Source organism: Meriones unguiculatus, chromosome 14 (genome assembly GCF_030254825.1).
Source record: "Meriones unguiculatus strain TT.TT164.6M chromosome 14, Bangor_MerUng_6.1, whole genome shotgun sequence".
In the NCBI taxonomy this organism is placed as follows: Eukaryota; Metazoa; Chordata; class Mammalia; order Rodentia; family Muridae; genus Meriones; species Meriones unguiculatus.
In genome coordinates this window covers 11,515,559-11,637,755 of record NC_083361.1, presented here as the reverse complement: position 1 = coordinate 11,637,755, position 122,197 = coordinate 11,515,559, and the positions used below count along the sequence as shown (strand labels likewise).

Genomic DNA, 122,197 nt, shown 5'->3' with positions numbered 1-122,197 from the left:
TTTCTCTAGGTAAGCCTGGCTGTCCTGGCTCACTCTATACCAGGCTGCACTTGAACTCACAGAGATCCTCCCGCTGCTCCTGCCTTCTTCCTCCTGCCTCCTTCCTCCTGCCTCCTGCCTCCTGCCTCAGATTAAAAGTGTGTGCCACCACTAACCAGCTGTAACCAAATTCTCCTCTCTCAGTTATCAATACCTCTAGCTTTGTGTCTCCTTTGATTTCATTTTATTTCATGGGCAAATGCAAGTCCAGCAGAGGGCATCAGTTCCCTTAGATGCCCTCAGTTCTGACAGATATGTGCTTGGGAAGAGAACTAGAGTTTTTTGGAAGAGCAGTGCACACTCTTTAACCTCCTACCCACCGCGCCGCCTTCAGCTAGACCTTCATTTCTAAATTAGGCAGTTTAGGTCCCCTCCTTTTTTTTTAGGTCAATAATAGGTGTGAATTATTTATTTATTCATTCATTCGTTTGATTGTTTGTTTGTTTTGTGCTCGGCAGTGTGGCACACACCTTTGCCTTTAAACCCAGCACTCAAGAGGTGGATATCTGAGTTCCAGGCCAGCCTGGTCTACAGAGTGAGTTCCGGGACAGCCAAGGCTGCACAAAGAAAACCTGTCTTGAAAAACCTCAAACATCATCATCATCATATTTTTTCTTCTTCTTAAAAATCAACTTTTGAGAAAGCGAAATGGCTCAGCTAGTAAAGGTCCTTGCTGCTAAGCCCCATCAACTGAGTTCGGTCCTCAGGACCCATATGGTGTTAAGGGGACAGCCAGCTCTAGCCAATTGCCGTCTGACTTCCACTCACGCGCTGTTGCACACACGTGCTTCTCCCACGTTTTTATTTTAATTAAATACATGCAATTAAAATTAACTTTTTGTATAAAAAAAACTCTACTGTGAAGCAGGGTGATCTCTGCATTGCCATTGTGTGTAGTGGACTGTGCATATGGGCGACCCTGTGTCCACGGGATCTGGAGGGCAGGAGTGTGTTCTTAAACGGAAACCTACCCAGAGCTCCCACATGTCTGTACTTGCGGCACAAACCACGACAGGTACAGGTTATGGGTAGTGGCTGCCTATTTCTCTACGGGTCCACTCCCTCTGAGAAGGAACAACTCCCGTCACTCAGACCTCGCTGGCCAATCAGAATAGCCAGATAAGCTTTCCAATTAAGGCCGTAGCCAAGCGGTTAGAGGCTGGTTCTTTGCCGCCATACTGCGGGTTTCCCTTTAAGGCCGGGTGCGATGCTGCGTGGGCCGCGCTCTGAGCGCCCCGGTGGGTAGAGTGCAGTCGAGCTCAGATGCCGGCCGTGGTGAGCAAGGGCTTGCTGTCATCAGAGGAGGAGGAGAGGCGGGCTGAGCCGCCTTGTGGCTGGGGCGGGAGTGGCGTTCTGTCCCTTTTCTCCCCTAGCTCTGGTCAGCTCCGCCCCTTGGGCTGCGTCAGGAGCGCTGAGCACCGTGGCGGGAGACTCCGCCCCTCTCACCTTTGCAGTGACGTTACTCTTTAGTGAGCGACCTCAGGAAGTATTCTGGGTCTAGTTTCTCAGAGTTAACCTTTATGAGGTTCTGCGCTTTGCATTTTATGTTTAGATTTAGGATACACTTTGAGTTAATTTTGTGGCTATATAGTCTTTCTATTGATTCTTTACATATAGATGTTAAGGTGGCTCACTTTGTTTTTTATTTGTTTTTGTTGATTTTTCGAGACAGGCTTTGTGTAGCCTTGGCTGTTCTGGGCTCGCTTTGTATACCAGGCTGCCCTTGAACTCACAGAGATCCTCTTGCCTCTGCCTCTGTCTCCCCCTCCCCGAATGTTGGGAATGCAGGCGTGTGCCACTGTACCTGGTGATTTGGCACCAAACACCTTTAACATAATCAGCCATCTCTTAAGCCCAGGGTTGAATTAATAGCTCAAACCGAAAAGTGACATAATTTTCAGGCTTTCTATCTACAATTGGAATGTTTCTATTCATTAAAATTTTCAATTAAGGATTTAAGGTTTAGCGGGGCATGGTGGTACACGCCTTTACTTTCAGCACTCAGGGAGACAGACCTAGGCAGACCAATCGCTGAAAATTCTGTGAGTTTGAGGCTAGCCTGGTCTACAAAGTGAGTTCAGGACTGCCAAAGCTACACAGAGAAACCCTGTCTCAAAAAAAAAAAAAATTAAAGTTGTGTTTATAAATCTTTATTAAAGGCATATGTGTTTCTAACTCCTTTTCGTTGCTATAAAAATGATGCTTTTAAATTACATGCCCAGATATTCACTGCCGATATGCAGGAAAGTTGTAGATCATTAATTTAGTAATTTTACAAGTTTGCTTTTTTTTTTTTTTAAATTTGAGACAGGTGTTCACCCTGTAGCTCTGACTCTCCTAGAACTTTCTAGATCTGCCTGCCTTCCAAGTGCTAAGATACTGGCTGCAGTAAATTTTTGTTCCTTGAACTTTTGTTGGGTCTAGGGATTTTCTGTGGTTAAAGACAGTATCACCTTACACACCCTGTCCCTGTTTTTGCTTTTTAGGTTTTGTCTTTTTAAGATTTTATGTTTATGAGTACATGCCTGAATGTATTATGTGTATATAGGAGTGTCACATGAGCATTAGATTCCAGGACCTAAAATTAGTCTCTGGCATCCATGTTAATGCTGGGAATCTACTCCAGATCTTTTGCAAAAGCGTCAAAGGTTCTTAACCATAGTGTTGTACGATGTCCAAAAGAGAAGACTGCTTAGAAATGGGTTTAAGCCATTAGAAAGTCTTTATTAGCCAACCAGTAACTACACTGAGCCTTTCTCAGGATGAGTTTTTAAGCACAAGAACCATATTCTGGGTTAACATACCTTATTTAACAAGAACAATTAGCCAGAAGTAGATCTACAGAAGCAAAAAAGTGAGACTATGGATTTTGATAAGTTAAGTATTTTTTTTTGTTTTATTTTGGCAGGTGGTACTGTTTATGGGTTCAGAGTTATGGCCTGAGTGGTATTCCAATCATGGAGTCAGTTGTGCTAAGTAAGGTCTTGGGTCCTACTGAGTTCTGGGAGCCTGTTACTCCCCACAGGTCTTAGTGAATGAGTCAAATGGTAGACATATTCTGCTTTAAAGACATGTAGTTGGGCCCAACTACTGAACTATTGTGCTGTGTAGCTTAAGATGCAGGTCCCAGCCCAGCCAGTGCTGACATCAGAAGGACCAAGAGAACAGAGACTGGTATCAATTTATCTTTGTCTTTTTCTTGTTTTGAGGTTTTTGCCAATTATGGAAAGATATTTTCTAATTATTCTTGATTAATTAGCATAAAACAACAGGTTTCTCCCAAAGCTATATATTGTTTCGTTTATCTTATGAGGAGTCTAAATGTCTTCAATCTGTAAGACTATTTCCCCAAGGGAATCTTAAATGTTGTTTTAATCAAGACATGGAAACCTTTAATATATGTAGGTCCTGAGCAACCTGTCTACTTAGTTTGGAAAGCACCAGAAGAGGCACATTTAGTTAAAACATTAGTACATGCCCACTAAGTAGTTTCAGGGGCTTGGAAATATTGCTGATATCCAGACAGATTAGCCCGTAAGGCTGAAAATCAGGCATCAGAATACGGGTACATGCCTAGGTTAAAGGTTTGGGATATCAGACAAATTTCAGCCCCCTCTAAGTCCTCTAACATCAGTTTGTGCTGCCTCCAGTCACAATGAGTTTTGACAGTCAGTGGACAGTCTGGTTAGTTCCTATTCCCTGTGTAGTTTGGGGGAAATAGCTAGACAAGCATAACCAGCAATCCTGGCTGATTTCTGGCTGGAAGGTTAGCTCTATCCCTACGGTCTAGTGGCATAGTCTAATTCCCCAAGTTTTCCATTTTCCAAAGACCAGAATCTTCCTTACAGAATTTCCAGATTTTTTAATTTTATGGCCATTGGATTATATTTTCCTATCTTGTATTTCTTAGATGGGGCCTTTCTACGTATTCCTCCATGTGTTTTCAGGAAGCCTCAATTTTTGCCATGAAAACTCCTGTTTTTGTTGACTAGGGGGCCCAGGTACAGGGTGTGCATAGAATTGTAAACTCTGTATTCAATCTCAAAAGATAAACTCCCACATCTTTCCTTTCTCCAATGCAACCAAACAACACTTAAAGTTGGCAGCAGTGAGCAGAGGTCAAGATGAATATGTGTTGATAGTCTGTAGTCACACTAGCCGATACCTTCCCTCTATCTGTTTTTCTCAGTTTCCAGGTCCAAGCCTGAGGTCAGTGGGTATTAGATCATCACCCTGTATTCATTCCAAACATATGACTCAGAAGGATATGGAAAGACAGGAAGTGGAAGGACTTAAATTTTAATGGGTCCATAATTTGGGAGACAGTCCATTTGGCAGAGGTGTCTGTGGCTTCTGCTTCTTTGTCCTGAGTGTGGTGGATCCATGGTGTAATGCCAACTATCTTCACAGCCATAGGAGTAGAAAGAATCACCATGTAAAGGTTATTTCCAAGTTGGTTCCAGCACTCCTTTGGTTACCTGTTTGACCGACTATCACTGGACTCAAATAAGGGGAAACTGGTGCTGGACTTGAGGTTAGCTGTGTCTCATGTAGTCCAATGACTAGCCTGTATGAAGAACTGGAGGGCCTGCAGGGACTTGAGAAAGGAATGATTAAAAATTCTGCCAGCTGCTGGTCTCTTAAGCTGGGGAAACAATATATAATCCAAATATAATATAATTCCAAATATAATCTCATAGGGGATAAATTCCTCCTTAGGTAGGGTGCAGTGGGCCCAAAGCTAAGCAAAGGAATAAGGTCTATCCACCTTTTGTTGGACTCTAGTGAGAATTTTGTTAGCACTTCTTTTAATGTCCTGTTTATGATTTTTTTTTACCTGCCCAGAGTGCTGAGGTCTAAATGTATAATGAAGTTTCCAATCTATTTCTAAAGCTTTTACTATTAATTGAGAGGTTTGGGCTATGAAAGCTGGAACATTATTGATCCCCACTGCTTGGGGGAGGCCAAATCAGAGGACCAGCTCCTGAAGGAGCTTTTAAGCAATTTGAACAGTTGGGTGAGAAATATTCCTGCACATCCCAAGCAGGTATCTATAAAAAATAGCAAGTTTTTTTATCCTCACTTGGACGACCAATTTCGGTAAAGTCAGTTTTCACAAAACTTGCCTTGGTTGTGATCTTTCATTTGGACCCTTTCTTGAGGTCTGAGGTCTCTGTTTGGATTTGCTTGTGCACAAACCTGCCATCTGGCTGAGACATCCTTCCTTGCCTGTTCCATCTAGGTATAATATACCTTAGTCTGACCCAGGTCTTAGGGTCATTTGTTGGGTAGCCTGATGGAGGACAGCAATGGATAGAGGAAGCCAATAAAGCCTGTAGGAGGGCCAATTTTTTTTTTCTTTGCTTTGCTTTTAATGTCCTTTCCCCCACCAGTGAGAAGCCTACAATATTTTGTTAAAGAAACTTAGTTCCTCTGGCCTCTTACAAGCCCTACCAGTCCAGAATGAAACTGGTTACTTTTCTTTGTGTCCTTTTTTTTCTTTCCTTCTTTTGAGACAGGGCCTCACTCACTATAAAGCTCTAACTATCCATTAATTTACTACATAAACTAGCCTGCCTGGAATTTGGAGAGCTCCCTGCCTCCTCTGCAGGAATTAATGGATGGCTTGTGCTACCACATCCAGGTTTCTCTGGAGAACTGCCTAGTCAATTTCTGTCCTTTCTTGATCATTACCACCTCTGAAGAGGTAGTAATCCTAACTGTTGGTAAGAATGGGGTTGGTGTCCTGTCTGGCTTTAAGCCGAATTTGAAACATTGAATGTGGTGGTTTAGGAACCAATCAAAAGGATCCCAACTGTCAGATGTAGGATTTATTTTATTTTATTGAGACAGGATTTCTCTGTGTTATCCTAGATGTCCTGGATCTCACTTTGTAGACTAGGCTGGCCTCCATCTCAGAGATCTGCCAGGCCCTGTTTCCCAAGCACTGGCATCATTGGTGTGGGGGCACCACACCTGACTAGATGAAGGGTTTAAAAGTCTTTGATTATTTTCTGCAGAGACATGAGTGGGTAGCAGAGTCAAGAGTTAAAAGCCTAGGCAGGTGACCTAGTTTGGTTTCTATTGGTGTGACAAAAGATGACCAACAGCAACTTGGCGGGGGGGGGAGTATCTTATGGCTTATTGTCATGAAGGAATGCCAGAGAAGGCATTTAAGGCAGAAACCTGTAGGTAGGAACTGAAGCAGAGGCCACTGAAGAATACTGATTATTGGCTTGCTCAGTGTGCTTTTTTATATGTCCCAGAGTATACGTATAGATTTTATAGTGTGTCAGACTATTACGTATCAATCATCAGTTAAAAAAAAAATGCCACACAGGTTTACCTACAAGCCGCTGTGATGAGAGCATTTTTTCAATTGGGGTTCCCTCTTCTCAGAAGATTCCAGCAGGTAATCGCAAGCCAGAACAAGGATATAGCTAAGTCAAATTGTCCTAGACTTTTGATGGGCCCACAAGAGCCATTCATCTACTTGGGATTCTCATTTTTCTTTTTGCCTCCAAAGGTGGATTTGACAGTGATGAACACAGGATCTGTTTTAAGGCATGTTGATAGCTGTTAGAGTGGCTAGAATTACAGTGCATACTCTCACTCAGATGGGGGAGTGCAAAATTTATAAAAGCTTCCCAAGTCTAGCCATTTTGAAGTGTCAGCTTTCTCTGGGAGAAACATACCTGGGGAAAGTACCTAAATCCCTTCTAAAACCCAGTAGATATATTAGGAAACTAACAAGAAAACCCACACCACAGATGTCTGGTATTACCTCCTTAGTGTGACAAGTGTTGACATCATAGAGTAAACTGAGGCAGGCTGTGAAGTCGGCGATTGATCACTCAACCTACTTTTCTGTGAAGGAACAAAGCTTGATTCAGTGGGGCTGTCAAACTACTCCCTGTGGCCAGCAAAAACTCTTTGGGAACTCTTTGAGGGCCAACAAAAAAGGGGGAGGGGGCAAAAGAATCATACATACACCAACACACACACACACACACACACACCACACACACACACACACACTTGGTGGATGAAGCAAGCTTCAACAAACCAACAACTTCACACATACACAATACATACATACACACACATTTTGTGGGTGGAGCAAAGCTCCAAGCTGCCCCCATATATATGTATGTAGGTATATATGTATATACATGTATACACACATATATTTATATATTTATATATACACACATAGATATATGTTTATATACATACACATATACATATATATATGAATATATATGTATATGTGTATGTATATGCATATATATGTATATGGGAGGGTGTGTATAAATGTACATATATAAATATATATATATGTGATGGATGGAGCAAAGCACCAATGATGAAGCCCCAATCAATTTTACATATATACATATATACACACATATATATTAAGTGGATGGAGCAAACTTCAATGAGCAAGCTCCAACAACTTTATTTTTTCTCTACAGCTTATATATCCCAGCAAAATCTTTCAAGCAGTACAAAAATCACAACGTGGTACATTTTATTTTTCTTTAAGTAAACGATTACAATGAATATATGTAGAAAAAACATGTTCTCCAATACCCCCATATGATCAAATGTTGTATGTATTATGGGTGAAATACAAATGTGAAAAACGAATTATTTCCAAACAACCACATATCTTTTTTTTTTGAGACATTTATATTTTTTATTAATAAGCTTCACAGAACAATAACTGAGCAGTTATTACTCTCTTCTTAATCCTCATTCTTTTTTTTTTTTAATTTTTCATCAATTACACTTTATTCATTCTGCATCCCCCCATAAGCCCCTTCCTCCTCCCTCTGCTTGCATGCCACTCCCCAAGTCCACTAATAGGGGAGGTTCTCCTCTCCTTTCTGATCTCAGTCTGTCAGTTCACATCAAAAGTGGCTGTATTGTCCTCTACTGTGGCCTGGTAAGGCTGCTCCCCCCGCCTCAGAGGGAGGTGATCAAAGAGCAGGCCAATCAGATTATGTCAGAGGCAGTCCCTCTTCACATTACTATGTAACCCAATTGGACTCTGAACTGCCCTGGGCTACATCTGTGCAGGGGTTCTAGGTTATCTCCATGAATAGTCCTTGGTTGGAGTATGAGTCTCTGGGAAGTTCCCTATGTTCAAATTTTCTTGTTCTGTTGCTCTCCTTGTGGAGACCCTGTCCTCTCCAGCTCTTACTATTTCCCAGTTCTTACCTAAAATTCCGTTCACCTGCCCAACAGTTGCCCATCCGGCTCAGCATCTGCTTTGATAGTCTGAAGGGCAGCGGCTTTCAGAGGCCCTCTGTGGTAGGTTCCTAGGTTGTTTCCTGTTTTCTTCTTCTTCTGATGTCCATCCTCTTTGCCTTTCTGGATGGGGATTGGACGTTTTAGTTAGGGTCCTCTCTCTTGCTTAGTTTCTTTAGATGCACAGGTTTTAGTGGGTTTGTCCTATGTTGTATGTCTATATGAGTGAGTATATACCATGTGTGTCTTTTTGCTTCTGGGACAACTCACTCAGGATGATCCTTTCCAGATCCCACCATTTACCTGCAAATTTCATGATTTCCTTATTTTTCATTGCTGAGTAATATTCCATTGTGTAGATGTACCACAATTTCTGCATCCATTCTTCAGTTGAGGGGCATCTGGACAACCACATATCTTAACAAAGTGAAGCAAGATAATTTTCTCAGCCATACTTTACTGGCAGGCTGCAATTTGAAAGGATCGATTATTTTATTACTTATCTTAAAAAGTAATCTTATGAAAAATCTTAAGATAATCACAAGTCTAAACTGTCATATAAGAAAATCAGTCATTTCTACTTTAAATCCTCAAGGTGCACACCTACTCATTACATTAATAGCAGAAAGCCGAGGTCAAAATGAGTACAAGAAACTAATCCTCACCTTGATCCCCAGCCCAGCTTCAGCAAGAGGAACCTCAGCTAGTACCAGTTGGACTGCCATTGTTCTTGTTCCCTGACCCCCAAAAATCCCTAGCTCAACTATGAAGAGTGTGCCTTTTTGAACTTCAGGTTGTTCCCTAAGATTTTCCACATCAGAACTATTAACAAAACATCATACTCTAACTTTACTAACAATCTGCTTCTCCAAATTTTTTTAAGGGTAGTGGTCATTGATAACAACCTCCATCTCTTAAGTTCTTTCTGAGGGGGGAGGATGAAACATTAATCTGCTCCAGTGGCAATGTTTGAAAAAGATCAATCACTATTATTGTAAGTGCAAATGATACTGCCTAGTGAGGGAGTGAAAGTCCCCATAGAATTTTCATACAACTAATAGATAATGAAGGATATGGTGAGCATGTAAACAGTAAGCCGAGCAAAACTACAACAGCATGAAGTCCTCAGGACACAGCATCCTCAGGGCTCTGCCTCTCTAGGGCATACCCATCATGGTTGTGCTAACTTTGGGCTGCATTCCATGAATTCTAAAGCTGTTTTGCTGTTCCTCCTGAACACCGCCTAGCAGCAGGCTGAGCAAGTCTTGGGCAGCATGCCAGTAAGCAGCACCTGTCTATGGCCTCTGTGTCAGTATTCTGCCCCATTTGAGTTCCTGTTGTGACTTTGATTGGTGATGAACAATGTGGAAGGGTAAGCCAAGTAAACCCTTTCCTTCCCATTTTCCTTTTGGGTCATGGTATGTTTCATCACAGCAATAAAAACCCTAACTAAGACAAGTTGCTCCCGGCATAGTGGGGTCTTGCTGTGACAGAACTGACCATGTTTGGGGGAGGATTGTGAAAAGACTTTGGAACTTTTGGCCAGAAAAGTCATTGAGTGTTGAGAGCTTCCTGGGATGTTCTGTGGGAGCTTGGAAGACAAGAATAGTGAGCAGTGCAGAGGATGGAGGCCTGGGTCCTAAAGATTCAGAGGGAAATGGGGCACTTCTTATTTTGAGTTAATATTTGGGGTTCTGGTTAGCTGGGACTGAAGAATCAACTGTGACTAACACAGGTACCAGAACTACTAAAGCAAAACTTTGCTCTGTTGGGATACTTGATACCAGTTGGCAAGAGCTAAGAAATTAGCGGTGATTAAGAAGAGACCAGCATCACTGACATCCTGTGTTTCCTGACAGCACACTGAAGCTGTATTCCAGAAGTGGCCAAGATTGTACCTCAGTGGCAGCCAAACTTGGTAGTGTAAAAGTCACCAAGGTGGTATTGGTTTGGAAGGCAAGAAGGGATCATGGAGAGCAGCTAGGGCTTGATACTGTGAAAGTCCAGGGGAGGCCATTGGTGATGGTGTAGCCTCAGTGGCAGCTGAAGGCACAGGACTGAAGGGGCCGTGCAAAGAAGCTGAGGCTTGGCACCATGAAGAGAGCCTATGAGAGCCTATTGGTGAAAGCACAACCTGATTTCAGCAGAAGATCCCAGTGTTTTGAAGATGCTGGTACAGTGCGATGACCACCAAGAACAGCATCAGCAGTTGGGTGGAGCCAGCTGGAGCCTAGAAGACAAGCTATGTGTGCTGCAGAAGGCAGAGTTCAGAAGATCATGACTGGATCCCAGACGTGGCACAGTTGGAATTTGGTTTTGTCTTGATTTGATATTCCAAATTTCAGCCTGATAAATTCTGGCTATTTGCTTTTATTTTTGGTCCTTTTATGTCTGCAATGTATTTCAAATACTCTTCATCATTGTTAGGTAAGTCACACTATTGCTCAGAAGACTCTGATAATTGCTAGACACTTGTGTTACTAGTAGGATCAGAAATGTAGATTTGGTAGCTTTTAAGAACTTTGAGGTTTATGATTTTTATAAAGGTATAATTTAGAAGAGATGGGATTTTAGTGACACTGACTTCTCTTTTCCCTTCTCTCCCTCCTGAGGTAAGCATCATTGCAGGCAGGCTTTGAGCTTCTGGGTCAAGTGATCCTACATCTCAGGTTCTCCGGTAGCTGGAACTATAGCACATAACATACCCAGCTACTTTTGAGTTCTAGTAAAAATATATGCTATCTAATTTTTCTCTTTCCTTTGACTTTTACTGAATGGCTATTAAAAACTTGCTATTAGTGCAAGGCTTATGGAACATGACCAAAGAGGGATTATGAAGAACATGGTATCTGGGTATATGGTGGAATGCTGTGAAATGCTGTCTTCTAAATATGATATGAACTCACAGAACCTATGGCTATTTGCATAAGACCTGCACAAAATCAAGCCAGTCAACAATACTAGCATAAAATCATAAGCTAACGAGACTCCGTTCCTCTCTCAGGAACTATTGTCAATTGATAGCTGCTCGTGGAGGAGATTAATTTTTCTTTGGGTGTGTGGATGCTAGTAGTTTGTTGGTATACATGCAGGTAGCACCAATTGGATTCTGGGTTAATAAAAGCAAATCAAAAGCAAGGGGCTGGAGACTTGGCTCAGTCAGTAAGAGCATTTGTTACTCTTGTAGAAGACTGAGGTTTGGTTCCCAGCATCCGCATAGTAGATGTCCGTAACTCCAGTTCCAGAGGATCCTATGCCTCTTCTGGCTTCTACGGGCACCACATAAATGTGATACGTAGAAATATATGCAGGCAAAACTTCTCTGCACATAGAATAAAAATAATTCTTTAAAAACAAACAAAAAGTGAGGAGAACATAAAGATGGGGTGGGGGTCATGTATTGGGAGGAGGGAGTGGAAGAGGTAGTTGCAGGTGAATATTGTTGGAGTCGAGCTCCTGCGGGTTCAAAGACCCCGAGAATAGAGATGTAGTGTAGGTGTAATGCAGGAGATGAGCACCAACTTGCTGTTAAGGAGATGATCCCAAATAGCTCAAGCCTCTCTATTTCAGTTCAAAGTCACAATACATACCCTTTCAGCTTTATTTCCTCAGATATGTTCCAAGAAAGTAGATAATGAATCTCTGAATGTTTTTTTTTCATAAGTTTCTTTCTCAAATACTTTATTTTCCCTAGGCAGATGTTTAATTTTGTGGTCTCATAGTTAAGCACATCTCCATGGTCATTGTGGTGAGCATACTGTACCTTAAACACTAGTACAAGTTTTATCTAAATCTTCTCTGACAATGTCTATATTTCTGTTTTGCACAGCTGGAGCTAAGATAAGGAAATTTGTTCTGTTGGCACAAGAGCTGGTTTGCTCTTTGCCAACTTTTCCTATTTTCTAACTGCCTGAGGTTCTGGCACCTATACAGATGAGTCCTCTGATGCCCTCATGTTTATGTGTACTCATTAACTTCTTTAATCCATTCTTTGCAAGAGCTGCTTTCTGAATCAGAGTATACTATGGTGCTTTGTTTTAAAGATTTATTTATTTATTATTTATATGGTATTCTGCCTGCATGTGTGTAGGCTTAGATTTTTCACGAACCTACTTTATTTAGGGTTCTTAAACACCCTTACCTCCCTTCAAAACCCCATGACCTTAGGTAGGAGATTAGTAGGGAAAAGGGCTGTAGACGTCTTTTACCTACTTCCTGCTGATTAGGGTCAATGGAACATTAGGGAATTACTGAACTCATTCGTCAGGATACCAGCAATCCAGTACAAAGGCCACCATCAAGCCGCAACACGAGTCAGCACAATTCAGAAGATCAGGACAACTCAGCGAAACCCACAAGACTCAATTGGATTGCCCCAAGAAATTCTCTAGAACATTTCTCTCTGCAGATTCAAGTGCCAAAGCAAGAAGATCAGCACAGTTATGTTGATGTAAAAAGCAATGTCTCACTTTCTGTGAGCTTCTATATATTGCCTCTCCTCAGAGTCCACCTACGGATGTTTACAGCTGGCCAAAGTCATGTCCCTCTCATGTGAAAGATCATAGCAAACATCACATGCCCTCTCATAAGCCAGCCTCCAGCAAAACATCACGTTCCCTGTCACAAGACAGTTTGCAGCTAAACATCACATGACAAAACTGGGTCTTCACAGAAAGCAGAAACTTCTATTTCACATGTGTACCTGCAGGTCAAAATAGGACACCAGATCTCATTATAGATGGTTATGAGCCACCATGTGGTTGCTGGGAATTGAACTCAGGATCTTTGGAAGAACAGCCAGTATTTGTAACCCCTGAGCCATCTCTCCAGGCCCTACTACGTGCTTTTTTTTTCCAGAATAATTATGTGCCTCAAGAAACTATGGTTTCTATTTTGACTTTCTCAAAACTTTTCTTGATTCTGAATTGCTACAGGAATCATCATCTCAATCCTTTTAAGTATTTCTAATACATACACCTTAGAATTGTTATATTTCTATTGTGTCTTTGCTGTACCCACTACAGACAAAGTGAAATGAAAAGCTGTCAAGACCGTACGTAATGTTGTACTAGAGGAAAGAAATCACTCCACAGCCAGTACCCGGAGAAACAGCCAAGGCTGCAGATTCTGTCAAACCAGTCCTTGCTAAACCGGTCCTTGTACTTGGGTGCTTCCCACAAAGAGATCCATCCATAAAGAACTCAGATGCTCTTCCCTGGAACAGAGCCATGGTTTCCACCAGAATAGGATACATATATACATACACAATATATGTGTAAAGTTATCAAAGAATATATGAGCTGGGTATGGTGGTGCATGCCTTTAATGACAGCTCTTGAGGAGGCAGATGTAGGACGTTCTCTGATTTCGAGGCCAGACTGGTTTACAAAGTGAGTACAGGACAGCCAAGGCTAAACAGAGAAACCCTGTCTCAAACAAACAGAAGAATATATGAAAATATTAAAAATTATTCTTTTGGGGTCATTATTGATCACCTCTCACAAATACTGTCTTATTAAATTTGGATAGGTGGAAACTGCTCTCAGGATTTTAATATTTCCTCTGCCACAGTCACATAGCATAGATGTAATTCCCCATTTAACAAGTTTTAACAACTCGTGTGAAATTCATTAGGATTATTGTCCTAAGTGTATTGTGGGATGGATTCTTTCATTATTGTTGTGTATGAAACATTTAGAAATCCAACAAGGGTTCAAAAAATGTCAAATGTTTCCCTGAACCATTTAGACTGAGTGACAAATTAAAGGAATATCAACAATCTTACCTACAGAAGATTGTTGGTACATTTATGTTGGTAATGTCTCCTACAATATTAGATGTTCTTATATCAGTGAAGCTCCTATTTTTGCCCAGGAAGTTCTAAGAAAAATTTCTAAGAAAAATTAACCTCTCGACTGTAGTCTGTTTTGTACACCATTCAGTAGGGCTTTGTTATCAGAGATAGCAGATAATCTATCCTAGAAAGAGAAACTGAAGTGACCCAGTTTCCAATCCCTGAAGGCAGTAATGAGACAAGAGTTCCTACTTCCCTATTTTCTATCTGAATATGTCAGTCCTAGCATAAGAACTCTTCTGTCATTAAATAAAAGTTTGGAGACTGCAGAATTATATGAAAATCTTATCAATTATATATAGTGTGTCAGTTTCTTCACTTTTCTTATGCACTCATATAGGATGTTTTAGGACTCAATGACCTTTGAGGATGTGGCTGTGAACTTCACCCAGGAAGAGTGGACTTTGCTACATCCTTCTCAGAAGAACCTGTACATTAATGTAATGCTAGAAATCTGCAGCAATCTTGCTTCTGTAGGTAAGATTGTTGATATTCCTTTAATTTGTCAATTAGACAGCAAGTGTTCCTTCATTATGTAATTTAGAATGTGGAAAGGGAAGAATTATGTGAATAAAAGAAGCCTGGGTACAATGTGCATTAACCCTATATACTTAACAGTTATTTGTAGTTTTTAATAATTTGTAATTTTTTTTTCTGGGTCTGCGTTTTAGGAATCAAATCAGAGTACCAGACCATTGAAGACCAGTATAAGCAACCTGAGATAAATCTAAGGTAACTTATATGTATTAGTTGAAGAAAATACCTTTTGAGAGAATATCAATATGTTAGGAAAATTTCTGAACAAGTTAAGGCAAACACAGATTTAAATTATTTACCATTAGAAAAATTTCACAGTCCAGGCATGGTGGCATACGCCTGTAATTCTGGCAGTCAGTGAGGCAGAAGCAAGCAGATCTCTGTGATTTTGAGGCCAGCCTGGTCTACAAAACAAGTCTAGAATAGCCAAGGCTACACAGAGAAACCCTGTCTCAAAAAAACAAAACAAAACAAAACAAAAAGAAAGAAAGAAAACCAACAACAACAAATCCCAGAAAATATGTAATTCCATGTTAAGAAAGTTCACTTGGAAACAGTACTAAGAAAAACATTTGTATGATCTTTGCTGTTTGATAATAGCTTTAAGAGCCATATTGCAGTATCGCCAATTTAGTATGAAAACATTTAGATATCACAGAATGCGTACACTTTCCCTGATTTAGGGAATAGTTGGAATCTAAAACCTACTAATGACTAAATAGTCATCAGTGAAACAACCGTTAGTAATGTGCCTGTCAGTGTTTACAGAACTCAAATGCTAGATTTAGTCTATGAGAATAAAGAAGGTGTTATATTTGGAGGAACCTTCAAGAAATCAAATGTCAATAGAAGTCCAAAATTTTTTACTTGAGTGAAACTATGTGAATGTGATTTGTATAAGAAAGTTTTCATGTATTATTCATCCTTTCATAGGAACATTATATCTCAGTCGAGATACAGAGGACATGAGCTTGAGGAATACAGAAAGAAGCAATATCACTCCAGCTCTCGCACATCTATTCACACATATGTGGGAACCCACACTGTGCTTGGAGCTTATGAATATGAGACATATTCAGAATCCTTTGTTTCCCAAGCTCATGTGGAATACATAAGCAAATACACAGTGGAGAACAACCCCATGAGTACAATATACGTAAAACAGCCTTTATTTGTCCCAGCTCACTTTGCAAACATGGAGGAACTCACACCGAAGAAAACTCTTCAGAATGTAAACCATGTGGTACAACTCCGAGTTCTTTGAGTTACCTGCCATTTCACAGTGGAACTCCTAATGGAAAAAAAGATTTTGACTGTATACAGTGTATTAAAGCTTCAGAATGTCACAATTCCCTTCAAAGACCTGGAATAATTCATGCTGGGGCAAAAACACATGAATGTAAACAGTGTGGTAAATCATTCATTTATCGCTATTTACTTAAAATGCATGAAAGGTATCATACAGAAGGGAAGCCTTATAAATGTAAGATATGCAGTAAAGCGTTTCTTTCTTCTTCTTTCCTACAAAGACACAAAAGAACTCATACAGGAGAAAACCCCTATAAATGTAAGCAATGTGCTAAGCCTTTTAGAGTTTTCAGTAATCTTTGAATACATGAAAGAACTCATACAGGAGAAATACCCTATGAATGTAAACAATGTGGTAAAGCTCTGCGAAGCCACAGTTCCCTTCAAAGACATAAAATAGCTCATGCTGGGAAGAAACCCTATGAGTGTAAACAGTGTGGCAAGTCCTTCATTTATCCCTATTTACTTCAAACCCATGAAAGATCTCATACTGGAGAGAAACCCTATAAATGTAATTTATGCAGTAAAGCCTTTAGCTGTTCTTCTTTCCTGCAAAGGCATGAAAGAATTCATACTGAGGGAAAACCCTATGAGTATAAGCAGTGTGGCAAAGCTTTCAGAGGTCATAGTTCCCTTCGATTACATGCAAGGTCTCACAGTGGGGAGAAACCATATAAATGTAGTATATGTAGCAAAGCCTTCCTGTGCCCCTCTTTCCTTCGAAGACATGAAAGAACTCACACTGGGGAAAAGCCCTACAAATGCAAAAATTGCAGCAAAACCTTCAGAGGTCATAGTGCTCTTCAGTTACATGAACGATCTCATATTGGAAAGAAACCCTATAAATGTAAGATCTGTAGTAAGGCCTTCCTATGTCCCTCTTTCCTTCAAAGACATGAAAGGATTCACTATGAAGAAAAGCCCTATGCATGTAAACAGTATGGTAAAGACTTTAAAGATCCACGTTCCTGTCAAAGACATAAAGTTTCTCATGTTGGGGGAAACCTTATGAATGTAAACAATGTGGTAAATCCTTCATTTATCCATGTTTACTTCAAGTTCATATAAGAACACACACGGGTGAGAAACCCTATAAATGTAAACAATGTGACAAAGCTTTCAGAAGTCTCAGTTACCTTCGGATACATGAAGGAAGTCACACTGAGGAAAAGCCCTATGAATGTAAACAGTGTGGGAAAACTCTCAGTTGTTCTAGTGCTCTGCAGTTACATAGAAGGACACACACGGGTGAAAAGTCCTTTGTGTGTAAACAGTGTGGGAAAGCCTTCAGGGGTTTCATTTATCTTCAAGTACATGAAAGGACTTACACTGAAGAAAAACCTTACGAATGTAAACAGTGTGGGAAAACTCTCAGCTGCTCGAGTTCCCTTCAACTACATGAACGAACCCATACTGGAGAAAACCCTTATGCATGTAAGCACTGTGGTAGAGCCTTCAGAGGTCTCAGTCGTCTTCGAGTACATGAAATAATTCACACTGGTGAAAAACCCCATGAATGTAAACTATGTGGTAAGGCCTTCAAATATCATAGTTTACTTCAAGTACATGAAAGGACCCACGCTAGTGAAAAGCTTCATGCTTGTAAACAATGTAGTAAAGCCTTCAAAAGTCTCAGTAATCTTCGAATACATGAAAAAACTCATAGTGGTTTCTATGAATGTAAACAGTGTGGCGCAACCCTCAGTTCTTCCAATTCCCTTCAAGTACATGAAAGAGTTCATACTGGAGAAAAATCCTACAAATGTGAACAATGTGGTAAAACCTTTAGGCATCTCAGTAATTTTCAGGTACATGAAAAAACTCATGCTGAAGGAAAACCATATGAATGTAAACAATGTGGTAAGTCCTTCATTTATCAGTATTTACTTGAAAAGCATGAGAAGTCTCATACTGCAGAAAAACCCTATAAATGTGTGGTATTCAGTAAAGCCTTCACTTGTCCCTCTTTCCTTCAAGGACATGAAAGAATACATAGTGGAGAAAAACCGTATGAATGTGTACAATGTGGTAAAGCATTCAAAGGCCTCAGTTTCCTTCAGTTACACAAAAGAGCCCATGCTGGAGAAAAGCATTATCGATGTACAAAGTGTGGGAAAACCTTCCGATGTCATAGTCTCCTTCAAGCACATGAAAGAACGCATGCTGGTGAAAAACCCTATGAATGTGAAGGATGTGGCAAAACCTTCAAAAGTGCTGGTTATCTTCAAATACATGAAAAAACGCACAGTGGTTTCTATGAGTGTAAACAGTGTGGTAAAATTCCCAGTTGTTCAAGTTCTCTTCAGTTACATGAAAGAACTCACACCGGAGAAAAACCTTACGAATGTAAGCAATGTGATAAAGCCTTCCGAAGTCACAGTTCCCTTCAAATGCATGAAAAAAATCATGCAGGAAAAACCCTATGAATGTAAACAGTGTGGTAAAGCTTTGATAAGTCGTAGTTCCCTTCAGAGGCATAAAATGGCTGGGGGAAAACGTTATGAATGTAAACAATGTAGTAAATCCTTCATTTATCCATATTTACTTCAAATTCATGAAAGATCTCACACCGGAGAGAAACCCTGTGAATGCAAAGACTTGTAGTAAGGCCTTTACATGTTACCGTTCCCTTCAAAGACATGAAAAAACACATACCTGAGGAAAAAATCTCTATGAATGCAAACAAACATGCAATCACATTTTAGAATTTCTAGCTCTCTTCAACTGTGTGGAAGTACTGGGAAAAGAGCTAATGAATATAAAACAGATGGTGAAGTCTTTAGTTTTTTTGTTGTTGTTTGCTATGGAAAGCTTGGAAGGACTCACTGAAGAAAATTTCATGAATCTGAGATGTGTTAAGACCTTCAATTTCATTTGAAGACATGAAAATATCTGGTGTCAAGACCCATGAGTGAATGGAATATGATGTTTCGTTTCCTAGACATCCACTCAGATTCATAAGCTAATGGAGGTAGTCATATAGAAACATACTGGATTGAAACTACTGCAGTTTGGAAAGTAAAGCGTGTATTTTAACCACACTAACAATCATGTGATAAGTCCACATGGAAAAAGATCCTACAAATTTATGTGTGTTGAAATGCTGAAGCAAAGCATACTAAAAGTTTCATGTGATTTGTGTTTAAAGAAGCTCTCAGCTGCACCTGATAGTCTAGGCCTGTACTCTTGGGTACTCTGGTTTTGAGGTAAGTGATAGCAAGTCTAGGGCTTGCCCAAAAAACTTAGTGAGACCAGTCTCAATAGAAATTAAAAAAAAAAAAAAATAAGTAACTCATTTGTTTAGCTCTAGTCTCCCAGTTTAATTCTTAGTCCCACTATCAAGAGAAATGACAAGGTTCCTAGGTCATGAATTTCCATTTCTTTTGCAGGAAAACACTGAGATGAAAGTTCTCTAAGTGTATACATGAACTTTTAACAGCAGAAATAGTTGCCAGTATAGATTGTTAGATAATTTCCTAATCACAGTGTACATATTTTTATAATGTAGACAACCACACACTTAGGCTACATGGTGTAAGTTCAAGACTCCACTAGTCTATGGAATGCTCCTTCATTACATATTTTCGGAATAGTACCAATAAATATGTATCAAAAAAAGATTTGGCATAAAATAAATATTCTACCTATGAATACTATTTACTACGAGTAGAGTTTTCAGGACTCTATTTTGTTCTATCGGAGACTTAGGTGAACATAAACTAGGATGCATTAGTCTACTGTAAACTTTACCAATGCTGCAGACTTAGTTTATAGTATATTGATGTTTTCCGAAAGAATACATTTGCTTACGGTTTTACAATGTATATGATTTTAATGCTTTTGATTTTTGTAATAACACTGCTTAAAATGTAACTATTTTACAATTAAGACTATTTCTTTGTATGCTTACTCAGTAATTTTTTCATTGTGGATTTATATTTTAAAAAATATGAAAAAAAGTGTTATCATTTAGAACGCTGAGGCAGGAGGTTGGTATCTGTGCTTTCAGCTGTATATGTCCATTGATTTTCATGCTTCTGACATCACTTACCCTTGTTGTATCATATGATTTAACTGTACCTCGACTTTGTTCTGATCATACAACTTGTGCATTGCTTGTGAAGTCATGCCACTCAGTGCTAAATAACAGTTCACTGAAGCACCTCAGCTCACACACAACTTTCTGTATCCTGCAAATTGAAGTCCTTTTACTAAGGACCCAGAATTTCCTGCTGTTTTGAAAATAATGACTTAATTGTGGAACCAGACTTTTCTGTTTTTCGAGTGTCATTCATCATGTAAGTACCAAATTAACTTATCTTTGAATTGTAGTGTTAGAGTTTACCATTAAAAATTGCCTGATTTACTGACTTGTATTTTATTTTTTAAAAAAAAATCCTTCAATGATTATTGGGTTGCGATAAAGAAAAATATTGTAACAACTTATGAAATGATCCTAACTTTATTTCTACCTAGTTCTACTGATGTATGTGATGTTCTCTAATTTACAAACTAGAAAACCACATTGATTCTCTGTATGGTGCATTATTACATATTTAGTTAATGTTTAATCTTTTATGTAAAAATAAGTATGCCCATTTTACTAATATACAAACTAACTTTCATGTTTAATAAATGGTAAATTTATATATTCACCAATTATTTTTAAGTAGATCTCTGATTTATAAATAACAAATATTTCATTTGAACACCTACTTCATATGCCTGTCTACTAACATTGCATTACAATTTCATACACAAAGGAGTCATAAATAAAAAAACAAAACAAATTAAAACAAAACTAAATGAGTCTGGTGGTTTCCAGCTTATGGCACTTTACTGGGGCCTTGAAACCTTTGGCAGATGCCTAGCTGGAGGAAATGGATCACATGAAAACACAGCTTTGGCTTTCAGAATTATAACAATGACCCAGTTCTTAGCTATCTTTCTCTGTTTTTTTACTATCAAGGTGGGAAGTTACTTACACATAGTCTGGATACCATGAAGACATTGTCACTTTGTTCTCATGCTTTGATAGGCCAAAACCACATCAAGTGATATTTCCAAAAAATATTTCCATAAATCCATAAAATGCCATGTATTTTATGACAGGAGAGAGACACACAGACAGAGACAGGCAGAGAAAATCCACAATGATCTGCATTTTGCAGGTCTCTCTCTCTCACACACACACACACACACACACACACAAAATCTTTCTGCATTGTTTATTTCTGGAAACTTTTCTTTAGGTTTCCTCTAGTAGTTTGTGAACCAGAGTACTGAGAGGTTAGGTTTACATTTTGGTTATGTTAGGGTTAAGAATTAAAGGTTTAAGTTTGAGGGTTGGGTTAAGATTTAATGCGACAGTTAATATCCTTTGCCATCCTAATGGAATTTAGAATAGCCCTGGAAACAAATTTCTTTGGGCATGTCTGTAAAGGGTTCTTTGACTAGGTTACCTAAAGTAGGAGAATCCACTAAATGAAAATTACCTTTTAAGATGACGATATAGTGACACCTGAAATAACGTCAGAAGGTATTGCTTTAACCACCCAGTACTCCTCCTGTTACTCAATTTTAATTATTAGTTAATTTACTTATTTAGTAGGACAGCATCTCACTATGTAGCCCAGGCTTTCCTCACGCCTGTGGTAGGTTTTTCTACCTCTTCCTCATGAATGCTAGATTTCCAGCATTTACCACAATCCAGCTTAAGTGGAACATTAGAATAGTCAGACAGAAAGAGCAGTTGCGTAAGAGGAATAAAACAGCTTTATGCTGCTTTCTGTAGTAATACCAGTCTTCACAGGAACCTCCAGTTAATTGAAGCCAGGACTCTTGACTTCATTGTCAAAAATAACGTGAGTCGATAAAGAGTGGAGCCGGTGTTTTATGTTTGTATATTGTTTGAATGTGTGAGCATGAGTGTGTGAACATGGATCATGAGAAGGTGAGAGGATGTTACCTTCCACTGAGTTTGATGCACGATTTCTTGTTTGTCAGTCTGTACTATGCATGTAATTGTCTAGGGACTCTCCTATCTTGCCACAGGTGCCCCGGGATTACAGACATGCACAGTTGTATTTGGCTTTACTTATGTTCTGGGGATGTGAACTTAGGTCCTCAGTTGCAGGGCAAATACTTTAACCACTAAGCTATCTTTTTAACCCTGGAGAACTTCTTTTCCCTCTCTCCTTCCTTCCTTCCTTCCATCCTTCCTTCTTTCTTTTTTTTTTTTTTTTCCAGACATGGATTCCTGTATGGCTGTCCTGGACTCGCTTTGTAGACCAGACTGGCCTTGAACTCAAAGAAGTCCATCTGCCTCTGCCTTCCCGGGTGCTGGGATTACAGGCATGTACATACCGCTGCACCCAGCAGACCTGGAGTTTTTAAGAAGAGGATTTAAGCATAGGTATTAGCAAGAAAGTCACTTCAGGAAAGTGTGAGCTTGTCAAGGGAGCACTTAGTAGTATATACAATTTTTGTGACTTCTGAAGTTATGTTTTCAACAGGTCATTAAGGACTCTTTTTCTCTCCTTTTAGTAAATGAGATCATAGGTTGTTTCCTGAGGTGCCATGGATGGGATTACAATCTGATTAGGTAAACTCTTTCAGTAGTTCCCGAAGCCGCAGTCTAGCTGTTAGAGACAGCATGGTGTGGTCCCGAATTCCCCCATCCCCACTTAGATCTCCATGCCACCCCATTGTCCGTATCACTCAGTCTGCCTGGCAGGAATGATATTCTAAAGGGACATCTGTGTATCTCTCTTTGGCCAACAGACTATTGAAACAAATCAGAATTTTTCCAGGAAGCTCCTAGAAGAAAAGACTAAGGACAACTAGAAGAGGAAATTGTCTATGGGACACTAGGTTTGACTTTCCACCATACTGTCAAGACAGGAGCTGAGGGTAGGGAGGTAGACTACACCTCATACCTTGGCAGGATCACTTAATCAAGCGTATTGCTGGCATTCTGCTTAAACTTGATCCTGCTGTAGAACCCTGGAGATGGACTAGATGCCATTATCTTGCCTTGTCCTAAGTAACCATTAATAACTTCTTTATGTTGACTGATGTTGGTTGTAGGTGCTGCAGTAGAAAGAGAAGGTCACCAAGATGCTAAGCCTTTATTTTTGAAGGAGCAAAGGGGGTCAGCCTTGAAAAAGACTGACCTTGACTAGCTCATTCCAGTTACTTTTATTCAATTATTATGCAAAATTGATTGGGGCTGGGAAAGGGTCCAACTACCAAAATTATCTTGCCCTTGCTACCTGAGAGCAGTCAACCTGCACAAATCTTGGTCCTTTTTTATTTGAATTTCAAGTTTGCCAGGAATGTCTTAGGACCAAGGTCTAACTTGGTACCAAGTTCAGACTATCCAAAGAGACATTTCTTCAAGGCTCAAAAGTTTCAAAACGATTTCTCAGCTACTACTGATTAATGCCAACATAGCAAAGGCTTTTATGAAACATTTCACTCAAAGTGAGATACTAATGCTTTATTATAATTTCACTTAAAGCCAGAACACAAAGGCTTTACTATACACATCTATCTATCTATCTATCTATCTATCTATCTATCTATCTATCTATCTATCTATCTATCTATCTATCTATCTAACCTACCTACCTATCTATTCATTCTGTAGCTCTGGCTGTCCTGGAACTTGCTGTGTAGACCAAGTTGGCTTCGAAATCAGAGATCGACCTATCTCTGTTTCCTGAGCGCTAGGATTTGGGGAAAGGCAAGTACCAACACGGCTGGCTGCTTTTCGTTATTTGACTTCTGTTTTATAGAAGGATAAGTGGAAGTGTCTGTTTCATTAGAGTAGCCAGGACACAGTAAAAGGCTCCTATCAAATGCATCCCCCATGCCTTAAACTCACTGTCTTCCCACTATGAGCAATATGGCTTTTATTATTGTGTCTGTTACAAACACTTCAAAGGGCTAGGGCAGAGTCCTGTCTTTATTTTACAGATGGAGAAACCCAGGCTCACAGACCTAAGAAGTTTTCTACTACAGTTGTGTGTAACTGCTCCTTTTACTCCCTCCATTTTAGAGAGTCATTAAAGTTGAAAACGAAGCCACCTAAGCCACGCAGGATGACACGGGCCTGTAATCACTTGGAAGGTTAAGGCAGGTTTATGAGGATTCAAGGCCAACCGAGGTGCACAGCAGAGGAGGTAGGGAAGGTGGCGTGCGCTCCTGTGGGACTCAGATTAGTGTCTCCCCGCCCACCTCCTAGGGGCTGCGAGAGCCCCAGTTCTGCAAGAGCCCCGGTTCTGGAACTCCGTTTGGGAACCAGTGATAACGCTGTGTTTCCGGAAGGTCCTCCCACTCCCGAGTCTTCCCAGCTCTGCTGGGCTCCGCCCTGGGCCTGTCTTCTCGGCCGTGGCGTTCCAGGCGGGCGGTGTAGGCGCTGGCTGGTGAGGAGTCTACGCACACTCGGTGAGGAGCAGGAAGGCCTCGCGCGTTGCTAGCCCCGCGAGCGGTTGGCGGAGGTCTCGGTCTAGTGCCCGGTCCCTGGTGGGGTCCGTGGTCAGCGGCTGCGCTTTGTGTAGCCCAGGGACCGATGGGAGAGACGGTGTCCTCGGTGCGGGGACACTGCGATCCGGACACTCGCCCTCTTGGGTCCCCTGGCGTCTCTTCCCGTCCCCGGGCAGAGTGGGGAAGCGAGCCGGGGGTCAGAAGGGTCTGCCACTCTCCTGGCCTGAACCTCAAGAAATATGTGTGTCGTAGGTCCAGCGAAGAATGGGATTGTGTCTTCAGCCCCCTGTGTGGCAGGGCGTGGAGAAAGAGCTGTGGAGTTGTCAGGCCCTACGCCAAAGATAAAGAGAGCATAGTGGCTACAGGCCTGCCAACGTGTACTTCGCAGTGAGAGCTGCCTCAGGTTCAGTGTTAGACAGGTTGGGGTTAGAGTCCCATTTGATAAGAGGAACAGTGGCCTGCCCTTTCCGAATTTGTGTAGAAAATGTATGCTCTCCAGTGGGGAGTTTCTTCCGAAGTGTGACTCATTTTCCTACCCAAAACTTTTACTCTGTGGCTGCCTGGCAAAGGATAGAGAAGGTAAACTGGCAAGGAAAACTTTTCCAGTCTTTCATAACTACTAGGAAAATTGCTTTTCTTTTTTAATTAAATCAGTTCTCCTTAGGCTCCCCCATGCCTCTGAATTTTGAGATTGTTGTCCAAGACCTTGGAGAGTAGATATTTGGTACTCTGCAGTGTTACTTTATTAGTTTTATTACTTTATTAGTTTTCTAAACGTGTGGAGCCAAAGTCAGTGTCTAGACAGTGAAATAGTTCACCAGTGGATTCTGAGAAGTTGGTTTACCTTGATGGAGTAGTGGAAACTCCTCAGGAATATTCTTTGTCTGGCTTTAATTTTTTTTCTTTCTTTGAAGACTTTATACATTTTTATCATATTCATACACCTCCCCTATCTCTTCCCAGATCAACATTCTACTTAATGTCCAACTTAATCAGACCTGCTGATAGACTCTTGTTTGTTGTTTGTTTTAAGGTTGGAACTCAGAGATTCAGTTTCCTTTGTCTTCCCAGTGCTAGGATTAAAGGCATGTACCGCTAGTCTGGGCTCTAATCTTTCTTAAAGATTTTCAGTTAAGCTATAAACAGCATCTGAGTTTTCAGAGAGTTGAATAGAAACTGGGATGTATGCAATTCCTTTTTTAGGGGTAGGAGAGTAGGCTGTTACTTCTCTGGCTATCCTGGCTCCTGCTGTGTAAACCAGGCTAACCTTGAACTCAGAGTTCCTCCTCTTCCTGAGTGCTGGGATTAAGCATGACCAGCTATGTGATCTGTTCTTAAAGTACAGCCTACTTATCAGAAACATATAAGAGTTACTGGATTCCGTTGTAGACTGAAGATCAACTGAGACATTACAGCCTTGTGGACTGAATAACTACCAGTTTCTTGGCCTGTCCTTTGGGCGACAGCCATTGTTGCACTGCCTAGATTGATTACAGTCTGTAAGCCACTCCAATAAATTCCCTTTGTGCACACACATATTTTCATTCTATTATTCTCTGTCCCTTTAGAGAATCCCAGCTAATATGCTGTGTCTAAGTAAAATCTTCACTTTTCCGTCATTGGGAGTTAAATTCTCAGTTGATTCTCTTGTTCTTTCAGCTCTCTAAGGATGATGTTCCACTGTCTTCTGGCTTGTGTTTAGTTTTAGATGTATTTATTTTAGGTGTGTGATTATTTTGCCTGTATGCATGCTTATATCCTGTGACTGAGGAGGTCAAAAGATGGCACTGGATCACCTAGACCTGAAGCTACAGAAGGTTGTCAGCTGCCACGCAGGTACTGGCAAATCAACCTGTGTTCTTGTTGAGAGCAGCAAGTGCTCTTGACTGCTGAGCCATATCTCCAGCCCAAACTGTTTTCGATAAGTATGTTCACAGTGGCATCTCATGTCTCTGATATAGGTGCCTTCATTTTTTTTTTTTTCAGTTCTCTGTTTAAAGTTTTCTTTCCCTTAGCATTAAGGTAAATTGATGATGGAGGGCTTTGATCTCAGGGAATTAAAAGGTATATCCCTTTCAGTAGAATATCTCTTATGTCTTCCTAAATATGTGGTAAATTTTATCATACAGTTAGTCATTGGAGGGTTTTGATGATAGATGTATGTTTTCTCTTCAGTTTTTCTAATTTTTCTTGATTCAGTTATGGTAGAAATGTGTACACCATAACGGTTTAGGTTACTGATGTGCTGTTATCCTCTTTTCTTCCAATCCATTTTGTTTCTGTAATTTGTGAAGATATCTTTCATTTTGTTTTGCTGGGACACTGGAGAGTCAACATAGTTTTCTCACATGCTGGACCAATTTATCTCTGAGCCTTTCTTTCCTTTTTTGAGAAGGGGTTTCTCTTTGTAGCCTGGCTGTCCTGGAACTTGCTCTGTAGAGCAGGATGGCATAGAACTCCGACATCCGCCTGTCTTCCAGAGTGTTGAGATTAAAGCTGTGTGCTACTAAGTCTAGTTATCTTTTGTTTTATTATTATTTTTAGGTGTGCTTATTTTATTTGTGGACCATGTGTGTGCCTGGTGCCAGGGGAAGTGAAAAGAGTGTGTAGGATCCCATAATTGGAGTTATGGATGTTTGTGAGCAGACATGTAGCTATTGGGAATAGATCCCAGGTCCTCTGAAAGAACAGGGCTTTTAACCACAGAGCCAGCTATCTTCAGCCCTTGAGCCTTTTAATTAAAAAAGAAAAAAGAAAAAAAAAGTTTTAAGTTTGAGATAAGATCTCATTAATTTGTCTAGGAAGTATTCCTCTTGTGCCCTGAACTTTCTTTTTAATTTTTATAATTTTATTATTTTTATGTGTGTGGGTGTTTTATGGTGTGTGGTGTATACACCATACACCACCTTCAAGTACTGTCCTTGGACACTAGGAAAGGGCGTTGGAATTGCCTTGGACTGAAGAAGATTGTTGAGAGGTTAAGTGCCTTTGCTGTTCTTCCTTGGCACTCACGTCTAGTGTCTCACAACAGCCTGTTACTGTAGCTTCCGGGGGCGATGTTATTCTACACACACAAACAAAATATAAAAATTTTATTTAAAGAAAATCAACTTTTGACATCATTATGCTGTTTTGTGATGTTTTGGTTTTTAGAAGGGTTTGTTGTTTGGGATTACCTATTTCATGGACTGCTGATCTTTACAGTTTTTTCTAAACTCCATTTTTTATTGCCCCCTCTCTTGGCAGCTGTCATTTATTGACTGTCGCATGTAACCCAGGCTAGCTTTGAACTGCTGATCCTCCTAGCACTACCTCTTGAGTGCTAGGATGAAGGCTTTGCCCACAGTACCAGGAGTGGTACGTGTTGCTATTGTTCTGGCTGAAAATGTGCAGCCTGAGAGAGACGGTATGAGCAATCGTAGCTGTGCCTTACTGAAACTGCTAATTCTTGGAGGACTTCAGGTCCTGTTCTAATATGCAGTGGGCATCCTTCCAACTGAGGCAAGGACTGTTCGTTGTGTAAGGAGCTATGCTAACACGGGCGACCCTGTGACCAGCAGGAAGGGCAAAGAGTGCCTACTTTGTGAAAAGAGCCAGCTCTGGGAAGCAAGAGCAAGCTCTGCTTAAATGCAAACTTTGTTTGGCTGGCCAGTTCTTGTCTTTTGAGCTGGGCTTCCTCCCTTAGGGAGCTGCTTCTGTCACTCAGGCCTCGCAAGCCAATCAGGTTAGCTAAGCGGGCCGCCCAATCAGGATCTCCGGAGGACGGACTCTTCCCGGCCGCCGTGCTGAGCGGCCGAGAGATGTGCAAGTGGGTTCCTCCGTCGCTGTGAGCGCTGGTACCGGGAGCTGTGCGGAGGACGTGGGCGTGCTCGGAAGCCGCGCCATGGTGAGCTGGGGGCCGCTATCCCCAGACTGGAAGAAGCGGCGGGTGAGGCGCGGGAGCCAGTGCGGTGGGTCGTTTTCGGGGCCCAGGGCGGGTCGATGTCCTGTAAGGCAACCTAGGCCTTGGACGAGCGGCCCCTGGGCAGCTCCGCCTCTTGGCCCCTTCAGCACCAAGCGCTGCACAGCGAGAGGTCCCGCCCTGCGCCGGGGAGGCTGCGCGTCGGTGACGTCACGGCTGTGCGAGCGAGCGCTCACACTGCCAACCTTTCTTGGAAGGCGGGTAGCCGAGTTAAGGTAGTCTAGTTTCTCCGAGTTACATAGTTGTGCTGTTGTGCATTTCCTAACTAGGTTTAAGATCTGCTTTGAGTTAGTTTTGTGAAAGTTGTGAAGCCTGACCAATTGTTTGTTTATATGTGCGTGTTTGCTTTACTGGTTTGTAAAGTTAATTACTGTATTTTGGGTTTGCGTCTGGTTTATTTATTCTGATATTATTTTTGAAATACTGTGCTTTGATTATTGTAGTTTTTTATTGGAAGCGTTAAGGTCAGGTACTGTTTATGCTTCGGTATTGTGTTAACGTTTTCTTTTACCTTTTGAGACAGGATCACGTGTTTCCCAGGCTGGCCTCAATTTTTCTCTTAGCTGAGGAAGACTTTGAACTTCTTATCCCGATACCTAAACCCACCTCCAGAGTACTGAGATTAGGAGCGTCTTTCTGAGGAAGGAACCTAGGGCTTCCGTGGTAGTCAAGCACTCTGCCACCTGTTGTGTTAACATTATGAGTATCTCTTGCCAGATAATGTTTAGATAAGCGTTCTGTTCCTTGTTTGTTTTCAACACAAATTGTGAGGATTTATATTGGGGTGTGTTGAATCTGTAAATCGGAATGGTAACTATCATGATTTTGAGGCTTCCTTTCCAAGGTCATGGAAATCTCTCCACTTACTAAGTTCTTTGATTGTTTTTTAATTAGAAATCTGCAATTTTTATATAGAGACTTTAATTACATTAATATGCAAATATGTCTCACTTTATCTTTGGTGCTATATAAACTGTGTGATGGCTTTTATTTTACACCCGAAAGTTCTTTTGGTGATATACAGGAAATTGGTGGAGTTTGCATAATAATTTGTGGTTCAAACTAGTTTCCATTTTCCTGAGTTCTTGCTGGTTCTTGGATTTTCTTTTCTTTTTTGGGGGGGAGGGGTGGGGGAAGGGGACTGGAGACAGGGTTTCTCTGTGTAGCCTTGGTTGCCCTGGACTCAACTTTGTAGACTAGGCTGGCCTTGAACTCACCAGTTTCTGCCTCCCTAGGAGCTAGGGTTATAGTCCTGTGCCACCACTCCTAGCTTGGTTCTTGGATTTTCTAAGGCCAAAGACTATTTTATTTTCCTTAATGGTTTCAGTAGTGCTTTTTCTTCTGGGAGTATAGCTATTTGCTTGCAATTAGTAGTATGATGACATGATTTTTGATCTTTAACTTGTCAGTTTGGTGGATCACATTTTTAAAATTCTGTTCTGGTTGATGGATTAAAACAGCTATTTGCAAAATGTTAGGCATGCATTCTACCTTGGAGCTCTGATCAGTCGGAATTTTGAAGTTTGAATTGACCTTCTCTATCTGCATCAATTCCAGCATGATTTTGGTATAGACTTGTTTTCAGACCAGCTTTTATTCTGCAGACCAGGCTGGCTTTAAACTCACAGTAATTCTGTTTCAGCATGCCAAGTGCTGGGATTACAGGCATATATAGTCACACTGCCTCTTTTTAATTATTTTTTAAAATACACCTGAAAATTCAGGTTACTAATGTTGAGTTTTTGCACTGGTCGTTCTTTAGGTTTTGTTTGTTTTATTTTAGTTTAATGGTAATGTTGATCTCATAGGATGTCATTGCCTTTATAGAGGCCATTTACAGAATTAGTGCCATGTCTTAATGCTCAATTGTTGAAAAATTGATGATTGAAATTTGTGTCTATCCTTTTTTTTTTTTTTTTTTTTTGAGTTAGCAATTTTATTTCTTTAGCACATACAGACCTATTCTTACTGGCCATCTCTTTTTGTTTGCCTTTCAGAGAATTGGCTCATTTCTTCTAAGTTACTAAATATGTGCTCTGAGGTTGTTTCATAGTATGCCTTTGTGATTCTTTTAATCTTCATGCTAATGATGGCCCTATATAATTCTCTCATTCAAGTACTGACCAGGCCCGATCCTGTTGAATTTCCAAGATTACATGAGATTAGGTATGTTTAGGCTGGTATGGCTCTAAGTGGCCCTTTATAATTCAAATCCTTAATCTTTTTAAAAATATGGCTGTAAAATTACTAATTTTTATCAATATTTTTGAAGAGGCAAGTTTAAGAGTGATTGTCTTGAGTTTTTGTTCACAATATTACTTTTTAATTGTTGTTTTCTCTGTGCCTGATTTATTTCTTCTTTCTCTAGCTTTCTATTATGTCATGATTTATTTTTCATCTGTCTTCAATTGCAATATCTATATATTTATTGTTTTAATCCCCTCAAACTTTCAATTTTTAAATATTTAGATTTCTCTTGAGACCTCTTTTACCATGTCTTACCTAAAACTTTGATTCACTATCCAGATTTTCTACTGTGCTGCCTTTAGTTTAGGGATTCTTATGCCTAATCATAAAGGTGCCAAAATTGAGTCTCAGTCTCTCCTTGTCTCTGTCTCTCTCTCTCTCTTTCTCCCTCTCCTTCCTCTCTTCCCCCACGCCCTTCTCTCTCCCTCTTTCCCTCTTCAGGGTGGAAGTGTCAGGGCTACTAGTCCAGGATTTATAATAATTTTAATGATTTTATTATTTATTTTTATTTTAAGTGCGTTGGTGTTTTGCCTGTACTTATGCCTAGGTGAGGTTGTTAGGTCTCTTGGAGCTGAAGTTAGAAGTAGTTGTGAGCTGCCATGTGGGTGCTGGGAATTGAACATATGTCCTCTGGAAAAACAGCTAATTCTCTTAACTGCTGGGCCTCAGGATTTGTAATGAGTTTCTAGTGATACCTCAAAATATATCTTGTTCCTGGGTTGGAAGAAACTATTGGCCAATCAGAAGAGTTGGTCACTTAGAGTCTTGAGCTTCCTTACATTATGATAAATGCTTAAGATAAGCCTGATACACAGGAGGAGAAAATAAACTCGTAGAGAGCTACTCACATTGTCAGCATATAAATCTGACCTGAAACACAGTTCCCCCAGTTAGCGATAGTAGAGACACTTGCCATTTTCAGTGGAAAATGAGAGACGATCAAGAAATCAACAAAGCAGAAACCATTTACTTTTCCCAAACCAAAACCTGATATAAAATAAACTACAAAAAATAAAATACTAAGTGAAATTAGTAGTCACAGATAAGAGTTACAATAATTTATACATCAAAGAAAGACTAAAGTTAGAAGATAATGAATTATTTCGAATACTTCAAGCGTTAAAATGTTTTGTAGAGTACAAATAAGTTTAGCAGTCAGGAACCAGACTTTTGAGTCAGAATAATCTATTTTGGACTGGTGAGATAGCTCAGTGGGTAAAAACATGCGTTGCACAAGCCTGATGACATGAGTTATAATCCCTGGAACCCACATAAAAACCAGATGTAGTGGTGCGTGTATATAATCCCAGTGCACATATGGTGAAATGGTAGGTGGGGACAGAAGATCCCCTGGAACCTGGTCTGGAATATGTAATGCAGTAGCAAAAGTGAGAAGCAAAGTTCAACATTGAATGTTGTCTTGATACCCCTATCTGTGCTATGGTAATGGTGGATATCTCTGAGACAGTAGCAACTGGAACTTAATGGCCTGTTATCTGGAAGGAGTCCATAGTATCAGAAAGTTAAGCAAAGGCCTCCCTATCTATAACCCCAGTCATAACCCATAAGCAGGAATTCGGAAAACCAGCTCCAAGTCTCCCCAAAAAGAGTCATCCCACCAAGACTTAGTGATATCAGATATCTGTTTTGAGCCTTTTATCTTGTGTCCATAACAAAAGTCATAATGGTCAAACATGGCACTGTAGCATAACTTTTACAAAGGAGGTAAGGAGTATGATAGTAGCAACTGGAAAGATGGGAAGAATGGTAGGTATTAAGCTGAGGTATTGGGGGAAAGGAATAAGATGGGCATCATAACTTAAAGCAGGTATTGTGTGTGGTTATGGCATAGTTTAAAGCTCACTGGAACATATTTAGGATAATTTCCCTGAAATGACATTAAAGGGGTAAGAAGGTAGGGCTTGTGCAATTATAGAACACAGAAAGGGAAAGAAAAAACACTGGGAGCTGCTTTGTGAGGGTGAGTTTTACCTTAGCCTCATTGGAATAGGAGATAGTAATCTCCCAAGAAGCTCACAGGAGTAGACTTCTTGAGCTTCTGAGGTGGAAAAACGTTAACTATAGACAGATAACACATAGTCATAGGTTAGTTCTCAATTCTTTTGTGGTTGGAAACCCCATAGTTAGGATGTCTTTCAGGTCTGGAAAAGGCTGCTTGTGCCCACTGATAGAAAGTTGTTAGTAGGGGAATTTGCGCCTTAGAAGAGGAACTCTTAATGTGTATATGAGACTAGTTGGTCTCTTGATAAGTTACAACAGCATTTTGATGTGAGGTAAAAGGTCTGTTAGAGGTTAAAAAAATCATCTATGTACTAAAGGAGGCTGTTTCTATATGAAAATTTCAAAAAAGAATGGTTTTCTGCCATGGCAAAGATGGGTTTCTTGCCATGTCCTGAAGCAAGACACCCTAGGTGAGTGTTTGAATGTCTGGGAAAAGTGGTCCTGTCATTTAAAGGCAAATAACTGAGTCTGGTGGGTTGGAATACAGGAAAAAAGCATCCATAAAGTCTTAAATGATAAACCTAGGTGGTGTTGGAGAGTATTTCTGCTTACTGCATAAGCATTGGGACCTATTGAGTGGTTGGGATCAGTTTTCACTTGGGACTCTTAGGTCTTGGAATGTTCTTTAGGATCCATCTGACTTTTACTGCCAACATGATTGTTGCATGGTGAGTCATGAGCATAACCCCCATAATGGTTAGGAATTTGTCACCAGTAAACTGTAAACTCTTCCAAGATTTAGGCTTTAATTGGGACTTTGAAGAAAGTTGTTAGTCTTTAATGACTACTGTGACAGAGTGGCTGTTAGTGAACATCTGGGATTAGAGCTGCCTCACACTTGTAGGGAACTTGTTAAAAGATTCAGGGATGTGAGCCAGGCATGGTGGCACGTGCCTTTAATCCAGCACTTGGGGAGGCAGAGGCAGGTGAATCTTTTAATTCGAGGCCAGTCTAATCTACAAAGGTTGCCCAGGACAGCCAAGGCTTTATGGAGAAATACTGTCTCAAAACAAACAAACAAACAAAAGCAAAGGATGTAGGGATGTATAGTAGAGATAAGGGAGAATGTTTGAGGCTCTAGATATTCCTGGGCCTTTATAGAGCAGGGGTTTGGTATTATGAGTACCTTAGGGTCTTAGGGCTCTTCAGATGTCAAAAATGGGCATGGAGATTGGAAGGAAATTGGGTAACTCGGTAGAACCAAAAAGGAATGAATGAAAAGATGTTTATCACACATGTTAAGAGAGGTTTGCCATTAATGCTATGGAGGAATATTGAGGACCAGAATGTTAAATCAGAAATTAACCAGGGAGAAGAATGTAGTTCCTATATTGGTAGTATATATAACCATGCCCTTGCTGTATCGTGGATCATCTAAGGCTTGTGAGGAGTTCCAAGGAAAACTTGGGATCCTGAATAACCCCAGGGTCTCTTCAAAGGAGAAAGAATCCTTTATTACCCAGGTTCAAAGTTAAGGGCATTGTCAGTATTCATGCTTAACCCTAGCATGAGATTTTTAGATACAGGATGAGGGGGGAGAAGGGGATAGAGATGATAGGAGAAAGAGGAAATGGAGGAGAAAGAGGATTCTAGTGGCCTCCCACTTTACAGTTTAGACATGGTCCCATAAAAGGTTAGCTGGATTCCTTTGTGCTCTCACAGCTAAAATATTATAATTGGCTACAGGGATAATCAGAGTGGTTCGTTTGTCCCAAAGATAAGTTATTTCCCTTGCATTTAGTAGGGTGTGTTTAGGTGGAATGCTTTGACTTTCTGATGAAAATGGTCAGGGAACAGAAAGTTGCCATAGCAATTCCTTTAATCTTCTGGTGTGGCCTTTTCTAGCCTTTGAGTCCTCTTATTATTAAATATAGCCTTGAAGGCAGTATCTGTCTAGAAAGTAGAAGGAAAGGAGTTTGGATATCCCTGTTCTGGTTTTTGAAACTTTTGTCTAATATATGAAGAGGTTTTATAAAATATACAGGTAGGTTGCCTTTGACTGCCTTGTCTCTTAAGAGTCCAGGTTAATGAGACCTGATAGGCTAGGGTCAGATAGAAGGGGAGGAGGACATCCCCGATCAGTGGACTAGGGGGAGTAACATAGGGGGAGAAGAAGGAAGGTAGGTGGGACTGAGAGGGGATAAAGGAGGGAGGCTACAGCTGGGATACAGAGTGCATAAACTGTAACAAATAAACAACAACAACACAAAGAAATGAAAAAAAAAATAAGAGAGTCCAGGTATAGTATTGGTGCATGATGTCATCCAGCTTATATTAAAATGAAAAAGAGCAGGGTTCTTGAAAGTTTCCTTTGTTAGATTCCATAACAAAGGTATTGTTAATGGAGTTGATAGCAGCCTTTTTCTTTCTAAGACACAGGGTGTATTGTATTCCTAAGGGTCCTTTCCCTGTTGTCTCCCATGTAGGAGTCCTGATATGATCATTGGGGTTTCCTGTCAAGGATTGTAAAGGAACATGTCTTCTCTGTTATCAGGGTTATGACTGTGGCTCTCATCGGCTCAGCTGCCTGCTAAAGACTAGGTATGGAACCTCTTTGTATGCACATAGCAATGGCACATTGGTTAGAGACATTGGCTGCTCTTTCAAATAATGCAGATTTTATTACCAGCACCCACCTCAATGCTCAGAACTGTCTATAACTCTGGTCCCAGGGGCTCTAGTTTCTAATTATGGTCTCTATTCTCTATGAGCACCATATAGGCATGCATATTTTGCACAGACAAAAATGCAGGCAAACACGTATAAATAAAAGTAATTTTAAAAAATTTATGTAAGTTTGTCAGACTAGGACAAAAGGCTACAATTAGCCCTTTGGATTCCATAACATAGGTAGAGATCATTTTGGGCAAAATGATCATAGTTGTTAGATTTGGGTCAGATCAGATGAGGAAAGAGATATGCACGTGGGTGGTGCTGAGGTCCTCACTAATCACCTCACAAACAATGTGTAGATTTGATTTGAGGGGACAGGGTCTCACCATTTAGTTCTGGCCTGGAGCTTAGTATGTTACCAGGTTGGCCTCAAATTCAGAGATGGGCCTGCTTCTGCCTCCTGAATTTTGGGATTAAGGGCATGTACCATCACACCCAGTGTGAAGAATATTTTTAGCTGGTAGCTTTTACTTGCCTGAGTTCTTTGGTATATATGTGAAAGTAGAATGTATCTATGTAAGGGTGAAGAGACTTACAGGTAAAAAGCGAGGGAGTTTTCAGAACAGGAGAAATGAAGTCCCTTAAAATTGTAGACTACAGCAGTGTAGTCCTCCCTCCATCCCCAATCATATTTTAAAATACCAACAATAAATTCCTTTGGCTTGTGTCCATCAGTTGTGAATGGAAAGCATATCTTTCTGGAAAGGCCCCAAAGAACTACCTAGTCTCTCCTCTGATGGGAGAAAAACTCTAGGCTTTTGGACATTGCTTGAGAGTCTCCTTAGCCAGGTACTTTCAGGTGACCACCATAAACACCAGAGGTACGAAGAAAATTTCATTGTAAGCCATCAAAATGCTGGGCAAAACAGCATCTAGAAAGAAGACTGATGACCTTCTGTACGCATGTCTCCAAGACATGCACAAAGAGTTTCTTAAAATACTTCAGGGAAGCAGTAAGCCCACAGAGGGAGTTATATAGCTGAGAGAGAGAGAGAGAAAGAGCGCGAAGGAGTTCTTTGCATAACAGTTAAGCGGAAGTGAGTTGGTTTTGTATAATGTACTCCATATCTGATACCAAGGTAGATATGTGAATGCCTTATCTTGTAGAATAGTAAACTTTGCAGATTTTTTGAAGCTGGCCCTTTTTATAAAGTTCCACTAAATCTCCAAAGTGTGAAAATTTGCTTTTAGTTTTGACTCTTTGTGTCTGCAGAGTAGTTTGAAAATAGTATAGGCAAGCCAACACTTTACAGTTTAGAAGACTGACCATTTCTAAGCACTTGGATTAATAGAAAGTTAGAAAATTAATCATTGGTGATTACAAATAAGTACATTTTTAAATTTCATGTAATTTTATAAAGGTATAATCCATAAGAGGTGGCATTTGGTTCACTACTTTCTTCCAGCCTGAGATGGGAGCAGTAGAATACAGGTTGGATTTGAATTCCTGGATGCAAGTGATTCTGTATACTGGTCTCCCAAGTAGCTAGGACCACATGCAAACATACATGGCTGCTTTGTTTGCATTCTTTGCATTGATATTTACTCAATTGATGTTAATTTGTTAGGATCATTAATCATTCTTACTCTAGTAAATTCTGCATGTTGTCCTACTTCTCTTGGTGTAATCACACAGGATTGGCTCACTTACCTACTTAACAAGTGACAATATGTATGAAGTATTTGTTGTCTTTCAGAGAAATCCATTCATAGCGCACATCATTGTTGGCAGGGACGGATTCTCTTGATATGTCTAGATGACAAAACATTCAGAAAGCCAACAGTTCAGAAAAATTGCTGTGTTTATGTAAGTCAATTAGAATAAGAGAACTACTGTTACCATTTATGTTAGTGGGATGTCTCCCAGAATCTTAGATTTTCTAATACCAGAAAAGTCCACTCTGTATAGAAACAACTCTTTGACTGCTAATGCTAGCTCTCCTGTACGTCATTCACCAGAACTGTGTTGTTATAGGTACTGGAAATACATTCTAGAAAGAAAAAAATGGGGTGGCCAGCAGCACATTTCTCTCCCAGGCACAGTACTGAGGAGTGTTCCTACTATGCTATTGTCTCTCTCTCTTTCATCCTTCCTTTTTATTTTATTTTTTTCTTTTTCCTGTGGAGTTAGGGTTTCATTGTGTAGTTTTGGCTGAACTAGAGCTGTTCCTTTCTCCTTATTTAATATCTCAGCTGCCACTAGAGTTTCAGTTTCATTGAGTGAATTCCCAAATACAACAAAATTATATGTAGACATCTTATTTGAGTGTAAACTCTTTAGATCTGTTACTCTTATCTGTTCTCTTATATATATTTGGGATGTTTTAGGATTTTTTGGCCTTTGAGGATGTGGCTGTGAAATTCAGCCAGGAAGAATGGATTTTGCTGGATCCTTCTCAGAAGAAGCTATACAAAGATGTCATGCTAGAAACCTGCAGTAATCTTACTTCTATAGGTAAGAATGCCACCATTTATTTTTCAAGGAACAAGTGCTTCTTGGTTCTATGATTTGGAAATATAACTTAGAAAGAGGAGAAATCAGTGAATACAAAGAAATGGGTCCAGTGTACATCAAACACAGAAACTCATTATTCTATAATTTCTAATATTTTTTGGGGGGTGTCTGCATTTTAGGAATCAAATGGGAAGACCAAAACATTGGAGAGCAGTACAAACATTCTTGGAAATACCTAAGGTAATTTGCATATACAACTAAAAAATGCTTTCCTTGAGAAATTCTTAAATGTGCTATGAAAAGTCACAATCAAAAACCAAAAGAAGCTAAAGGCATGGCTCAGCATTTAAAAGATATCTGGGTCTTCCAGAGGACCCAGTTTCTAGTCCTCACACTTATCTGATGTCTCACAGCCATCTGTAACTCCAGTTCCAGGGCATCCAGTGCTCTCATCTGGCCTATACAGTCACCATGCATGGGTATCTTGTCAGATATACATAGAGGCAATACATCCGTGCACATAAAATAAATAATAAAATAAAAAAGTAAACAAAAATCAGAACTTTAAATTTTATTTATCATTAGAAAAATTTTAACAAAAAGCATTTACTTCAGTTTAATATATGAAAAAACAGTTCACTTGGAAATGGTACTTAGACAACACCAATATGACTGGGGCTTTTTATGTATATATAAGATTTATTTGGTTATTTATCTCATGTATATAGGTATTTTGTCTGCATATACATCTGCACACCAAAAGAGGGTTTTTGGATCCCATGGGACTACAGTTATAGGCAGTTGTGAGTCACCATGTGGATGCTGAGAACTGAACTCACTACTTTTGGAATAGCAGCCAGTGCTCTTAACTCTGAGCCATCTCTCCATCCTATATGGGGCTGTTTTGATAGTAGCTCTTTGGGTGCATATTGTAGAATTATTAGTCCATTTTGTTTGAGACTATTCAGGTAGCAAAAGCATGCACTTTCCTGTATTTTTATGAATAGTGTAAGCCCTACTAGTAACACTAACAGAAAATCATTAGTGAAGTAGCCACTACTAACATGTTTATGCTTTTTTACAGAAGGTACATGATAGATGCAATTTATGAGCATAAAGAAGGTAGCCAGTTTCAAGAAACCTTTACCTGGATACCAAATCTCTGTAGGAGTACAAAATTTTCTATTGAAGTAAAACCATTTGAATGTGGTTTGTGTGGACAAGTTTTCACGTGTCAATCATCCTTTAATGAACACATCATGTCGCACTTGGGGGACAAACCATCTGAACACAAATACGGTAAGAAACAGTAGAAGTATAAACTGTAGAAAAACCTTGAACTTACAAATGTTCAATGATACATGGGGACCTTATGAAAGTGAAATGTTTTCAAAATCTTTTTTGTTTTCCAGGTTCATTTGCGATACAACAGCAAAGTCATAGTGGTGAAAGATCCTATAAGCAATTTGGAATGGCTTTTGTTAGCCCCTTTTCACCTTCTGTAGATGGAAGAACCAACACTGAAGATAAATATTACGAATGTAAACAGTATAGTAAAGCTCTGAGTTCTTCTAGTACTCTTCAGAGTCATGAAAGAGTTCATACTAGAGAAAAACCCTATGAATGTAAACAGTGTGGAAAAACCCTCTGTTCTCCCAGTTCCCTTCAAGATCATGAAAGGATTCACAGTGGAGAAAAACTTCATGCATGTAAACAGTGTGGTAAAACTTTCAAATGTCAAAATTACCTTCGAATACATGAGAGAAGTCACATTGGAGAAAAATTCTATGACTGTAAACAGTGTGGTAAAGCTTTCAGAAGTCACTGTTCCCTTCAAAGACATAAAATAGCTCATCCTGAGAAAAAACCTTATCCATGTAAACAGTGTGGTAAGTCATTCACTTATCTGTATTTACTTCAGGCACATGACAGATTTCACACTGGAGAAAAACCATATAAATGTAAGTTATGCAGTAAAGCATTCCATTGTTCCCTTTTTCTTCAAAGGCACAAAAGGTCTCATGCTTGGGAAAAACCCTGTAAATGTAAACAGTGTGGTAAGACCTTCAGAAGTCACAATTCCCTTCAGTTGCATTCAAGGACTCATACTGTAGGGGAACCTTATAAATGTAAGATATGTAGTAAAGCCTTTCTGTGTCCTCTTTTTCTTCAAAGACATGAAAGAACTCACACTGAGGAAAAGCCCTTTGAATGTAACCAATGTAGTAAAATCTTCAGAGACTGGAGTACCTTCCAAGTACATGAAAGAGCTCATGCTATAGAAAAGCCCTATAAATGTAAGATATGTAGTAAAGCCTTTTTTCATTTCTCTTCCCTGGAAAGACATGAAAAGATTCATACTGGAAGAAAACGATATGCATGTAAATATGTATGTAAGCAGTGTGGTCAGTCCTTCATTTTTCCTTGTTTGCTTGAGAAGCATTTAAGAACTCACACTGATGAAAAGCCCTATGAATGTAAACAATGTGGTAAAGCATTTAGGAGTCTCACTTATGTTCGCATACATAAAAGAACTCACACTGAAGAAAGGCTGTTTGCATGTAAACAGAGTAGTAGAAGTCTCAGTTGTCCCAGTGCCCTTCAGTTACATGAACTAACTTATCCTGCAGGAAAACCCTATGCAGGTCAACAATCTGATAAAACTGTCAGAAGATTCAGTTATTTTCAAGTACATGAAAGGGCTCAGACTGAAGAAAAAGCTTATGAGTGTAAGCAATGTGGTAAAATTCTCAGCTGTTCAAGTTCCCTTCAGCTACACAAAAGAATCCATACCGGAGAGAAACCACATGAATGTAAACAGTGTGGTAAAGCCTTCACTGTTCTGAGTAGTCTTCATGTACATGAAATATCTCACACTCATGAAAAGCTTTATCAGTGCAAGCAACCTGGTAGAGTTTTCACTCTTAGTAATCTTATATTGGACAGAAAGAAAGCTGAAGGAAATGCCTGTGAATGTAAACACTGTGGCAAGTCCTTTGTTTCTCGATATTTACTTCAAATGCATGAAAGGTCTCATTCTGCAGAGAAACGCTATGAATGTAAGGTGTGCGGTAAAACCTTCATTTATCCCTCTTTTCTTCAAAGACATGAAAGAACGCATACTGGAGAAAAACCTTATGAATGTAAACAGTGTGGTAAGGCCTTCAGAGTTCAGAGCTCCCTTCGATTACATGAAAGAACTCACTCTGAGGAAAAACCATATGAATGTAAACACTGTAGTAAAGCCTTCTGGCGTTTCCCTTCTCTTCAAGTACATGAAAGAATCCATACTGGAGAAAAACCCTTTGAGTGTAAACAATGTGGTAAAGCCTTCAGATGTCACAGTTCCCTTCAAAGACATGAAAGAACTCATAGTCATGAAAAACCATATGAATGTGAACAGTGTGGTAAGGCCTTTAGATGTCATCGATCCCTTCAAAGACATGGAAAAACTCATGCTGGAGAAAAAGCACCATGAAACTAGAGTTATGAAAAATTTTTAGACTTTCCATTTTCTAATGCTTGAAAATACTCCTGGGAAAATATGGTGGTATAAAACAAGTGTTGAAAGCTGCAGAATTTTGTTTTTGTTTTGTTTTAATCCTAGAGTTCCTAAAGAAAGACCTATCAAACTGTTAAGATGTTCAGTTCCAAGCTTAGTATGGTGATGCATGCCTTTAATCCCAACACACGGGAGGCAGAGGCAGTCAGATCTCTTTAGTTCAAGGCCAGACTACAAAGTGAATTACAAGACAGCCAGGGCTACACAGAGAAACCTTGTCTTAAAAAACAAATGATGTTCAGTTTTACTTGAAGACTTGAATACCTTTGGTGGAACACAAATGTGATTTGAGGATACCTAATTTTTCATAATCTTAATGAATAATCACATGATAATGCGAATAAAGTTAGCTCTTACAAGAATAAATGTTGGATTGAAACTAGTTTGGAAAGTAAAGATCGTAAAATTTTAACTACACTAAAAGTCATGAAGACTATTGGAAATAAATCTTAAGTATTTTGAAATCCTGGTGCAAACTAACCTATAATGCATAGATTTTCTTATATCATGAATGTATTATATAGGTTATGAATATATTGTGTTACCAGTGATTTGTGTTTAATGGTCATCATAGGAGGGCTTAGTGGTACAGGCCTGTAGTGTTAGCTGCTCAGGTGGCTGATGGAGAATTGCAAAGTCAGGACCTGCCCAAGCAATTTAAGTCCTATTTTGTAATCAAAAGCTGAAGAGTACTGGGAATGTTGTTCATTATGTAGAATACTTGGCCTGGCACGCATGAGACTATTAAATTCAATCCCTAGTACTCTTACCAAAAAAATGAGAGGGTGTTGCCATTTTAAGAGAGGCATGCATTGAGGTGAAATTTCTTAAGTATGCTCTTCAGCAATAGAGGTAGTTAGTGATATATACCTTGTCGAAGAATTTTATAATTATGTGTGAAGATCATTGTGTCTTGTTATTTTTCCTGATGCTGTGATAAAATATTCCAAGAGAAACAAGTTAAGAAGGGTTTCATTTGGCTTAGAGGTTGAGCCATGTCACAGACTGACAAATCACAGCAAGAGGAGCATGTGGGAACTTGCCACACTGTATCTATAGTTAGAGTGATGAGTGCTCATGATCACCTAGTTTTCTCCCTTTCATACAGTCTGGACCCAAACCTAGGAAATAGTACCACTCCTTTCACGGTGAGTCTTCCTGTCTCAACTTAAATCCCTTATAGACAAGCCCTGAGGCTCATTTCCCAAGTGATTCTAGAGCTTCACAAGATAATAGTATCTATCACAAATGTATCCTACACTACTCCAAACATGCAGTTTTACTGCTTACTTTAGGCAAGGGTAACTGTAATTGTTTTGGAAACTGAAAATATTTGCTGTAAATATATGAAAGGATAATGGTATAAAGGTTAATGCAACACTTATGAAGGCCCCATATTGTGATTGGAGTCCTCTAGAGTAACTGTTGCTCTGGGTGTTAGTAAGTTACTGTTTAGTGAATGGTAAGGACATTACTGTACACTAATATTACAACTATTAACTTTATAAAACTGTAGTCTTAGATTTTATTGTCTATAAAATATTTACCTTAGAAAATTAGCTCAATACCTTTTCACTTTGCAAAATTAGAAATTTGGATGCTTTTCTACTATCCTAGACACTGATCGGTTTGCAAGTAAAAAAAAATGGTGTACCTTTAGATTAAATTGTGTTAGAAAGCTTGGTTTTAAAAATTGCTTCTAATTTACCAAAAATGTACTTTAAAAAAAAAAAGATTCTTTGGTAAATTTTAGTTTGGGATTATTTGATTTGGAATAATATAGTAGTTTCTGAAATGGTCCTAAATGTATTTTATACTAATTTATGTGAAGGGCACTCAGCATTGATTCAATTCTAGAAAACATTGGTTCTCTATATTTTGCATTCTAAATTATTCAGGTAAGATGATGATGATTTTTGATTGTGTCGTCCTGACCTGGAACTCAGTATGTACACCGGGCTGGCCTCTAATTCAGAGATTCACCTGCCTCTGCCTCTGCCTCTTGAGTGCTGACATTAAAGGCGAGTGCCACATTCAGGTAAAATTTAATACTTGGTGTAAAAATAAGCATCTCATATCAGTGTGAAAATTTGCTTTCATCTTTAACAAATAGTAAAGTTGCTTACTAAAGAATTTTTAAAATAGATTTTTTAAAGACTTTTAGATTACAGTTATTTTGTGTCTGTGTGTTTGTATAAAGAGAAGCAATATAGCCAGAAGCTGATTCATGCAGTGTGAAGAGCTGCCAAATAAAATTTTGCTTGTGTCATGTTGATATCTGGAGCGTCTATTTTGTTCTGTTGGTACATCAGATTAAAGATTATGGTTAGGATTAAAGGAGTAGAAATTAGGTTTTAGGTAAGAGTTGGGAGCAGGGGGGTTTTGTTAAGGGTTAGGGTAAATAGTTGTGGTAGGGCTAGAGGTTAGGTACTAGGATTAAGGGTTAAAATTTTAGATTTAGGTTTTGCATTAAGGATTAATGTTTGGGATGTGGTTAAGAGTAATGTTAAATGTGGTTGAATATGAGGTGTAGTGTTATTAGGGTTTGGGTTGTGGTTAGAGGGTGTTGAGTTTGGAGTAGTGATAATGTTAGTAGTGGGGGTTACACTAGGATTAAAATTTAGTAGGTAAGGTTAAAATTAGTATTAAGATTGTCAGTAGAGTTATCATTAGGATAAGAGATTGAGATTAAGTTAGGATTAAAGTTTAGTGTAATCAGTAACACATTCTGTCTTCCAAACAGGCCTTCTGTCTTTAAGGTTTTATTGCTGTGAAGAGGCATGATGACTGTAACAACTCTTATAAAGGAAAACAATTGGGGATGGTTTATGGTTCAGAGGTTTAGTCCATTGTTGCCGTATTGGGAAGGATGGTGGCCTGAGGGTAGACATGATACTGGAGAGGTTGCTGAGAGTTCTACATCTGGATCTGCAGGCAGAAGGAAGAGACTGAGACACTAGGCCTGGCCATTCCCAGTGACACATTTCTTCCAGCAAAGCATGTATGCCAACAAGGCCATATCTCCAAATAGTTCTAGTCCCTGTGAGCCTCTGAGACCATTTTTATTCCAACTATGACACCTTCCTTATTTTTAGAAACTTCTATATTAAAAGAAGTGTTAAAGAGATTGGAAGACAATTCAGAAGACTCAAAATGCTCTTTTTTTATTTTTTATTTTTTATTTTTTTTTAGTACTCTAGACATTTCCAATGAGTCTTGTCTCTAATAGAGGTATGTTTTTCTTAGGGCTTCTTAGGTTGATAATCACAGTGGGATGAGACCTGTATTAGGTCTAGATTAGGAGCATTTAAGAGGCCTAAGACTACTTGCTTCTGCTCAGGGAGAGAAATAAGTGTGAGGTCAATCTGACTAGTGGCAGCAACACATTCTGTCTTCTAAGCACATTACATAGAGATTAGAAAACACTAGCCTCTGCCTGGAACAGTGATCCTTTGTCCCAGTACCCCACTTTTCTACACAGTGATCCATTGTCCCGTAACATTCCTTCTCTGTCCCACTACAGTGCTCCTCTTCCATTCCAGTGTTCCTCTGTGCTCCATTATAATATCTGTTGTCACAATTTTCTGCCTTAAAGGTCTGATTCAGAGGATGAAACACATATGCCTGTGCTCAATTCTGCTATACTTTGTTTTATTGCAGTGCTTTACAGTCCAGTCTTAGCACTCTTCTGTCCACCACAGTGATCAGTTTATATGCTAGTGTACCAGTCAAAATACTCAGTTCTATCAGTGGTCCACTGTTTCAGCACAGTGTTCCCTGTCTCATTACCAGGTTTCACTGTTTTCTATCCTGTCGCAAGGCTCTTCTGTTTTATCCTGAAAACTCCATTACTCCCGAATAGTATATAATTTCCCTATAACAATGTTATATTGAGGCATCATAATGCCCATTCTTTTAATCATTGTGCTCTTCTGTACCATCGTAAAGTGCTTCTGTGATACAACACTACTCAGTATTCCATCACACTCTTCATTGTTCTATAATAGGCTTGTTCATGAGTAATACTATTTCCATGCTTAAATTTCTTATAATACCCATGACAGTATCTCATTTTGGTTTTGCCTTTGGAATGTTTCTGATCTGTAGTTCTGTCTTCTCTGCAGTTTGATATATAGACCACACTGGTCTCTCGAACTCCTACTGCCTCCTTAGTGCTAAGATTAAAGATGTGTTCCCATGTCTGTCAGTTCTTTTTATCGCATTATAACGCTTTGCTGTTGCATCAACATGTGGCATTGTCCCATCACAGTGTTTGACTGTCCAAGCAACCATAGTATTTTTTTTCTTTTTTCATACATTTAGAGGTCTTGTTGCAATGCTCTTCTACCCTAATGCTCTGTCATATTACAGCTGCACTGTTAATTGTACAGTCCTCTGTTGGTCTCTCAATGCTTTACTGTTCAATCACTTTCCCTTTCTTAATAAATGCCCACTTACCGACCTCGGTTCCAGGTCTCCTCACATTCTGTTCTGATGCATATCTCGGCTGTCAAATCATGACAATGTAGAAGCCTCACTACTGAAGCTCAAGAAAATAAACAAGCTCCTTTCCTATTAGTGACAGGGCCTGTAAATGAACTTATTAAGCTTGGCGTGAACTCTGCAGGGAAGCAGGCAGAAGCACTGAGATCTGACAACTCTCCATGCACTTTTGGGTTGGTGCCACAATGTCTAAATCAAACCCTGGGACAGCAGTAGAAACTTCATGGGAGATGCTGCTCTGCATACATAGGACCTGCAACATTGGAAGAGGTCAAAATCGTGTCCTGGGGTGGCTGGGGGCGGGGAGGACTACCAGAAAAGGACTTCCAGAAAAGGACTTCTCAAGCACATGGGAGAACCACCAGGAACACAGGCTACAGTTCCCAATGACTCATTAACTCCTGTCCCACAGCACTATGTGGAGCTTCCTAGTGGTATCTGAGAACCATTTTTCAGCTCAGTGAAGCTGTGTCAGATGTTTCATCCTATAGTTTTTAAATTTTCTTATTGTGCAACCTCTATTGTATATGGTGCTTTAGTTTATACATTGCTTTGTTGGGTTCTAGGATTGTTACGTGTATCTTTTCACCCAGGGACTACTATTCCACTTTTCACCTATATCTCATCCCCTCCTATTTGTATGACTTTTATTGTCTCCTACTTATTCCCTGTTGTCGTCGTCATCTTCTTCTTCTTCTTCTTCTTCTTCTTCTTCTTCTTCTTCTTCTTCTTCTTCTTCTTCTTCTTCTTCTTTTCTTCTTCTCCTCCTCCTCCTCCCCCCCGAATTTCCTCAATGATGGACTGTGATCTAGAAATGCAAGCTGAAATAAACCCTTCTCTCCCCAAGTTGCAAGAAGCAAGGATGCCACCCCTTAGACAAATATGGAGGCAGGGATCAAAGAGAACTCAATAAAATTATAGATGAACAGAGAGCCTTTATGATAGGTATCAATGAAACTGAGAAAATCATTAGTTTAAACATTAAAGACATGTTCCACAAAACTTGAAAATTGAAAGAAATGGCTGAATTTTTAGGTGCATATGACTTAACAAGCCAAGTTGAGATAAATGCAGTCATGAGGTCAGTTATTTAATGTTACAGGTTACACAAATGGATTCAAGGACAAGTAGCACATGGCCATTTCAATAGATGCAGAAAAGAGTTTCTGAGAAGATAAATGTCTCCTTACAACAAAAGTCCTGAAGAAACTCAGGGTAGAAGGAATATACATCAAAATAATGCCTGTGTTTGACAAACCCAATGCCAACATTAGAGAACAGCTGAAGCATTACCACAAAAATCAGGAACAAGACAAGGTTGTCCAGTATTTCAACAGTCTAGACTTAATAGCTATAAGATGAGAAGAAGCTAGTTATGATGGCACATGCCTGTAATCCCAGCACTCAGGGAGGCAGAGGCAGACAAATCTCTTGAATTCAAGGCCAGCGTAGTCTACAAAACGAGTTCAGAACAGCTAAGGCTGCACACACACACACACACACACACACACACACACACAAAGTCTCCAGAAACCAAAACCAAAACAAACAAACAAAAATAAATAAAGAGCCTTTATGTATAACAATAGCAAATACATTGAGGAAGAAATCTAGGAAGGAATTCCATGCACTATAATCTTTAAAATGAAAAAATAAAAATAAAAAAAGACCTTGGAATAAAAATAACTAAAGTTGTAAAAGGTCTCTACAATAAAAATTTTAAACCAAAGTGATCAAAGAAGGTAATAGATGAAAAGACTTCCTTTGTGGCTATCCTACCAAAACAGTACAGATTCAAGGTAATCCCAATAAAATGTCAAATGCCTCTTCACAGAAATGGGAAAATATTCTTAAGATTGATATGAAAATACAAAAAATTTTAAATAGCCAAAGCAATACTGAACAATAAGAACAATACTGGAGAATCTGGAGATATAGCTTAGCAATTAGAGTATTTGTAGAGGACTATGAGATGTGCAGGGATAAAGATAGAGCAGAGATTGAGGGAATACCCAATCAATGCCTGGCCCGACCAAAGACCCACCCTATGGGAGCATGCCAACCCCTGACACTGAATGATACTGTGCCAAGCTTGCAGACAGGAGCCTGTCAGAGTTGTCCTCTGGGAGGCTCTACCGAGCAGTGCCTTAGAACAGATGCTGAGACTCACAGCTAAACTGGTTTAAGTGTAGGGAGTCTTGGGGACTAGTGGGAGGAAAGGAAAAGGACAGGGAAGTGACAGAAGCTCCACAAGAAAAATAACAGCCAACTAACCAGGTCCCAGTGGGGTCTGCTGAGACTGAAGTATCAACCAAGTACCACGCATGAAGTGGACCTAGACCTCCTACAAAGATGTAGCAGATGGGCAGCTTAGGCTTCAAGTGGGTGCTCTAGTAAGTGAAGGGAGGACTGCATTAAACATGGACTCACTTGCTGGCTTTTAGGTCACTTTCCCCTGGCAGAAATGCCTTGACAGGCCACAGTCCTGATATAACTTAATGAGCTGGGGAGGATGGGAAAGGGAGCTCCCCTTTCCTGAGGAAAGGGGGCCAGAGGGAGGGAGAGAAGGTGGGACTGGTAGGGGAAGAGGGAAGGAGCTACAAGGATGTAGAATGAATAAATGAGAAAGAAAAAAAAAAGTATTTGTAGTGGTCCCAAGTGCAGTTCTTAGCTCCCACATTGTGGCTTATAATCAACTGTAACTCTAGTTCCAGTGAATGTGACAGTCCTTTCTAAACTCCAGAGGTACTAGGAACACATGTGGTACTCATAATCTACTGGCACTCAGATTTTTAAAACAAAATAATTTGAGATATCCTTATATCTCATTTTAAGTTATACTACCGAGCTGTAATAGTACTAGGGTTATGCTAAGGGTTAGTAATTGGGTTAAATTTATTATTTGATTTAGGTTAGTCTTGAGTTAGTGTTTGAATTAGAGTTAGTGTCAGGGTTGGGTCTAGGGTAGGATTAGATTGGGATTAATATTAGGGTTAGATTTTTTTTTAAACATAGAACAATAGACACCTTTACTACCTGAGCTATGAATTATGGCATATTTGCCTTTCCAGGCTTTGATCTTCCTCAAACAGAACTTCTTGCCTTCTAGCTGCATAGCCATTTGCTCTGCTACAGTGGCCTGGTCTTGAGGCAGTACAGGCAAGAAGCTTGCCCTGCTGGAACTGCCTCCAGAGACAGCAAACTTTAGTGTTCTTTTTTCTTTTATCATTTCTTTTAAATTTTCTTTTCTTTTTTTTTTTTAGATCTCCTTTTTGTGAGTTAGCTTGGCCCCCTTCTTGCACCCCGGGGGCAGTGGATAGTGGAACTCAACACTGTCCGTTCAATGTGTTGTCAATAAGCAAAGACAGTTCTTCAACAGTGTCCAGTAACAACTTGTTACTGGATGTATAACAGACAACATAAGTGATCCTTGTTTTGCAAATAAAACACTGAGAGCTCCAGGAAAAGTTCCCCCACATTTCCTCTCAGGGCACAGTACTTCTTACTGTCTCCTTAAACTTGGACTGTGTGTATTCAAGGGCCAATCTTAGTGTTGGCAGCAGGTCATCCCAGCTCACACTTCAGCTTCTTGTGGTAGGGCTTTTCTCCTACCCTCAGTCTTGCAGTGCTTGTTCCAGTTGTCCCTAGAAGCCCATCACTCTGTGCTGGCTAGACAGAACTAGGGTTGGGTTTAGTGTTCTGTATTAGAGTTAAGGATAGTTTCAATGTTAGATAAGGTAAAATTTAGAGTTGGGGCTAGTGGTATGAATAGCATTAGGACTATTGTTGGCAAGAGTAGTAGAGCTTAACTCATTGTTAGAGTTATGGTTTGGACTAAAGTATTGTTAGTGTTAGAATTAGTGTTAAGATTAAATTTGGTGGTGGCTGCAAAGATGGCGCAGTGGCTAAGAGCAGTGGCTGCTCTTCCAGAGGTTCCAAGTTCAATTTCTGGGAACCACATGGTGGCTCACAACCATCTGTAATGGAATCTGATTCCCTGCTGGTGTGCATGAAAACAGCACTCACGTACATTAAAGAAACAAACAAACTAAAAAGATTAAATTTGCTGATATGTTTAGGTTAGGGTTTGTGTGATTGGTTTTAAGACTAGAGTTATTGATAGGCTAGATATAGTTTTGTTACAAGGGTCATGGTTAAGGTCAGTTTTGGGGGGGGTTTGTTTGTTTGTTTGTTTTTTAGTATAGGTTTAGGGTTAAGGCTAACATTAGGAATAGTTTTAGGGCTAAGGAATAGTATTAGAGTTTGAACATAGTTTTGGCCAAGCTAATGTTAGGGTTAAAGTTGGAGTTAATGTTAGGTATTGGGTTGGTGCTGTGTTATAATTAAGGTTAGATATAGGCTATGATCTTGGTGAGTATTAGAGATGGAGCTAGTTCATGGCTAAGTTAGGATTAGAGGTTAGGTATAGTGTTTAGCCTGGGCTTGTAGTTATAATTAAAGTTTTGAATAATTTTAAGGTTGTGGTTAAAATGAGGGATTGGTTCTAGGCTTAGGGCTATGCCAGTGTTAGAACTATAGATATATTTGTGGTTAGGTATAGTAGGTTAGCATCAGGGTAAAGGGTAGGGTGGGGTTTTAGGCAATGTTAGTATTACTGTTAAGATTAGACTGAAAGTTAGGCTTAGGAATGGTTTTAGGAATTGTGTTATCATTAGGATGAGGGTCAGGGCTGGTGACAGGATTATAGTTAGGATAGTGTTAGACTATAAGTTAGGTTTAGGTTAACCGTTAAGGCTCTGTTAGGAATGGAATGAGGTTTAGTGTTTAGAGCTAGGGTTATGATTAAAGTTAGGATCAATTTTAGGTTCATGGTAAAGGTTAGGTTAGGATTATGGTTAGGAATAGTATTAAGGTTAACATTAGAGCTAGTGTTTGAATGAATCTTAGGGTTAGGGCTAGGCAAATGTTAAGATTAGGGTTTGGTTAAGTAAAGACTTAGAGATAGGGTTAAGTTTCAGATTAGGCTAGTGTAATGTTTAGGGTAAGTGGTGGAGTTAGATTTAAAGACCCAAGTATTAATAGGGTTAGTTACAGGGTTAGAGTTAGTGCTTGGTCTGATTATGGTTATTGGTACTATTAAGCTTGTGTGAGAGTAAAATAAATTTAGTTTTAAAGCTAAAGTTTGGGTTATGGATAGGGTTATTGTTAAAATGAAGGTTATATATTTATTAGGCCCTAGATAGTATTAAAGTTAATATTAGTAGTAAGGTTAGTGTTAGGATTAGGGTTAGTGTTTGGAATAGGATAATTTTATGGTTAAGTTTAAGGACAGGTTTATGGCCATGGTAAGTGTTATGGTTAGGATTAAGTTTTGGGTTGAGGATGGGTTTTTAGTTAGGAACAGTTTTGCATTAGGAATAGGGTTAAGCGTGTGTATGACTGTGTTAAAGTTTAGGTTGGTGTTATGGTTAGTGTTAGAGTTAGGCTAGTGTTCGTGTTTCACTTAGTGTAATGAGTTTGGAGTATTGATTAGGGTTAAACTTCAGACTAGGGCTAGATATGGTGTTAGGTAAAGGTTATGATTAGAGTCAGGGTTAAGTTTAGAGATAAGGTTAGATTTAGTTTTAGAGTTAGGGTTAGGTTTGAGTTTAGAGTCAGGACATGGATAGGGTTATTTTTAAAGTGAGATCTATGATTGGGGTTAAGGGGTAGGATTATGGTTGTGGTTAGGGGTAAGGCTAGTTTTAATGTTAGCATTGGCTTATAGCTAGAATTACATTAGTGTAAATGTTAGCATTATTTTCCTCTCTGGCCTGGCAAGGCTGCACCACCCCCTCTCCTGGGGGGGTCATCAGAGAGCCTGCCACTGAGTTCATACCAGAGACAACCCCTGCTCCCCTTACTAGGGACCCCACATAAGACTGAGTCTATGGGCTACAACTGAGCTGGGGTTTTAGGTCTTCTTCATGCGTTGTCCTTGGTTGGGGTATCATTCTCTTCGGGGACCTCAGGGCTCAGAGTTTTTGGCTCTGTTGGTCTCCTTTTGGAGCGCCTGCCCCCTCCAGGTCTTTCTATCTTCCCCTTTTTTCATAAGATTCCCTGCCACATGGGTCTTTTATGAGACTGTTTCCAACCAAGGACCATGTATGGATAAGGACTATGTATGGATATAACCTAGAACCTTTGCTCGGATGTAGCCCATGGTAGCTCAGTATCCAAGTGTGTTCCCTAGTAAGGGGAACATGGACTATTTCTGACATGAACTCAATAACAGGCTCTTTGACCTCCCCTTGACCCCCCAGGGAGGAGCAGCCCTGCTAGGCCACAGAGGAGGACTTGGCAGCCAGTCCTGAAGATACCTGATAAACCAGGATCAAATGAAAGGGGAGAAGGTCCTCCCCTATCAGTGGACTTGGAAAGGGGCAGGGAGGAAATGAGGGAGGGAGGGTGAGGTTGGGAGGGAATGAAGGAGTGGATACAGCTGAGATACAAAGTTAATAAACTGTAACTAATATTCAAAAAAAATTCCCTGCAACCAGTGTTGATAAGATCTGATAGGCTAGGATCAAATAGAAGGGGAGGAGGACCTCCCCTATCAATGGACTAGGGTAGGGGCATAAGGGGGAGAAGAGCCTCTGGAGGAAGGATGGGATTGGGAGGAGATGAGGGAGGGGGCCACAACTGGGATACAAATTGAATAAATTGTAATAAGTGATAATAGAAAAAAAAAGAATTAAAAAATGTTAGTGTTAGGACTATAGTCAGTGTTAGGCCTAGTTCTCTTTGAGGTTAGAGATAATGTTAACATTAGTGTTTTAGTTAAAGTGAGTTATAGTATTAATATTTATATATATTTATAATTAGGGTGGGAGCTAGAGTTTAGTGTTAAGGTTAAATTAGATCGAGGATTAGCATTTTAGATGGGATAACAGTTATCATGAGGGCTAAAATTCAAAATTAAGGTTATTTGCAGTGTTAAGATTTGGTTTATTAGCCAGGCATGGTGACATATGCCTGTAATCCCAGCAGTCAGGGAGCCTGGGGCAGGTGGATCTCTTGTGAGTTTGAGGCCAGCCTGGTCTAGAAAGCGAGTCCAGGATAGCCAAGGCTACACCAAAAAACCCTGTCTCGAAAAACCAAAAATAAAATGGGGTTATTGATAGAGTAATGGTTCTAGTAGGGATATAATTTAGGCTTAATGTTAATATAGTGTTAGAGTAATAGAGCTATGGCCTGGCTGATGAAGGTATAGGGCCAAAATTATATATAGTAAGAGTTAGAGTTCAGGAGAGGCTAGGGTTAGGCTTAAAGTTATGGATAGAGTATATGTTAGGGGTTTATGCTTGGGCTTGTATAAAGGTTTGTAAAAAAGTATACAGTATGTCTAGGGTTAGGCTGGTTTAGGGTTTAGGTATAGGGCTAAGTATAGACAACAGTTAGGGTTAGGTACAGAAGTACAGTTCTTATTGGGATTAGGGTACAACTACCCTAATTAGGGTGGCCTAGGTTTAAGCTTTAGTGTAAGTCTAACACTGCTGTTAGTGTTGGGTTACATTAGAGATTCCGTTAAGTCTTAAATTAGATCTACAATTTACATTAGTGTTAGACCTGATTCTAGTACTTGGTTTGGGATTAGAATTTGAGTTACGATGAATATTAGGGTTAGGGTTAGAGTGTATGTTTAGGCTTAATGGTCAGGTTGGTGTTAGGGATATAGTTTGAGTAATGCTTACTAGTGTTTAATGTTCAGTTTGTTTTAGGTTGAAGCCATGCTGATAGTCTTGTTCATTTCTCCGTTTCTGTCACAAAATACTATGGCCAAAACTATCTGGGGAAGAAAATGGTTTATTTCATTTGACAGTTTCTGTGTTACAATTTATTTATATGAAAAGTCTGCAAAGTAACGTAAGGCAATAACCTGGAGGCAGGAACTAGAAGCAAAGACTATGTCGTACCATGGTCTTTTTACAGTTTACTGGTTCTCCATGGCTTTTTCTCTCTGATTTCTTATACAACCCAGAACCACCTGCTGAGGGATGCCACTGCCTGTGGTATTCTGTACCCTCAAACTACAATCATTAATCAAGAAAATTCTCCACAGATATGCTCACAGACAAGTCTAATATATGGAATTTCTTAGTTGAGATTCCCTCTTCCCAGATATGTTTATGTTTATTTCAAGTTGACAAAAACTATCCAGCCCAGCTAGTGTTGGAATTTGAGCCAGGTTTAGGGTTAGCTATAACCTAGGTATATTGTAAAAGAAAGGATTAAATTGAAGACCTACAGTTTTAGAGGATTATAGTCTATGATGTCAGAACAAAGACATGCCACAGGAACAATTAAGAGCTCATGTGTCGATTTTCAAGTAGATAGAAAGACACTGGGAATGTCTGGAGTCTTTTGAAATTCCAAATTCCAAAGGCCACCCCCCAGTGACATATCCTCCAAAAAGGCCACACCTAGCCCTTCTTAAGTAGTTCAGCCAACTGGGTACTAATTATTCAAACACAGTCCTATAGGGAACATTCTCATTTCAAACACCACATTAATATTCTCTGTCATGTTAACTTTAGGGTTAAGGTTATGATGAGATGTAGGCTAGAGTTAGGTTTAGGGATAGTATTATAGTTATGATGTGATATGTTTGGGGTTAGAGTTCGATTGAGTGCTATTGGTTAGCTATAGGGCTACACTAGAGTTACAATTATTGTTTGGGTGAGGAATAGATTAGGGAAAGGGATAAAATTAGTGTAATAGTTAGGGCAAGGTGGGTTAGTTTTAGTGCTGGGGCTAAGTATATAGTTAGGGTAAGTGTTAGTGCTAGGGTTATGGGTTATGTCTAAGTTAGGGTTGAGGTTAAGGCTAAAGTTAGCATTACGGTGTTAGGGGAAAGTTTATATGCTTAAATTTTAGCTTAAAATCAGGATTGGTTGTAGAATTGCGGCTGGAACAGGGATAATAAAGGGTTTCAGTTCGGTCTGAGATAGTGTTGGGGTAATACAGTTGTGGTTGTATTTTGAGACAGGACTAGGGCTAGGATTGAGGCTAGAATTACAGTTACTGCAATGCTAGAGTCAAAGTTTGTGTTTTGGCTAGGTATAAGACAATATGGCCTTGTGATATCACAAAGTTCCATTGTGTCTACTGAATTATGATACTGAAGTACTCAGTTGTAAGCACAATGCTTCATTATGTCATCACACTGCTACATTGCATCAGCACAACTGTGTAAGTCAACACAATAATCATTGTCATCACAATACTACATTAGCTTACAAGGCATGGGCATCTCATCAAAATAATGTATATTCATGACACATGCATCAACCCTGAGTTGCTTTTTATCTCCAGACATCCCCATTCAGCAAGCCTGATGCTCCAAGGACATCCAGGTCTGCACAAGAAACATCTAGCACAAGGCTTCCAATTGAACACCTGCTACACCAGGTTAGGCCCACCACTGATGCCTCCTACACCACAAACATCCAAGGAAAACCAGATGGCTAAAGGATAGAGTAAGAACACAATCAACAAGAACCAGGGAAATATGACACCTTCAGAGTACAACTATCCTACTACAGAAAGCCCAGGATAGCCCAACACAATTGAAGCACAAGAAAATGAACTTCAATCTTACAAAGATGATAAAGCCTTTAAAGAGGAAATGAATAAATCCTTAAAGAAATACAGAAAAATAAAATTAAACAGGTGAAGGAAATGGGTAAAACTGTTCAAGACCTCAAAATGGAAGTAGAAGTAATAAAACACAAATTAAGGGGATCCTGGAGATGGAAAACCTACAGAAGAGAACAGGAACAACAGATGAAAGTATCACCAACAGATTATAAGAGATGGAAGAGAGAATTTCAGGTGTAGAAGATATAATAGAAGAAATTGATACATCAGTCAAAGAAAATGCTAAATTTAAAAAATTCCTGACCACATGACAAGGACACTTGTTCAACTATCTTCATAGCAGCTTTATTTGTAAAATAGTCTGAAACTGGAAACAACATAAATGTTCCTCAGCTGAAAAATAGTTAAGGAAACTGAATATTTACACAATAGAATACTACTTGGCTATTAAAAACAAAGACATCATGCAATTTGCAGGCAAATAAATGGAACTAGAAAACATCATCCTGAGTGAGGTAACCCAGACCAGAAAGACACACATGGTACACACTCACTTATAAGTAGATATTAGATATAAAGTAAAGGATTCCAATGCTACATTGCACAGAGCCAAAGAAGCCATGGAAGATCCAAGGTAAGATGCTTGACTCTCACTCAGAACAGGAAATAAAATAGACATCTGAAGTAAATGGAAGAAGAAAGAGGGGTTATAGAGGATAAAAAGTTGGGGATCAGGTCAGTAGAGAGCAGAGGTTGATGGAGGACAGGGAGAGAGAATGGAAATCAGTAGGGAGGATCTCTGGGACAAGGAAGGCTCCTTATGGGGGTGACCCTAGCTGAGATTCCTAGCATTGGGGGTTAAGGAGCCTGAAGTCGCCACCACCTGTGGCCATTTGAGACTTCTAGTGGAGGATGGTGGACACCAACCCACCCATAAATCCTTCAACCCAAAATTTGTTTTGCCTACAAGAAGTGTAAGGGTAAAGAAGGAGCAGAGATTGAGAGAATGGCAAACCAATGACTGGCCCAACTTGAGACCCACCCCATGGGAGAGAGCAACCCCTGTCACTATTAATGATACTCTACTATATTTGTAAAAGGAGCCTAGCATAACTGTCTTCTGAGAGACTTCATCCACCAGGTGATGGAAACAGATGCAGAGACCCACAGCCAAACAATAGGCCAAGCTCCAGGAGTTCTGTGGAAGAGTGGGAGGAAAGATGGAGGAAGCAGCAGTGGGTCAAGGATACCACAAGAAGACCTACAGAGTCAACTAACCCAGGCCCATGGGGGCTCACAGAGACTGAACCACCACCAAAGAGCAAGCATGGATTGAACCTAGACACTCCCTCCCTACACATATATAGCACATGTGCAGTGTGGCCAATATGTGGAGACACTAATTGTAGTAGTGGGGGTACTCTCTGGCTCTGTTGCCTGCCACTAAATCCCTTTCCCCTAGCTGAGATGCCTTGTGAGGGCCCAGTGGGAGAGGATGCACTCAGTCCTGCTGCAACTTGAAGTGCCAGGGTGTGTTGATACCTCTTGGTGGCCTCCCCTTCTCTGAGAAGAAGAAGAACAGAGAATAGGGAGAGAGGACCATGAGGGTGGGACTGGGAGGAGAGAAAAGAGGGGACCGGGATCAGGCTGTAAAGTGAGTAAAAAAAAAGAAAAATAGTGGCCAAAAAAAGTACTGTGTATTCACAATGCTCAAACATAGTGTGCCACTCAGTGCTTCAGTGTGCCAACCACAGTATTCTATTGTGATATGAGAATGTTCCATTGTGTCACCACAATCCTGAGCTATGACAACTGACCTCTATTAGACCCTCCTAATGGTCACTTATGACATCACAATGCTGTGTCATGACAAAACAATAGAATAATGTGTCAACACAATGCTCCAGTGTCCTACCAAAATGTTAAACTATAACTACACACTTCTGAATTTTGGTATCATAATGTTCTCTTATGGCAACAAAGAGTTCCACTGTGCCATCACTATGCCATGATAATGTCATGACAATGCTGAATTATACTTCACATTATTACGTTGTACCATTACAAAAATTCATTATGTCATCACAGTACTGCATGTTGTCATCACAATAGAATATAGTATCACAATGCTCCATTTTGTCATAAGGCTGAATTTTAATATTACAATGCTTTTTTCTGCCATCAGCATAATATATAGTATTATAAAACTATCTACTTTGACTTTGAATGCTGAATTATAACATTAACACATTCTATGAGCCATTGCATTGACAAACTGTGACATGACAGTCCTCCCTTTTGATAAAACAGTGCTACATTTTCCCATCACAATAGTATCTGTCAACAAACCTCTCCATCCAATGATCCACAATGCTACACTGTCATGTCACAATTCTGTATTTTGTCCTCACAGTAGTATATTGTGTGATCATAAAGATCAGTTTGTTATCACAGTACTGCACTGTGACACTATAGTGCCATGATATGGCTGAATTACAAGAAGACATGCTGAAGGAGGCATTTCCTCAACTGAGGACTCTGTGTTTTCAGGTATTTGTAGTTTGTTAAGTTGACAAAAACTACCTGCCAGTAACAGAGGATATATGAGTCATGGCCATTTTAGAGTCATCACAAAAGCTGTGGGATCTGAGAATATGTTAAAACTGTTGAATCTGGTTAATATCTCATCAACATGCTCAGGCAGAGCTCAGCCTCCTTCTCCTTCCCTAATTTTTAGTGTTTAGGAAACCTGCTCCTGGATTGCCTAGCAACCTATGTTGTCATTATGTGTCCACACCTGGAAGGCGTGGTTACCTTCCCCCTTAAAAGGGCCAGCCTGCCATGTGGTTCCTCTCTTGGTCTCTCTTGCTCCTGGCCTCTTGCCTTCTGACCCTCTCCCCTTTCTCTATGGGGGCAAGTCGCCTCTCTTTCCCCCATCATGTCCTGCTCTCCCTTCTCTCTCTCTCTCTCTTCATCTCCATCTAATAAGCCTCTTTCACATAAGAGCTGTTGTGTGCCTAATTGTCCTTATTTAATTAGTCCCCAACAATGGTGCTGAAACTCGGGAGGGTGTCCTGGCTTAGCCAGAAAACCTTCTTGGACTTCTAGGGGACAATGGATGGGTACAACAGATCTCTGCTCTATCTATGCCTAAAAATATTATTTTTCCTCAACTATCTTACTGTGCTCGGCACATATGTCCTCTCTGCCTGCACTGGCAGTGGCGATGGAGGTGGCAGCTCCCCGAGGTGGCTACCACGACTCTTGGATTTATTCCCTGCCAGTCCTCACAAAATCTGCTTGGGAAAATCGCTGGCTCACTGCTTTGGGTAAGAAATTGCTGGGGACCCAGTACACAAATTTGCACTGCTGCCTCAGGCTTCCACAGGCAAAATTTTAAATTTCCTGCACAACGCTTGTCCCTGGCTGGTTTGCAGATAGGCTTTTCACCTGGGCAGACTTCCATGACATGCGCACACAGAGAGTTTTAAACCTGGGCCGATACAGCCATCCCAGGAGCAAGCACCTGGTCTCCCTTTGCAGCCACAGTCATGCATGCACGTGGCAAGGTGCCATGTTGATTTTAAATAGAGAAGCCGCACCACACACTTGCCCCTCACCCCACTCCTGCAGAGCTCCAAACCACACACGTTCTAAACACTAGTTCTCAATATTCTGACCCAAAGGTGCTATTTCCAAGCTTTAAAAAAAAAAAATCTTTTTTTCCTGATTTCTGTACATTCTGTTTAAAAAATATATATATATATACATATAATTATTTAAATCCTTATCTAATGATTTATATAATTTTCTCATTGGGTTTACAAGACTTCCTTAATCAAAACTGTTTATTTCCTTTTAGACTAGGACAACAACAAGCCTCATTTTAAATTGGTATGGATTTTTATAAAAATTCAAAATTACATTTTACTATCTATAACTCAACCCTGCTTCAAAATAAATTTTATATAATAATAAAATTTCAAAGTTATGAATGTCTATTCAAATGAAGTTGGTTTGTAATGTACATCTAAATGCCTATGTCCTTTTCAATTCCTAAATTAATAAATACTGTTGCTGTTTCTCCTGCCACGTGCTACCTATGATCCAGATTCACCACTAGGCTTTCTGGCTAATGGGTTTGCTATAATAAATTCAAATATAATTTTTAGATTGCTTTATACTGTTCTACTAAATTGTTGGTTTTAAAACTCATAACTAGAGCTGGTTACTACATACAGGTTTTTACCAATATTCTAAATTAAGATCTATTAATTTTAGAGAATTTATTTATGTTAAAACTTGGTCATTATGCTATATCTTTACTATCAAAAAGTTAAAGTATGCTTGGCTTATTTTTAAAAAATGGTATTATTAACCTATAGTATAGCCTTAGACTTTTATAAGCTATAAACTTTTTATATACTAAATCCTACAGAAAACTGTTGTGCTCTCACTTTAATGGACTATATTTATGACTTTTAAGGCTCCAACTTAACAGGGACAAAACCTAAAGTCCTAATATTTAATGGTTAACAAATGAAAGTTAATAGTCATCTCATAGATGTCCAAATATACACTTATAGTCCTACAGATGCAAACATGTTCTTACTGCAATCTCTAATAAATAGCTGCAGATGGTCCTTGAGTCACCATACAGGAGTTGGTAAAAATAATTAAAAAAGCCTTCCTGACAGGTTCATCTAGAGCAAAAACTATGTTCCAGACCTTGGATGCTGCTCTGAGGATGTTGGCATTCCTGCACAAAAACAAGAGGTCTGCAGTGTCCCATCCTGCTGGGTTATAATTAAAAGTCAGTTCTGCCAGGTGACTATTTCAAATGCAGTCAAAGGGGACACTGGTATCACTGCTGCCTCAACAAACCATAGCTACCTGCCAGCAGACTGGTCTCTGGAAGTCAAAATGCTCCCATGCAGGTTTGTCCTCTGTGCCCAGACATGGAGGCTCAACCAGCACAAGAGCCACAGATACTTCCAGCCTTCCAACTCTTTGGCCTGGCAGAGGACAAATAAATGGCTCCTTGATTCAGTGACCTCTACCAGCCTTGCCCAGCCCAGGGTAACATTGTAGGTCTGTTTTGGCCTCACAGTGGGGTTGCACAGACATGTTGCCAACTTCTGTGTTGGGAGACTTCAGATGCCTTCTTAGTTTTCTTCACATGCAGGAGACCAGGCCTTAAGCCTAAGTCCTAGAGTTGCTATTGTCAGGCCTAGACACAATATGCCTTGTTGCCAGACTCAAGACACAGGCCTAAATAAAGGCCTCCCATCCCTTTATTTAGCTAAAGGACAATAAATCTTTATAGCAGTCTCACCTGTCCCATGGTAAATAACTAGATACAAAGGCTCCCCATCAAAAAATGTTGTTTGAAGGTCTAAGAAAATGCCTTAAGATTGGTAAATGCAAGTTAGACATGTTTGAGAGTCTAAGAAAGTGTTTTAAGGTTGATAAATGCAAGTTATAAATGTTTACATGTCTAAGAAAATGTTTTAAAGTTAGTAAATGCAAGTTATAAAGATTGCAAGGTCTAAGGTGATTTAAGGTATCCTAAATAGGTAAAAAGGCTTAATAGTTCCTCCTGTTGCTATGCTATTGTTATATTAGCTGTCCAGAGTGTTGACCTTTATCAATAGAGCTCTGATTTATTAATCTAACTCTAATAGGAAAACATGCCACTATATCACCCACTATCATGGTTCCAAGCTCAAGATTTTAAGTCTCCATAATGTGTACTTATACTAAAGGTTAAAATCAAGTAAGATTTTGTCTCTTCTTTACAAAGGGCTCCTGCCTTTTCAGAGCTCACCTTAAAGAATGCTTATGTTGTTAACACATATGTATGTTACTGCCTTTTCTACAATTTATATTTCAGTGCAGATTACAATTGTGATGCTAACATGTCTAAAGTTTTATCTCCTTCATAAAACTTAAAAGTAATTCTTGTAAGCTGCAGGAAATCCACCTGAATCCACCTCTCAAGGCAATTGGGCTCCAGATAAGTACTGCACTTATTGCCTATCTCAAAAGGTAGGATTCCTCCACTCTTCCTAGTTTTGGGACTTCCTTTTCCTGGCTACCAGATTGCTATTTGCTGCATGCAACACCAGCTAGATTGGTGACTTCTCATTGGCAAGCCACTAGCTTGGTGAGTTCACCTCATTTATCAGCATAAAATGCCTCTCTTGGTAGGGGAAATTTGAGCATTCAGCATTTGGCAATTTCCTACTATCATTTGAGATGGAGTGCCTCCCCTTAGCCATAGTCTTCACTGGCTACAGTTGACCCTTTCTGCTGACCTCCATTTAGGACTTCCTCTTTCCCCTGGGAGAGATTTTTTTCCCTCTATATGCACAGTTTCTCCCCCTCACATTTGCCTATGAAAATCCTAGCACCAGGTAAACTGTGTGTCCTTGGGCAGCTGTGTCCCTGGTCTCTGGCCAAAAGCTGATGAGCTATTGGATCAGGTAGGACCATATCTACTGGGTCAAACCTTGCTCATGGGACACCTTGACAGGTGACTGATCCCTACCCTCCCAATGGAAATAGTCCATTCATCCATTCTTCCAGGTTCTCCTCAGGGATGTCTTCTGGAGAATTTCAGGTTTCTAAACGTAGTGCCTGCTCTAAGGGCCTCGAAGTTTACACACATCTGTAACCAAACCTCATCTCAATCACAGATCCAGAGCAAAGCCTTTTTAATTACTGCCAGTGATTGGGTAAATGAAGGTTCTCTCAGGTAAATGGAGGTTCTCATGCTCAAGTCTGCTTGATCAAACCTTCACCTCTGTTTGCTCACCCAAAAGTTTTAAATGTACACCTAAAGGATTTTCTCCATAACCTACTTAATTTTAACTTTTGCCTATATATATGTTTCAGTATCCTGTCAGACACAGATGTTTCCCATATCCACAACAGTGCTAAAGCAGCTACCACAAGTGTTCAACCTGACCTCGCAGACTTCCATCAAGCTGGACCTGCACTTTCCTTCTCAGCCATGGTTATTCTTGCAGACCCTGGACAACATCAAAGCAGCCTGTTCTTCCTGGACTTGGCCAGCATTTCAGCCTTTTGACCACCCTACAGCACCCCCAGTGTCAGCAGGAAGTAGCCAGAAGAGAATCTATGCCCGTTATTCACTAATTATTAACTAAATGCTGGAAATGTGTGCTCAGGACCAGGACAAGCAGCTCCAGGTTCTCCCAGCATTCCTCAGTCCCTACCTGCTGCCTTGCATGGCTGGCAGCTCTCTCCTGACAACCCTCTACCCTAAAATTTTCAGGGTAGAGGCTTCCCCTCCTCCTCTTTATCATGAAATCTGACCATTTTGTAGCTATTATTTCTTCTCTCTCTCTTAACATGGTGTGGCAACCAAGAGCTGTTTCCAATGAACCTAAATTTATATACTTTAACTTACCTTACATGAGAAGCAGCCCAAGTTCCTCAATTTTTAATTATAGAAAAAGGGAAGAATGTTAGTATTTAGGAAACCTGCTCCTGGGTTGCCTAACAACCTATGATGTCATTATGTGTCCACACCTGGAAGGCATGGTTACCTTCTCCCTTAAAGGGACCAGCCTGCCATGTGATCCCTCTCTTGTTCTCTCTTGCTCTTGCCTCTTGTTCCCTCTTGCCCTTTCCTCTTCCTCTGTCGCCCCCCTTCTCACATCATGTCCTGCTCTCCCTTCTCTCTCTCTCGTCATCACCTTCTAATAAACCTCTTTCATATAAAATCTGTTCTGCACCCAATCATCATTTTTAATTTGTCCCCAACACTAACCACAAGTGCAGTTTGACCCAATGTCAGCAGGTATAGATGTTGGTGCTGTTATCCCCGAGGGATATACAAAGAAACAATGCCTTACTTTTCTGTATGGTGGCAGAGAGTAAAACTTCCCCCTTCTTTCTCTCTCTCTCTCTCTCTCTCTCCCTCTTTCTTCCTTCCTTCCTTCCTTCCTTCCTTCCTTCCTTCCTTCCTTTCTTTCTTTCTTTCTTTCTTTCTTTCTTTCTTTCTTTCTTTCTTTCTTTCTTTTCTGTCTTTTGTTTGTGGGAACTGCCCTTTCTTCTCATCCATTTCTGATACTGATGGGTGAGCAATTGTTTTATTTGGTATACACTCTCCAGGTTGTGTTGTTTCCATGCTGGCTGCTCACTAAATTGTCTGGAAATCTTAAGATATTGATATCTAGACTTCTCTAGCCACCTTAAGTTCTTTAGTATGGGTGAGGCCTGGGCATTGGTAGATTTAGAAGGCTTCAAGTGATACTTATGTCCAGCCAGGGTGAAGAACTATAGTTGTAAGAGCAGGCTGATGGAAGACTTCTAGCAGGAGACAAAAGAAATGCATCCTTGAGATCTTCAAACATGTTCATTTACTAGGGCAGGCAGGTAAAGAATATTGTCAGAGGCATTGCCCTCTCCAGGCATTGCCTGTATGGCTTTAAAACTCCACCTGGAAAAAATGGGTGGCAGGGATGGGGTAGGATGGTCATGAAATATAGCTAGGCAGTTAAAAACAGCTCAACGACCTGGATTAGAATTCCAACACCCAAATGGTGACTCACAACCATGTATAACTCCATTTTCAGGAGATCCACCTCCCTGGTCTAGACTCTGGCACATGGTGAATAGACATAAATGCAGGGAAAACACCCATATACATACAATTAAAAGTCCCAGGCATGACATGCAGACATATGCTTTAGGGCATGCCAAGATCTCTTAGAAGCCAGAGTTCTGCACTGTGCGATTATGGTAGAGAGATGGCAGCTGTTCTGGTTGAGAGATGACCTTGAAGAGCAGCTCATTATTCATCGGCATTACACAGACCAAATAAGAGAGTGATATAATTAAATTTTATTTTATAAAGATTACTGTGTTTATTTTGCATGAAGAAGAAAGGTTAGGCTTAACTCAGAACTGCCATGGGTTCTATGTGGATTTATTGCAATTAGCCACTAGGATGACATAAGCATGCTATTCCTTGCTTTAATGACTGTGCAGCTCAGTCTAGAACACTTGTATGTCCTTTGTGCAAGTTATGAGAAGCATCAAGATAATATAACTTCAGTTTATGCATCCTGGCCTATGCTTTTCAATGGTCACTGCTGTTATCCAGTTCTTGCTTTCTGTGTTTAATGTTATTTGTACAATTTAAATTGTTTTCTTTCTCAAGCTAATGAATCAATGATTTTCATTTGAGTAGAAATTTTTAGAAAGTCCTTTCTGACCCAGTGACATTAAGCTGATGCTGCAGGGTGCTGAAGACTGGATACCTGTCTCAGGCATCAGCCAAGACTCTTGGCTTATTCTCCGGTTTCTTTTCCAAATCCTGTCTTTGCTACTGAATATTTATTTCTTTGTTCTTCAGTTTAGATTAGAGGAGAAAGATCTGTGAGCCAAGTTGAGTGAAGTATCCTCAGCCCATTTGTTTCCCTGCCCCACAGCTGGCAGGAAGCAATAATATCAATTGCTTGAAGAATTGCTTTTAAGTTGACAGAGGTATAGGCAAGGAGCTGAGGTAATGTTTTTAGGACTAGATTTGGCCCACTGGACCATTTAGAATGAAAGACAAGCCTTCATACTCTAGAAAGAAACAGCAATCCTCCATCAGTTTCTTTAGATTTGATTGAAAAGGCTTTTGTGAAAAGTGGTAATAAATAAAAACAGGATTGGCTGCATCCCCTTTGTTAACTGGGCTTGCATCCTTAAGAATGCCATTTGGGACTATTGGCTCCAGGTCCTCAGTCAACAGAGAGACCTTGGTCTGTGTCCACAGAAATACACTTTAAGTCATTTGAACTTGGACTAATTTGGGTTCATACATCAGAGGCACACAAATTCATGGTAAGGGTGAAGTAATGGCATTGTCATTCTAGAGTCTTTACCATCATTCATATTTTTTGGAGTTTGTTCCAGATCAAGAGATACCAAATAGGTTGAGGCTTGTAAAACTCTAAATACCACCCACCCTGATTTATGGTATTTAGGGGGTAATTGAATGATTAAGCACAAAGTTTCTAGTATTTAAATTAATGTGTTTGACTCTTGAGACCTTGAGGTTGTTTGCTTACTTGCAAAGTGAGAACAAAACAAAACAAAACAAAACAAAACTGTTCTTGTTAGTAAGACATTCAACACTGTAACATAGGACCTGAAACAAATAGTTTAAGAGGGGTGAAGTGAGGTTTTCTTTGACACCACTTTCAGAGATGTCAATCCATGCTCAACTGAGTCAAATACTTGGTGACTGAAATACTTGAGGTCCTCTTGTCATCTTGAGAGACCAAAAAAATTAAAAATTAGCAGCTATTATTAAGGCCTGAACTAGGTGGGTGAAGTCCAGTAATGCCCTGAGGGGAAGGACTGCCTTGGGCATGCTGGAAGAAACCAGAATCTTTAAATCACCCAACTAAGCCCTGAGTGCAGGGCTCACCACTTCAGCAGTGGGGGGTGTGGGCCCAAGCTGCAGCTTGTAATTTGTAATGAAAAATCCTCATGTGGTTTGCAATGGACTCGGCTCCTGGTGGTGATCTTTTGGGGTATCGAGATTAGGGCACAACAGTCCAAACCCCAAAAATCTCATCTTGAGATAGGCAGATGTAGGACTGTTCGCTCTTTGCCCTAGATCTGCATGTCCTAGAGCACATAACCTTACAGCCTCCACTTCTGCCTCCCTTCAGGTGGTCGTGTAGCCTGGTGGGTGGCCAGTTAAAGGTTAAACTTCCTCTCTCTTTATAAGGCATGTCCCACGAGCACCTGGAATTCCTCTTCATGCAAATAAGGCATCCCCAGCACCTTTGCCCTTATCAAGGGCTATCAGGAATACTGATCATCCATGATCACTTACAGCATTGTACAGTTCTTACCTAGGCTTTTAGAGCAGTTTCACATTACAGATAGTTGGGGTCATGACAGAGCTGTAGGCTTTTCCAAGATGTAGTTTGAGACTTAATCCCCTTCTCTCTCTCTCTCTGAGATTGGTCTTACTGTATAGCACTCCTGGTCCTCAGTCTCCTCCATGCCCCACTATCCAAGTCTTAAAGAGTAGCCATGTAGTTGTTGTGCCTGAATCGAGATACCCCAAAAGACCACCACCAGGAGCCGAGTCCATTGCAAACCACATGAGGATCTTTTTATTACAAATTACAAACTGCAGCTCGGACCCATTCCACCACCACCCCCCCAACCCCACACCAAAGCGGTGAGAGCTGAGAGCCCTGTGCTCAGGCTAGTTGGGTGATTTAAAGATTCTGTTCCCTCCCAGCATGCCCAAGGCAGGGGTGATTCCTGCCTGGCAAGCATCTATTGGTCAAAATGCTACATTTTAAAATGATTGGCTATAGGAAGGTCCCCAAACCATTAATGATCTGGTGTCCCTCCTTAGGGGGATGGTCCAGTTTCCTAGCATCTGTATCTCTAGTGAGTGGGGAAAGAATGCAGTATGGCATGTTCTTCCCCTCAGGGCATTACTGGACCTTGCCCAGCTAGTTTAGGCCTTAAACTTTTTGGTTTCTCATAGTCTTCCTATTACATCAAGCTGCCTTGGATCCCCTAAAATAATACCCCTTCTGGTGTGTGTGTGTGTAGGGGGGGGGACTGAGAAGGTAATAACTTGAAAACCTCAGGCAGAGGCTCTGAACAGGAGCAGAGAGCTCAACATGATTCCTGACTATACTAAGAGGACAGGGAAGTGCTACTACAAAGAAGAGAACGGGTGGCCAGAGAAATGAGAGGAAAGGCAGAGGGCAACTGGAGACCAAGTGCTGAACACATGTGGAAGGTCATGCAATGGCCATCAGTGGATATAGGTGCTGCTATAACAGAAAATACTCACTAAGCAGAGAAGAATGGTCGATTCTAGAAAAACAGACTGCTTAAATTTTCCATTTGTGCCTGGGTGACCTAAGTGATACATTCTCTCAGAAAAATACAGTTTTTGTTTTGTTTTGTTGTTGTTTGTTTGTTTTAGTTCATAGAGAATCATTGGGAGTGAAGGAAAGGTCAGATTCAAAGATGGCACATAGCTGCAGGATCTGGGGAAAGGGTGCACATATCTTCCCGGATTCTTGATATCTGGCCTGTGCCTGGATGCTTTTTGGGGCCGTTTCTTTCTGTGTTTTTGCACAGTACCTCTAAGGGAGGATAGCTCCATAGGAGTCAGTACAAGACACACCAAAGACTCCAAATTCTCAGCTCACAAAAGATTTATTACCCTGATTAATAAATAATAAGCAGGAGAGGGAGCTGCAAGGCAAGCATCATCATTAGCATCATGCAGCAAGCAAGCAACCAGCTGTTTTTTTGTTTTGCTTTTTTTTTTTTTTTTGAAGGAATGGCTTTTAAGAAGAAAAGAGGGAATTTGTTCTAGGGTGAGTTGTTAAATCCTGATTTGACATGTTAGCCAGATAATGAATTTGATTGCTGGACCTTGGTGTTTTGTCTCAAGAATGCATTAGTGGACAAATAAGGGAATGGACCTTGGGAGCTAGCTTTAGGAATGTAATCTACCAGTTTTTAGCAAGGGAGAGGGAATAGGGGAAAGTGAAAATCCTGTCAGTGCCATGTTTGTCATCCTTGGGCCTCTTAGAGAGTCCTTCAGTACCTGGAATCAACTTACAGAAGTAGGGATGACTATGAGCTTCAAATTCTCAAGGATCAAAGGGGATGAACTGTGGATAGGGCAAATCAGGCCAACATGCTCAGAGCATGACCATTGTTCATGGAAAGAGTTACATCAATAGTGTGGTAGTGCGATGATGCTTAATATTGACTCGAACAGCCTGGAGCAAACGTTTGAGTATGTTAGGAAGGGATCACCTAGATTAGCATAGCCTCTGAGAAAGTCTTTCAGGGATTACCTAGATGAGATTAAAATTAAAAAAAAAAATTAAAGCATTATTTTTAGTCATGTGTGGATATTTATACATGAATGCAGGCACTTGTAGAGGGAGAGGTGACAGATACCATGGATCTGGGTTAGAGGTTATTGTGAGCTCCCCAATGTGGATACAAAAGCAGTAAGGTTCTTAAGTTTTGAACTATCTGTGTAGTCCTGATTAGGTTTACTTTTGGCAGATAGACACACCCTGCACATGAGTGGCACCATCCCTGGGCCTTGGGTCACAGACACTCTAAGCTTCCTGACTGTGGATACAGTGTGAACAGCAGCCTCAAGCTCTCACCGCCATGGCTTTTGCACTATGATAGACTTCCCTTCCAGTTATAAACCAGAATGAACCCTTCTTTTCTCGAGGTCAAGGATTTTGTCGCAGCAATGGGACAAGTCGCTAACAGACACTGTGAATTTCCTTTCGGGCCATGGTCAAGAACATCTTTAAGCTCATGTGTCTGAACCTGGACAGAGCCTCACAGCAGGTCTCTTAACTGACTCTCCTGACGACGGAGGCCTTTATATCTAATTCTTCCTTTTACTCTGTTCTAAAACCAGAGCCAGCTGAGTAAAGAATTCCATAGAGGGATGTCATATCTTCTGTGCCAGGGCTTTGTCTGGAGGCAGCACTTCCCCAAGTTAGTTGTTCTACTGTTTTTTACTGTATGCTTTGCTCTGTCAACACTCCTCATTTTGTGTTATTTCTAAGCATACAAAGCATTAGCTATCCTATATAAACCGTAAATATACCTATCATTAGACTTTAAATGTTTATTTTTATTTTCTGAACATGAGCGTTTGCCTGCACATGTCTATATACTATGTGTAAGTATTTAGATATCTGCTTCTGGGTTGCCTAGAAAGCTATGATGTCATCATGTGTCGATGGCCAGGTGGCCACACGTGGAAGGTGTGGTTACCTTCCCCCTTAAAGGGACCAACTCACCACATTGTCCCTCTCTTGCTCCCTCTTGCTCTTTTGCTCTCTCTTGGCCTCTTCCCTTTCTCAGTCTCAGCACCCCTCTCTCTTTCCCCCTATCATATCCTGCTCTCCCTTGTCTATCTCTCTTCATCACCATCTAATAAACCTCTTTCATATAAAATCTGTTGTGCGCCTGGTTGTCATAATTTAATATGTCCCATCATTGGTGCCGAAACCCGGGAGGGTCTCTCCTGGTTTGTCCAGGAACCCTTTTGGACTCCTATGGGACAATGGATGGCTGCAACAGATTTTTTTCTGCTCTATAGATGCCTAAACATCTTTACTTTTCCTCAACTGCCTTACCGAGCATGGCACATCTGTCCTGCTGCCTTCTGCGGTGGCTCTCAGCAGCTGCTTGCCACTGCTCAGACTTGTTCCCTGCCATCGAGAAGAGCCCCAGGGACTCACATGGTGTGAAAAATCGGCTTCAGACAGACAGCCTGCTTCTTAGTAAGCAAGTACTGGGGTCCCTGCACACACAGATTTGCACCACTGAGTCAGGAACCACAGACAAAATTTTAAATTTTCTGGGGAACTTCTGCAGCCATGTTGGTTTTGGGAAAAGGTGGATGGAGTCATAGCTTCACAGCCATCTTGATTTAGAGCAATTCTGCCACTATCCTTTCCTGCCAATGAGATTCCCTCTACAAGAACGCAGCCTTGCCATGCGCTCACTCCTCCCCCGCTCCTGCAAAACTTCAAGCCGTGAACGTATTATACACTGGCTCTCAATATTCTGACCTCTAAAGGTGCTATTTCCAAGCTTTTAAAAAAATCTTTTCTTCCTGATTTCTGTATACTCTGCGCTCTCTCTCTCTCTCTCTCTCTCTCTCTCTCTCTCTCTCTCATATATATATATATATATATATGTATATTTTTTAAATGCTTTAAATTTTTATCTAAAGATTTATATAATTTCTCATTTGGTTTACATTTATAAGACTTCCTTAATCATAACTAACTGTTTATTTTAGCTCCTTTTAGACTAGGACAGCAACAAGCATCATTTTAAATTGGTATGGACTTTTATAAAAATTCAGGTTATGTTTTACAATATATGATTCAACTCTGCTTCAAAATAAATTTTACATAATAATAAAATTTCAAAGTTATAAAGATCTTTTCAAATTAAGTTAATTTAAAGTGTACATCTAGCTGCCTATGTCTTTATAAATTCCTAAATTAATAAATGCTGTTTCTCCTGCCATGAGCTGCCTATGATCTGAGGCTTTCTGGCTAATGGGTTTGCTATAATAAATTCAAATATAATTTTAAAATTTCTTTATACTGTTCTACTATGTTGTTGGTTTTGAAACTCATAACTTGGGTTACTATGTACAGGTTTTTACCAACATTCTAAATTAAGATCTATTAATTTTAGAGGTATTTATGTTAAAACTTGGTCATTGTGCTATATTTTTACTATCAATAGGTTAAAATATGCTTGGTATTGTTTTCTAAAGATGGTATTATTTTTAATCTATAGTATAGCCTTAGACCTTTATAAGCTATGAGCTTTTTTAAAATTTTATTTTATTAATTACACTTTATTCACTTTGTATCCCCCCATAAACTCCTCCCTCCTCCCCTCCCGGTCCCACCCTCTCCTCCCTCTTCTTCAAGCATGCCCCTCCCCAAGTCCACTGATAAGGGAGGTCCTTTTCTTCTTCTTTTTCATCTTAGTCTATCAGATCACATCAGGAGTGGCTGCATTGTCATCTTCTGTGGTCTGGTAAGGCTGCTTCCCCCTCAGGGGGAGGTGATCAAAGAGAAGGCCAATCAGATTATGTCAGAGGTAGCCGGCTTTTTATATACTAAATCATACTAAAAACTGTTGTGCTCTCACTTTAATGGACTATATTTATGACTTTTAAGGCTCCAACTTAACAAGGACAAAACCTAAAGTCCTAATATTTAATGGTTAACGAGTGCAAGTTAATAGTTAGCCATCTCATAGATTATCAAGCCCTCTAACATGTACAAAAATATATTTATAGTCCTACAGATGAAAACACGGTTTTACTGCCATCTTTAATAAACAGCTGTGGATGGTCATTGAGTCACCATACAGGAGTTGGTAAAAATAATAAGAGAAGAGACTTCCCAACAGGCTCATCCAGAGCAAAAACTATGCTCCAGACCTTGGCTGCTACTCTGAGGATGTTGACATTCACGCACAAAAAAAAAAAAAAAAAACCCAAGAGGTCTGCAATGCCCCATCCCAGGGTATAGCCAAAATTCGGTTCTTCCAGGTGGCTGTTTCAAATGCAGCCAAAGGAGATGCTGGTCACACAGCTGCCTCAACAAGCCATGCTGCCTGCCAGCAAACTGGCCTATGAAAGTCAAAATGCTCCCATGCAGGTTTGTCCTCTATGCCCAGCCATGGAGGCTCAACCAGCACAAGAGCCACAGATACTTCCAGCCTTCCAGCTCTTTGACCTGGCAGAGGACAAATGGCTCCTTGATTGAATGACCTCTACCACCCTCGCCCAACCTAGGGTAACATTGCAGGTCTGTTTTGGCCTCACAATGGGGTCACATAGACATGTTGCCAACTTCTGTGTTGGGAGACTTCAGATGCCTTCTCAGTTCTCGTCACATGGAGGAGACCAGGCCTTAAGCCTAAGTCCTAGAGTTGCTATTGTCAGGCCTAGACACAATATGCCTTGTTGCGAGACTCAAGAAACAGGCCTAAATAAAACCTTTTCTCATCCCTTTATTTAGCTAAAGGACAATAAATGTTCATAGCAGTCTCACCTATGTTTCATGGTAAAATAACTAGATAAAAAGGTCAAAAAATGTTGTTTGAGGATCTAAAAAAAAAATGTCTTGAGATTGGTAATGCCAACTATACATGTTTGAGACTCTAAAAGTGTCTTAAGATTGGTAAATATAAGTTATAAATGTTTGATGGTCTAAATATGTTTTAGGGTTGATAAATGCAAGTTATAAAGGCTGCAAGGTCTAAGGTGATTTAAGGTATCCTAAATAGGTAAAAAGGCTTAATAGTTCCTCCTGTTGCTATGCTACTGTTATAGTGACTATCCAGAGCTTTGACCTTTATTAATAGAGCTCTGATTTCTTAATCTAAGTCTAATATAAAAACATGCCACTATACCACCCACTATCATGGTTCCAAGCTCAATATTTTAAATCTCCATAATGTGTACTTGTACAAGTGAGCGTTTGTCCCTTCTACTTCATGAAGGGCCCCTGCCTTTTCAGAGCTCACCTGAAAGACTACTTATGCTGTAAACACAAATCTGTATGTCTACTGCCTTTTCTACAATGCATATTTCAATGCAAATTACAATTGTGATGCTAACATGTCTAACGTTTTATCTCCTTCATAAAACTTAAACGTAATTCTTGTAAGCTGCAGGAAATACACCTGAATCCACCTCTCAAGTCAATTGGGCTCCAGATAAGTACTGTACTTATTGCCTATCTCAGAAGGTGGGATTCCTCCCCTTTCCCTAGTTTTGGGACTTCCCTTTCCTGGCTACCAGATTGCTATCTGCTGCATGCAACACTGGCTAGATTGGTGACTTCTTCTCATTGGCAAGCCACTAGACTGGTGAGTTCACCTCATTTATCAGCATAAAATGCCTCTCTTGGTAGGGGAAACTTGACCATTCAACATCTGGCAATTTCCTACTATCTTTTGAGACAGAGGGACCCTCCCCCCCAACCACAGTCTTCACTAGCTACAGTCAACTCTTTCTGCTGACCTCCATTTAGGACTTCCTCTTTCCCCTGGGAGATATTTTTTTCCCTCTATGTGCACAGTTTCTCCCCCTCACATTTGCCTACAAAAACTGCAGTGCTAGGTAAACTGTGTGTCCTTGGGCAGCTGTGCCCCTGGTCTCTGGCCAAAAGCTGATGAGCTGTTGGATTAGATAGGACAATTTCTACTGGGTTAAACCTTGCTCATGGGACACCTTGACAGGTGACTGACCCCTACCCTCCCAATGGGAATAGTCCATTTATCTGTTCCTCCAGATTCTCCTCTGAGATGTCTTCTGAAGAATTTCAGGTTTCTAAACGTAGTGCCTGCTTTAAGGGCGTTTAAGTTTACACACTTCTGTAACCAAATATGGCCTCAATTTCCTTAAATTTCCAGGGAAAAGCCTTTTTAATTACTGCCAATGACCAGGTAAATGAAAGTTTCTTCAGGTAAACAGAGGTTCCCATGTTCATGTCTTTTTGATCCAAACCTTCCAAGTCTGTTTGCTCTCCTAAAAGTTTTCAATGTACAGCTAAAGGATTTTCTCCATAACCTACTTAACTTATCTTTATCTTCAGTCTCCTGCCAGACCCAGGTGTTTCCTATATCCACAACAGTGCCAAAGTAGCTGCCACAAGTGTTCAAGTCTGACCTCGAAGATTTCCATCAAGCTGGACCTGCACTTTTCCTCCCAGTCATGGATGTTATTACAGGCCCTGGACAGCATCAAAGCAGCCTGCTCTTCCTGGACTTGGCCAGTATTTCAGCCTTTTGACCTCCCTACAATGCCCCCAGTGTCAGCAGGAAGTAGCCAGAAGAGAATCTATGCCTGTTAGTCACTTATTATTAACTAAATGCTGGAAAGGTGTGCTCAGGATCAGTACAAGCAGCTTCAGGTTCTCCCAGCATTCTTCAGTCCCTACCTGAGGCCTTGCTTGGCTGGCAACCCTCTACTGGCAGCCCTCTACCCTAAATTTTCCAGGGCAGAGGCATCCTTTCCTCCTCTTGACCATGTAATCTGGCCATTTTGTTGCTATCATTTCCTCCCTCTCTCTCTCTTAACCCCTTGCATGGCAACCAAGAGCTGTTTCCAATGAACCTAAATTTATATACTTTAACTTACCTTACATGAGAAGCAGCCCAAGTTCCTCATTTAATTATAGAAAAAGGAAGGAATGTAAGTATTTAGGCACCTACTTCTGGGTTGCCTAACAATCTATGATGTCATCATGTGTCATCGGCCAGGTGGCCATACCTGGAAGGCATGGTTACCTTTCTCCTTAAAGGGACCAACTTGCCATGTTGACCCTCTCTTGTTCCCTCTTGCTCTTTTGCTCTCTCTTGGCCTCTTCCCTTTCTCAGTCTCAGCACCCCTCTCTCTTTCCCCCTATCATGTCCTGCTCTCCCTTGTCTATCTCTCTTCATCACCATCTAATAAACCTCTTTCATATAAAATCTGTTGTGCGCCTGGTTGTCATAATTTAATATGTCCCATCATTGGTGCCGAAACCCAGGAGGGTCTCTCCTGGTTTGTCCAGGAACCCTTTTGGACTCCTATGGGACAATGGATGGCTGCAACAGGTTTTTTCTGCTCTATAGATGCCTAAACATCTTTACTTTTCCTCAACTGCCTTACCGAGCATGGCACATCTGTCCTGCTGTCTTCGGCGGTGGCTCTCAGCAGCTGCTTGCCACTGCTCAGACTCTTTGTGTGAATCCAAAGAAGTGACTCCCTGGCCTCTTGGTACTTTCAAACAATAGGAAAGAGATAGAGACAGTGTTAATGAACTTGCTGAACAATGTTAAAGAACTTGAGACTAGTATAGGCCTGTTATCTTTGCGTTCTCACTAAGGTGCCTACTTGTTTTGGGTAATCTCTGGGAAAAAAGGCTTCTTGGAGGAGTTTCCTTTTGTTGTAAAAGAAATTTAGAATTGTGTCAAAGCCAATGACAGAAATGCCATCATACTGGACAGTTGCCATTGACTGGTCCTAGCCTCTGCACCATTGATAGATTCGGTTGATTTTCGGGGGTTATAATTGTCTTTTTTTTGGGAAACAGAGTCTAACTATATAATGTAATCTGACATAGAACTCACCATGCAGCACAGTTAGGATCCTTCTACCTCAGGAAGGCTAGAAATGTAGGCACGTGTTACTAGGCAGTTTCTTAAGGTGGTCTTGAAGGTATTCCTTAGGGCTCAGATTTTTTCTTCACTCTTGGAAACTACTGGGACACCTCAGTCAACATTGTTTTATGGTTGTACTCAGCTGCTTTACTCATGCTTTATCAGTGACCTACATTTCTGCCCTTCCCTCTTTTTGTACCTTTATTTTTTAATTTGAAGAACAAAATCTTAGCCTGAGCTTAAAATTATTCTGAACACCAGGCAAGGTTTGAACCTGTGATCTTCTCATCTCAGATCCTGGTAGCTGGCCTGACTCTCATCATGTTATTAATTCAAACTTAGTAGTATGGCCCCTCTGGGATGACTTCTGCTATCATACTTATTCTGACAGGACCAACCTAGTAAAAAACTGGCCTTTTCATTGTAGTCAGCAAACATAATTGGCTTATACCTATATCACATGATCCCACCTAGGGCCTGTGGGGGGGATGGATACTGCAATGGATGCTGGAAGACTATCCTAAAAATATCACTACACACATGCTCAGTGTATAACAAAAGGGACATTCCTTCACTTTCCAAAGTTCCTTACTAGTTATAGCTTCATTGCTGTTCTCTAGATGGCCTCTGTGCTTCCTTTAATAGGCTGATGATAGATAGGATTTTCTTCTGAGGTCATTTATGCACAGGACTGAATGGTCTTGTTATACTCCTGTAGTATCTTGGGTATAATGTCTTCTTACTAATACAAATATCTCAATCTTATTTAATATTGGTACAGTGCTCTGAAGGATGAATGTTAGATGGATGAAGCCTGTTTTATTTAGTCAGCTCTGGGCTTGGTTTGAAATGATGCAGATGAGTGGTTAAAATCTGATATAAATCCTGAGGAGTAAAAAAGAGGTTCATGCCTTCTTTTCATTGAAAATGCTGGGATTATCACATCCAGGGAGGACAAGGCTCCATGCATATCCTCTAGGTCATGGTTTGTTTTCCTTTCCCATTTGTTGGTGAGTTCTCTTTACCAGAGATGTGTCAATAAGCAGCCAGGGCTACATCTGTCATAACAAAGATGTCATTGGCAGAAACTCAAGCTCCTTCACTGATGCCACTTCCTCTAAGAGGTCTGAAAGGATGACAATGTTAGGATTTTTTTACTGTTCTAATAGTAGACTAGTACAAGAGAAAAACAATGTCATCATAATAACACTGAAGGGCATCATTCAGCCTGCCCAGTGTTAAATGTTATAGATTGCTGGGTAGGAAAAAAAATATTAATACAGTGCTGACCTTGACTATGATTTTCACAGAGAACTTGACTGAGGCAGGGTAAATTATGAAGAGAAAGAGAAGGCTTGTAAACAATGATCAAAAGCTCTTGTCACCTTTGCTCCTTGTCATGGCAAAGCAAAGCAGAGGTGCTATTCAAAGACCAAGACAAGTAAAATAGAAATGAACAAGGACTTTCCAGTCGAGTGAAGCAATAGCCAGGCTAGTGTGAATAGTAGGGCTGGCTTCTTGACTCAGGTTCTTGGGTTCTGAGATTGTTGGAGTGCACCCCTATGACTGGCTCCACAGACTGTGGTTGTCACAAATGATGGGGTACAGTACTGCTAATGGAGGGAAGCTAGGGATGACCTTTTAAGGTCAGCATATTGGACAGCACCCACCCTTACTATCCACACTTAAAGACTTCTCCAGAACCAGTCTTGCCAAGGTAGAAACCCACCCTGATAAACCTTCATTTCCTCCTCTATTAACATAGCTCTCAGGGAGTTACTGACAGGATGGAAAAACAAAACCAAACAAAACTACACACCATTAAATGCATCTATTCGTTTTTTAAACACCCTGGAAGGTTTGTGAAGGCGGTTTCCCCATGCCCCTCGTCCTGGTTCCTCCTCAAGTCTAGATTTCATTTTGATTTCTCCTTTTGGTCTAGAATAAATATAGCCCTTCCATTCGGGAATTTGAGACTACTTTATGGTCTGGTTAGAAGTTACCACAGGGGCAAATGTTGAGAATAAAATATGGAGTAAAAACAGATAAGACACAACTTTGTGCTGAACATGATTTTGTGAAGAACACTTTTAGAGGCTCACCACCATGAATGATTGTATAATTTAAGTGAAATGTCTTTTATTAAAAATATTTATTTATTTTACTTTTTGTGTGCAGGTGTTTTGTCTGCATGTATGTCTATACACCATGTGCATGCCTGATGCCTGTGAAAGCCAGAAAATGGCTTCAGATCCCCTGGAGTTACAAATGGTTGTGAACCAACATGTGGTTTCTGGAAATGGGACCCTAGTCCTCTGCAAGAACAGCTAGTAGTCTTAGCAGCTGGAGTATCTCTCCAGCCTGCAGAGTGGAGTATCGTTATGAAAGCCTTTTACACCTAGCCTTTTTAAATCTCTCATACATGTCTTATGTGGGTAGGTTAATGTTGCTGAATGCTTCCTCTTCCTCTGTTGAGACAACTATATAATTTCCTGACTTGTTAATATGGTGAATATATTAATAGATTTTCTGATTTGCACTCTTTTTGTTCCTGAGGTAAAGGTACTCTTAAATTAGATATAGATGAGAGAATTTATACCTTATTCTGAATTCTACATTAAAATTAATTAATGTAGCATCACACTGATGATCTCTAGTGTGTTAAATGTTTTAGTTTGGAGGGTTATTATATTTTTTACAGTTTCCATTATGGTTACATTTTTATTATAGTTTTAAATAGTGAAAATATTACTTTTAGTATGCAATTTAAATCTATCCTTTTCCTAAGTTCGCTGCAAGATATAAAATTGGGCTTTTTCATGTTATTGGATATTCAGTTTGGTCAGGCTAGTGTGGGTCAATGGTTTAAAAAGACACATAAGGGTAACATTTCTCCCCAGGCCTTCTGCATGCCTGAGGAACAGGTATTTTTCTTGCCCTCCTGGCAAAACCAACTAGATAAGTTTTCAGGCACTGGCCAGTATACAGTGCAGAAATGTAATGACTGGGAGGGACACATAAGGTGACTGTCCCACAGCATGCACAGCTTTTTAAACAGAGACCCTTTTTAATTATAATATATGAAGGTAGCACAGCAGTGTCAACTTGCCACTGAGGATACAAAAAGCTAAGTTATACATTATTAAGCTCATAGGCAGGGACACCACAGAAAGGAGCTGAAGCAGTGGGGCCAGCAAGAGTTCAAGAGTTCAACATGACTTCTCAGCATATTATGGAGTCTTGGCTACAGAGACACGTGACCCTGTCATTAAAACAATTCAAAATTTCCAGGCACCCTGGCTGGCTCTCTTCTAGGTTCATCTAAAAGGAAGGCTGTGCTGGCTCTGTCCATCCTTTGCTGAAACCTACCTTGGGCTTTCTACCAAACATGGCTGCCAAGATTGTAGTATAAATTTTTGGGTGATAATCTTCTCTGATGATTACATAGTCTTTTAAATTTTTTTTTCAAATTTTTAAATTTTATGTGCATGAGTATTTTGCCTGTTTATATGTGTGCACATAGTATACATTCTTAGTGTACAAAGAGGTCAGAAGAGTCTCTCAAACTGAAGTTATAGATGTTGGGCAGTGACTTCTCAGGACAATACCCGGGTTCTCTACAAGAGTAACATATGCTCTTAACCTCTGAACCATCTCTCCAGCCCTTCCATAGTCCTTTTTTTTCTTCCTTTTTTTAAATATTCTGCAGATCAAATTGAGTACCTTGCACATGTTATAAAAACAGTCTGTCCCATTGTCACATTTAAGTCTTGTATTTTGCTGTTTTGTTTTTCTTCAGTTTTTGTTGTCCAGACAAAACAATCCTGGGTGGCTTGATACTCAAGATTTGTCTCTGTGACTCAAGTGCTGAGGTTACAGGTCTGGGCCACCACACTCAGCTAGTTTCATAGTAATTTTTATTTGTTTTATTGTTGTTGTTGTTTAATGTCCTTCCTGCCCAAAAGTATCTAAGTTATTAATTGCCTTAAAGAGAGCTCATAAGTTTGGGCCTTAGTTCTCAGTCTTATTTGCTATGCATGCCTGAAGGCCTTACATGTGATCACTAGCATAGAGGCAGGTGGAGACAAAAAGACAGAGTACTCCTGTTAAAACAGTGTAAGAGACTGTAACTCCACCTATAGACTCTGTTTCTGTGTCTTTGTTTAACTCACCAGTACTACATATCCATATTTATTTGATATTTTAAAAATATTTATGTGTATGGGTTATCTATCTGCATGTATGTCTGTACTACATGTATGCCTGGTGTCTATAGAAGCCAGAAAGGGGACTGATGTGCCCTGGAACTGGTTTCACAGTCCCACAGCTTGGGACTAAAAGCTGTAGAAAGTTTGGAATTAAACAGCTCTGCAGGAGCAGCCAGTGATTTTAACCATTGAGACATCTCCTAGCTACCAAATAATTTTTTGTTAGCTGCCCATTTTCCCAACTACTATTAAGTTCTCTAAATGTGTGAACCTTGTTCTAGCCTCTGGTGTTAGAGCAGAGATAGACAATTGCATCATACAGATATATATATTTCTGGGTTGAACTGATTTTATTCTACTTATAGTCCTTAGGGAGTGTGAATTTTATAATCATAGAATATTCTCTCCTTATTTTAGTTTCTATATTTTCTCAGCCCCATTGACCTTTACTTTTACCCTTTGAAACCAAATACCTTTACAAAAACTGTTAAATGCTTCCAAATGGGATTGGGAACCAGGGCAGACCTCTTCCTGCTACTGTACATTGATCCCATCCCCTGTAATTTATGGTTTTATACTCATGTGGCTGGACAATGGTGTGCTCTGAAGTGCATTTTATACCAGACTCCTGACCCAGCAAAATGGGTCTTTTGAGCATGGGAATGAAAGAGTTCAATGAGGCATGGAGGCTGCCTGGTGAAGATGTGGTTTCATTCTCCATCAGGAGGTCAAGGGCTGCTAGAGAGAATCAGCCACCTGCTGAGTGTTCTCTTAGACCTCTGTGGCAAGTACACTTTCTCACCTAGCTTCTCAGTGACAAGAATTGGCACTATTGGCTTCAAGTGAGATATTTTTACATTTCCTGACATCTCCTGTATTTCTTGGCACAACAAATGAATCATATTACTGGGATAATGATCCATTTAATGGCTTGTGTGTTGATTTATCAGCTGGTGCTAGTGAGGCTAATTTAAAAATATAAAGCCGTAAGTCATCCAGTCAAACTCTCCGGTAGGCAGCACAACTGGCCCCTCACCAGTTACTGCTATGTTAATCATGATGCTGTTGTCCAGGCTGGCAGAGCAAGGACTAAGGTACCCAGTCCTCTTTCTTGGTGAGGCCATTCATCTAGCTCTGGTTGTGATGTTTCTTTTGTCTTCATGCTTCACTTAGAGGGAGAAAATAACCTAAGGAATAAGAAGTTCTCATTTGACCAAGGTACACCAACCCTGGGTCCTGTTGGATTCTTGGGAATGTATGAAAGATGGGAATGATTAACTGAGCCCTTGTGTGTCCAGGGTAGCAGGGGAGACATGCTACAAAAAGAATTTACTTTAAAGAGCAACACAGGCCTGGCACTGTCAGTTTTATGACTGAGCTGACAGTATGTGGGCAGTATCACACTCCCAGCATGCTTCAGTGCGTGCTTTGTATTTCAGTGTAGCAAAGTCCTCAGAGACAAGTAGCTGCTACTGTCTAGAGGCCAGGTGCATGCTATGTACATTGATGATGAGTGAGCTACTGGTCTAATGACTAGTAAACCATGAAGAAAACAAATGTGTTGAGGTTAGACTGTACCACTCTCAGAGCTACTTTATGTTGTGTAAAACAGTGATGTTTTTGTCTTTGTTTTCAGGCTGTGCTTTGCTATGAGAAACTCCATTCAATAAGCAGCTTTTGGTTCCATTTTAATAATACAAGATGACTGTGCATCCGGAGAATATGTGAACAATACTGGACTGTCTGGTACACTTGTGCAGCACAGACTGATAAAATTCATGGGAGTAGAAATGGTGCCATATTATAAATTTATTGGGGTGAATTGAGATTGTTAGAGTAGAGGAGCATATTAGAAAACTGTTGGGGAAACTAGGCCCCAGACCTTGTTGGACATACAAGAAAAAACATCCTCACCACATAAAGAGGTGGACACTTAGTAAAGAGATGGTAATGATCCACACTGACCTGTCATATGACCACCTGGGTGTATGTGAACTTCTAACCATCCCTGGAGCTTTATCTTGGCTTAGTCACCATTGTTGATCTGGAGCTCTTGTCCATCCATCCCTCCCCCTGGACCTGATCCTAGCCATTTTACTTCTGAAGCTAGATTCAACTCTACAGCTTCCCTCTCAAGTCTGTGACCTAATGTGGCCTGCAACAGTAACATCTTTTGTATGGCTCAGTTTAGGCTCATTATCTAATCACTACAGAGACGAACAGTTACCTATCAGTTACCTAAAGTTTGGTTTTAGCTTCTTAGGCTCCTTTGAAATTCCGTGCTTCCTTAATATTTTGTAATCACCCTGTGACCTGCATAGATAGATAAGTATTATGTATGTATGTATGTGTGTATGTATGTATGTATATGTATGTATACACGTATGTATGGAGGTAGGTGGATGAATGGATAGATAGATAGATAGATTTACCATGTGACATGTCACATGTGGTCTGCAAGTTAATATTAGCAATTAAGATAGAAACAAAGAATCTGTGTTTGCCTTGGCCAAAATTATCAAGGAAACTAAGAATATCTAATGAGCTACTACCAAAGAGATGGCTATAACTCATGAACATATTATTATTTAATGAACTGACATTTGAAAGATGCAAACATGTCTGTCTATGTTTTGGACACAGAATGGTCAGAGGCTCAATGGTTTATACAAAGTTCTCATGAGTACAGGCCACAGGAGGAGCCAATATATGTATTCCTGACTCTGTCTGCACAAACTGGCTTAAGGTCAGGAGATCTGTCTGAAACAAAGAAGTCTCATCTGCTCTTTGAACAGAGTCAATGCTAAATGAGATGTTCCTGTGTCCCTGACCTACTTTGAAGAGCCGCAACCAGAAGCATTAGTGAGTGAATAGAAGGTGAGGAGTGAGCAGGAAGGAAGCGTTAGCAAGGCCCTATTAGGAAGCAGACAGGGTTAGCACAAAGTACAGCTCTTCCTACTGCAGAGCTGTGACAACTCTTTGTGCAGAGCACCTGCTCCTGCCTTCCTCTGTTCAGTTGGCCTTCCCTCTGCCTCACTGTACAGAGCTATTTATTGTCAAGGTCATCAGCTGCTGTCTCCTGTATATACATGATAGGATTTACCCTGTTAGGTCTCAAAAGCATGAACACTTGGCCACATCTTCATTTTGTAAAAAGTAGAACTCTTTTACTACCACTTGAAAAATTGAATTAATTTAAAAAATATTTTTAAAATTAGCATATTAGTAGATTACAGACCCTCTAGCTTTTTGTCTGTCTTCCCAAGATGAAAACCTGTTGTTCTGTATAGCCTTGCAGCTTCAAAATAAGTAAATGTTCAAATCCATATCAGGAGACACATAGGTGTGGGCAGCCTAAATCGTGGAACTTCTCCTCACCCTCTAGAGATGACATAGCTACTATTTAATTTATTGTGTGATGTGTCTTGTGTATCTGAGAGTTACTATTAACTCTGGAAACGTCTAAAAATAAAATCCTCCCTTTGTTTCAGGATTGGAAAGCAATTCCTGCTGGCTCTTCTAACACAGCTCCTTTCTGGTCTTAAAGGCAGCTGTCCCACTTCAGGGCTCTGTCTCCTAATGCAACTTCCTCTCTGGTTTTGAAGTGAAGTTTCTCTTTCCCTCCCTTCAAGGTCCTACCATGCTGTCACTGATAATGGTACCATCTTCTATCGCTCCTCACTGCTTTTCTACTTTTTGGCTAGATCATACCCCAACTCCTATCCTGCCAAGGTGCTGCAGATGACATGCTTTTTGTTCTTCTTTATGGCTGAATAATACTCTATTACTTATACTTGGTATATGTGGTTTATCTAGTCATTTGTTGATGAATACTTAATCTGACCCCATATATTAATACCTTTGACACTTTTTTCATTAGTATTTCTTCTTATTACCCAGCCACCTTTCTCAGTCTCCTATTAAAAAACTTTATAGTCTCCTATAAAAAAAAATAGGAGACTCAGTCTCCTATTAAAAACTCCTATTTTTTTCCTTCTCTTTCTTTGTTTCTTTCTTCGTTTCTTTGTTTCTTTCTTTGTTTCTTTCTTTCATTCTTTCTTTCATGAGTCTCTTTATGTAGCCCAGACTGGCCTCAAACTTTCAGTCCCCCTCATTCAGTTTCTGAAGTGATGGGATGACACAACTGCTACTTTATACTTTCCTAGCACGTTTAGGGTCTCTCCAGTTGCTTATCCCATCAGCTTATCATTGGGTAATAATGACAGGTGTCTCATTCTGTATGGTACTGACAATTTGCTAGAACTCTTTAAATTGTCTTTCAGGGAAACAAGTTCCCTCTCTGGCTGGTGACTTTTCCTTCTCCCAACATGAAATTTCTGGGATTAGTTTGGGGTCCCTTTGGATAGTTGAGTAGCCAGACTGAGGGCCTCTTTACAATAGCATCATTTCTGTCACAACTCCACCCAATAATTTTTTGCATAAAGGTAACATTGGTAACGATTTTTACTTTAAGTATGTATTTGTTGTTCTTATTTTATTTTTATTGATTGTTTCTAAACTAGAGTTTTGCTATTTAACCCCAAATATACTGGAACTCATTATGTAACATTGACCTCAAATGTGTGATAATCCTCCTGTCTCTGCCTTTAACTGCTCAGACTACAAGCATATACTAATATTTGTGGCTAAGAATTAATTTTAAGAGTTATTATGATTAATTTTAACATTGATATTTTGATTAGCATGTAAAGATAAGTGTTTGGTTTTGACATTCCATGCATATATCATAAGACTTTGTTTTTATATTCCCTCTACTGTTTCCCCCAATACTTTTACTCTTCTTGCGAGCATCCTTCACCCTCCCAAGGATCCCTCATTTTGTTTCTATGTCACATATTGTATTCTCTTGTTCCATGCAGCCTGCCCACTTTGGACCTCTTCCTCCCCAGTCATAGTGCACTTGCTACTTTTATATACTGTGCACACACACACACACACACACACACACACATTTCCACATACAAAGGGAAACATGTCTTTCTGAGTTTATCTTATTTTGTTAGTAATGATCTCAAGTCCCATCCATTTTTTTTAAATGTCATTTCTTCTTTACAGGTGAATAAAACTCATTGTGTATGTATACCATATCTTTATCCATTCAGCTTTTGATAGAATCTGGGCTCATTCTATGTCTTGGCAATTGTGAACAGCACTGCCATAAACATGGATATGTAAGTCTTTCTATTGTGCTGGGGTATAGTCTTTGGTTATGTAGGCAGGAATGCTATAGCTGAATTATATGGTGATTCTATTTTCAGTTTTGGGGAGAATTTTTATCCTGACTTCCATAGTGATAGTACCAATTTGTGTTCCCATTAATAGGTTTTTATTATTCCACAAGTTGAACCAATTGGTGTCCTTTGTTCTTAGTAGTAAAAGGTGCCATGACTAAGAAATAGCTTGTCAATAACTTTAGTAGTTTTAATGTCCCAGACCTCTGGACTCAAAACCAACTTTACCGGTAAGGTAATCTCATGAATTTAAATGTTCATCTTTAAGCTTTTAGCACTTGTCCTAATGAGATATCTAGAATATTTGTCCTTCTTATCCATTTGGAACAAATTATTGTGCCATTGATATGGTGGGCCAATATGGCATTCTGTAGTGTTTTCCTTTTAGACTATATTATTAGCAAAAAAGCAGAATTTATATAACCTTTGTCTTCATTAGAGTTTCTATTGCTGTGATGAAACCCATGACAAATTGCAATTTGGGTAGAGAAGAGTTTATTTCACTTTTACTTCTATATAATAATTCACCATCCAAAGAATGCAGAGCAGGAACTCAAGCAGAGTAGGAACTTGCAGGCAAGGACTGATGAAGAAGGCCTGGTGGAGTACTGATTACTGCTGTGTTCCTCATGGCTTTCTCAGCCTTCTTTTTTTTTTTCCAGAGCTGAGGACTGAACCCAGGGCCTTGCACTTGCTAAGCAAGTGCTCTATCACTGAGCTAAATCCCCAACCCCCCTCAGCCTGCTTTTTATAGCACCCAGGACCACCAACCGAAGAGTGGCCCTTTCTACAATGGGCTGGGTCCTCCCAAATCAATCAATAATGAAGAAAATGTCCTACAGGTTTGCCTACAGCCAGAGTTTATGGAAGCATTTTCTCAATTGCAGTTTCTTCCTCTCAGATTATTCTAGTTTGTGTCAAGTCGACATAGAACTAGCCAGTACCACATTGAGAATATCTGCTCCTATCTGAGAATATCTGAGAATATCTGCTCCTATCCATTCATAAGAATGTTTCCAAATCTTCTTTGTGATATTGAAACAATGCCTTTGCCTCTCCAGACAATGAGTTGGTAAGCAGGGTTCCCTCCCACTTCCTGCTTCGAGTTCCTGTCTTGAGCCACTGCCCTAACTTCGTTTCACTTTGGACTATAGGGTATAAAATGAAATAAACTTTTTCCTCCTCTATTTGTATTCAGCCAGAGTGTTTTATCAAAGCAACAGAATCAATCTAGAAAAGAAATAAAGGAGAGATTGGGGGAAGGATACCACATAGTGAGACATGACTCTGTTTCATCTCTATGTCTCTGAGAAGGTGGTATAGTGTAAAAGGCATAAGAATGTGAAGGCTGGACTGCACTGCTTGGCCTTTGCCTTCTAAGTATCTAGGTGTGTCCTTGGTTAGGTTACATAATCTTCTGAGTATGAATTTCTGTAATCTTAAAGTGGGGATAATAAGGGCAACTGTATTCTGAGGAACTGTTTTAAAGAGATGGTATGTTATTTGTAAAGTACAGCAGCCGGAACAACAAAGATTTGAGGAGTATGAGCAACCTTACTTTTTTATCCTGATATCCAAAAACTCAATTTGATTCAGAATGTGTTTAAACATCCTGGGGGATTCTTTCACCTTTCAATCAACAATATTGTTTGTTATTCAGAAACACAAGGCAGGTTATTCTCGTTTCTCAGTATTTGAACCAACATCAACTTGAATTTCACTTGCTGAGATTGAACTGGGACAAGACAAACATTGTCAGGAAATAACATGCCTGCTCTGCCTCCATAGAAGATGTTCTGATTTCATTTAGATCAGATCCAAGCTCCCCTGTGTAGCTTGTAGATGTGGTCTATAAGCCCCATTTTTTTTTTTTTGAGAAAATGAACCAATAACTGTGGAATGATGTATGATATCACCTGGAATATAAACAAGAATACCAAACTAGCCTGAAATGTAAACAAGAATACCAAGCAATTGCAGAGAAGCTGGGGACCTTGGTGACCTTCATCCTAGTTCTGTGCATTAGCATCTTGGAATGAGAAATGCAGTCTTGAAAGATTGAAACTTTCTGTTTTGTTTTCATAAATATTTTATCATTAATCTTTGAAGCCCCATCTATACTTTATCTCTCTAGGGTAATCATTCTGAATTATATTATTGATTCATTATTTTTTATTTTAAAGTTTTTAAATTAAAATATGATTATACTGTTTCTCCACTTTACTCACTCCAACCCTTCCTAACTTCCCAAGCCTGCCTTACTCCCTTTTAAACTCGCTGCCCCTTTTCCTCTGTTATATCCTTATATGTACATATAAGCACAATTATATAAAGACATCCTGCTGAGTCCATTTAGAATTGTTTTGTGTGTATTATGATTTCAGGGCTGATCACTTGGTACCCCCAATTAGCGGGCCTCATCTCTGGGAAAGAATAAATCTCCAGCTCTCAGCATTTCTTAGATGTTTTTTTGTCTAGGGATGAAACTCCATGTAATTCCCCCTATCCATGTTAGCTTTTCTATTGATCTTATCCTTACTCAGGTGTTGTTTAGCCACTATATTGTTGAAGTATTATGGGTGAAGCTTGCCTGTCTCTTCTAGGAGACAGGACTTTTCAGCCCATTTTCTGTTCCTTTGACTCCTAAAATCTTTTTGTATCCTTATCTGTGCTATTCTGTAAGCCACGGGTGTGAGAGTTATCTTTTATATATATTCATTGGTAATGGGCTGTTCTCTGCATTTTGAGCCCTTTTACTTTTCTGTAATGTTCTCTAAAAGGACATAATTTTTTGTTTGTTTTCTTAAGACAAGGCTTCTCTATGTAATCCTGGTTGTTCTGTAATTAAGGCTGTCCTTGAATTCAGATCTGCGCTGGGATTAAAGTTGTACACCATCACACCCAGCTTAAAAGACTGTACATTTTTTTATTAATCAAATTTCCCAGGGATACTGAACTCTGAAGTTTCCTCCCAGTAGAGACCATAGGTTTCTGCAAGAGGCACATCAGAGCATCAGAAACTAAGCCTTTTGCAGGAAGTGAGAGTAACTCTGTGCCTCTGGAGGTAGAGAGCTGCTAGGCTACAAGTTCTGAAGATGGTTGTTATGACAACATCTAGAGTGATAGATGGATCTCATGGTTCTTTAGCAGACAAAAGAAGGACTTAGTATAGAGCTTTGAAGCAACCAGCCTGAGGAATAAAACATGAGGCCCTCACTTACTTGCCTGAAGATAATGATATTACTCAGTACACAGAATTTGAGGTATGGAAGTGAACACTCAAAATAAGATTTTTTGTTGTTGTTGTTGTTGTTCAAAGCAAAGCAAGATATTCTAACAATTTATGAATTAGCAAAACATCTTGGTTGGACCACGAAGATCTATTGCTCCAGTTCTCTTGTAAGAAGCACAGAACTCAAGAAAAGAATTCATATGTAATGGTTGCCTAAAGGGCAGGTATGGGACAAAAACTACAACTTCAGAGAACTGAATGGTATATAGTGTAGTGAAGACATGTGGGAGAGAAGAATGCTGCTTTGAGAATGAACAGGCTCTGGGCCACTGGGGGACATTCTCAAGGGTCGCAACTTCTTAGCTTAGTTGCCATAAGATGATTCATGCTTTGGCCTTAAGATGACATAACCCAGAACTCTTCAGCACAGTGATTCACCAGAATGGTGCATTTAGAAATGAAACATCAAATGGGCTTGGGCTTGAGTGAGGTTGGAAGAGTAGAGACTGGAGAGATAGCTCAGTGGGTAAGAGTATTGGCTGCTCTTGTGGAGGACTCAGGTACAGTTCCCAGTCATAATCATAATCATAATTCATAATCATCTGTAACTCCAGTTCCAGAGGATCTGACACACTCTTCAGACCTCAGGCACTATATGCATGTGGGGCACTTACATACATACGTGTATGTAAACATTCATACACATAAAATAAAAACAGATACATCTTTTTTTATTTTTATTAATTACACTTTATTCACTTTGCAGATACATCTTTAAAAAAAGAAATGAAATATTAGAAGACTAGCCAAATTCATTACAAGTTAGAATTAAATTACTGAAGATGAAAATACCACAGTACAATGCTGAATTCTACTCTCTCTGTCCTGGTTGGAGGGCAGTTTGTGTGTGAAGTATCTGACCTGTGAGCCATGCATACTAACTATGCATTCATACAGGTATGGATGTGTGCATACTTGCTTGTACATGCTGCATATGCACATATGTGCTTCTGTGGGAGAGAAGAGAAGCAACTGCTGAACCAGGATCAGAATGATTCATGTTCCCTCAAAAGAAAAGGAAATCCTTGCATAGTGTAAATATTCAAGTTTGTTTTCAATATAAGCCAGGCCACAGCTGTGTTCACAGATGTTTTCAATTGATGCAAATTCAGTGAGCATTTCGGTTTTGAATTTCCACAATGTGTATTTCAGACTCAGACCCTGAAAGCCCCATCTCCTACCGGGGAAGAGACATTTTGTCTGCAGCATTCAATGGTTCTCAAAGGAGCTTGCTCAGTTTCTGGCAGCACTAAATAATAGGGGGAAATTGGATTAGGGGTGAAGAACTGTGGCAGGAAGCCAGAGGACAGGTGGGAAGAATTCTTCAGCTACTCATTTGAGCGTGTCTTTAACCTAAAACAGGCATGGTCACTGTGACAGGTGGTAGAAGCTGAGTGGCTTCACCTTGGCATTTCCTAGTTTCTTGGGAAAGAGACTTGGGCTTCTGGTTCTTGGTTCTTGAAGTATTAAGGATTCTGAGCAGTGTTGTACCCTGTTAGCTCCCTGGGAAACATCCCTTGCTTGTGACAGGGAGGTGGAAGTAGTCACTGTAAACAAAAGCTGCTGGGGATATTTAACAGATTTGGTTTACAAATATCAAGCTATTCCCAGATCTGAGACCTCTACTGCACAGCTGCACAGTACCTGCCTGACACAATTTAGGATAGGTTGTGGTGGTCGTCTCTACCAACACACCCTGGAAGTGTTATTTTTTTGTTTGTTTGTTTTGTTTTGCCTTTGTTTTGTTTCTTTTGTTTTTGCAGTTAAGAATAACTTCTCTTCAAAAAAGTCCTTCCTTGTGCTTTGTTCAGCTTCTTGATTAATGTTTTTTTATTAAAAGCTGATACCTATGCCTTTGACATTTATATCATTTATTCATTTTTCATGTGGTACTGAGAAGCAAAGTCATCCAAATTATTGTCATTAAAAGATAAATAAAACAATCAAACAAATGAAGAGACAGAAAAAAACAAAAAAACAAAAAGCAAAAAAATGAAGGTCTTTACCAATATCTCTATCCTATGGTCCACAGAAACCTTTGGAGCACAGCCACATTTTCTTTGCAGCAATTATAGAAGCTGTGATCTCTTTGAAGTGGAAGGAGGGTTTTACTTTAAAATAATGTTAGACTTTGGGTTAGAAGGTGAGTTGTTCACCATGCTAGAGAAAGTTCTGTGGACTGTTTGGGATAAAGTCCCGCTTTAGTAGTTATTTCTTTTAGCAAGCCTCCTTGCTGTCCAACCTGAAGCTAATTGATTTTATTCAGTTTCCTTATGTTTTGTTTATTTCCCCCAAATTTCTCAAAGCTTTGCTTTATTTCATTTTCTAAAGATACTAAATCACCATAATAAGACCTAACAAAAGGTAGACAGGAAGTAGTCTCATTTGTTCAGAACTGAGACAGTGGGGAGAGGGTAACGATGAACTCTGAAGTCCTACTTTGTTCCTTATCCAGGGGCAAAGCCCCAAGTGAAAATGTTCAACTGTCTGCATGTTCTATGAAGGAAGAGTAGGGAGAGGTCAAGGAAGGATGATGCTGGTCAATCTGACAATTCTTTTCCATTATTTGCAGATGCTTTGTGGAAGTTCCAAACCAAAGCATAACATTAAGAAAATATAAAGATGTACATGCATGATAGTGCACATCTAAAAGACTGAGACAGAAGGATCATAAACTCAAGTTGAGCCTGAGCTACACAGTGGATTTGAGGCTATCTTGAACAATTAAGGGTTATCTTGTCTCAAAATAAAAAAAAAATTAATAAAGAAAGGTGGAGATGTAGTTTAGTAATAGAGTGCTTGTATGGCAAGTACATTAGCCTGAGTTTTACCCCAAGATCACGAGAGAGAGAGAGAGAGAGAGAGAGAGAGAGAGAGAGAGAGGAGCAGGGGAGAAAAAAGTGGGAGGGGAGAGAGAAAACATAAACTGTGTTTTCTGATATAATGCCCCTCTTCCCAGATCCTTTCTTTCCTTGCTTGAATTTCTTATTCTTGCTTGCCTCCCTCTGGCACTTCCTGGCCTATTCTGTCAAGACTGACTGTGTCTCTCTTCCACAAACCTAACCTCAACAGAGGCTAAGTCAAGGCTCCAGGAGAGAGTACCAAAGTTATCCATTGAGGCCTGTTTTTTTCTGCTTAACATAAAAACATTTCTATTAAAACAGTATCATTGCTTGCATTTACAGTAAAAGATCAACTTTTCCTAACTGCTAAGCTTCAGGCTTTTTGCTCTGCTGTTTTGTTTTCCTTCCTGCTGCGTTTGTCAGGAATCCTGTCTCCTCATGGCCTGTTTGTCTCAGTATCTCTTACTATATGCTCCTTGGATTTCCAGCTGTCTGGTACTCACACAATTTCTGAGTGCATCATCTTTTCACTGTGATGCTCATCTATCAAGCTGTGTCATGTACTTATGGGTAGATCTCCTCCATACTCCTTCATTCAAGGACTGTGTCTTATTTATCCCACGTCCTCAGCTTCAGGATAGAGCCTGTTATATGATGGAGAGGCCATGAGTGCTCATTGTATAGTTAATAATTTAGCATCTTCAATCACAAAATGATGTGTTGAAAGTCACAAAAGAAAGGGTAACTGATGTTCTCACAATAAGAGAATTATGGTTCTTGTGTTCTTGTGTTCCAGTGTTCTTGTCAGAATCAAAGATACTGGTTTCTTTTATTCTCAACATAAGCTCATTGCTCTGTAATTGCAAGATTTCTGTCCTGATTTTCTAAGTTTTCAGAGAATGACAAAAGTAACAATAATCAGAGGGAAGCTGCCACACTCCGAAGATACTGGAACAAACCCCACTCACCCAGCCCTATTTCTTGGGGTACACACATGGTTCTTTGAAACTGTGTGAGGTTCTCCTCTGACCTGGGATTTCATGTTTCAGACTATATTCTACAGGTTTGTAATGGCCGAAGCTTAATTGGAACCTCTAAGAGCACAGATGTCATTAGGTGTTCCTGCTCTAGTCCAAGATATAAGCACTTTATTCTAATCCTCTTTTATTCTAATCCCTTTGGGGATGGATTTTTATACAAGTGAGTTAGGAGTGGGAGAGAGCCACAAAGCACAAGTAACGGATGTGTTACTGTTATGGCCGCTAAAAGCATCAGTTGTGAGAATTCTAAGAGATAGGAGACACCATCTGATGAATGAAGAGCAGTGTTCTTTAGCCATTAACTCATATTGGGAGTTTGTGTCAGGTGCAGCTTGGCACCTCTGCCCTGCACATACTGGTAGAATGAACACCAGTGGCTGAAGAAAGCTTCTAGGCAAAGCATTATCATTGGGTCATTGGAAGTTGGGGTGATGAAAATGTTAATGGTGAAAACTAAATGGGCAAAAAGTTGGGGGTCTACAAGAGGCTCCAGAATGATGCAGCCGCAGGTCTGTGTTAGAGATCCATGAGCACTCAAAATTAACTGTAACCAGTGTGGTCTACCAAAACATAGCTAACTATCCTCTGCTTCATTCTATTTCTGTCTCACTAGCCTTGCAGAGTTGGCTCTTCCAATTATGCATCTGACACCATGGCACACCCCCAAACCTTCTTCTTGCAAGGATAGAAAAGGAAGGTAAATCATATTACTGGTGGACAGACCCCAATCTCTTCCTGGAATTCTCTGCCTTTTCCTGACTTAACTTATGAGTCATCTTCTCTCCTGCATTAAAGTTTGTCCATAAGAGGAAATATTGAATGTCCTTGGAGGCAGAAATGTAAGAGTTTAATCTACATTCTTCCTATTACAAACACCTTCCAGTTCCTCATTTTGTATAATATCCAATGATGACAAGATCCTGGAAACAGAGCAAATGTCCCCATCTGACCTTTGTCTCTTCAACCTCCCCGCCTTTACCTCTGGCAACACTAGGAGCCAAGATGACACACATCTGGCACCTGCCTTAGATATCTGCTGCAGAAGCTCTGGAGCCCAGAAGGAACAAACGGTGAGCCAGGCTGCAGGTCCAAGGCTCTTCGACAAATGGTTCTTTTTAATGTCAATTGACAGACCATCTGGGTTTATAAGAACAAGCCATTAAAATGCTTTTGAAAGTGTGTGGAAACGTATCCTGCCAATGGCCAGTTCTGAGCCTTAAAGATGCCAGAAATCCCCCGGTTTGTTCTACACCTCTCCAATTGTCTAGATAGTAATTTTGTACACAGGTTACTATAAAAACTCTGCAGTGAAATACAAACAGATTGTGCATAATGATCAGCACCTGCTGCAGTTGATTACATTCAATGTGAAAGGGTGAGAAAAACCTGCAGCAATCAGAGCTGCCTGAAGCTGACCAGTCACTATCAGCTTGCAGCATTCAACTGCACACCATGGCTTTCAATACAGTAGCCATAAAGATTATAGCTAAAGAACCTTTGCACTTTTCTCTCGTTAGGGTTGAAGTCTGGGAATTCAGCTGTTACAACAGTGACCTGGGGAGAATGTTGTACTGTAGTTTAGTACTGAGACATTAGCAAATCTTCAGTGACCACAGTGAAGACTCCAAGCTAACTAATAATATAAACAACAGCAACAGCAAAAATCAAAGCTTTATTGTCCTTGACCAATCAGGAGCTTGTTCAGTCGAAAACATTTTATAATCTGTGAAGGACTGTGCTCATTGCGTCTATGCTAATCAGCTCACAGTTCAGCCCACAACACAGTGAGCACTAGGTAGTCTAGTCTCCATCAGCCAATGTTCTATAGGGAACGGCCTGCCTGGACAGAGGGTTCCAGTGTTACTATCAGCCAATGTTCTATAGGGAACGGCCTGCCTGGACAGAGGGTTCCAGTGTTAGGTGGGGTAATATGGCCTCTTTTCTAGCAGGGGAGCGAGCACAAGGTGGGACTATCCACATGTCTTTTCAACAGCCCTTGCCAAGCTAGAAGAGATAACTAGATTCTGAGAGAAATCACAAGTTTTATTCCTTTTCTTTTGCTGCTTTATGGAAAGTAAGATCAATAGAATAGACCTAATACTTTCTAGTCATGAGCACTTATCCACAGGCTCTTCAGAATACCTGGATTTGAAATTAAAGACAAAAGCTTCAAAATCTAAACCCACCCGTGCCTTTTCTTTTTCAAATTTTGTTATGCTGTAGCATGTTGGGAAAAATGTTTTGTCTTCCTTCTTAGCAAGTTTATTCATCAAATTCCTTCCCTCTCATTTTCTACTCTCATGAAAATTGTTTTCTTGTGGCTCTTCCTGCCAGCTTCTCCAAAGCTCACTTTACTTTTTGACCTTTGTGTTTAATGGCCACTGGAAATAAACTCAGGGAGGCCTGATTCTGAATAGATTTACCCAAGTATATTGACTGCATTCTTAACTCTGACTTGGCAAGTTGGGCAGTCAGGGGACGAGTTATGATCATTGTCCATAGGAGCCCTACATCTACATGTGAATGTAGCATTCACATTTCTTCTTTCTCAAAAAAGAAATAGCTTTGCCACAAACCCCATGGATGAGTGTTGTTGATATCAGACTTTGGGTACAAGATGCTGAATTTTCTATAATTTAAATCTGGGAAAGTCAAAAACAAGGATGAGTATGTGGTCCAGTGGCCCAGCATTTTCCTGGGGTATGTGAGGCCCTGAGTTTGAATCAGAACTGGTAAGAAGAGACTATAAAATTTAGAAAGTAAAGAATATTTCTAAACTATAAAGTTAAAAAAGTTTTAGGAATGGGTTTTAGTGAACACACAGCATCTTATCACATAGGAATTAGCTGTTTTTGTTAATGGGGAAAGGTGAAGCTCTGAGAGTTAAAGACAAATCCTGTTGTCACACAGCTGGTAAGAGGTAGAGAAAGATACATTGTGATTGACACATGAGCCTGACCTGAGCCCCATCTCATTCTAGATATCAGCAGCCTGTGTTCCTTTCTTTCACAAGGCTCCACTGGGGAGTTTTCAATATGTGTTGGTATTTGGAGATGATCAGCAGTTGTAAGCATGAATCCGGGTCTGCTGAACACCCACTAGGATGTTCCAGAACATTGTTAGATAAGAAAGCTATGGCTCTCAAAATGTCATCTAGCTTTTAGGTGAGGCCTTCCAGTTAGTTATACTTTGTTACTAGGTCAAGTTCCTAAGGTTGGACCTAAAAAGCTTTGGGGAATTAGCAAAAGTTACTCGTTACTGAATGACTTTAATAAGAGGTCTCAAGTTATTGGCAGTACTGGAAAAAGAAAACATTTTTTCCTTGACTTAAAGAATCACCTAAGGGCACTAGCTGCTTAGGGGTTTTTAATCAAGAAGTATTGGCAGCATCAATCTTTACAGGCATCCACTATTTGCCATCTTTTCTTCAGATAGTAGGACATGATCCCTACAGTGCTTTCCTACCCTTTGTAGAGGGAGCAAAGCCTGGTTTCTCAGAAGCACCAAGGGTGGCTTGTTTCCCACAGCTGTGGCAGGCAATGCCCTTTAGTGTACCCTTCTTCTACTCCGGGGGTTCCTCTGATGCCATTGTTAGCTCTCTGCTTGGGAAATAAATTACTTCTAGGGCTCCAGTGATCAATTCAACCTTGTTCTTCTGTCTAAATAATTTCCCTTGTGCTTTTGGGACTATATTTTATCTCTGTTATTGAAAGCCCCAAAAGCCAAACTTAAAAAGTAACGTGGTGGATGTCTAGGGTCCTGTTGTCTTCTTTTTCAGCTTCTTCCTAACCTCTAACAATAATCCAAGTGAGCCTAGGAAATCTTTCATTATAGCTAAACTCAATTACCTATATGCCAGTGCTGTGGTTCATCTCTCAGAAACCTTTTTGTGTCTCAATAGGCCTTGTATAATATGCTTAATACATTTTGATTCTGTTACACTATTTTTTCAATTTCTTTTTTGGACATTCCTCATTTTTTAGGGCAAAAACTGCATGCTAAAATCCTTTCTCATTTGCAAGCATTTTTTTTAACCTGCTTATTCTTTACCTATTTGATACCAATAACTTTCCATGTCTTTTTTTTTTTTTCTTTTAATTGAGTTTAAAACCTAGGTTGCTTCCTCATCTGCTGCCCCATTGTGGCCATACTCATTCCTTTGTTTTCCTTTGTCATTCATTGTTACTGTCTCTTTAATTGTCATCTTGGACCCAGTGACCATGCTTAACCTTTGGTAGATACCAGAGCAAGTAGGTTCCCTTTCAAATCCCATTTCTTTTATTTCTTTTAATAAAATATTTTGTGGCTTATCCTTAGATCTACTGTTTGTCAGTTTGAAGTTAGACTGTTGGTATATTACTTTCTCCATAGTATTAAGTGATCCTTAATCCAAAAATGATATTCTTTTAAAGACATGACTCTCAATATCAATAAAGCAGAAGGCACAGATCTCAAAGACACAAAGCCCGTTCTGATCACAAATAAAGCTATAGCCAGACCGAGAGGCACCAACAGCTTGGCCTTAAAAGAGCTTTGGAAAAAAATCTAGTTTTGTTGAACAGGAAAACACGGGCAGATAGTAACTAACTCTCATACCATAACATCACAACTTTAGTGATCCTAAAACTATAAGATATTAGTCATCCCTCTTTTTGTAAGATTTAATAGCACACCCCGTTCCATAACATACTGAGTAGGCTAACTCAGATTCAGAATGCTATGATGGCTTGTTAGATGATATCTCCTTCAGTTTTCACTATGAAAAGTAAAATTGGCATAAAGATCCATTATTTTATATTGCTAAAAATCTCAATTTATCATTTGTATACTCAAAACACTTCTTTAAAAGTTTCCAAAAATATTTCTGGAAAAGAAACCCATAGCAATTAATCTAATGGAGGGATTTTAATGCATGTTACTTAGAGGTATTTTGACTAATACAAAGTATTTTTTTGTCCTCTCATTGTTTTTAATACCTTTGAATATCTATAAAAATTAAATAATATTTAATATTCTTCCAACATCTACTTTGTAAAATGGATCTTTATCAAAATCTATGTAGTCAATATAAATTTTATAGCTAAAGGAAGCTTCTATCTTATGATACCAACAGATGATGTTTTAAGTAAACAAGTTATTTTATCTAGTCCTTATTGAATAAGGACTAGATAAGGATAAGCCAATAGGGACTAGTACTTGAAGCATTTTAAGGTTTTATGAAACACTGAATAGATTCCAAATACAAGTTTATTAGAGTTAAGAAAACTAAGAGTACCTAAGTTTATAAAGCAATACATATTTTAATATATCCCCAGAACATTCACATTGAACAAGAAATAAACAAGGAACAACAACAGAGAATAATGGTGGGCAGTGCAGAATAAAAGTGAGTAATGCCAAGAAGGACAACAAGAAGGACAAGAAGAAAAAGGAGGGGGAGAAGGAGGAGGAAGGGGGGAGGAGAAACTAGACAGGCAAAATGTGAGCAGAGTGGGAAAGTTGGGAGACTTAGCACATGTGTGTTAGGCAGACAATGGTGGGTGCACCTTGAACCTAGAACCACCACATAGCTGACACTACCATGGCCAATGCCATATTTCATGTGTGTACGGACATATTTGTTGCTGCAGGAGCTGTAACTTTATGTGCACTTTTCGGTGTCAGGCAGCTATGGCAGGAGGATTTGTAAGCTTCCTGGTGTAAGGGCAGGCTTTCCTTGACAATCACAGGAAGGTACATGCCCTGGTGTCAGACATTTTCTACATACATTAACAATGCCAGGATGGGCTGCAGTGGCTCCAGCACAGCCTGACTATCATTGCCAGGTCCAGACATGCCCTTGATCGCCAACCTAAGGCATGAGGAAAGAAGCTTTGAGTCTGGTGGTGAATCCAGGCAGCCATCTGGGATCTGTCCATGTTTGCCTGCTGTCTCTAGGCACTTTGGGGAAAAAGAAAGAAGAAAATGGAGGAAAAATAGGTTGGAGTAGAAAGTTTTCATGAGATTAGAACTGTCTTACCTCTTGGCTTGTTTGCCAAACTGATGTAAGTAGATATATGAAATCTGTAATTTATAGGTTCCTGTGTCTAAAGAAGGATTTAGGCAAAGCAAAGACATGTGTATAGTCAGAGGCAGTTTATTTTTTTTATAGCTTTACTTTTGTTCCTTTTATTTCTTATGCAACTCTTGAAGACAAAACATTAAATACAAATATATACATTGTTCATATAATTTTACAGAATATCAACTCATAATTTCAACTTATATAATGATCATGGTCAGTTACTGGCTTACAAAAGAAAATCTGAAAATTTTGTTTTCAAAGAGTCTCACATTAGATAGTCTATGTTTCATGAAACAATCACTAGCCTTAGAGAAGAGTCTTCAGCATATATCTAACATAAATCATTCTTGTTAAGCACAATAAAAATTCCAATTTTTATTTCAATTATTATAAAATTATTATAATTCCAGAGAGATATAGTGAATATGTGACAGAATATTAAAGAGTCTGTGTGTAAGTTCTAAAAAATCCCATTCTCTTCTACACACACACAAAAGTTATAAATTATTTTATCTATCCTTATTGGCTTATCCAAATTTCTTGACAAAAAAATATACACGGAATAGAAGAGAAAAGTATTTTATCAATTAATATTAGATATCCTTACAGTATGAGTTCAGTCATGACTTATAATGATTTATTAAATAGAGAGTTTTCAGATCCAAAGTGACATTATGCGTTGTATAATTTACAAGCACTAATACCATTTTTTTCTTTTAAATTTTTTATTTATTAAAATTTATTCACTTTGTGTCCCAGCTGTATCCCCCTTTCTTATCCTCTCCCAGTCATGCCCTCCCTCTTCTCCCATGTCCCTTCACCAGTCTACTGATGTCCTCTCCTTTCATCTGACCCTAGGCTGTCAGATCACATCAGGACTGGCTTCATTGTCTTCCTCTGTGGCCTGCTAAGGCTGCCTCCAACCCTCAGGGGGAGGTGATCAAAAAGCCAGCCTCTGAGTTCATGTCAGAGACAGCCCCTCTTCCCCTTACTAGGGAACCCACTTGGACACTGAGCTGCCATGGGCTACATCTGTGCAGGGGTTCTAGGTTATCTCCATGCATGGTCCTTGGTTGGAGTATCAGTTTCAGAAAAGACCCCTGTGCCCAGAATTTTTTGTTTCTGTTGCTCTCCAGTGGAGCTCCAGACCCCTGCAGGTCTTTCTATCTCTCCCTTCTTTCATAAGATTCTCTGCACTCTGCCCAAAGTTTGGCTATGTGTCTCAGCATGTACTTTAATACCCTGTTGAAGAGCCTTTCAGAGGCCCTCTGTGGTATGCTTCTGTTCAAAGTCAGTTTATTAAGGCAAAAACAGTCTTCTGAGGGTGGCAGTGGACCGAGCTTTGGTGCTTGATCCTGGCAGGTCAGGACATCTGTGCTGCATTATTTCTTCTTCTCTTCTCCTTCTTCTCCTTCTTCTCCTTCTTCTCCTTCTCCTTCTTCTCCTTCTTCTCCTTCTTCTCCTTCTCCTTTCTTCTTCTTTTTCTTCTTCTTTTTCTTCTTCTTCTTCTTCTTCTTCTTCTTCTTCTTCTTCTTCTTCTTCTTCTTCTTCTTCTTCTTCTTCTTCTTCTTCTTCCTCTTCTTCTTCTTCTTCTTCTTCTTCTTCTTCTTCTTCTTCTTCTTCTTCTTCTTCTTCTTCTTCCTCCTCTTCTTCTTCTTCTTCTTCTTCTTCTTCTTCTTCTTCTTCTTCTTCTTCTTCTTCTTCTTCTTCTTTTCCCTGAGCATGCTTGGTTACAAATTCAAATTCTTGGTGAGTGGTTTTCACTCTGATTTCTTTTATATGCTAATTTTGGCCTCAGCAATCACACCATGACTGGAATCTCTGGCAGATCCTCTGTCTCTCTTCCCTCCTGCCTTTCTCTAGCCTCTGAATCTCCCCTCTCTTTTCCTTCCCTCTCTGCCTTTATGCCTTTATTGAGCACTTGCTGTCTCCCAAGCCTTTAGATCTGTCACTCTGTGCAAGCACATAAAGAGCTCACTGAATAAGTAAATACTTGTAGTCTGGCTCTGTCTTTCTAAATGGAGCTAAGAACAATGTTTGTTTGTTGAAGTACAGACTATTGTTCCTAGTCCTACAATCTGAAAGCATTGTTTGTCTGAAGTACCGACTATTGTTCCTAGTTCTACAATCTAAAAGCATCAATGTAGAAATTTTCAAAATTTGGGACAGAAGCTGACCCTTTCAGTGGCATCAAAGCACTTAATTGACAAACCTGCAATTTGTAGGGGGAAGACGATTTTCCAAATGCATCTTATAGCCCTGAATTTCAAATCACAGGGTCCTTGCTGAAACTGGTTTCTGCCCGGAAAGAGATAGTCATGATACTTGACTTCTGGTCGGTTGAATTTTCCAGGCACATTGTTCCAGCTCTACCCATGCTGAAACAGAATGCATGAGTGGCTTTCTGTGTTGTGCTCCTTCCTTCCATGAGCACTTCAAGGAGGGAGTCACTGCAGCCTGTGAGCTCATAACACATTATTTACTTTCATATGGAGATACATTTTGGATGACCATCTGCAATATCCTGCAGTGGTTTGCAGTGGTAATGTCTAGGACCGAGGCTCAAGTACTTTGGCTAAGGCATGAAGCAGGACCATGCAGCCAGGATGGCAGCTCCTAAATCAGTTTAAAACAGCTGATAAGGCTTTGTCTATACTGATTCTTTTTTTATCTTGAATTTTATGCTTAGAAACCAAGTTAAGAAATTTGGAGGATTCTCATTAAAGACATGAGTGATGGAGACTGTCAGAGTCTCATTAACATTTAGGATGGATCCCTGCTCTGCCTTCATTGTTCTGTCTCTTCTCTAAACAGTTTCTTCTAGGAGCACACCAAAAAACTTTTATCCCAGAGAGAGAACCAAGGGACAGCTTCATCTCAATTCCACAAACAAGGAAACTGATCTCAGCAGGAGAGCAAGCATCAGTGGTTTGCTTCAGATGACATTGCAGATCCTGGGGACAGAGGGCCCAGGTTCCTGAAACACTCTGCATTTCAGCCCTTTTTGCACCCACACTCTCTGACAGCCTAAGAAACATCTCTCCATCTTGCCTTTGGGGCTGTGTGAGGAGGTGAGACTTGTCCAAAAATGCTAGAGTTTCAAAACTGATCAATAACCAGTGTCTCTGCTGTTAATTTAATAAAACCTGCTTCCAGAGAAAGATCTGAGAATTAACACATGAGCAGATGGTGCTTAGCTTTCTCGTGAGGTCTCTCTCTAACTTTAAAGTTATGAAATATTCAAGGCTATTTTGAGAAATGACCTTTTAATTTCTTTGCTATTAAAGATCATATTCTCTTTCTTCTTGATGTTCACTAGATTAAAGAAAGGTTTCAAGAATGCAAGAGTGAGATGGAATGTGGCTGGGGGTCTTCAGTTTGCATCTTGCAGATGCTCTTGAAATAAACATTATTATGTGCTTTATACTCTGGCAAATTAGGGTTTCTTTCCCATCACATTAATGCAGTAAAATCACCAGATGTTTATACACATAAACGCCCCCCCCAACACTAACAAATGCACATATAGGAATGCACACACACACACACACACATATCCACACATGCACATGAACACATACATGGTGGGTAAGAGGAGGGTCAAATGTCACCATGACTGTGAGGCTCCCTGTAATGCACAGCTCATAACCCTTCCTTTCATACTGTTTGCTCCCCAAAGAAAAGGCTGCTCTGGGTTTCTCTTGCTTTCTTCTGGGACAAGTATAGTGTCCTACAACTGTGTTGACCCACTCACTTGAGCACCTTCTCTGCCCTTCACTGTGTTTTATTAGTAACCAGCCTGATAGATATGACATCATAAAACACTATTGTATCCCTCTCTTTTGGTTATGGGTCTACTGAACTACAGATTCAAGAGATTGGAACTCCACCAGGTATCTCTTGCTGGAAGACAAGGAAAAAAAATAAAAGGCTATGGCCTGAGCCATTCAGAAAGGGGGCAAGTCTAAGGAAAGGATGTACAACTTGTCTCTTGCAGGAGAGACTGAAGCAGAAAGAGTGATGAGCTGGACCACACCTTCACTACGATTATCTATGCATATCTATGCTTATCCATGATAATTAAAGCACTCTACTTAGCTCAAACCTTCATTTGGGTTTGAAAATGGACTGGGGCTTAGAGTGAGGGTGTCACTAGATCTTGTCCCCTTTCCCAATGTGACTACATTTTCTGCTTTCCTCTGCGGATTTTACTCTTTTAATCAGATTATTAAAGGTGAAAGGAAGCTGGGTGCAACAGTGTACACTTGAAATGTCAGCACTTGGGGAGGCAGAGGCAGACAGGTCTCTGTGAGTTCAGGGCTAACCTGGTCTACAAAGCAAGTCCAGGACAGCCAAGTCTACACAGAGAAACTGTCTTGGAAAACCTAATTAATTAATTAATTAACTAATTAATTAATTTCATTAAATAAAAGGAAGATCATGGCTTGTTAAGAGTGTCAGAACACATGCTCTGACCCTCACAACCCCAGTAGAAATTTGTCCCAGCTCACAATCACTTCCTTGTCTTCTTTCCTTCGATGTTTTTTTAATTTTTTATTTTTGAGATTATAATTTAAATACTTTCTCCTTCTCCTTTCTCCTTCTAAACTCTCCTACATACCTCTTCTTGCTTTCCTTTAAATTTACACCCACTTAGTAGTTGTTATTGCATAGATGTATGTATATACACATATTCCAAAATATAACCTTTTCAGTCTATATAACGCTACCTGTATATATGTTTTTCAGGACTGACTGTGGCACTAGACCATCACTTGGTGTGCTTTTCCCTGGAGAAGGCTACCTGCTCCAATTCCAAGCTTTCTTCAGTTGTCTATAGTTCTTTATGTAGGGATCAGGCCCTGGGGACTTTTCTGTCCAATTTGACATGTTCATTGAGATCATCCTTGTTCAGCTCACATTTGGGCAGTCATGTTGATGGAACTCTATGGATGTAGCTTCGGCTATTACCAGGAGGCACAATCACAATCAATCACCTCTGTATTGCTTGCTGCACCAGCTTTTAGTGGAATTGCTCACTGTTAACATTATTTATTGAATACACAAGCAGCACTTGCTTTCAGGGGTTTCCATACCACTCCTTTCCACAAACTCAAATAGTTTCTCTCAGGTTTTCATAAGCCTACATCATTTGCGTCATTCATTCTCACTTAGATTTAAGGCTGAACTCCCTCAGACACTTTCTGTATTAACATAGGGAAAGTGGTCAGGATGGAAATGACTCCCACATCAGCCAGAGGCAGTAAGGTTTTTGTAGTGGCCAACAGAGCAGTTTGATCAGGGTTTCAATGACTTGCATTCATGCCCATACTCACTTCTTCCATCCTTGCTAGCTGCTCAAGCTTCTTTGGTCACACTGAGAGTAAGACAGATCTTGTCCCACAGTCCAGGGCAACGTGCTCACAGAACTCAGTCCACAATGCAGTCTATCAGATTCCAGGAATGGAATTACTATTATGCTACAGGAGGTAGCAGCTTTAGAATCCCTTACCTGAGGTTCTCAGACACTGTCATTCAGAATCAGTAGGGGAACCTTGAAGCTGACCAACTCACAAGGTGAGTCAGCTGAGTCAGAGTATACATGGGGGTGGGACTAGGCCAGTGGTTCCCAAAGTCTGCTGTGTATCAGATGTATTTGGAAACCATTAGCCTCTCACTCGACACCTGATTTAATCTCTGAGGTGTGACTTGGGCATTCTCAGGTGAAGCCCGTGTGCAGGCAAACTTGGGAGCCAATGGGTACACATATCTATCTTACATGCTTTTTATTTAAAAAAATATTAAGAGAGTTTGAGCTTATTTTTGGCTCATGGGAGACACTGATCTAATTTCTGTGTTCATAGGCTTGCCTATTTTTGACATTACACACCAATGGAATTTTAGACAGCACAATCAGCAATCTGTACTTACAGGTTCCACATCTGTGAACCCAATTAATTGCAGCTAGAAAATACTAAAATAAAAATTATATCTCTACTCAACTTGTGCAGACTTTTTAGAAAATCACTATTACCTAACAATACAGTAAAAAGACTATGTAACATTTTTGCATGTTACGTACCGTAAGTTTCCTATATGTGATTTAAACTATTCAGGAGAGCATGCATAATTTACAGACAAATGCTGTATCACTTTATGTGTAAACATTACATACAAACACTATGTCCTCTATGAATCCAGTGGCAGTGGAGGCAGAAGAGGATGTCAATATTCTATAACTGGAGCCTCAGGTAGTTTTGAGCCACCATGTGCATGCTAGGAATTGAACTCAGATTCTCTGCAAGAGCAGCAAGTTCTCTGAGCTGCTGAATCATCTCTCCAGACCCTGTAAATCTGGAGATAAGTGGGCCTAGCTTGTTATTGTCAACAGTAACTGAAGCAAGTTAAGTCATTGTGTTTTACCCCTGTGGCTGAACTACTTTTTTGCCAAATAGTCTGATCTAAGATCCCTGCCTACACCCTTGCATCTGGTGTTTGGGGAACCAGTCTTTGCCCATGCAGAGCTTTCTGTGGCTGAGGTGCAGAGGCCTCCTGCACCTAAACTTTGCTGCTAAGAGGTCACCTTCTTATGTCCTTCAGGATATTGTCAAGTTCTGCAGCATACTTCTCATAATCCTGATACTTCAGTCATGTAATGCTGAGGGTTGTGTTGCCTTTTCTGGAAAATACCTCCTGGGCACACTTTGAGAATAGCTTTAATTTTTTTATGCCATACTTCTCTTTATGTCGCCACAGGCTACTATGCTCTGCCTCTCTGCACACAGGGCATACAGTCTGTCTTATGGTTACTATCAAGAAGCAAGCTGTGGAGGAAAGTGTGTGTTTGGTTTGCACTTCCACATCCATGGTCCATCACTGGAGGAAATCAGGGCAGGATCACAAACAGGGCAGAAACCTGGAGGCAGGAGCTGATGCAGGGGTCATGGAGGAGTACGGCTTACTGTCTTGTTCTCAATGGCTTACTTAGCTTGGTTTCTTATAGTGCCCAGAACCACCATTGTGGCTCCATCTTACAATGGATTTGGCCTTCCCCCATCAATCACTAATGAGGAAATTATCCTACATACAGATTTGCCTGCAGCCTGATATTAGGGAGGGATTTTCTTAGTTGAGGTTCCCATCTCTCAAATGGCTTAAGCATGTGTCAAGTTGATATAAAGAGCCCGCACACAGTCTCTGCTTGCATCTCTGCAGCCTGGACAGTCTGTCTTTCTCTCTCATGGCATCTGTCAGATCAGTCTCTTGCAGCTACAGTTGACCTTAGACTAAAGTGAACAGATGATGTGGCTGGACTCAGCTTATATAGAAATTTCTAATTAGGCTTTTGAAAAAAATCATTTACTTCTTTATTTTTATAGAAAAGAATTTATTTTTTTTATCCTAATTCTTTTTCTCTTGGTCACACAGATGTAGCTTCTAATTCTCTACTTTGCTTGAAAGTCTCAAAATAAAATATATCATATTTGTTTATCCATTCATCACTTGGTGGATATTCAGGTAGTTTCCACTTTGTGGCAGTTATGAATTATGTTGCTCTACATATTAATGTCCAAGACATGGTGTAGTTGCATGGCTTCATTTTTCTTAGTTAGATAAATATTTAGAAGTAGAATTTCTGGGTCATGCGATAGTTCTACACTAACATTTTGAGGAACTGCCAAGCAGTCAACACCATTATACAGTCTACTTTCCCAAGGGGTGCATAATTTCCAATTCTGTACATTCTTGTCAATACTTCTTAGTGTCCTTTTAAATTAGAGACTGTGGAGTGTTATCTCATAACATTCCTCCCATGGCTGCTGATGAGGTAAATGTCATATGTGCTCACTGAGTAATGTTGATTCTGATATTTTGTCAGATATTTTGTTAAAATAGGCAAACTATTTTAAAGTTGGCTGCCTTTTGCTTTCTTTCTGGGCTTCCTTACTTGCTTTTTTCCTTCATATGGTGTGTATGACATGTAGCCTAGGCTGTCCTCAAACTTGCAAGTTTCCTGCCTCTGCCTTGTAACTATTGCAGTTACAGACATGTCACACTGCACCTGGACGCCTATCTTTTTGTTATTAAGTCATGAGAAATCTTTAGTCTGGTGAAAGTTCTTTTTCATATTATACACTTGCCAATATCTGCTTTCATTTGATGGATTGTTGTTTTACTTTCACAACAGAATCTTTAGTGGTTCAAGAAATATGCTTTTAGGAAAGTTCAACTGCAGTGTGCATTATATTAATAAATTATCATGTGTTCTTTGAGCTCACTGCGGAGCTGGCTTTGAAAGTGGGGTTGTCCCCAGTATAATTTCAGATCTCAGCATGTTTGTCTCAAATTTTCCTCCAAGGCCCTTTATAGGGGGATGGGCTGGACCCCTACATTTGTGACAGGGGAAAAAAGAAGGAACAGCAAATCAGCCGAAGAGTAAAGGCATCATATCCTTGAGAACAGGTAGAAGGTCAACGCTATTCAAGAGTATTATCCTTCATCCCATTATATAAAAGCACCTGCAGTGGGAGAGGGAAGCTGGAAGTTCCACCATGGAAAGCTCAGCTGTGGTGTGGAAACCTAACAAGTAATTCTACATGGCAATCTCAACTTCTGCAGTTGGTTTCTGGAAGATGTTCATAAGCCCCTGGTTTGATGATATTCTTCCATACTGTTGTCACTTGTTCTTTTAGTTGGAAGCCACATCCAAGGGGACACTGCTTGATCAGGGATTAGATCCCCAATTGTGTGCCCAGTCTGCTTCTGCTGAATATTTCACTACCTAAGTTAATGATGTTTTGTTCTTTTTTTTTTCTTCCTCTCTATCTTTCTCTCCTTTTTCAGATTTCTTGTGATGGGACTTTCCTGCTCTCTGCAGTTCCTGTCTAGCACTAGGCACAATGCAATCCAGGGATCTGCTGTCAAGACTTTGTAATCAAGACCCCTTTTCTATTGCAGCCCCCAGACTGCTCTTCGACTCTGATGTGATTGACTCTGTGGTGACATGTCTGTAGCTGTGCGGGAGTAGGGAAGTGTGAAATCTTGATGTAAAGAGAGACCCTCCAGCGACAGAGAGAAATGAGCATGTCTGTAAAGAAAATATCAAATGAATACATACTAAGAACATCTGGCAAACCTTCTTTGAAGTAGCAGGAAGATGTAAAAATTAGCACATGAATCAAGATGCTCCAGTGATAGATCAAAACTATCTCCCCCCTCCCCCACACCCAAAAGGCTGGACTTCCCAGCACAAAAGAAGAACAGTGTAGAGGGGAAATAAAATTGCTTTCAGGGTAGGGTGGGGTAAGGAAGGATGGGAGGTTTGTTTTTTTTTCTACAGAAAAAAAGACTCTGTATTTCAGTGATTTGAGTCTCAGCAGACCCTTGCAAAGGTGCTTCAGAATCTGAAGTATACTTCTCATTTTTTATTGGATCTTCTTGAGTAGAATCTAGTCTGAATGTCTTTGGCTTCCTCAGGAGATAGAAGAACAGAAGCTCAGCTAGTCAGGGATTTCCTTTGGTGTTTGTAACATGCAGAGGAGTCATTTTCACTTCAATCAGAATACAGAAGACATGCTTACTACATGCCAAACTGTTCTACACTTGCTTGGTTTCTCTAATGTGACATTTCATTATCAGACTCTTTTGACACCACTACCTTCCTGACTCCAAGGTGGCTGCTGTGTTCCCTATATCAGAGGGCTAGAAGGTGAACAATTTGTGCAGTTGCTGGCAGTACCCTTCTTTGAGTCATTCTACAGGCACCTGTTCTCCGCAGTGCACTCCCAAGAGCTCGATAGGTCAGAAGCACTGTAAGAGGGCCCTAGAACAGCTTTCACCCAATGCTGGTGATGAGACATGGGGTTATGAGGATGAAGATCCAACTACCTCACCTCTGAGGGTGAAAAGAACTCCAAGGCATGTTCTACAGACTTCCAGAATTTTCTAGGGTGTTAGCATCCAATAATCCATGGTGTTACCCATGTGTTGGTTTACTCTCTTGAATAACACTCTCTTCTGTGTCATGCCCACAGTCCCCAATAATAGTGATAGGCCCACCTTCTCACTGTCAGTCTCACTGTCTTCTGGGAGCATAATCTACCAAGGATGGTAACTTAAGGGATGAGGATGATATTGTTGTTGTTCTTGATGATGATGATGTTCATGATGATAGGTTGTATCATCTTGAGTTCTAAGTCAGTTCTTTTGGTATGCATCTGATGGGCTTGTTTGCTTGCCCCAGAGTCTCGGGATGGTGCTTCTCTCGCAGAAAATTGAAATCACCAAGCCTGCAGGTGGTGTCTACAAAAGTGAGCGTAATTCCACAGAGTAGTACAAAATTTTAATAAGTGTGCTTAACATTCTCATTTGTCTTCTCAATTTTCTTGAGTGAACAAGGCCAAAAACCTTATGCAGATGAACTTCAAGGTTGGCTCCAGAAAACAGAAGTGATAACTGAATTCTGTGAAGTTTGGGGAAAGTTTTGATGAGGATCTGGCAGTTTTCTGAGTTGAGCCTCTGGTACATCATTCTGCAGCCTCTACTCAGAACATGACACATGAAGAAAGAGGAAGAGAGGGAACATGGAGGGAGAGTTTGGGGTTGTAGTCATTTTTCTTTAAGATTTTTGGAGTTCAGATTTTGTTGCTATTCCCAAATGAAAGAATGCTTCTTCCATCAAAATAAAAATGCGTTACAAAGGTTATTTAAGGTTTAGTATTGTTTAATATTATGATTTTTAGTTATTACGTTTATCTTTTGTGTTTGACTATTTGTCTGTATGTGTCATGTAGGCACAGTACCAGTGAAAGCCAGTTGAGGCTGTCAGATCCCCTGGGACTAGAGCTAAAGACATTTGTGAGCCATCATGTTAATGCTTGGAATCAAACCTGAGTCCTCTGTAAGAACTTCCAGTCCTTAAACTCTGAGCCATCTCTCAGATGTAATATCATGTGTTTTCTAAATTTTTTATTTTCTTTCATCTATTTTACATTCCAAGGGTGCCCACTCCCTGCTCTCCTCCAAGTCCTCTCTTTCCCCCTTCTCCTCTGTCTTCCCCTCCCCGCCAGAGAAGAGGAGCTCCCCTCTTCCTGTATCAATCTTCCCAGCACATAAATTCACATCAGGACTGAGTATATCTTCATCCCCTGAGGCCAGGCAAGGCAGCCCTGCAAGGGGGGAAGTTACCCAAAAGCAGGCAAGAACATCCATGTTAGAAACAGAGGCCCCACTCCACTCGAAAGGCAACCTATATAAAGACAAAGCAGTCCATCGGCTACATGTGTGCAAATGGCCTAGGTCCAGGTCATGCATGCTCCTTAGTTGATGTCTCAGTATCTGAAAGCCCCCATGGGCCGGAGTTAGTTGTCTCTGTTGGTCTTCTTGAGAGGTTGCTGTCCCCTCTAGGTCCTTTCGTCTTTTCCCCAACACTTCCACAGGACTCCCAGGGGTTTAGCATCATACTTAGCTGTAAGTCCCAGCAACTGAGCCCATCCTCTGCAGGCTGGAGCCTCCCAGACAGTCAAGTTAGGCTCCTGTCAGAAAGCATAGAAGAGTATCATTATTAGTGTCAAGGGCTGGATCTAGACCACTGGGTGGGTCTTAGGTTGGGCCAACTATTGGTTGGACATTCTCTCAATCTTTGTTCTCTCTTTATCCCTGCACTTCTTGTAGGCAGGGTAATTTCTGGTTTAAAGGTTTTGTTGGTTGTTTTTCCCCTCCTTCCACTAGTCCTGCCTGGCTAGGAGGTGGTCATTTAAGTCTTCATGACCCTAACTTGTTAGGAGTCTCAACTAGAATCATACCCATATCCTCCCAGTAGCCTAACCTGTTGCAGGCCTCTAGCTTGACAAAGAGATGTCCCTCCTCAGTTTCCCTTCTTGTTCCTAGCCCTCTCACCACCACCCCCAAACTCCCTACATCTGATCCCCACCTTTATATTCTTCCCCATCCATCTCCTGTCCAGTTCCTTCTCTTCATCCACTTCTGTCTATTCTATTTCCTCTTTTGAGTGACATTCCAGCAATCTCCCTTGGGCCCTCCTTGTTACTTAGCTTCTTTTGGTCTGTGGATTGAAGTATGGTTATCCTGTACTATAGGTCTAATATCTGCTTATAAGTAAGTACATACCATGTGCATCTTTCTGGGTCTGAGTTACCTCACTTAGAATTATTTTTTCTAGTTCCATCAATTTGCCTGCAAATTGCTCATGCTTTCATTGTTAAATTTTAATAGCTGAATAGTATTCCATGTATTGAATAGTATTCAATGTACCACAATTTCTGCATCCGTTCTTTGGTTGAGGGACATCTATGTTGTTTCCAGTTTCTGGCTCTTATGAATAAAGCCACTATGAACACAGTTGAGAAGATGTCCTTGTTGTATGGTGGAACATCTTTTGGGTATATGACCAGGAGTGGTATAGCTGGATCTCGAGTATTTTTGCATCAATGTTCATAAGGGAGATTGGCCGGAAATTCTCTTTCTTTGTTGAGTCTTTGTGAGGTTTAGGTACCTCACAAAGGTGACTGTGACTTCATAGAATGAATTTGGTAATATTCCTTCTGTTTCTATTTTGTGGAATAGTTTGAAGAGAATTGGTGTTAGCTCTTCTTTGAAGGTCTGGTAGAATTCTGCGCTGAAGCCATCTGGTCCTGGGCTTTTTTTGGATGGGAGACTTTTGATGACCGCTTCTATTTCTTTGGGGGATATAGGACTATTTAGTTGATTTACCTGGTCCTGATTCAGCTTTGGTAAGTCAAATCGATCAAGAAAATTGTCCATTACATTTAGATTTTCAAATTTTGTAGCATATAGACTTTTGAAGTAAGTCCTAATGATTGTTTGGATTTCCTCAGTGTCTGTAGTTATATCCCTCTTTTCATTTCTGATTTTGTTGATTTGGGTGGTGTCTCTCTGCCTTTTAGTTAGCCTGACTAAGGGTTTGTCGATCTTGTTGATTTTCTCAAAGAACCAGCTCTTGGTTTCATTGATTCTTTGAATTGTTTTATTTGTTTCCAATTGATTGATTTCAGCCCTGAGTTTGATTATTTCCAGCCATCTACTCCTTCTTGGTGTGTCTGCTTCTTCTTTTTCTAGGGTTTTTAAGTGAGCCATTAGGGTGCTTGAATGAGCTGTCTTGAATTTCTTCTTGAAGGCACTTAGTGCTATGAACTTTCCTCTTAGCACTGCTTTCATTGTGTCCCACAAGTTTGGGTATGTTGTGTCTTCATTTTCATTGATTTCTAGAAAGACTTTAATTTCTTTCTTTATTTCTTCCCTGACCCAGCTGTCATTTAGTAACAAGTTGTTCAGTTTCCATGTGTGTGTAGGCTTCATCCCAGGTATGCAGGGGTGGTTCAGTATACGGAAATCCATCAATGTGATCCACCATATTAACAAACTGAAAGAAAAAAACCACATGATAATCTCCCTAGATGCTGAAAAAGCATTTGTCAAAATCCAACATCCATTCATGTTTAAAGTATTGGAGAGATCAGGGATACAAGGCACATATATAAACATAGTAAAGGCAATATACAGCAAGCCTATAGCCAACATCAAACTGAACGGAGAGAAACTTAAAGCAATCCCACTGAAATCAGGGACAAGACAAGGCTGCCCACTCTCTCCATGTCACTTCATCATAGTTCTGGAAGTCCTTGCTAGAGCAATAAGACAGTTGAAGAGGATCAAGGGAATACAGTTTGGAAAGGAAGAAGTCAAATTATCACTATTTGCAGATGATATGATAGTATATGTGAGTGACCCCAAAAACTCTACCAGGGAACTCCTATAGCTGATAAACACCTTCAGCAAAGTGGCCGGATACAAAATTAACTCAAAAAAATCAGTAGCCCTCCTGTATACAAAAGACAAAAGGGCTGAGAAAGAAATTAGGGAAACAACACCCTTCACAATAGCCACAAATGACATAAGGTACCTTGGAGTAACCCTAACCAAGGAAGTCAAAGACTTGTATGAAAAAAATTTCAAATCTCTGAAGAAAGAATTAGAAGAAGATATGAGAAGATGGAAAGATCTCCCATGCTCATGGCTTGGCAAGATTAACATAGTAAAAATGGCCATCTTACCAAAAGCAATCTACAGATTCAATGCAATGCTCATCAAATTACCAACACAATTCTTTACAGACCTGGAAAGAAAAATTCTCAACTTCATATGGAATAACAAGAAACCCAGAATTGCTAAAACAATCCTCTACAATAAAAGATCTTCCGGAGGTATCTCCATCCCTGATCTTAAGTTGTACTATAGAGCAACAGTTTTAAAAACTGCATGGTACTGGCATAGAAACAGAATGGTGGATCAATGGAACCGAACAGAGGACCCAGAAATAAACCCACACACTTATGGACACCTGATCTTTGACAAAGACGCCAAAACCATACAATGGAAAAAATATAGCATCTTCAACAAATGGTGCTGGTCCAACTGGATGTCTACATGTAGAAAAATGAAAATAGATCCATACTTGTCACCCTGCACAAAACTGAAGTCCAAGTGGATCAAAGACCTCAACATAAAACCAGACACATTAAATCGGCTTGAAAAAAAGGGGAAATACCCTAGAACTCATTGGTACAGGTGAAAACTTCCTGAACAGAACACCAACAGCACAGGCTCTAAGAGCAACAATCAATAAATGGGACCTCATGAAACTGAAAAGCTTCTGTAAAGCAAAGGACACCGTCATCAAAACAAAGCGACCGCCTACAGATTGGGAAAGAATCTTCACCAACCCTTTATCTGACAGAGGACTCATATCCAGTATATATAAAGAACTAAAGAAGCTGAAAAGCAGCAAACCAAGTAATCCACTTAAAAAATGGTGAACAGAGCTAAACAGAGAATTCTCTGTAGAGGAATACCGAATGGCAGAGAAGCACTTAAAGAAATGCTCAACCTCACTAGCCATTAGGGAAATGCAAATCAAAACAACCCTGAGATTTCACCTTACATCCATGAGAATGGCCAAGATCAAAAACTCAAGTGACAACACATGCTGGAGAGGTTGTGGAGAAAGGGGAACCCTTCTCCACTGCTGGTGGGAATGTAAACTTGTACAACCACTCTGGAAATCAATCTGGCGCTTTCTCAGACAACTAAGAATAGCGCTTCCTCAAGATCCAGCCATACCACTACTGGGCATATATCCAAAAGAGGCTCAAGTACACAAAAAGGACATTTGCTCAACCATGTTTGTAGCAGCTTTATTTGTAATAGCCAGAAGCTGGAAACAACCCAGATGCCCCTCAACTGAAGAATGGATGCAGAAATTGTGGTACATCTACACAATGGAACATTACTCAGCAATGAAAAAGAAGGAAATCATGAAATTTGCAGGTAAATGGTGGGATCTGGAAAGGATCATCCTGAGTGAGTTGTCCCAGAAGCAAAAAGACACACATGGTATCTACTCACTCATATAGACATACAACATAGGACAAACCCACTAAAACCTGTGCATCTAAAGAAACTAAGCAAGAGAGAGGACCCTAACTAAAATGTCCAATCCCCATCCGGAAAGGCAAAGAGGATGGACATCAGAAGAAGAAGAAAACAGGAAACAACCTAGGAACCTACCACAGAGGGCCTTTGAAAGCTTCTGCCCTTCAGACTATCAAAGCAGATGCTGAGCCTGATGGGCAACTGTTGGGCAGAGTAAATGGAATTTTAGGTAAGAACTGGGAAATAGTAAGAGCTGGAGAGGACAGGGTCTCCACAAGGAGAGCAACAGAACAAGAAAATTTGAACACAGGGAACTTCCCAGAGACTCATACTCCAACCAAGGACTATTCATGGAGATAACCTAGAACCCCTGCACAGATGTAGCCCATGGCATCTCAGTCTCCAAGTGGGCTACATAGTAATGTGAATAGGGACTGCCTCTGACATAATCTGATTGGCCTGCTCTTTGATCACCTCCCCCTAGGGGGGAGCAGCCTTACCAGGCCATAGTAGAGGACAATGCAGCCACTTTTGATGTGAACTGATGGACTAAGATCAGAAAGGAGAGGAGAACCTCCCCTATCAGTGGACTTGGGGAGTGGCATGCAAGCAGAAGGAGGAGGGAGGGTGGGATTGGGAGGGGAGGAGGGAGGGGCTTATGGGGGGATGCAGAATGAATAAAGTGTAATTGATGAAAAATTAAAAAAAATTAAAAAAAGAAATTAAAAAAAAGAATTGTGTTGGAGTTTTGATGGGAATTACATTGAATCTGTAGATGGTTTTTGGCAGGATGGCCATTTTTATTATATTAATCCTACACACCCACAATCATGGGAGATTTTAATATCGTCTAAAATATTCAAGTTCTTAATTCAAAGACTTGAAGTTCTTGTCATACAGGTCTTTCACTTGCTTGGTTAGAGTTACACCAAGATATTTCATATTATTTGTTGCTACTGTGAAGGGTGTTGTTTCCCTAATTTCTTCCTCAGCCTTTTTGTTACTTTTAGAAAGAAGGGCAACTGACTTTTTAAAGTTAAATTTGTATCCAGACACATTGCTGAAGGTATTTATCAGCTGTAGGAGTTCTCTATACGTAGAATCTTGGGGGTCACTTATGTATACTATCATATCATCTGAGAAGAGTGATACTTTGACTTCTTCTCCTCCATTTTTTTATCACCTTGATCTTCTTTATTTGTCCTGTTGCTCTAGCTAGAACTTCAAGTACTATATTGAAGAAATATGGTGAGAGTGTGCAGCCTTGTCTTTTCCCTGATTTTAGTGGGGATGCTTTAAGTTTCTCTCCATTTAACTTGATACTGGCTATTGGCTTGCAGTATATTGTCTTTATTGTGTTTAGGTATGTACCTTGAATCCCTGATCTCTACAAGACTTTAAACATGAAGGGGTGTTGGATTTTTTAAAGGTCTTTTCAGCATCTAATGAGATAATAGTTTTTTTTTCTTTCAGTTTGTTTATATAGTGGATTATGTTAATCGATTTTCATATGTTGAACCATCCCTGCATTCCTGGCATGAAGCCTACTTGATCATGGTGAATGATATTTTTGATACGTTCCTGGATTGGGTTTGCAAGTATTTTATTGAGTATTTTTGCATCAATGTTCACAAGGGAGATTGGTCTGAAATTACCTTTCTTTGTTGCATCTTTGTGTAATTTAGGTATGACTGTGATCTCATAGAATGAGTTTGGCAATGTTCCTTCTGTTTCTATTTTGTGAAAAAGTTTGAAGAGTATTGGTTTTAGTTCTTCTTTGATAGTCTAGTAGAGGTCTGTGCTAAAACTATCTGGCCCAGGGCTCTTTTTGGTTGGGAAGCTTTTGATGAATGCTTATATTTCCTTAGCGGTTATAGTTTTATTTTAATTTTTAACCTGATCTTGATTTAACTTTGGTAAGTGGTATCTATCAAGAAAATTAGAAAACCTAAATGAAATGAATGATTTTCTTGATAGACACACTTTTCTGTCTTGTTGATTTAAAAAAAAAACAAAAACAAAAACAAAAACAAACCAGCTCTTGGTTTTGTTAATTATCTATATTGTTCTCTTTGTGTCTAGGTTATTGATTTCAGCCCTGGATTGGCTTATTTCCTGCTATCTACTCCTTTTATGCATGTTTGCTTCTTTTTGTTCTAGAGGTTTCAGGTATGCTGTTAAGTTGCTAGTATGAGCGCTCTCTATTTTTTTTATGAAGGCACTCAGTGCTATGAACTTCCTCTCAGCACCTCTCTCATTGTGTGCCATAGGTTTCGGTATATTGTGCCTTCATTTTCATTGACTTCCAGAGAACCTTTAATTTCTTTCTTTCTTTCCTCCCTGACCCAGTGGTCATTAAATAGAGAGTTGTTCAGTTTCCATGAGTTTGTAGATATTGTGTTGTTTCTGTTGTTGTTGAAGTCCAGCTTTAATTTGTGGTGGTCTGACAGAATACAAGGTATAATTTCCTTGTATTTGTTGAGGTTTGCTTTGTTTCCGAGTATGTGGTCAATTTTGGACAAGGTTCCATGAAGTGTTGAGAAGAAGGTACATTCTTTTGTGTTTGTATTCAATCTTCTGTAAATATCAGTTATGTCCAATTCACTCATAACATTGATTAGTTTTGTTATTTCTCTGATTAATTTCTGTCTTAGTGATCGATCTATCCATTAGTGAGCGAAATGTGTTGAAGTCTCCTACTATTAATGTGTGGGGTTCACTGTGTGATTTAAGCTTTAGTAATGTTTCTTTTACAAACGTGGTTGCCCTTGCATTTGGGACATGTATGTTCAGAACTGAGAAGTCATCTTTGTCGATTTTTCCTTTGATGAGTATGAAATTCCCTTCCACATACTTTTTGATTAATTTTTTTGAAAGTCTATTTTATTAGCTATTAGCATAGCTACTCCAGCTTGTTTCTTGTGTCTGTTTCCTTGGAAAACCTTTTTCTTGCCTTTTATTCTTAGGTAATGTCTATCATTATTGCTGATGTGTATTTCTTGTATGCAGCAGAGTGATGGGTCCTGTTTACACATACATTCTGTTAGCCTGTGTCCTTTTATTAGGGAGTTGAGGCCATTGATGTTGAGAGATATTAATGACCAGTTGTTGTTACTTCCTATTATTTTGATGTTGGTGGTGGTAGTGTGTATGTGTGTGTTTCCTTTCTTTTGGTTTTGCAGCGGTGGGGTTATTTGTTTCCTGTGTTTTTTTTTTTTTTTTTTAATTTTGGGTGTAGTTAGCCTCCTTGCATTGGAGTTTTTGTTTTGTTTTGATTTTTTTTGTTTGTTTTGTTTTGTTTCTTCTAGCATCTTCTGTAGGGCTGGGTTTGTATCTATGTACTTTTTAAACTTGGTTTTGTCATGGAATATCTTGTCTCAATCTATGGCAATGGAAAGTTTTGCTGAGCATAGTAATCTGGGTTGACTTTTGTGTTCTTTTAGTATCTGCATGATATCTTCCCCAGGCCCTTCTGGCTTTCACAGTCGCTGTTGAAAAGTCTGGTGTGATTTTGATAGGTCTACCTTTATATGTGACTTGGCTTTTTTTCCTTGTGACTTTTAATATTCTTTCTTTGTTCTATACATTTAGTGTTTTGATTATCATGTGACAGGAGGATTTTCTCTTCTGGTCCAATCCATTTGGTGTTCTGTAGGATTCTCTTATGTTTATAGGCATTTCTTTTTTTAGGCTGGGGAAGTTTTCTTCTATGATTTTGTTGAAAATATTTTCTGGGCATTTGAATTTGGAGTTTTCTTCTATTCTTACTATTCTTAGGTTTGGTCTTTTTATATTTTCCCATATTTCTTGTATATTTTGTGTCAGGAACGTTTTAGATTTACATTTTCTTTGACTGTGTCTCTATTTCTTCAATCATATCTTCTACATCTGAGCTTCTCTTTTCCATCTCTTGTATTGATGACTGTATTTGTAGTTCCTGGTCTGTTTCCTAGGTTTTCCACCTCTAGGATTGCCTTGGATTGTGTGTGTGTGTGTGTGTGTGTGTGTGTGTGTTTATGCTTTTATTTTCATTTTTAGGTCCTAGAAAGTTTTATTAATTTCCATCTCTTTTTTCATTATATTTTCTTGTATTTTTTTAAGGGAATTACTCATTTCCTTCACTTGTTTGATTTTTGTGTTTCTTTAAGGGATTTATTCAGTTCCTTCATCTGTTTAGTTGTATTTTTCTGCAGTTCTTTAAGGTATTTATTTTCTTCTTTTAAGGTCTCTATCATTTAATGACTTCAGCTTTAAGATTGTTTCCTTTCCTCCAATTTTGTGTCACTAGCATACAACATGAGAATTTTTCCTGCGCTGCAAATCTGTCTAAACAATTGTCGAGCTATATTTTAGGTAATTGGACTGGAGAATTCGATACTAAGATGGAGCAGCTGAGAGTGGCCATTGTCACAGTAAATTCTACCGGAGTGGACGCAGGACTAGCCAGAGGATTATCAACATGGATTGCTGCAGCCATGAATCATCTGAAGGAATGGGTGGGCATGGGAGTGTTAGCAGGCCTTCTGGTGTTGGTCTCCTTGGTTTGCCTGTGGTATATATGCAAGATTAGAGTCTCACAACAGTGTGATGCAGCCATGATCATTCAGGCCTTTACAGCCATTGAAGCAGGACATTCTCCCCAAGCATGGTTGGATACCATAAAAAGCTAAAATGATACGCTCAGGATGCGAGGCTAAGCACTGCACTCAGGGTCAGCCGCTTTGGACCCAGAGAAGAGCATGTCTGATTGCATGCGGGTTGATGCCCCAGGTCCCGCCTCTGAGAAAAAGGTATCAGACGGGTCTGATGCTCTTTGGGTGGATGACACCTAAATGAACATCTGTACAAAGTCCCAATTTATTTCTAATATCAGAGATCAGACCTCTACTCTTGCCTGATGCGTCTAAAACAAAAAGGGGGAACTGTAGAGAGCTGCAGAATGCTATGCCTTAAAGATGGAGCCGGTTTCCGCCTTCCACCTTCCCGATGGTGAGTGCTCTCTGTCACGAACAACTCCACATTTGGCTAAGGCCGAGGATCTAGCTTGCTTCCATGTATGTGGACCTATCTGCATTGCCCCCGTGGCATGCCTGGGTTGGCTACCCAGAGGCTATTTAAGCTGTGGGCTGGCTTTCCCCGGGGTCCGAGGATTGTTCAATGTTCCTGAATAAACTGCATTGAAAAAAAAAAAAAAAAGGAAGGAATCTGGGGTCTGTGTTCAGTTAAGGGTGCATAGATTCCTGCTTATTAGGTTCAATAGCATTTTGCATGTTACGTAGCATCACATTTCATATCCCTGTTTATATTTAGTTTTCTGTATTATTATGTCTTCACCCCATAGGAGGTGAACTTCTAAAAGGTTTAGATTATACATGAATTTATTTGTATCTTCTTTTCAAATTAAATTTTTTTACATTAATTAAAAAAAAAAGATTGTTTCCTTGTGCTAACTGAGTGATAGCATCCTCAGGGCTTGCTGTGGTAGCATAGCTAGGATGTGGTGGTGTCATATGGTTTCTTTCATTGACATCTAACCATTTGGTGGACTCTGTTATTAGCAGGCCTTGGTCTCTGATGGTAATAACTCTCTGGGATTGTAGGGAGAGCTCATGATCCCAGATGTCCTCAGTCCTCTGTATTCCCTTCAGCTCTCTGATATCTGCTGGTCTCCAATGCCTCAGACATGCTGCTCCCTGATCCATTCTGGTCTAGGGGGCTGCAGATTGTGGTGGGTCTCAGGAAATGGCACAGGTCAGGGAACTGCTACTTCCTGATCTGTGCTGGTCTCAGGGACCACAGATCAGGGTAGGTCTTGGAGAATGGCACAGGCCAGGGAATTGGAGTGTAAGGCATGCAGCAGTAGTGGAGCATAGAGGGCCCTGGGCAGATCTGGCCACTGTTGCTGGCAGGCTGTGGTAGGCCAGTAGATGGGGAGCAGAGGATGAGGATTTGGCTCTTATCTGTTGCTACCTGATTTGTGCTGGTCTCAGGTGACACAGATCAGGATGGGTCTCAAAAAATCAATATCATGGTTTTTTTTTTTTTTAAGAGAAGTTGGATATTTTTATTTAATACCTCTCTACTGCTGGCTCATTTTCTAGCTTTCACCTTCCCTCCTTCCTCCTTCCTTCTTTCTTCACTTATTCTCTTTACTCCTTTCTTTCCTGCTTGTCTTCCTTTCTTCCTTTCCTCCAACATTGTCCAGGCCAAAACAATTTTTTTTTCTTATTTCATTTTGTTTAAAAAAATGCTATGGGTGGGCTGGTTCAACATTTGGGTAACTACTGGCTTGTGACCTCTTACTATTTAGTAGATGCTGAAGAAGAAAAATAAGAAGCGGACTTTTGTGTAGTGATCAGGCAAAGTCCACCTGTTTACAGTTGCCATCTCTCCATCACTAGCTCTGGCTCTGGGAGTGACAATTTATCCCTACTGGCCTTTCTTCTGGATTGAAGCTATGGCCTACTCAGCATGTGCTCAGTCTAAGCCATGGCAGTAAGGGGAGTTTATTGGACAGAACAGGTGCAGCTATAGTTTCTGTGGAATATATATGCTGATTCTTAGTCCAAATTCCCAGGAGAACAATTGATTGGAGCCAGCCTCTGTTCCTACGATTTACAAATCTCTGCCCTCTGGGAGTGATTGGCTCCTAGCTGGCTGTGCTATCTTAGCAGGTTCTAGACACTTTAGTGATTGGTGTCAAGCTAGAGGAAGTAAGATACTGGGGGTGAGTTCTTGGAAATATATCCCTGGACAATTCCATTATCCTGGAACCATTCCTGTTTCTTTTTCAGATTCCTGGACAACCATTAAGTGAATATGACCTCTTTGCTACATGTTCCTGCTGTCACAAACGTCTTCCTAAATGTATGGCACCAACTGACAACTCTCTGGGTCAAAATGATTCCTTTCTCTATGTTTTTTCTCAAGTATTTAATTAACAGCAAAGTAACTAATATAAGTGTTGGATCTCAGGGTCACACTATTTATGATCTCTAGGGATCCATTTGTGGTAAAAGATTGGGTGCAAGTTTTCATGGAAACAGTAGTTCATGACATACAAGCAGAGAGACACCTTACTCATTTGGCAAAGCCTTTCAAGGACCCGTTAGGCAAGTGGCATAGCACTGGCCTGGCCTTTGTTAGGGACAGATAATAAAATACATAAGTCCTTATGTACCCCAGAAACATTGCATTCTCTTGAGAAGAGAGGGATGAAAAATAAATGCATAGAGCAATTGGAGTGCCAGTGAGTATGGGGAAGGAAATGGCAGCCTGTGGTTAAGCAGGTGGTCACTGCTCTTGCAGGAAACACAGGTTCAGTTTTCAGCTCTCACAAGGTGTTTCACAACCACCTATGACTCCAGTTCTAAGGTAATCTTATAAACTCTTCTATTCTCCACAACTTCCTTCAGGTACATGACACACATAAACTCTTGCAGCCATACACAAGTGCCCACAAAAACAGTAAATCACACCAGAGACTAACTTAAAGCGTGAGGGTTTTCGTTGACTGACTGTTTGAAAGGGTTCAGGGCATAAATGGTTAACCACTTGAACAAAACCTCATGGAAGTAGGAGTCTGTGGCAAAGAAGTTCTCTGTGGCAGACAGAAAGGTACAGCAAGTGTCCTCAGAGATATATAGCTGTTAGAAGAAAGTTCATGGTATCAAAGAAAGAGACCTCTACTCCAACTGAAGTGTCTACAAAATGCAGACTTCACTCTTGCTCAAGACGCTGTGTTCATGGAGAGGGAACTCACCTAAACAGGAGCTTGGGTTTCATTTTAAGGAAGGTGGTGAATGTCTTTTGATTTGAACTCTCTCTCTCTCTCTCTCTCTCTCTGTGTGTGTGTGTGTGTGTGTGTGTGTGTGTGTGTGTGTGTTTTATTATTCCCATTGGCTGGGATCCAACCTCACAATGTTATTAATTTAGCTAGTTTGAAAAGAATTGATGCATAGTAAGTAAAGGAGGAAGGGAAAGGAAGCACTGCTCTAAGGGGAAAAAAGGGTCACTGATCCAGGCCATCAAATTCCTAGAACAGAAGTGGGGCTTTGAGTAAATGAAGGTTTTACTGGGCAGAGAGAGAAAAAATTTTGAATTCCTTGTCCTAAATGCACTTCTATGATATTTTATGATAAAGACTCATACTTGCTGTTTCTTACGTAGTCTAAACAAATCAGCCTGGGTGAGCTGCCTCCTTCAGTTAGGTCTCACCTATCTTTAACTATACCATTCAAAAACCAAACAAACATGTTGTGAATCCACCAGAGTCCTGATCATCCACTTGCCTCTTGAAATGTACCCTCAGTCATAACTAGCTTACTACCCTGAACTGCTCCATATGTTTATTGTTTTTGTTGGTTGGTTGATTGTTTTTCTTTGGTTTTTTGATATAGTTTTTCTCTGTGTAACAAGCCCTGACTGCCCTGGACTGGCCTTGTAGACCAGTCCGGCCTTGAACTCAGAGAAATCTACCTGCCTCTCCCTCATGAGTGTTGGGATTAAAGACATGTGCCACCCATATCCAGCCCCCAAGTGTTTCTTAATGCAGTGAAGTTAACAACAAAGATTAATCATCAATCCGTCTGTATGGTTATTCTGGGAACACACAGAAGCTCTATCTTGCAGTCTGGTAACATTCAGAAATTCTCCAGTAGATGGCAATGAAGTTCCATCTAACTTCTGTGAGTAGAGGCTTCATTAGAATTTTTTTTTTCAACAGTTGCAGTGAAAATATGTCCCTGGGAAGGAATGCGTTTCTCCCTTCTTGTTTG

The 122,197-nt window shown here is 40.0% G+C and overlaps 3 protein-coding genes and 1 pseudogene across 20 annotated transcripts; 3 read left to right on the top strand and 1 right to left on the bottom strand.

Annotated features, from left to right (window-relative positions):
• The first annotated feature begins 1,219 nt into the window (after nucleotides 1–1,219).
• Nucleotides 1,220–16,986, top strand: LOC110543673 (zinc finger protein 124-like). Its single transcript, XM_060366767.1, has 4 exons — nucleotides 1,220–1,314; nucleotides 14,487–14,623; nucleotides 14,818–14,878; nucleotides 15,617–16,986. The coding sequence occupies exons 2-4, from the start codon at nucleotides 14,503–14,505 to the stop codon at nucleotides 15,945–15,947; spliced, it is 513 nt and encodes a 170-aa protein (XP_060222750.1). The 5' UTR covers nucleotides 1,220–1,314; nucleotides 14,487–14,502; the 3' UTR covers nucleotides 15,948–16,986.
• Nucleotides 16,127–20,107, top strand: Znf91 (zinc finger protein 91). The gene is given in 4 exon segments (XM_060366194.1): nucleotides 16,127–16,137; nucleotides 16,306–16,929; nucleotides 16,977–18,401; nucleotides 18,403–20,107. Coding segments are annotated over 4 exon segments (2,253 nt in total). The 3' UTR covers nucleotides 18,596–20,107.
• A 4,175-nt stretch (nucleotides 20,108–24,282) lies between these two features.
• LOC110564750 (zinc finger protein 791-like) lies at nucleotides 24,283–43,676 on the top strand. Of its 18 annotated transcripts, none has more exons than XM_060366757.1 (7): nucleotides 24,289–24,442; nucleotides 35,206–35,252; nucleotides 37,082–37,191; nucleotides 37,713–37,839; nucleotides 38,019–38,079; nucleotides 38,924–39,138; nucleotides 39,252–43,676. In XM_060366757.1, exons 4-7 carry the CDS (start codon nucleotides 37,806–37,808, stop codon nucleotides 41,315–41,317), a joined length of 2,376 nt encoding a protein of 791 aa, XP_060222740.1. In that variant the 5' UTR covers nucleotides 24,289–24,442; nucleotides 35,206–35,252; nucleotides 37,082–37,191; nucleotides 37,713–37,805; the 3' UTR covers nucleotides 41,318–43,676. The 18 variants fall into 18 exon arrangements, with proteins under 18 accessions (XP_060222744.1, XP_060222740.1, XP_060222733.1 ...); XM_060366750.1 differs by having other exon boundaries at nucleotides 35,138–35,252; XM_060366756.1 differs by lacking the exon at nucleotides 24,289–24,442 and adding an exon at nucleotides 27,638–28,367.
• On the bottom strand, nucleotides 41,960–69,781 carry LOC110564751 (small ribosomal subunit protein eS8-like; annotated as a pseudogene).
• Nucleotides 69,782–122,197: the final 52,416 nt, after the last annotated feature.

Coding starts and splice junctions, on each gene's coding strand:
- LOC110564750 (XM_060366744.1), top strand. CDS start 28,365: ATGGTGAGCTGGGGGCCGCTATCCCCAGACTGGAAGAAGCGGCGG. Junction 28,410..37,712: donor CAGACTGGAAGAAGCGGCGG/GTGAGGCGCGGG, acceptor GGGATGTTTTAG/GATTTTTTGGCCTTTGAGGA. Junction 39,139..39,251: donor ACCATCTGAACACAAATACG/GTAAGAAACAGT, acceptor TTTGTTTTCCAG/GTTCATTTGCGATACAACAG.
- LOC110543673 (XM_060366767.1), top strand. CDS start 14,503: ATGACCTTTGAGGATGTGGCTGTGAACTTCACCCAGGAAGAGTGGACT. Junction 14,624..14,817: donor CAGCAATCTTGCTTCTGTAG/GTAAGATTGTTG, acceptor TCTGCGTTTTAG/GAATCAAATCAGAGTACCAG. Junction 14,879..15,616: donor CAACCTGAGATAAATCTAAG/GTAACTTATATG, acceptor ATCCTTTCATAG/GAACATTATATCTCAGTCGA.